Here is a 109,758-nt window from a genome sequence, read left to right on the forward strand (position 1 = left end):
AATTTCATTACATTTTTAATTTAATTTAATTTCATAACAAATATGCCAAAACAAATAACGAGTGTTTTAGTTAAAAAATATATTACTGAATTCGGGTCAGATGTTTTTTCAGCAGACCAAAATGTACTGTTTTGTAATTTTTGTGAAACGAAAGTCAGCGTGGATAAAAGGTTTATTGTCACCCAACATCTGAAGACGGAAAAACATAAGCGGGCAGCTAAGCGTGTTGAAAATCATCCAAGTACAAGTAAAATACTTGCACAATAATTTATAACGAACGCTACAAAAAAGTCTGTATTTAGTCACGATCTATGTAAGGCTTTGTTGTCAGCAAACATACATTTGAATAAATTATCAAATCCGTATTTTAAAGAATTCTTATCAAAGTACACTGGTAAAGATATTCCTTCTGAATCAACGTTACGAAAAGGTTATGTTAATGAAATTTATGAAAATACAATTCAAAAAATAAGGAATTACGTTCAAAATAAATGCATTTGGGTGTCAATAGATGAAACTACCGATTGTATAGGTAGATATGTAGCAAATGTTGTTATTGGAATTTTAAATGACTCTAAGAGTAGTAATATTTTTATTATTAATAAAAATAAAAATATTAATAATAATAATACAAATAATAAAACCATTATACTGGATGCTCGCCTAAATTTATCGACAAATAATCCCAACGTGAGCTATTCACCCACACAAAATAATTTAAATAGTCCAAACAATGATGGCTGGACACATCAAGCCGAGAAAAGAAACCGCTCAAGTTCCTCAGAACCAAGCTCTCCAACTCAAAATACCAACAGACACAAAAAGCTATTTATTTCTAGAAATCGTTTTGATGTTCTATCGCAAACTGAAACAATCGAAGTTGACACAATAACACCAAACCCAGGTCCTGATGTGAGCAACCCTGAAGCGCACACCTCACAGGAAAAAAGTACAAATCTACCCCCTCCCATAATAGTAAAAGGAATTAAAGACTTTGTAAGTCTACGCTCGGAACTCATAGACCTTGTGGGTCCTGAAAACTTCACATTTAAGTCAAGCATTAACAACCTCAAAATCCTAACAAAAAACCCAGAAACCTACCGAGCAATCATCCGTTTCTTACAAGGTGCAGAAGCCGAATTCCACACCTATCAAATGCAAGAAGACAAAGCCTACCGCATAGTCATAAGAAATCTTCATCCAACAACGAACACAGCAGAAATTAGAACAGCTCTAGAATAAATCGGTTTTCAAGTACGCCAAATCACAAATGTCCTACATAAAACAACAAAATTAAATCTTCCAATATTCTTTGTTGATCTCGAACCTTCAGAGTTAAATAAAGACATCTTCCACATAAACCACATTCTTTATACTAAGGTAAAAATAGAAGAACCATATGAAAAACGTGACCTAGTACAATGTCAGAATTGCCAGGAATACGGTCATACAAAAACGTACTGTGCACATACACCAAGATGCGTTTGGTGTGCTGAACATCACATCACCTCAGAATGTTTAAAGCCTCGAAATCTATCTGCCAAATGCGCGCTATGTCAGGGCGAACACCCTGCAAACTATATAGGATGCCAAATTCACAAGGAGCTTCAAAGACGTCGCAACCCAAACTCAAGAACCATCCAATCAACTTCAATCAACAACCAGTCCAATCCAAAAACCACAGTGAAGACTTCTTCGACTGAATAGATTCAAAATAGAACTTATGCAAATGTAACCTCGAATCAGGAACCTCCAAAATCTAACAACAGTAATCAACTAGACACAGGTACCTTATTATATAAATTTATCAGTGACTTCCAAGCTATCATAAATCCATTGCTCTCCCTTCTTACAACAGTCCTTGCCAAACTTGCAGCCCAAAATGACAAATAATACCCAAACCTCCAAATCATTGCTCATACTCCTTTGGAATGCCAATGGTATTCATAATCATATAGCCGAACTCTCACTTGTACTTCATGAAAAACGTATAGATATAGCTCTAATATCTGAAACACACCTCACTAACAGAACAAAAATACACATACCCGACTACACAATACTGAGATCAAACCACCCAGACGGTACCGCACACGGGGGAGCGGCGATAATCATTAGATCTACAATTCTCTTTCATAATGTCTCTCAAATTAGCAAACCTCACATACAATCTTTCACCATACAAATTACTCTAGACCATTCTCCTATCTCCATCTCGGCAGCATACTGTCCCCCTAACCAAAAAATTTCCACAATACTATTTGAGCAATTTTTCAACTCTCTTGGAAATTACTTTATTGTTAGTGGCGACCTCAATGCTAAACACACCCAATGGGAATATCACTCAAACTCACCAAGAGGTAACTCTCTTAGACAAGTTATTACTACCAAAAATTACTTAATCATTTCACCCCAAGACCCCACATATTGGCCAACATCACCCCGAAAGCGACCAGATATCCTTGACATATTCGTCTCTAAAATACCGAACAGATTTAACACCATCATAGATAATCTAACGAATCCTCACTCAGACCACTCGCCAGTAATTCTCACCCTCGACACCTCTCCTCAAAAAAGATTAATGAATCCATCATTAATCAATGGAATAATTAACTGGGAAAAATTCCAATCGATACTCACAAATGACATTAACCTGAACGTTAGTTTAAAATCTCCAAATCAACTTGAGGAATCAGTACAATATCTAACATCAACAATACAAAATTCAGCATGGTCCTCTTGTAAACCAAAAATAATTGATAATTACAATCAAAGTAATCTCTCTTTGCCTACCTATTTAAGATCTCTTATTGTCCAAAAACGTCGTGCCAGAGCAACCTGGCAGAGAACAAAATATCCCACCGATAAAACTAATTATAATCACCTATGCACATTACTCAAACGACAAATGGCGAAACAACGTTCAGAAGACTTCGCCAAACAAACTAGCCTATTAACTGAAAAAGATGGCTCTCTGTGGAAAACCACTAGAAAAATCTTAAAAATCAAAACAATGTCATTTCCAATCAAAAAAATAGACGGCAGTCTCGCTATAAACGATAAAGAGAAAGCAGAAGTACACAGACATCACCTCTCCCAAGTTTTTAACCCAAACGGTTCCACCATTCCTTCCATGGAAAAAAAAGTACGCAATTTTCTAGATAGCCCACTCCCAATGACACTTCCACCCAAACCATTCACTCCAAATGGGATAAAATCATTCATACAAAAATTTCCACTAGGTAAATCACCTGGTCATGATTTGATAACAGCCGAAATAGCCCGCAGACTTCCAAACAAAGCTATAGTACACATCACTCATATTTTTAACGCAATACTCCGACTTTCATATTTCCCGATTCAATGGAAACTTGCCACAATTATTCTCTTCCCTAAACCAAATAAACCAATTGATAACCCCTCCTCATATAGGCCAATTAGTTTGTTACCTTTCTTTGCAAAACTTTTAGAAAAACTCATACTAAACAGAATCTACCCAATCATCAAAGAAAAGAAACTAATTCCTGACACGCAATTTGGTTTTAGAGAACACCATTCAACCATCCATCAAATGCATCGACTAGCCGATACTATTGCCTATTCTCTGGAAAAGAAACTGTACACTTCTGCAGTATTTCTTGATGTTGCACAGGCCTTCGACAAGGTCTGGCATCAAGGTCTTCTTTATAAACTAAAATCGTTCCTACCCCCATCATACTACCTTTTTTTTAAATCATACCTCAACGAACGTTACTTCTTTGTCAAGTCAGAAACCGAATACTCCAGTATATCCCCAATAAAAGCTGGTGTCCCTCAAGGCGCTGTTGTATCTCCAACTCTTTTTAATTTATACTCTGCTGACCAACCCACCAACCCGAACACTCAAATAGCTGAATATGCCGACGACAAAGCAATATATGCTACCCACACCGATTCTGACATGGTTTCAACTACTCTCCAAAGACACCTAAATGATCTATCACACTGGTACTCCCTCTGGCGCGTCAAAATTAATGAAAACAAATCTGTACACACCACCTTTGCTCTTCGCCACAGACAACCTCCTCCGGTACATATAAACGGCAAACCAATACCAAACTCCGACACAGCCAAATATCTAGGTCTAACCTTCGACAAACGCCTAACATGGGCTGAACACATACACACAACAAAACTAAAATTAAATCAACGACTCTACTCCCTCAGACCTATTCTCGGTAAATTCTCAAAACTATCCCTCAAAACAAAAATTCATATATATAATCTTCTTCTTAAGCCTATCTGACTCTATGGCATACAGCTCTGGGGCACGGCAAAAAAATCAAATACAAATAAAATACAAGTGTTTCAATCAAAATTTCTCCGACTCATAACCAATGCTCCTCCTTATATTTCAAACCACACACTTCATACAGATCTTCACATTCTTAAAGTCACTGATACAGCCAAGCTATACTACTCAAAATTTAGGAATCGCCTTCAAAATCACCCTAATCCCCATATAAAAAAGCTATTATCCATCTCCATCCCAGGAAATCCCACCAGGAGACTTAAACGACAATGGCCCCGTGACTTTATAAAGATAACCGTATAAACATAATATGAATACACCTAAATAATTGTAAATTCAAGTCGAAGTATCTTCACTGGACGGTTTCTTCTCTCAAGACATTCAAGCTTTTGCACTTAATTAAGCATACATTATGTTCATTGTACTTTTTTTTTGTAGTATAGATTGTATAAATTCTAAATTAAAAAAAAAAAAAAAAAAAAAAAAAAAATATCTACCTCAGGTGGATGAAATACTGAAGGCAGTTTTATTCCCTGCTCTTTATAAATTTTATTTTATTTGGGTAACCCAGAGTTACACCCTGGCACAAAACACTTTAGAGGCATAATTGATATATTAAAAAAAATTAAATTTCAAACCAGGTTTGTACAGAAATTAAAAGCAATATGTTTTTTAGGTACTAAAATGAATAATTTTAGAAAGAGTGCACTCAGATAATAAGATGTGAATACTATTATTATACACATCAATAGATATTTCTATTGTTTAATAATATTTTAAATTTATATAGTAATACTTAGTATTTAAATATATATATTTTAGTAATACCTAGTATTTTCAATATTATGCAACACATAGAATTATTCTATTTAATTTTAGTTATTATAAATACAATATATTTTTACAAAAATAAACATATCATGACAAAGAGACTAAGGATAGGTAGTAAGTCAAGGAAATAATAAATTATTCATTACTTTAATTTATATTTAATATGAAAATGGTTACAATAAATAGTAATTATAACACAAGTAGGCAGCATGTCTATGTCTGCTCCACAAAACACTATTTCCCTCAAAAAATGCTGGTAATTAACAATAATTGTATTATTGAAGATAGATTTATGTTAATTAAAATCCATCAAGTTACTCGTTATTTAAATTTAATTCATAAATTATATTTTTATGGCTTTGCAAGCATCGTGCATTGTATTTTCATATAGAAATATGAACATTTTGAGCCTTCATCGGGTAGGCAGCGCTCCCGGTGGAAATCATAAGTGGTGTACATTTTTCAATCAATTTATTATAAAAGTGTTTACACCTCTATATGTATATTCACCTTGTCTGTGACTATCTACCATTTTTTCTTATCGTTATACCTAAATATTATTTCTCTGAAATTTTTTCCACTTGTTCAAATAAATCAAGAAAATAAATTTCATGTGATATTGTAATATTATAATAAGTATTGTATATTTAATATTGTATTTAGTGACCAATGCCATTGAGCATCCACCCGGACTTTTGACGACTTAAATTAAAGAGGACGCATATACTGGGCTTGGGTCAGTTCTCCTCATTGATAATAGATAAAAATGAAGTTTCCAAATTCATTGGTGCCAACGTCGAAAAAAAAATTCTCTCCAATCCACCCTCTACAGTGTCATTAACATAATAACAAAAAAATCCCTGAATTTCAAATTTATTTATTTTCAAATTCAAATTTCAAAACCAATATTTTTGAAAAAATTAAAAACGGGTCTGTTCTATTATTCCATATATGAATGAATAGAAAATATTATAGCTTGAAACTTAATAGTTCGTAATAAATTACATACGAGGCAAAAATAAATGATTGCCGTCATCTAAATTTCAAAACCTATTTAAGGCAACAGCAACGGTGATTGAGCAGTCGCGGGGTGTCGCGGCTAACGAAAAGTTTTTATTTAAAAATAAATTGTGTCTTTTATTGTGAGACTTTGAAGTTAATATAATCTAATTTGATTTTAAACTATAAAATGTTTGTTTTTCATTTTTTTCCTAGTGTTGTGAGCCGCTCGGTTACGTCCGTAAGCTCGGGTTCTGCGATCGGTTCAGTTAATTCCGCCGATCACAAGTAACGTTTTGAGTTCGCTAATTTGGAGTCAACGTGGAAGTTATTAATTCACACCATTAAAATAAAAAACTGACACACTATTTTATTGAGTCGTTCATTAAAATATTTATACACTCACAAGAACTAATACACTACTGCTTAGCTGTTACACGACTGACTACTTGATGCCGGGTGGTCAGACGTGTACGTGTAAAATGGACAAATACATAGTCAGCATTTATCCCCACATATTAATACATATATATAAATGTTAATAATAATAATATAATATACTATGGTGTACATAACACTAGTAAATTGGGAGTATCAAATCCTAGTGTGTGTGTACTGAAGCGTTTGTGGTGATAAAACACTTTTTGTAAAGTAACAAGATGTTTTTGTACTTACTTTCTCATCCAGTACTCGTTATCGTGGTCAGTTGTTCGAGAGTAAAAATACCTTAGAGTTATAAAGTATAGGTAAATCCTGTGGTACTTGTTAATTTGTCCAGTACTCGTTATCGTGGTCACCAAAAGGAAAATTAAATAAGTTTTAACCGAATGTTATCGATATTTACTATTTGACGGTCTGAGCTCAATAATCGAAATATATCTGTTATATATGTCAAGCCTTTACGTGGCGTATACGACAGGTCATACTGTAAAATGCTATAAGTAGATCTATGTGAAAAATGTTCGTAAGGTCATCAGGTGCGACAAAACACGTATGAAAATGTAAAATTTCTAATTGTTTGACAAATATATTGCCACTATTGGAAAACTTATATATTACCATATCATCCATTATATTTACATACTTATGAATAGAAAAAAGATCAAGCCTATTAGGCATAACTCAGGTGTAGTATTCTGAAGATATTTTTTCAAACTCCTTAACTTCTGTCAGTAGTGGCAGTTAAAAATGGAAATATTGACTGTAATCAAAAGAATCGAAACAAATTTAAATACCATACAGTATACATCAATAGAAAATTATAGATAAACAGTATTTGAGATACAATATGTGATTGTTCAAGAGGTGGTGGTGTGCTAATTGCAATAAATAATAAATACTATTCTCGTATGTTACCCTTACCTCCCTGTTCCGTAGAACATTTATTTGTTATTGTCAAAATTAATTTCGTTTACTATATTTTAGTTAATGCTTATTTTCCTCCTCGCTCAACTATAACGTTAAACAATAAACACTTCGATATTATTAATGATCTATTAATTTCCTATCCCTACGTTAAAAATATAATTTTAGTAGGTGATTATAATACTCCAAACTTAAAATGGCAATTCACTTCTCCTTCCTGTTCACCTACCTATTTAAATTTAAATCAATTGTCAGTAGACTTTCTATCTAAAATTTCATTTTTGAATTTATCCCAATTCAATACTGCTTTAAATAAAAATAACACCATTCTTAATCTAGTTCTTTCTAATATTGATAATATCACAGTTTCTAAATTTACGACTCCTCTTGTTCCTTGTGATGTTCACCATCCATCTTTACTTATAATTATTCCTCTTAATACTTATAAGCCTATTGATTATAATTTATTTACTTATAATTTTTACTCGTGTAATTACTCTGATATCATTAAATGCTCATGCTCAATAAATTGGGTTGAAATATTTTCAAATCTTAATGTAAATGAAGTTACAAATTAATTTTATTCTATTATTTATGAAATTATTCATATATTTGTTCCCAAAAAAATAATCATTCGTCAAAAATATCTTAAATGGTTTGGTTTTGAACAAAAAAATTTAATATTTAAAAAAAAAATAGCTCATAAAATCTTTAAAAACTCTGGTGACATTAACGATTATAATAAATTCTCAAATGTACGTGTCCAGTGTAAAACTCTGTCTAAATTAAATTACCAAAATTATTTAATAAATAGCCATGGAAGATTTTAAACATCAACCATCCAAATTTTGGAAATTTATTAATGAAAAACGCAAAAAAACATTTCTTCCTGACTGTATGTATTTAAATAATTCTAAATTTAACTCTCCAAATTCTATTGTTGAAGCCTTTGCTCAACATTTTGCTATTGTTTTTGAACATTATGATAACTCAAAATATATTGATCTAAGTGCAGTTTCTCCGAATAACTCATTGCTAGCACCTTTATTTTCATGTAAAATCACCTTATTCGAAGTTTTTAATGTTTTAAATAACTTTAGTTCAAAGTGTGGTCCTGGACCTGATTTAATTACAAGACAGTCTTATCAATAATGTAAATTTGTCCTCTCTTCTCCTCTACTTTATATTTTTAATTTATCTTTATCTAGTGGTATTTTTCCTGATAGATGGAAAACAAGTATTATCCTTCTTATTCCTAAGACATCATATGACTTATCAAATATTTCTAAATACAGGTCTATCTCTTTACTTTCAACTACATCTAAAACATTCGAATCTATTGTGTCGGATATGATAACTCCTGAACTTGATAGAATTATTGTTGACGATCAACATGGTTTTAGACCGTCTAAAACAACTACTACTAATTTACTTAACCTTCAACATTTCATAATTAATGCTTTTTCAGCTGGTTTACATATTGACCAGATTTCACTAAAGCTTTCTATAAAGTTAATCACACTATTCTTTTACATAAATTAAAATATATTGGCATGTGGTCCTCTTCTCAAATGGATCGAGTCTTACATTTCACAGCGTACTCAAATTGTTGTTTATAAAGAATTTCAGTCAAAATCAATATTAACTACTTCAGGTGTTCCTCAAGGTTCTCATCTAGCCCCAATTCTATTTCTAATATATATTAATGACATTACGTTTAAAACTACAGTGTAATAAAAAATAATTATCACTAGAAAATTTTGTCTTTTATGCAATATTTAAATTATTTTCATACATATAAATAACTATTCCTAATAAGTACTACAAGAATTGAATGTAAATAGTTAATACAATTATTGTGGAATCAACGTTTGGTATATAGGTATTTTATACTATTTGAAATTAATTAGATTATTGAAGATTACATTTTACATAATATTTTATACGTAGCTGTAAATATATTATTGTTAAAAATAATAACTATAATTCATAAAATTAGAATATTTCAATAAAAACAATTTAACTTAGTTTGAGTATCTCTATTGAAATTATCATAAACATCCATATTCAAACTGTAGAATTGACTGCACGCAATGAATTAAAATTAACCAAATTCATTCAAATTTAATGACTTACTGAAAGACCAGAAAAACTAACCACACATAGTAAAGCAAGTTAGGTTTCATTTTACAATATATATATATGGTAATACTAGTAACGAGGAAAACATTTTTAGCTAAAGAACAACATTAAGATTTTAAAGACTAGTAAATATTATGAATTTTAATATAGGAATTGCAGCAGAAATTTAAATTAGGCCTACCTTGTAAAACTACTTATGAAATACTGAAAAAATATAACTTAAAAGTAAAAAAAAACATGTGTATAATAGTCAACTTGATTTAACAATAATTATTTGTACATATTACAAGGTAAAAAAAACAATAATAAAATTAGTTTACAATATATAAAAACAATAAGATTGTAATATTTTATTATATATTAGGATATGGCCGGATTTGTCGTTGAACATAACTATCATTACGGTTATCAGTTCTCCTCAAAAACATCAATAAGTCACCGTCTTGATTCAGCTGCTGTACGCATTCTCTTATCATTATAGATGTATTTTCCCTCTCTTTTTTGGACATTTAACTTCTAACCTAGTAAAGTACATACAATTTACAGAAATGAACCATAATTGAAACACAAAAAACTAATTATATGTATATATAAAAAAAAAAAAATCAAATTATTACTTTAAAGCCATCTCTACACTGTTGAAATTCTATAAAGAACTGATTCTCAACAACAATCAGCTTTTCTAATGAAAAAAATTAAAATATAGGAATATTTTAGGGTTAACAATTAAATAACATTTTATTATCATGTATGACTAACATACAATTAATTAAGCATACATATTAGACATATAATTAAGATTTATAACAATATATTCATAAACAATGAGTAATAGTATTTGAAGTAATAATTATTAAAACTTCTCAACACCAGATTAAGCATGTCAAGGTAATAGCGCAGTTAAAGCAAATACAGAAAATATTGGATAATAAAAATAAATTATACATAATATTATATCCAAAATAAAATATCTAAAATACAAATTAATTTATCTGGCAGGTATTATCATAATAAAATGTTATTTACCTTTGTATAATGGAACCAACAACATATTAATTGACTATTTGGAAATACTTCCCTGATAGCATTCATAAGAGCACATTCATAATCAGTGACAAAAGGGATTCCATTATAACAAAGAGGTAAAATATTGCGTATTACTGTTAATAATGCAGAGTAAGTTTCTTGTGTTTCACTCCCCAAAAGGGCATAGACCATTGGAAATGCCTCAATGAAAAATAAAACGTATTAAATCATATCATAACTGTATATTAACAGTATTATAACCAGAAGGTATTGCTAAGCAACATACATCTTTATAGAATACTTGAAATGTTAGGAAATATCGTAAGCCCCCTGGCACTTGAGGAACAGTTTTATATGTGCCTTCTACTCCAACCAGCTCTACTGAAGCTAATATCTTCACGATATCTATGAATCGCATCAATGTTGGCAAAAACAACTGCTACACTAATTCCATTCACAACCAGTTCTTGTTGAAAAAATGTTGAGGGTATAATTTGAAGTGTGGATGCATAGTTTGCGTTTTGGGGATCATTCAACATTGCAGCAAGTTCATAGATGGTTTGTGTTGTTTTTGGTCTCCTCAACCTTTTCATCTTTTTCAACCTTTCTGAGGACTGGATGCACGTATACTTTGTGGCTGCTTCTTAGTGTCTACCAAAATTACAGTTCAATTACAAATTAAAATTTAAAGAACACTACTGTTAGTCAATTGTTAGCAAATACATATATTAATAATAAAATAATGATTTTAATAGTATTATAAAACATAACAAAAATCAAATTAGTCTAATCACAGAAAATTGTCCTAAATTTTGATTTCGTATATAAACATACTACAAGAAAAGATCATTAACACGTTGACTGCCATAAGCCCGCCGGCGACCCAAGTGATGTCTTTTATTGTGAAGCCATTTATTTGGGTCGCCGGCGACCTAAATCTTAAAGTTGAAGGATTTTATTGTTTTTTTTTTTTTTAAAAATGATCAATCGCGACATCGCAGCCGTTCAGTGCACACGCATTTTACGCTAACTCCTGTGTCGCATAGATTAAGTTACCAAATCCTAACGGATTTTCACCGTGTTTCTTTCTATCTATTCACATAAAATTCGCAGTTCCAAAAATGACGACTAACTCGTAGCTGCTGCCACTGCCAAACTCTCCAGAGGATAGTAATTATTATTTTATATTATTTTACGCACACACTTTACGAGAACCACTCTTCTTTTCTATCAAAATAAAAATCCAGTCCAATTAACTCTTATCACCTACTTCCAAGGCACCGTCGCTACGGTGACCTTTGGACTCTAATTAGATAGCTCGGTTCGCACCATGCCGGCGGACTCACGCACAAAGCCAGATAAAACTGTTACACCAATTAAAATTAAAAATAATCAAATTATATCTAGAAACAGTGGAAATTCGACAAAAACCGAACCCAACAAAAGATCATTACCCTCCTCGCCCACAACACCTACATTGCATAATGTTTCTAAAAAAAAACCAAAATTATTTAATAATCGCTATAACGTACTCTCCGACCTTGATGATAATGGCGAGAACATTGACGTACACGGGTCACCCGGTCAGGAACCCACGGATACTACCGCACATACATTTGTGAAAGAAGTATTGCCGCCACCCATCTTTATTAAAGGAGTAAAAAATTTCACAGATTTGCTTTCCGAAATTACAAACCTAATTGAACGTAACAGTTTTATATGCAAATCGTCATCCACCTATCTAAAGATCCAAACGGAAAAACCTGAAGACTACAGAACTCTAATCCGTTTCCTAAAGGAAAACGATGCAGAGTTCCACACTTATCAGCTACAATCTGAAAAACCGTATAGAGTTGTTATAAGGAACCTCCACCCCACTACCTCAGTATCTGAAATCTCTTCAGCAATTGAGGAGATCGGTTTCGCGACTAGACAAGTCACAAACATTAGACACAATCTAACTAAAAACCCTCTCCCTTTGTTTTTTTGTTGATCTTGAGCCGGACTCAAGCAACCAAGAATTCTTTAAAGTCACGTCACTATTGCACACAAAAATAAAGGTCGAAGAACCGCATAAACGCCGGGAAATCCCCCAGTGTTTAAACTGTCAATCGTACGGCCACACCAAGGCATACTGTGCTTATGCCCCACGCTGTGTAAAATGCGCCGAATATCATCACACCTCAACATGCAACAAGTCACCAGACACTCCTGCTACCTGTGCCCTATGTAGCGGGAATCATCCAGCCAACTACAAAGGCTGCACCGTGCATAAAGAACTTCAAAGCCGTCGCCGTCAACCATCCACCACTACAAAAATCAATCAACATTATCAAAAACACCAGCACACTCCACATCCAGCCCAGCCAAGCAGTTCAACAGACAACCATCCGTCACTGAATCCACAGGGTAGATCTTATGCAAATGTCTCAGGTAACAACACCACACATAGCTCGCCATCAAATCCACCTCCTTCCATTGAGAATAATGCTCTTTCAAATTTTATAAACGAATTCAAGTCCATCATAAATCCCCTGATCACTCTCCTTACATCCTTAATAACTAAACTTCTCGCCACCCAACAAAATCCCTAATTCATATACTTCCAACTCTCTCCTCATACTTACGTGGAACGCAAACGGGCTCAATAGACATAAAAATGAATTACTAGCCACACTACAAGACAAAAGAATTGACGTTGCACTTATTTCTGAAACCCACTTCACCAACACTTCCATTCTTAAATTACCTGGCTATAAATGCTTTCACACCTGCCACCCTGACAACACAGCCCACGCTGGAGCAGCAATAATTGTCAGATCCACACACCAATTCTACCCTTTACATAATTACCAAACACCACATATACAAGCTTGTACCATATCTTTAACACTGAATCATCAACCTATTACAATGTCAGCAACTTATTGTCCACCACGTCACAATATAACATCAGATCAATTTAACGACTATTTTAATTATCTCGGATCAAAATTTATAATAGGAGGAGACATAAATGCTAAGCATATTCAATGGGGATGCCATACAAACAACCCCCGTGGCAACCTCCTACACCGCATCATAACACTCCAGCAATATAAAATACTCTCACCATCCTCTCCTACGTACTGGCCCAATTCACCCAGAAAAAGACCTGACATACTCGATATTTACATAACGAAAATCTCAAATAGTCTTAACTGTCATATAACAAACTTAAATGAACCCTGCTCAGACCACTCCCCCTTTCTGCTGTCAATTGACACATTACCACCTATTAAACCTCTCCCTCCGTCCCTCACGAATGGCCATATGAATTGGGAACACTTTCAACTTACTATAGATAAACAAATAAATCTAAAAACTCGTCTTAAATCTTCCTCTGATATTGATGATGCAATTAACTCGTTTACCACTTCCATCCAAACAGCTGCCTGGTCTTCGTCTACTCCAATACCACCAAAATCCACAAATCAAAACCTCCCTACCAACGTTAGACATCTAATTGCTATCAAGCGTCGCACCAGAGCTATCTGGCAAAGAACCCAGTATCCCTCTGACAAACGCCACTATAATAATCTTACACAAAAACTAAAACGCACCCTCTCCGAAATTCGAACAGAGAGTTTTAATAGACATCTCTCCTCAATCACCACAAAAGACAACTCGATATGGAAAGCTACAAAAAATATATTAAGAACTCCACAACAAATCTATGTTCTTAAAAATCCAGACGGTACCTGGACAACAAGCGATGAAGAGAAGGCAGACATTTTACGCGAACACCTCTCATCTACTTTTAAACCACACTACTCACTACTTAGTCCCATCAAAGTTGATGAAATAAACACATCCCTTGACTCTCCTTTGCCTATGACAATGCCACCCAAACATATATCTCCTCACGAAGTTGCATACCAAATTAAAAAATCACAGAAACACAAATCGCCCGGATACGATTTAATCACATCTGAAGTTGCAGTTCATCTCCCAAAAAAGGCGTTACTGTTCCTCACTTTTATTTACAATTCTATGATAAGGCTCACCTACTTTCCTTTACTCTGGAAATTTTCTATAATAATAATGATCCATAAACCAGGCAAACCAGCAGAAATGCCTCAATCGTATAGACCAATCAGCCTCTTACCCTACTTTTCAAAAATTTTCGAAAAACTGATTCTTAAACGTCTCCTACCAATCATAGAAAAAAACCTCCCCAATACTCAATTTGAGTTCAGGCATAATCACTCCACAATACATCAGATCCACCGACTTGTAGATAAGATATCCTTTTCTCTTGAAAAAAAGCTCATATGCACAGGAGTGTTCCTGGACGTCGAACAGGCATTTGATCGCGTCTGGCACCAAGGGCTCCTCCACAAAATTAAAGCATTTTTCCCTCCTTACTTGTATCTACTTATTAAATCATATCTCAGCGATCGCCACTTCTCTGTGCGTTCAGGAACAATTCTTTCAAATATTTCTAAAATAGAAGCTGGTGTCCCGCAAGGTGCAGTTATTGCTCCACTCCTTTTTAACATCTACACAGCGGATCAACCCACTACTCAAAACACAATAGTAGCCGACTTTGCAGACGACAAAGCGCTACTTGCATGCCACTCTGACCCAGACATAGCTGCCTCCTATATGCAAACCCATCTTGACCTACTAGCCTCATGGTACACAGTATGGGGCCTAAAACTAAACCAAACAAAATCGCTCCACTCTACCTTTACACTACGCCCCAGAGACTGTCCACAACTTTTCCTCAATAATCAACCTCTACCCTACTCTCAAAACGTTAAATATCTTGGACTAACCCTAGACCGCCGGCTCACATGGGCTCCTCATATACGCTCCAAACGTTTAACGCTAAATAATCGTAGTCGTCAACTAAGACACCTACTGACCTCCAAACATATTAATCTGAATAACAAACTTCTCTTATACAAAATGCTACTTAAACCAATTTGGGTCTATGGTATACAGCTCTGGGGATCAGCAAAACCTACTAACATCAATAGAATACAAACCTATCAATCCAAAACTCTAAGACAAATCACTAAAGCACCATTCTACGTTTCCAATCACACACTTCATCACGACCTCTCCATACCCCTTGTTGCAGACGTGGCAAAAATACACTACAAAAGATTCCATAACCGTCTTTTAAATCATAGAAACCCACTCATGCACGATATCTCTTCCTTGACTATCCCTGGAAATCCTCCCAAACGGCTAAAGCGCAAGTGGTGTAGAAACCTACTGAATAACTAAATTTTAAAACTCATGTTTTTTTTTTTTTTTTCTTCTTACTTCCTCAATTGTTCTTATTGTTCTTTTTTGTAACAGATTGAATAAAACATTTAATAAACAAAAAAAAAAAAAATGATCAAAATCGTCTTGTCCACACCATGATCCAATCTAAATATATATATCCAATATATCCAATATATATCCAATTCTATCATATCTAGTAAAATAGAAGCGTATTAAAATAATTAGTTTCATTTGAATTATAATTTTATAACTCTGATAATTGCATACACATAACAATGATTATACAATAAAAGTAAACTTACCTATTTATTTCACTGTTATAAATGCTTCGAACTGACGATGTTGTAATTTTATGATCAAGACCTCTTTCACTGATTGCATCCCTCAAGAATGGTACATCTAAGTCAAATCTAAGTAACAAGAAATTGTATAGAGGTTTAGATTATTATTAAATATAATCGCTGAAAGTTTTCTCATGAAATAATCGCAGGTGATTCTTAATGTTAGGTCCTAAACAATAACCAAAGTGATAATGATTTATAATTTTAAAATGTAATCAGTAAAACCGTTAAATACATAAAATACATAAACACAGTATTGCCTAATTCTTTGGCGTTAAATTCCTGGCAGTAAAAATTTGGATTCCGAACAGTTGGTGTATCATTATAAAATGCTTTCTTATCATTTTTATCTCTTATCAATGAGGAGAACTGACCCAAGCCCGCATATACTTACCCATATAACTGTCCCGTCCCCCTTCACTTTAACCACTACTCACCTCGATTTTGCGACTTGATGCCGTGTGATTTTTATAGGGATACACTAAGTCACGAGTTTACCAGAACAAAGTTCGAAATATCTTGGAACTTAAGTAAGAAATTCGTCGTGTCCTCAAGAAATTTGATGGCGCAATATGTTATCCAGTGATGATACATTTTATGGAAAAAATAATCGCCTGTAGGGCTAGTAGTGAGGGTCATTTTCCCAATATTGCTTTTCACTGTTAAGCCTTAACTTCTGAATATAATGATATATTTATAATGTTTTTATAAAAGATATAAATTTAATTTATAGCAAATTAAAATCCTGCGTTCTTTTTTGAGACACCTTATGTATATCTGTGTTAATTCCGTCAATGAAAAAGATGATAAGTGATAACACCAATGTCAATACATGCTCAAGGTGATTGTGTATGTGTAGTATACTTATCTATGAGTGCGGTGTATATAATTAACCTCGTGTGTTCTGTAGTTAAATTTCAGCAAGAATATTAACATGCCAAGTGGTTGAAATTTGTTTGAAAATAGACAAAATTAATGTGAAGTTTTTTCACCTATAACTTGCTCTTTTTACTGTAGTAATTCTCTCTAAGAATTTACTATGGCAACAATTTTACCTTTACCTAGTAAAACTGTCATTATTGGAAGTAATGATTTCCAGTCACTTATAAATGGGGTACGGCTAATACATTTAGGATCGACAAAGAAAGAAGATACTGTACTCGAGATTAAAAGTAATACTCAAATTGTTTTGTACATACAGTGTTACAGATATAAATTTTTTTATAATTATAAATTTCAGATTTGGGAGATGCTAAACATTGTTCATTGGGCTTGTACTGTACAACTTGTCAAATAGCTTTTGAGCTATCCGAAGAACATAGAGCTCATTATAAATCTGATTGGCATCGATATAATTTAATGCAAAAAATACATAATAAGCAAACAATAGATGAACCAAAGTTCCTTGCCTTAGAAAGTATTTTATAAATTTTATTTAATCTACAATAAAATCCATAGTTTTTTTGTGCCTTGAAATTTAGGTAAACAAATTTAAGAAATCTAAAAAAAATCTTTGACAATTTAGAATTTTCATTTCAACCCACTTCTACCTAATTATATTGTGAATATTATACTTAAAGTACTTGAAACTTATTTAAAGCAGAAGTTTTCTTTTAATATTATTTTTTTTCTTTGGCTTATTTCCTTTTCTATTTAATTGTTATATCTACTAGCTACACATTTTGTATTGTACTTTATTATTATAAATGTATATTCTCTACTTTGGGCAGCGGCCCGTATTAAAATAAAATAAAATAATAATATTAGTTGGTACTGATTAAAGTTATAAAATTGTTATGAAAAATAAATATTTAAAACAATTTCTTTTTTTGACATATATTTAGGTAAAGCTAATGACAGCTTGTCTAGCTGTGAAAGTGATGATGAAATCAATGCATACAATTCTCATTTTTCAATGGATTCGAGAATATTTTTCGAAAATAATAATGGAAATGCTTTTTCAGTATATAGATGTTTGTTGACTAATAAAAAAGTAAAAAAAAAAATTATTGTCAAACATAGTAACTTAAAGTTTACATATTTCTAATTCTTATTAAATAGGACATTCCGAATGAAGAAATCATTGTCAATTCATTGACGTCTATTAATTCTAAACAAATGTGGTTTATAGTTATGTTAGGAGGAGGACGTTTTTCCGCAGCTATATTTAAAGGTTTTTATCTATTATTATTGTCTCTACACATGATAATAATTAAAAATATCTTTTGGTGTAGGTAAAGAAGCAATTGTTCATAAAACATTTCATTCCTATACTGTTCGGGCCAAACAAGGTGGATCTCAAAGTACACAAGATCGATCAAAAGGTGGATGTAAAAGTGCTGGAGCAAGTTTACGTAGATATAATGAAGCATCTCAATTAAAAGTATAATATTCAAAACTTAGTTGTTATTATTTATAAGTATATAATGAGAAATTATTTTGATTAAGCATATTCAAGAAATATTGACCTCATGGCTGCATCATATAAAAATATGTGACCATATATTCTATCGAGCGATTGGTCCACATAATCGAAATATTCTGTTTGGTGGTTCAAATCCACTTATAAATAAGAATGACTGTAGGCTATGTCAAATACCTTTTGGAACTAAAAAAGCAACTTTTGGCGAAATTCAAAAAGTTTGTAACCAATTATCAACAGTTTTAGTATATGGTAATCATTAGAAAATCATTTTCAATTTAATATTTATTCTATACAATTTTTTATTTTTCACAGACTCAAAAGAAATTATCAACAATTCTATTCAAAGTTATGTATTAAAATTATTTAAAAAGAGAAAAATTAAAAAATCAAATTTAATTCAAACCAAAAAAACTATAGACAAGCATATAGAACAAAATCAAAATTTAAACAAAAAAAACTCTATTGATGTTCAGTTATCTTTATCATCTGGTAAAATATACTTTGTTTAAAAATGTATACTATCTTTAATTTTAATAAGGCATGAATTATCGTAGTGTAAAGGTCTATTTGTACTGTCTTGGGTCGTATTAAGGTCGGATCCGTGCCAGAATCTTTCTGGCTGAAAGAAAACAATTATCTATTGTGTTTTAAGCATGATTTTTCTTACTTATCTGGGTTGTGTTTATGACCGGTGTCTATACTCAATTTGGGTCTAAATAATATTATAGTCAAAATAGTATAATTTTAATAATTGAATTGTCATTACTTTCAATAATAATATTTTTTTGTTCAATATGAATGGATTTTAAAAAATGTATTGAATTATATGAGTAAGTATCATTGAGTACATCAAGGCTTGTCTGAATTTAGCCATCCCAAGTACAATAATGCAACTTAGACCTAAAATGGAAAGAGATTGGCCAAGAACTTAAATGTTGAAACTTGGGTTTTTACTTGCTTTTTAATAAAAAAATCTAAGGTTAAATTTACTAGACTATATGTAGTGCCAATTAACACGTGGTTACTAATTTCAATGTCTGGCTTTAACTTATAACAAAATATCTTATTTACATGAACAGGGCACTAGATAGTATGTATACCTTACCAGACTATGCAAAAACTGATGCAGTCCCAAGGCAGTAAGACTAAACCTTAATTGTCTAATATGGATATTTTGTAAGATTCTCAATTAATTTAATCATCATTACTTTTTTTTTTTTTTTGTTAAATTATGAATTACAACAATTTTATCTCAAAAATATTGAAATTATAAAAATTATACTATATTAAAAGTTTGATTTGACTGTGTGAATTAACATGTATGTTTTGTATTTTAGATTTTAGTGAAAGTGACATTGAATATGAAAGTTTAGAACCTCCTCAAAGTAATATATTATGTGAAAATAATAGCAATGTTCAACCAAATATCATGAAGATTAAAAAACAAAAGAAAAGAAATAAAAAATCTAAAGACCTAATTCCTAAATGTGCTGAAGTAGAAGAAGTAAAAAAACTTTTGTTAGAAAAAATTGAAGAAAAAGATATTGAAGCTTTAAATAAATTTATTTTGTTGGAAGAAACAAATAGTTTTGTTACAAAAGAATATCTTGAAAAAAGTTTAAATGAAGCCATTGATGATAAAAATAATACTGTTCTTCATTTAACATCAATTAACTGTCTTCATGGTCATATTTAGTAAGAAAACAGCATTTATTAGTTATTTTAATTTTATTAAATTGTTATAATTATTTTAATATTTTAATTTCTTCAGTTTACTTTTAGAACATGGGTCAAATCCAATTCATAAAAATAAAGATGGAAAAACTCCTTACGAATTAGCACCTGACAAAGCAACCAGAAAGGTGTTTAGGAAGTTTATGGCTGTATTTCCTGATAAATATGATTACAATAAAGTAAATTTATATTTACTGTATAATTATTCTTATTTTACTTATTTTTTCTTTTTAAGGCTCGTTTACCAGGACCTTTAACTAAAGAATTGCAAGAGGAGTTAAGAGAAAGAAAAAAAGCTAAACAAAAACGAGCGAAAGAAAGGAAAATTGTTGAAGAATTGAGAAAAGAAGAAGAAATTGAGAAGCAAAAGTATCTTCAACTTTCTGATCGAGAAAAAGTAATTATTTATTATAGTTCGTTCAAATTCAATATGGTATAACATTTATTTCAATTTCAGTGTGCAATAGCAGCAGAAAAACGATTTACAATGAATCAATCAATAGGAAAAGCTGTGCGATGTTTTTATTGTGGTAAAAATATAGAAAATAAATTTCCATTTGAGTATATGGATTATAAATTTTGCACTGTGCAGTGTGTTAAAAATCATCGACAAAAAAATATTGTATTTTAAAAACTTGGTCTTTTATAAATATTATACAATTTTATATATTGTCAAAATTATTCAATAAAGTATATATTTTTTATGTGTTTTTATTTTTATATATATAATATTTAAATATATTATAATTCTTAATTTAATTCATAAAATTTATGTGTAAGAAGTAATCATTTAAAATCTTTGTGATAGCATGCAATAGTTTACAGATTTCATTTCAAACTGAGTAAATATTAACAGTTGGATATCCTGAATTAAATTATAGGGCTCATGGTGATATAATGATGCTGTATTAGAAGCATAATTAATGGGAGTAAGAGACATGGATCCTTCCCAGAGCCTAACTTTAATAGTATTTTGTATTATTCTATTTTTGTAATATGTACATGACTGTTTTTATATTTGAAAATAATCTAGGAAATTAGATTAAGTCTTTCAACAAACTATAATATAAATTATAACATTATTTAGTTGACAGAGTTTCTTAAAAATAATAATTCTCTCCAAAAAAAAAAAAATTTATAATAACGTCACTGCGCTGTATTATATAGACAATTCTAATTAACAGAAATTAATTATACAGTATTCAGATAAATTGGATGAGATTGTTGTTGTAAATTATAATAACAAGTCTACATACCTAAATCGATATAATGTTTTACCGCAACTCTGATAATTAAACCCAAAAATTATATCAACATAGATTTTATACAATTCATTCGGAATTTGATTACAGTAATATAATAATAATATAGTTGATAGTTTTCTGATGATTTAAATTTTAAAATCTACACTTTTGGCGGGAAATTATAAATATTATCTCATGTTGCAACAGAGACGTACGTGATTTGTCAAGATAAAAATCTGTTTCTTATCAATTTGATGATTTATTTACAGAAATACAATAAATTATTCTATTGTTATCTTGTCTCGAATAATTCAAAGTATGGGAAGCGAAGGATTATAATTTTATGTTGATTGATTCCCGATAATCTGGACGGAATATAAGTGATTATTAGATATTTAACAGGTGCATTTTGAATATCCTGAAAATGGCAGGTGAAGTAATCGTCGACGCTCTTCCATACATCGATCAAGGATATGATGAGCCGGGCATTCGCGAAGCTGTAATTATCTTAAAAAAATATTTTTTTTTAGTAGTTAGAAAGTTAAAATAATATTTCTGTCTGTTATGCAGGCAATTAGTATGGTAGAAGATGAAAAACGTCGATACAGGCCTTCAAAAAATTACCTTGAACATTTGCCACCGCTCAACATTTCAGCATTTGAGGCAAGTTTTTTGTTTTTCTATTAGTCAATTAAATTCATAATAATCATTGTCATATGTACACATTATTGCTTTAAAATTAAATTTTTTTAACTGTATAAGCGCATTAAAAATCTACATCCAACATTAAACATTTATAAAATTACAATTTAGACTGAGATGATGCGCACTGAATTTGATAGACTACAACAACGTTTACCTATGGAAACCATGAGTATGAAACGTTATGAGTTACCTCCACCACCAGCTGGTAAACTTACAGATATGTCTGCTTGGAATGAGTGTTTGGAAAACTCAATGGCTCAACTTGAACACCAAGCTACTAGGTTAGGTTATAAATAAATATATAATTTAATAATTATAGATATCGTTTGTGTCTATATCAATTATTTTATTTGCAGAATAACTAATTTAGAATTAATGACTGATTATGGTACAGAAGCGTGGAAATCTTATTTAGAAATTCTTGTGAAATGTGTTGCTGCTGCTCAGACACAATTGGCTAAATTAAAGTATGCCTACATTTTTAAAACTGTTTTGTGTGCTTACTATCAAAAATGTATATTTCAGAAAACAGATTCAAGAAGTAAATTTCCAACGCAAAAACGTACAAATGCAGGTTGGAGAGAAACTGCGGGATTTGGAAGCCAATTGGGTAGGATTAGTGAGCAAGAATTATGAGATAGAATTAGCATGTGCACATTTGGAAAAACAATTAAGAGCGTATGAACAAGCTAATCCAGAATGTATGGACACTAAATAAATATATTTTTGTAATTTCTATGTAGAGCTATGAAGTCATAACTATTTTATAAGTATTAAAAACTACTATGGTATAGAATTAGTAATAAATTAAATCATATCATCTTTCACAATTTTTTATTTCCATGTAAAAAAAAAAAGTATAAAATATATATTAAAAAATAAAGCATTTTGCCTACATTAAACTTATATACTATATTTATATTACACATAAAAACACTTGAGTATCAAATATGTTTATGAAAAATTGCACTTAGTATGTAAATTATTATATAATTTGATTTGTTGGATTTTAGTATTTTGCAAGTATAAATTAAATATTAAATTAAGTTATTTTACTAAATCTAGGATTATTTGAGTATTTTAATATTATTTTCTAGTGTAACAATATTAATAAAATTGTACTTTGTAAAAATTTAAAGGAACAAAAATAAAGCCAAGCAATACTCATTCATTTCAAGCAAAAGTTTTGCGTAAAATATCGCACAAATAATATGAGCCATTTGCTTAGTCAATCAGAGTAATTTATAAAGTAGTTTCATTTCTCTCAACATTTTTCTTACAGCTTTCGTTATTCATAATAGTTGATTCTAGTATGGCTATTCTTTCTTTTAACATTTTTACCTAAATAAAAAATCAATTAAAAATAGTTCCAGACATAAAATTAATATTTTCAATAATTTATATATACATATATTATTAGGTACCTGCAGAGTATGTGTGCTAACCATAATTTCAATTTCAGATTCTAATTTTTTTAAACGCGATTGGGATTTGCGTTTAGCCCTTTCCAAATTACGTTCAAGTGTGCTATAATTTAAAAATATTTTTAATTTGTATAAACTTAAAAAATTACATTACAGTAAATGTTTCAATCTTACGTATTTTCTGTACGAAGTTTTTCAATCAAAGCTATATTTTGTTTATGCCTGGTTTCAGAATTTCTTGTTGCTAACTGATAAGCAGTAGTAACATCTTTTAGTTGTTTTTGTAGCTTTACGTTTACACCAGCAGTACTATCATAGTCTTCAGCTGACAATTGTCTTTCCAATGCTTTAATTGTTTCCATATCAATTCTAGAGCGTTCTTCGCACTCCACTAAATGTTTTTCCACCTCTGAATTGTGTTTTTGCAACATACAATATTTATCTTGTAGTTCACATTTTTCTTCTCGTATTCCCATTAACTCTTGCACAAGTACTGCCATTTCTAAATCAATACGAGTTACTTGATTATGACTCCTAGGTTTGAGTATCTCTTCTTCACAATGATAAGATTCTAAAACAACCACTGTGGATCCAACTTTTTTCTTTTCTTCATGCAATTTATGTAATAATTCTATAATTTCATCTTTCATCCTATTCCATTAAAATTAATTTATGATAATTAATTTTAATATATTAGTTCATAAATGAGAAGCAAATAAAGATTAATAATTACAATTTTTCTTCTTCACTAGCTGAACCATCATAAATGGATAATAAAGATGAATAACAGTTCATTATTTCTTCACCTGTTTCTACCTCTAATTTTAATGCTATCATGTTTGATTCATACTTTCCCAGTAATAAGTATAACCTATAATGAATATATGATTATATTAAAATTGTTTTTCATTAACACAAAATTATTTACAATAGAGGTGTAGAGTCAATTTTCCAACTTAAATATTTACTCCATAAAAAATAATTTTTTTTTGCTCATAATATTTAAATGTTTCTTTTTAATAGAGTAACTAAAGCCATATTTAGAGTTTCTGTCTTGTTAATTTTAACAAAATGTTAAAATTAAAAAATTAAAAACCTTTTAAAATTGTACATTGATTGTTAATATACACTTTATTAATATATATAAGCCAAATGTATATAATATATTGTTATTCATTATTAATTGATAATCTACATCTCTTTTTTCCTCAATTGGTGTGAATATTGAACATATAAAAACTACTATTTCATATGTTTTACTTATTTTATTATATACAAAAACACCATTCCATTGTTGAAATTTGTAGCTCCTACGCGGAAACAACCACTAGATATTGCTGTTATACTTTGCATAATCAATTTGATAAAAACACATTTACAACAATAGAAATAACAACTATAATAATAAGTTTTATTTTTACTGTTGAATACCTCTTGAATAAGATGAATGCAAACAATTATAGTGAAATCTAGTTGTTGTCTCCACATAAGAACTATATAATTTTACAATAAGATGGTGTATTTGAATATTGTAAAATCAATAATAGTAAATTTTTTAAATTGAATTTATCAAACTTTTAATTATTATTTAAACAACTTTACTTATCAGTTTGGGCAGCTGATTGTTCAAACATAAGTTCAAGAACTGCCATTTGTGAACGTACATGATCCAATCGTGTTTGCAGTTGTTCTACTTGGTGTATTAAAGTCTCTTTATTTTCAGGCTCTAATAAATCACAATCAGAAATAACAGCTGATGCTAGTTGTTCGGCGATAGCCTTTTGAAAAATCTACAATACCGAAATTCATATTTAAATATAAAAAATTTAAATTTATTAATATTCAATACTCATACACTTGTGCCTTCAAGATTAGCTTCTGCACTGTCTTCAATAAGCTTTTGCAATTTAACTTTTTCAGCTAATTTTGATGTCTCCAATAATAATCGAGATGGAGACATTGGACCTGATGAAAAACTGCTTTCTGTATCCTGCAACTACAATCATCAAAAATTATATTTTATATTTAACTGTGTATAGATATGTTATGTTATGTGTAGGGTAAATATAAATATTGAGAGTTATAGAACAATAGTACTATACATTTAAAAATATATATATATAATATATACAATAGTAAAAATATTATGATGTGAAAAATTATATATAAAGGACATATTTACCTTCATAAATAAATCATTTTTTTCATCGGTAACTTCTTTTAAAATTTGTTTTGTTTTCTTTAGTTCTTCTTCTTTTAAAGCTAATTCAGTATGCACATCATTAAAAATATGTTTCTTGGTTTCATGATCATCATAAACAGCATTATCACCCTTAAATCAAGGTGTTTTTTTTTGTAATCAAACAATATTTTTTTTCATTTTATCAATATAAATATAAACATTTTGGAAATAGATTATTTTTACATACTTCTTTTGACAAAGAAATGGATTCTTGAATAAATGATGATGTTTCAATGCTTTGTCCATCTATTTCTAAAGTACAAAAAACTAAAGTAATTCTAATAAATAATATTTTATATTTAATATACCAGATTGGCTTTCTTCTATTTCTTCAGTGATAACTTGAGATCTTTGAACTTGTAATTTACGAGCAAGTTCTGCAATAACTGAATGCAATTCAGTTATTCTTTCTTCATATTTCTGTTTAATATCATTTTCAGTAGTAATCTGTACAGTGATTATTTATTTTAATACTATTAAAAATATCTTTTATTAGAATAGTTACTTTGATTTGATTTATGGATGTTTCAAGAACTTCATTATTTTCATTAGCTAATTGCAATTGTTTTGTCAAATCAGATATCTCTGATTTTAATGACTTTAATGCAGCCAGATGTAACTAAAATATAAGATTTAAATAATTTATTGACTTGGGTTATATTAGATAAAATAATCATAATATAATTCCCATTAATGGAAAATTAATGAAGAATCTCAACTTAATCTATTTCTACATCATATATTATAAGCTGATGTACAAGTAATGCTAACACTTTATTATTACATTGTAATGTAATATGAATCTGAATATAAAATTTAATATGTATTAAAAAAATTAATTAATAAAATAAACTATGTTTTAATAAATGACATAAAATAAATGGTATTTACTTAAATCTTACTTTGTTAGCAAGGTGTAGTAAATTGCCGGAGTTTGCTGATCCTCCTGTTTGCAACAAATGTTGCATACGAATAGAATTTGGTTCAGGGCTTAAATCTCTAGCCCCACTATCAAATTCCCAGCTCTCATGTTTACCACCAGATAATGCTCCTAAAATGTATTTATTTAAAACAGCATACAAGTTAATAGTTATTAATAGTTAATACATATTAATAATGTCTAATTAATATACCTAGGCTATTATCACTACTAGTGGGTAAATATTCTGGCAATGGATCATAGCTATGGATTTGTAATGCATTGATTTCGGTTCGTAATTCCAAACGTCGCCTAACAAACTCATCAAATGATATACGACCGGTTTTATCAGCCCCCAGTTCTTTCATCAAATCATCGACACTATCTTCTAGATTTAACTGCCGACATATGGTTAACAAATCTCCACTGAAAATAAAAAACAATTTTAAGACCTAAACAACAAATAAAGTAAATACCAATTTGATTCTATGTAAATTAAAAAATTAATTATCCAGACTTCCATAATAAAATAGAAAAATATTAAATTAGTGATGAACAAATTATAATATACAAAATAAAATTTGACATTAATTATACTACTCATTTATTAAGTTAATAAAATTATAATGAATATATCTAAACAAAATAAAATTACATTCTATCAATCACGTACTGTTTTAATGAATTTTAAATTTAGGGCTAGAATAAAATTACAGAAGAAAAACAAATATACTACAATCCTAAAGGAAGCGTGTCTGATTTATACCTATCAATGTAACCGTCGCCATCACCGTCACAGGCTTGGAAAAGTTTCCTCGCCCGTTCTTCTTCACATAATGAACTAGTCTCCACACTTTCAGACACCGATTGTTCCTCATCCATAATAATTTACTCAATAATAACACGCTTAAATAGCCAAATCCATCAGGACATTGTTTTTACGTCAATTTTTTCGTTCAAACGAAAGAGAATTTTTGTAATGTTTATTACAATTAATCAGTCGACTTATTTTATTAAAACTTAACAACAATTTCGCTGATAACAAGTATAAGTGTGATAGGTTAGAACCATGGTTATGGATTCTCTTTAATCATGGTTAGGTAAGAACATGATCTTTAAAGAACAGACCACGGTCTTAGAAAATAAAAAATAACTTACCTATACCACAGATTATATTAAACTTATAAAACTTTAACTTATTAAGATTATATTATTATTATATTATTACTAGCTGACCCGACAAACGTTGTTTTGTTGTATAAATTATTTCTAGAGAATATTTTGCTAGAAAAAAATAATTAATTTAATATAAGTGTGTAAGGACGTGATACCTATATACAAAATATACAATTAAAAAAACATTAAACATTAATTTTTTTAATAATTTATTAAAATTGATCCTTTATAATTATACCTATATATCGCCAATTATGACAATTTTAGTAAAAAACAATGTCAATCCCTTAATACAACAGAGTGTACAATATTTTTTGTTATCCTATTTTTCGTCAACACAAACTGGATGGTTCGAGAGCACGCCACGTATAACATCGTTTGGCCTTGAGACTTATTGATAGTCATTGCAAATGCCAATCTAATTGAAAATTGAAGGCGTTTAAATTGTATTGGGATATCTGGATTAGGTATAATAGGGATTTATTTTCCCCTCGGAATTTACCATTTAAAATGATAGCTTCGATAACATTTTTCATTAATTTTTTAATGACTAATCGCGTGCCGTAGTGGGTTCAAATTACGAAGAAAAATAACCGAAGATCCAACCTTCAGTTGTATATTATGCAATGGCATGCCTGGTAAATCCAATATGTTTAAAAAATCTGTGAGATAATTTACAGCTTCAGTAGCATTGCAAACTATATCAATAGATTTGTATGACACCAAGTCTCCTGGTAACACATTTTGTATCTTGAGATTTAATTCGTTGACATCCACATTTTTTGCTGCTAAAATTGCTCTTTCTGCCAGCCACTCACGATTTATATATTGTCTGTGTACATTGGGAAATATCTGGTCAATAAGAGCATCTTGCGAATCAATGATTGTGCAGAAATCGGTCGGTAATTGTATGCATCCCGTTTCCTTTGTAGTAACTTTCCCATCGCCGATATCTAACAATTGTTTTGAGAATCTTCCACGCGTAGCTTTTTTTGATTGAATCGCAAGTATCGTAATCGTTCGCTCTCTATCTTTACAAACATGTTGACCTTGAATTGTTGATATTGAGTAAAATCGGTTTATAAGTAGATACAGACACGTTAAGGTTAAATTAATAAACAATTTAATATCATGAATAATAAAATGATACGCAACGCACATCGTACAACGGCAACCGGTCGCATATCTCGACAGGCTGCCTCCGTATAGCTGTGTTATAATATTTGTATATATGCCACACTCGACAAAGAGAATGTGCCATCTCAACATTAATTGCTGACTATACTAATGTATATATATACTTAAAACTACAGTATGAATATAAACTAATACATACTAAATAGACTGGGTGTATTGTTTAATTTCAACAGTTGATAAAGCTCACGACATCGTAGAATAACGTTGTCCTGATCGCATCTAATCATCAACCGATAGGCATAATAATCCTTCGAACTAACATTTTTGTTTGTTTTGTCACCTTTTGCGGGATCATGTTTAATATTTATGCAATACCCGTAATTTAATACCAAAAATAAAATTAATAGTTTTTAAAAAGTTTTTTCAGAGTATCATTAAATAATTTATTTTCATTTGCGCAATAATCGAGCTAATCAAAAATTAGTAAATTAAACTACGATTCATTAAATAATAGCACTTAGGAGTATAAAAAATAGATAAAAACCTATTCGCAGACCTACCAAATGTATATACAAAATTTCATTAAAATCGGTTAAGGGGATTCCACACTATCGCTTATTAGAGTAAAATAGACCTATACGCGTTCCAACGTACCAACTTGAGTTTTACTCCTATAATAATTTTAAAAACATATATTAATTTATTATGAAATCTATTTTGAATCCTTCGAATCAGAATCATAAAAAAAGAATTTAAAAAATATTTATATCCATTTAAATTTTCAAGAATATAAGATTTTTTTTCTAAATTTCAAGTGAAGTTTTTTCTTTTTAAGAATAATAAATTAAAAATGTGGCTCGAAGGATCCAAAGTTGATTGAACAACAAAACAAAATTTGTTTTCAAAATTATTATAGGAGTAAAACTCAAGTCTGTATGTTGGAATTCGTTTAGGTCTATGATTTACAATATTTCGTCATGAAAAAGATTCGTTGTTGGACATTATGTGTCATGTGCATGCGAGTGCGCAACGCTTATCTAGCTCGCCGCCGCCGTCGCGTACGTCGCTAATGAATTATCGGAAATCTAAATATAATAATATGTTCATATAAAAATAAAAATATACTACAATCCGATTATTACCGATAGGCGATAATGATCGAAGATAAAATTATTGCCGCCGTCGCGGACTATATTATTATATTATATTGTGTACATGGCGCTCGCGCATTCACGCTCAAATATAATTATTTACATTTACTTTATGTTATTATAATATTAGATGATATTGTCAGCCATCAAGTCGATTATCAGATCTTTATTTTTTAGTGCACCTATAATAGTAGCATATAGTTGTGTAGTTATATAGTTATAGTTGCACTTAGTTTTTGTAAATCCAAAAATTTTCCAATTTTTTAAAATGGGAAAATTTAAAAAAAAGTGTTTGTCGAAACGAAAAAAAATGAAAGGCAATATATTAAATTTCCAAAAGAAAACAATGGAGATATCAAACGACGGCTTAGTTGATTTGTAAGTTAATTTATATTGAATTATTTATTTTAAGTTTTGAGTGAAGCAAGTTTGTGTTATGCTATACAGTATGTCTCAAAATTCCAGTACGACCCCGAGGATCTCGACACTAACTCAATATTTTTGAATGAGGTTTTTTCGAAAATAAACCATGGTAAAAATTCCAATTTCAAATTTTTTGTTAATTTGAATGTTTTTTTTCAATATAAAATTATTGTTGGAATATATGATTTTAAATTAATATCGTAAAATATTTTTTGTAACAATAGTTGGTTTATTGATATATTTTCAGTAATTATATTGAAATACGGAGGACCACTGGTTTTCCGTTATCGCGCCGCCGCCGTCGTCTCAATTTATCTGGCAACGACTGTACTTTATTACCTATTTATTTTATTATCTACTAGCTGACCCGACAAACGTTGTTTTGTCATATAAATTATTTCTAGAGAATATTTTGCTAGAGAAAAATAACTAATTAAATATAGGCATGTAAGAATGTGGGTAAGGATAAGGATGTAAGAGAGATATATGGCGTGCTATGAATGGTAACGAAATATAAAAATGAAAAAACATCAAACATTTATTTTTTTAATAATTTATTAAAATTGATCCATTAAAATAATATATATCGCTAATTATAACAATATTAGTAAAAAACAATATCTATCCCTTAATTCAACAGAGTGTACAATATTTTTTGTAATCCCATCTTTCGCAAACACAAACTGGATGGCTCGAGAGCACACCACGTATAATTATCCGTGTGAAAAATATGATGTGCTCAAATCTAAGTAAGCTACAGACATTGTTTGGCTTTGAAACTTATTGATAGTCATTGCAAATGCCAATCTAATTGGAAATTTAAAGCGTTTAAATTGTATTGGCACATCGTGGGTATAATAGAGATTCACGGTAATAATATATTTTCACCTCGGAATTTGCCATTTAAAATTATGGCTTCGATAACATTTTTCATTAATTTTTTAACAACTTATCGCGTGTCGTTGTACAACCGTGGTAGGTCAAATTATGAAGCAAAATAACCGAAGAACAAACCTTCAATTGTAAATTATGCGGTAGCATGCCTGGTAAGTCCAATGAGTTTAAAAACTCTGTTAGATAATTTACAGCTTCAGTAGCATAGCAAACTATATTTATAGATTTGTATGACACCATGTCTCCTGGTAATAAATGTTTATCTTGAGATTCAATTCATTGACGTCCACATTTTTTACTACTAAAATTGCCCTTTCTGCCAGCCACTCATGATTTATGTATTGTCTGTGTACATTGGAAAATATCTAGTCAATGAGAGCATCTTGCGAATAAATGATTGTGCAGAAATCGGTCGGTAATTTTATACATTCCGTTTTATCTGTAGTAACTTTCCCATCTCCAATATTTAACAATTGTTTTGAGAATCTTCTGCACGCAGCTTTTTTTGATTAAATCGCAAGTATCAAAATCGTTCGCTCTCTGTCTTTACATACATTTCGACCATGAATTGTTGACGAAGCTCATGATATCGTAGAATAATTTTGTCTTGATCTCGTTTAATCATCAACCGATATGCACAATAATTTTTCGAACTAACATTCTTATTTGTTTTGACACCTGTTGCGGGATCTTTTTTTGTTTAATATTTATGCAATAACCGTCATTTACTACCAAAAATAAAATTAATAGTTTTTAAATAGTTTTTTTTATAGTTTTTTAATAGTTTTTTAATAGTTTTTTAATAGTTTTATTTAATAATTCATTTTCAATTGTGCAGTTATCGACCGGGTCAAAAAGGGCTATTTTTAGGGTTTTTCCAGCAATAATTCTAATTTTTCTCGCCGTAAAAACCATCCTTGAACTTCAACGAACATTTGAAAAAAAGATTTGGCCAAATTGGTCCAGGCGTTGTTGAGTTATGCGCTTACCAACACATTTTGCGATTCATTTTTATATTATAGATAAAAAGTAAAATCAAAAATATAATACTGTGCTTTAAAAGACAATAACTATGTTTGGTTCGAGGTTTATAGATTAACTTTTAACCTTAAGAATTAAATTGTTTCCTAAAATTTCTTAGACTTCGAATATACCCATAATGTTTGGATAATGTTATGTAATATGAAGTAAAATATATTACAACCATAGACCTTATACTATTACCTTATACCTAGTATAAGGTCTATGATTACAATTTAAAATTAGAAAAGTTCTGCCTACTTATAATATCTTTGGAAGTAAAAACAAAATGGACGCAACGATGACTCATCACTTGTATGGGTGTTTACTTATCAGTTTTGAAGAAATAATGTAAACATTTTATTATTCTTTATGTACTTTGTTATTTTGTATATGTTAATTGATGACTGTTGTATAAAGAATGTTCTTTGATGATATCATCGTTGCTGATTAGTTCATTTCCTATAAATCGACATCTATATCTTAGTATTTGTCATAGTATTTGTTATAGTGACATTACATTAGATATTACAATTTAAAATTTCAAATAAAATTTAATTTATACTTATATAAATAGCAGTTAAGAAAATAATTTACAAAATGACTGATCAGTTTGGTCCTATTACTCTTAAATGGGACCCGAAAAATCTAGAAATACGTACCATGTCTGTAGAGAAAACTTTAGAACCTTTAGTATTACAAGTAAGTTTTATAAAAATATTATTTAATTGTATTAAATATATTTACCTATTTAACATAAATGAATTATTACTCTTGTAGGTCACTACTTTGGTAAATACAAAAGGTACTTCACGTAAAAAAAAAGGACGTTCAAAAAGAGCTCATGTTCTAGTTGCTGCTGTAGAAAAAGCTACTGAGAATTTTATTGAAGTTGGTGAACAAATTGCTTATGAAAATCCTGATATAAAACAAGAAATGTTAGCTGCAGTTGAAGAAGTTCGAAAAACAGGTAAATTAATCAATATATGATATTTGATATTATATTAAAAGTTTGGAATACCTAATCAAATCGATAGTAAAACCATTTAAAAACCTAATTTGAAAATTTGAGTAAATTTGATAATAATTATAGTATCACTATCATTTCTGTATATCTCCGATGTCGTTTTGTTAGAAAAGCTATAAAATAACAATAATAATTTAAATTAAGATTCTTTGTCTGTTCCACCCTTTTAATCCAAGAGCTATCTTCAAACTTTCTTCTAGGTAATCCTAAAGGCGGTCCCACACGACTGCTGTACTTGGCCAATATTTGTCATTGGTGATAATACGCCAGTCGTATAGGAGAGTTCACAAATACAAATGTTGGTTACTGAATCGTACCGGTGGATTGTCGGTAAACCTGACACAAGTCAAAAGACCACCAATGTTTGGTTAGTTAATGTTAGGTCAATTCAACTTGGCGTTTGCTCCTTCACGGCATGGTGACTGGCGTTGACTGGCCGTGCGAGTTTTTTTTAAATAATTTATTATTAAAAAAAATAATATACATAATAATTTATATACACAGATATATATGATTGTGGTATAGGACATATTATTTTGACAATGCTAGCTGTATACGAGTTAAAAAAGTAACTGACTTATTTAATTTAATTCATTGAGAGGACTTTATAAACTTATTAACTGGTCAACTATACAACCTGTGTGGGAGAATATATAATTCCCATAACAATTTTATCAGTGCTGGGCATTGATAATACTTGTAAATGTACACCAGTCGTGTAGGACCGCCTTAAAAGGAAACTTAAAAGAATGTGCCCAGAAACTTTTTAGTTGGTAAATAAAGCTTGTTAGTATATTAAATAGATATAATATTATTTAATATTAAAATATAAATTATTCTCATTCTTTAAAATAAAATAAAAAAATCAATAAATACTCTACTAGTACTGTTATTGGAGGTCTTCAAATACTCATGCAAAATTATATTATTATATTTATAAGTAGAAACTTTTTATAAATTCTTATTTTTATCTTACGCATACAAATTGTATGTATTTTTTTTTAAATAATAAAATGTATATATTTATAAAAGATGCTAAGTGTATTACTGTTTATCTAGAATTTATTCTAATTATTGTTTTATTTTTTTCATAGGTGATGCTATGAGTATTGCTGCTAGAGAATTCGCTGAAGACCCTTGTGCTTCAGCCAAACGTAGTAATATGGTACGAGCTGCAAGAAATCTATTATCAGCTGTAACACGTCTACTTATACTTGCCGATATGGTTGATGTACATTTATTATTAAAGTCCTTAAGAGTTGTAAGTATACAATTTTTATTTTTTAGTTTGCAATGTTTAATTACGGTTTTAAAGTTTATATGTTTAGGTGCTTTGTAATTATATTGAATTTTTCATATTTTTCAGTATTACTGGTTATTTACAATTGTTTTCTTTATATTATATTTTAGTCTTAAGCTCATATATTATTAATTATTATACATTGATTGTATATTTTTCATTAATATAATATTAAAATGTAAATTTAGGTTGAAGATGATTTAGAGAAAGTTAAAAATGCTTCGAGTCAGGCAGAACTCCTTGACAATATTAAAGTCTTTGGTCGTAGTGCAAGTGAACTTATGAGTCAAGCTGCAAAACGTCAACAAGAATTAAAAGATCCACAACTACGAGATGATCTAGCAGCTGCCCGTGCAATTTTAAAAAAACATTCCACAATGCTGTTAACTGCTTCTAAAGTAAAACTATAATAATATTTGACCATTGTTATGTTAAAAATTACATAAAAGAATATTTTAGGTTTATGTAAGACATCCAGAGCTTGCAGCAGCTAAAGCTAATCGTGATTTTGTGTTGAAACAAGTTTGTGAAGCTGTAAATACTATAAGTGATGTTGCTCAAGGTCGATCTGCAGCAATGAATGATAATGGCAATCAAATTTATGATGGCCCTGGAGAACTGGCTGCTGCACTTGATGATTTTGATGTAATTTAAAGGAGACTTAAGATGAAATATATAACTAGAATTTTATAACATTTTAAGTTCCTTTTGAAATTAAAATTTCTATTTAAAGCTTTCAAATTTAAGTTGGTCATGTTTCTTATTATATGTGGAAAAGGAATACACTTTTAGAATAAAATTTTTAAAACTTTATATTTACACATTAGTTACATAAAACAAATTTGGATTACAAAATGTTTAATGCTTCAGGAAAGAATGGTAATGGATCCTCTTGTTTATAATGAAGTACGGACACGTCCATCATTAGAAGAACGACTTGAAAGTATTATCAGTGGAGCTGCATTGATGGCTGATTCTTCATGCACGCGTGATGAACGTAGAGAAAGAATTGTTGCAGAATGCAATGCTGTACGTCAAGCTTTGCAAGATTTGCTCTCTGAATATATGTCCAATGTAAGTTATTTTTTAATCAGTAAATAATTCTAAGCTTAAATGTATTTAATTCAATTGATTTATTTATATATATATATAAATTATTCGTTTTACTAAGGAATATTATATTTGTGTTGGTGTTTGCAGCAACTGCAACTCCAAAGGGTCGGAAAAAGGGTATGGTTCTCACCAAAAGAAATTGATCACCCTTGCATTTTTAAAGAATTTTTTAGAATAAATAGTCACTTAAAAAAAACACATTTTTGTACTTATGAATCACTGTTACATAATTTAATTTTTAAACCCTCACCATCTTATTTTTATTCACTTTCTGTATTTTCCTTTAGAAGTTGAATTTTACTATTCATTTTTATAACAATTTAAATACACACTGGTATTAAAATGAAAGTTGCATGAATATTTTTATTTTTTTTTTAATGACAAGTAGATTGTTAAGTTCTCAATTTATATGAATACATTTTGTATGAAAATAATAATTAAAGTAGATAGTAATTTATTATACTGATTTTAGTAATCATTTTATCAATAAATAATAATTTTATTATTAATTGATTTATGTATTTATATTTATTAATTATACATTTTTTTTATAAATGTATTTCTGTTTTGCACGACTAACTATTTATATATATATATATATATTATCGGCAATATGGATAATCCGGTATTTTGTAAAATGCCTAGGCATTATATAAAATGCCTAAATTAATCTAATCGCGAATAAAATCATTCGGCAATATACATAATACGAGCTGTATTATGTATAAAGCTAAACGTGGAGTAGGGATTATGATGAAAATAAACAAAATTGAGCAACAACCAACAACTTTACTTATAGTTTATCATAAATGTGCGAGTACAATTTAACGCAATAAAGATTAATATTCTTTTACTAATATAATAATAATTCTGTGATATAATATTTAACGTACTACTAATAATTTTATTACCATTTCGTCATTTTCGTGTCTCGTTTTGATGTGCAACTATGGATACAATTTATATGAAGTCTAATTTTTATAACAAACTACAAAATTTTTTTAAAAATTTGGCCGCTAATCCTAGTTTTTATCTGATGAATAGTATAATGAATGGATAAAAATTAAATTCACAAGAATTGGCCAAGGATTTTTAAAATTTGTATTTGCCTTAAAAATAGTATTTTGTGCACTTCAAAATGTCACTTTTCTACAACATTTTATAATAAGTAAATAGTTTATTTGTATAATAGTAATAATATAATAATAGATTAAAAATAAGTTTTTTCTGTAATATGACTAATCATGTATAATAATTATAAGAATCTTAATGTAATATAACTTATAATAAAATGTTTTGTACCTTGCCTAATAAAAATTGGCATTATGTATGCCTAAGTATTTTATAAAATACCTAGGTTATATGTAAAATAATATTGAAAATTATATGTTTTATTTACATTACCTAAAATGGATTGGCAATTTGCATTATGCCTAGGCATTTTGTAAAATACCTGAATTATCCATATTGCTGGTAATATATATAAATAAAATGTAAATTGCAGACTTACATAGAAATAAATGGCTTTATTGCTATATTTAAAGTGAATACTAACTTAATGTTAGCATTATGGATATTTTAATACAATTTTAATAAATTAATAAAAAATATAAATATTAAGTAAAACCAATTGCTTCAAAATAAAACCATTGAAATACCAAAATAATTTAATAATATAAACATTGAATATTTTTTATTTACATTTTTTTTTAAAAAATTTAGACTAATTTTTTTATTTTCTTAGCAGTTTAAGTTTATAGATGAAAATGTAGTAAATAATTATGCAATCCTTATACTTGTTATTAATTATATTATTATAGCTTAAATAATTTAAGCAATAAATCTGTAGTTATAATACTGTTTGATGAATGATCTATTTAACTTCTATAAATATAATTCATAAGTGTTATTGTTTTGTTAATATTTTACGAGCAATTTTAACAGTTTTTTTTTTCATTTTGCACGAAAAAAAAAAAATTGTTAAGCATGTCATATTTATAATTAATGTAAGCATTAAGATTTTCAATATACTACTATGAATATTTTCTTCAATAGATGAGTGTTAAAGAAACTAGTGAAGGATTGGAACGAGCAATTGATCATATGTGTCGTAAAACTAGAGATTTAAGACGTCAATTACGTAAAGCTGTTGTTGATCATGTATCTGATAGGTAAAGTGAAACAAATTACCTTTAAAATCAAATTAAGTAAATTAATATTTATCAAAATGTATAGCTTCCTAGAGACTAGTGTTCCATTACTTGTACTAATTGAAGCAGCTCATTCAGGTGATGAGAAAGAAGTTGAAGAATGTGCTCTTGTTTTTACTGAACATGCTAACAAACTCGTTGAAGTAAATAAAATATTCTTTATTTTTATAGTGATATTTTTATTAATATTTTTAAATGATTTAGGTTGCTAATCTTGCATGTAGCATGTCTAATAATGAAGATGGTGTAAAAATGGTACGAACTGCTGCTGCTCAGATTGAAAACTTATGTCCCCAAGTAATAAATGCTGCTAGAGTTTTAGCTGTTCGACCACGCTCGAAATTAGCACTTGATAATATGGATGTCTTCAGGGATGCATGGCAAGCTCAAGTTCGTTTACTAACTGAAGCTGTTGATGATATAACAACAATTGATGACTTTTTAGCTGTTTCAGGTATTACTAATTTAACTTATTTAATATTCATGTATTTATATAATATGATATTAAATTTTAGAAAGTCATATATTGGAGGATGTCAATAAATGTGTTCTTGCACTTCAAGAAGGATCTGCTGACCCATTAGATAGAACTGCTGGAGCAATTAGAGGTCGTTCAGCTAGAGTTTGTAATGTAGTGGCTGCTGAAATGGATAATTATGAACCTGGTATTTACACAGAACGTGTTTTAGAAGCAATTAAGGTATTACGTGATCAAGGTAAGTTTTAACTAACAATCAATTTTTTAAAATTATGAAATAAAATATTTTAAAAAAAAATTCTTTAAAAGTTATGCCCAACTTTGCTCAACGTGTTGAGTTGGCTGTAGATGCATTATCAACAAATCCTCCAAAAGAAGTGGACGAAAATGATTTTATTGATGCTTCAAGACTTGTTTATGATGGTGTAAGAGAAATACGTCGTGCTGTTCTCATGAATAGGGTATAATAATTATAAATAATGATCTATATATTAGTAACAAATTAATGTATATAAATTAAATTTATTAGACGGATGAAGAGTTAGATCCCGAAGACATAGAATTTGATGAACATTATACAGTTGAGACACGTAGTAGATGTAAGTTTTTCGATAATAGTATTTAATTTTTTAATAATTTTTAATTAAAAATAATATTTCAATGAAATTGAAATGTATAAATTCAGAGTGGCGGAGCAAAAACGACCACATTTGAAATTAACGCCACACAGTTACTGAAGTGAAAAAAAACCCAGGTTTAGCAAATGTTGGGAAATTATATTAAATATGTCAAAAAACTTATGTGTGAAATAGAATGTCCATTAAATGGTGTCTGTGTATGATGATGCATTCTTGGAGGCACTCCCCAAAGTTTGTCATCACTTTCTCCAACATTTCCATTGTAATTGATACAATATCACTTCTAATTGAATTTCGTAAATCGGCTAATGTTTGTGGCTTATTTACATAAACTTTTGACTTTAAATACCCCCACGGTAAGAAGTCGCAGGGAGCGAGGTGGCCATGGAATGTCACCGTTGGGTTAGGAGACCAGATATCTGGGAAAATTAGTATGTGTGACATTTGTAGATCTATATGAGACACACGTCTAGAAATCTTAATGGTCACATGACCATGTTCCTGAAAATCTTTAACCCATTTTCAAATCAATCGGCAGTTAGGAACAACTGCACATGGAGGAAGTCTGAATTGCATGTGGATTGCGCATTGTATAGCCACAAACAACTCATTGTTTCGGAAAAATGTCTCTACAGCAAATGAGTAATGTTGAATACTCCACTGCACTATTTCAACTAAACTTCCGGTCACGTACTACACAATGAGGTGTTCGGCAATATTGTGCAATGTCCTCTCCCAAAGTCATGCTTATCTCAAAATGTGTTGTTTTTGTTTTGCCAACCTGTATTTATATTTTAATATTTTATGAAAGTGAAATTTGTTTTTCTGAAGATATTTTTACAGAATTACTTTTTACACCTGCAATCTATGAATATTTGAACTGTTATTTTCTAGTTTCTTGTTTCTCTAATTTTTAATGTACGAGTAATTGGCTATTTCAAAATATATCTACTCATAAATTGAAATTCAATTACTGTGATGGATTTGAAAAGTTATGAAACTTAATTCTCTACCGTTCTGCACAAGTTAATGTTTCCTTTGCATTTAATGCATAAATTTGTTTTTTTTATTTTTGTGAAATTACGACGAAAATAGTAATGTCTGTAATAAGTAATGTTGAATAGTTGTAAGATTCAAGGAATTTAAATTTAAACTCTTAAAAATCCTCAATTTAATGTAACTAATTAAACTAATGTTTGATTATTTTTTTCAGCCAGCGCTCATACCGGGGAACCTTTAGATGAATACCCAGATATTAGTGGAATTACAACAGCACGTGTATGTATTCATTATTAATGTTTCTCAATAGATTTTTAAGTAAATCTATATATATTGATTGATTGATTGATTGATTGAATTCTATGAATAATTTATTATAGGAGGCAATGAGAAAGATGACAGAGGAGGATAAACAAAAAATTGCTCAACAAGTTGAATTCTTTAGAAGTGAAAAATTGAAATTTGACCGTGAAGTAGCAAAATGGGATGATACAGGAAATGACATTATTGTACTTGCTAAACATATGTGTATGATTATGATGGAAATGACAGACTTTACACGGTAAACATTATGAGATATTTTTAAAAAAAATGAATTAATTTAATTGTTTTTTTTTTTAGGGGGCGTGGTCCTTTGAAAACTACTATGGATGTTATAAATGCTGCTAAAAAAATTTCAGAAGCTGGAACAAAATTAGATAAACTTACTAGACAAATTGCTGATCAGTGTCCAGAATCATCAACAAAAAAAGATTTATTAGCTTATTTACAAAGAATTGCTTTGTATTGTCATCAGTTAAATATCACTTCTAAAGTTAAAGCTGATGTGCAAAATATTAGTGGTGAACTTATTGTATCTGGAGTATGTTTTATTTTTTTTAATATATAAATTTATATTTAGCTTTACATTTTACATTGAGTCAATTTTAGTTGGATAGTGCAACATCCTTAATTCAAGCTGCTAAAAATTTGATGAATGCAGTAGTTTTGACTGTTAAATCCTCATATGTAGCCAGTACCAAATATCCTAGACAAGGAGCAGATCTACAAAAAGTAATTTTGAATAATTTTTCCATAATTAATTTTTTTTAATTTAAAATTTACATTTTTATATAGCTTGTTGTTTGGAAAATGAAAGCTCCCGAAAAGAAACCGCTTGTAAGGCCAGAAAAACCAGAAGAAGTTAGAGCCAAGGTAAGGAAAGGCTCTCAGAAGAAAGTACAAAATCCAATTAAAGCTTTGAGTGAATTTCAAAGTGCTACTGAATCAGTTTAAGTGTGTTATATTTATTTATATAATGTGTTTTTCTAAATATAAGTATATTCACTTGTAATTTAATCAACTAAAGGCCAAATTACAATTGAGTTATGACAAACATTTAATATTTGAATTATAATAAACAAAAATTCAAGTTTTTTTTTTTTTTTTTTTTGCCAATTTATTAAGTTAATGATAAAAATTATTGTTTTGTATATTTACCTAAAGTTATTTAAAATAACTGAATTCTTATTTACTATACATTTTAAAATTAGTAACATTTTATATTTTCATTATTTTGTATCATTATGTTGATAATGTATGGTTAGTTATTATAATTATATTCTCAAAAAGCTCTAAGTTTCTAGCATAACTAATGTAGGTTTGATATTTTTACCATATTAATAATTATATTTTATACCGTCCTAGAAAACTATTATTTTAGCATTTAATATTGTAGTTTTAATAAATATTTAATTATAACATAGAAAATGTTTAATGACTAATTATTATTATTTTAATTATATTTATATATTGAAAACAAATACAACTTCTTGTATTAATGGATATTTTACAATAACAACACCATAATGAATATGATTTTTTAGAATTGTAGATATTTGTTGTAATTCAGTTTTTATCATGTATTTTCTTCTTAACATAATCCATACTTCTAATTGAAATTTCAATGGTGATTCTTTTATTTAAGATGATTTATTTGTTCTCTAAAATCTTACTTAATACAATCCAAGTATAATAGAATATTTGCTTATAATAGAGCTTACATAGTTATTATAAATTATTTGTGATAGCTAAAATTTTTTAATAAATATTATTATTTAATTATATATACATAATGCTATAGACTTAAATACAATATTTAATTAAAAAATTTCTGATTTTTTATTTACAATATTTGTATTACTACAGTTAAAATTTATCTTTTTTCCTGAACTTAAAAATAATTAATTGCACACTTATTTAAATTTATTATAATTTTTTTAATATTCAACGAGTCATATGATGTAATCAGAGATAACTTTTTAACTATGCAGGTGACCGACATGACAGCCTCTGCGCTCGAAAATAAAAAATTCTGGACTGGACTTTTTCTTGACGTCATACAGGCGTTTGATAAAATATGGTGTAATGGACTGCTTTTCAAACTTAAACAGTTTATGCCAGCACTATAATATCCAATTCTCAAATCATATTTAGAATACATAAATTCTAGTGTAGTACCTATAATTATTCGGGACCCAATTCAGGTGCAGCCATATTTTTCATTAAATATTACTGAATAAAAGAGTATGGACATACTAGTAAACAAATTGTTGAAACAATATCACTAACCTGTAATGATGGGCACTTGTACCATTTTAATTTATTAAAATTAAAATTAATTAAATAAAATTATTAATATCATTTTAATTTATCAAACCGCTCTAAGACATGCCGAATTGCGGTATGGACAAGTATTTACACAATAACAAACTATAAAAAATCAACCTTTCTTTTAACAACACTTTCATAAACCGTTAGATATTCTCATAATGTAATAACACCTCACTGACCAATAATTTGTACGCTCAATATCTGTAAAAGTATTGCCATGTGTTACTTATATTATATTCATAATTTTCATTTATATAAATTATCAAAAGACTAAGACATGCCGACTTGCGGTATGGACACGTAGTCACGTTCAACACCCTTATAAATAGGCTTACGAACTTATAGCTCTAAAAAATACACAAATATGCTACTAAAATCATTAAAATATGCATTAAAAAAAAAAAAAAAAAAATGACCACGTAGTACACAAAATAAAACGTGTCCATCAGATGTAAATGTATCTTTAAGCTCTGAAACAAAACTTTTTAATCGGCTACTCGTAGACTGTTGTACTTTCGGCATTACACAATGTTACAACATATATGCATACATTTTAAATATGATTCGACGTTATGTGTTTACCAGACCCAAAAACAACAACGAATAATAATCGACTGAACTATACTCTTAACAATCTATTATTCTATATCGACTATTATCTTTATCGATATCCGGTTGATATCCACCGGGTTATACGGTCGATACGGGTTTATAGTATTATTTATACTTACATAAAAATTATAACGAGATATGAGAGGTAGATAGCATATTACTGGAAGTCCCTCTTAGTACATTTTTTTTGATCGATCAGTTGAAATATGTATATATGTTATTTGTATCTATAGTTTTTAATTTTAAATAATAAAATTTGAAAAATTTGTCAAAATATGCAAAATAAGCATAACAATTTTAAAACATGCACTCTCCTGCAAAATCTATCAAATATGCATAAATATGCATATTTAAATTTTAGATCTAATATCATGACACTAAGAAACGAATTTATTTCGCACTCTGCTATACTTAACAATAATTAAAAAAAGTATGCAAATGTAGAAGTCCCTAAGCCTATTTATAACAATATGTTCAAATCATATCTATATTAATGATAATACTCACTCATGTAATTCTTCGCTAAGACATGCCGACTTGTGGCATGGATTTGTAAGCATGTAATAAGCAACCAATAAATAATAAAATATACATTTAACAGTTGGGAAAATCACACAAATCAAATAATAATAAACAAAAATAAACGATAACGAACGTAACGGTACAAGTCATGTACGACCCTTCGACACTTAGAGATCTAAGACAGCGGTTCCCAAACTTTTACGATCACGGAACCCTTGGGAAATAGTTTGTGTTTTGCGGAATCCTAATGTCTTTACTTCCAACTCAACTCCATTTTTTCTAAAAAAAAACAGTACTACAAAAAATATTTTAATGATATTGTTAATGATTATTGTTTATTACAATTAGTTAAAAAACAATTTTCAATAAAAATTTAATTTATTTAAATAACAAACAATTATTATTTAACTATCACAAATATTTATTTTTAAAAAATTATAATTAATTAGATTTTAAAATATATATACTATTAATATTTTTAGTGAGAAGAATGGAATTGTTTCATTGTTTGATTTACAGTATTTTTAAAATTAGGTTTTATATCTGAAACTTGAATTCGTAAGTCTGGAGCGGCATTCAATCTATTTCTGTATTTATTTTTTGTATACGCATAAGAGGAAAAACCAGCCTCACAACGGTAGGTTGTTACAAAAGGTAATAGAGTAAAAATAGCTTTTTCAACTAGGGATGGGTACTCGTCCTTAAGTTCAATCCAAAATTCGTTTAAAGATCCAGATTCAAATTTCTGTTTTAAATATGACATGCTTTTAATTTCAATTAACTGCTCATATTCGAACATGGATAACATTGCAGGTTTTTTTTGGTTCACAAAAGGATTTTGTATCCAATCAACGTCATTATTAGTAGCAGGAAAATACTGAGAAAATACACGAGCAATGCTGTAACTCAAAATAAATTATGCTTCTGTTGCATTTTCACTGTCGTTTTTCGCGTATTTATGTAAGGCAGACAAGTTGCTATTATGTTCTTCTTTACGTTTTTTAAATAGCATTTCCTTGTTCATCAAATTTGAAAGGTTGGTTTCGAGGTGTCGTTTAAGTTTTGCAGGTGCCAAAGAACTGTTCTGAAGAATTACATTACAAATAACACATTGTCCATCAGGCCTTTCTACGGTACCAACAGGAATAAATCCAAATTGAAGGTAGGATTCATCGTATTTTCTCTTTTTCGAAGATTTTAACTCAATAATTTCAGGTACAACTATACTTTTTTCCGAAATATTACTATGATAATTCTTTTCAATGACATTAGTAATCTAAAATAAATTAAATAATAATATTATAATATATAATTATAATAATTATAATAACAAGACTGGAAACGACTAAAAATTAACTAATTTTATTCAAATTTCTTACCGAACAACTAGGAATAGCATCTTTCAATATAACTTGTTGAGATTCTATTGTTGATGAAGACGCCACAGTCTCATCAATATTATTACATGTTGTTTTGGCCAACAACCGTCCTGTTTTAAGCCAATTATGCATGGCAAACTTTTTATTTGTAGTTATGTTGTATTTATAATAAATAATAATTAATAACGCAGTAACAACGTACACGAAGTATGTCGTATGAAAACTATATGCCAACTGAATCATAATCTCTTAATTTTAACTCATTACGATTACGGATATAATGTTGCAATTGTATCGAAAGCGAACTCGTGCACATAAGTTATTTTTATAAGTTATCGCACAATTTACTGGCAATCGCTTTGACACGCTTATCTAAATTCTACAAATCTACATCGTTACGTAATGACAACGTCTATAGGTACATGAGTGTTATAATTTTATTCTGTTCAATTTCAAGTACATGCAACAAATATTTAATAACGATATTATACTATAACTATTAACTAATAATATTTTTTATATAAATAATCCAAATATAATTTAAATAATTTTCTCGACATCACATACATCTGACGGAACCCTAGGGTTCCGCGGAACACACTTTGGGAAACGCTGATCTAAGAGACCAAAGAAATTATATGCCAACATCGCCTACGTGACCAACAATGACAGTCGGTACATTGGACTCATATGAATTAAATAAAATAATTGAAGGTGCCAGCACCGTCCCGAATTAGGTCAATCTCTTGGATCTCTCACCGACAAAGGACGTGCATACGTGATGTTTAGGTTATATAAGGAAGCTCGACGGTCAGTCCCAGCGCAATGCGATATCATAAAACCATGTAGCCACATACAATGCGATATCGGATCAACCACGCAGTCACAAGCAGTGCAAGATGTCGTACCAGCCAGTAGTCTTAGCTCATCGTTGCTGAGACTACAGTTTTAACAGTTGTAATTAATCTCACTTAACTTCTTAAATATTCGTGTGATTTTCATAACTGTTGAATAATTACAACATAAAAGAAAATCAATTCTTTTTATTTCTCTTCCAATCAATCTCTTGAGTAAAAGCCATTTTCCGAGCCACTGGTATATTGGTATCCCATCCTGTGGACTTTCAGCGTGAAGACTCCAACATATCAGACTCAAGTTTACACCCGAGGAGAAAGGTAAGTGGAATAACACATATTATATCTCCTCCATTAAAACTGCCCTATTAACGCTATAACCTCTCGTTGATTTCTGTAACCCAGAGTTGACCTCACGACCCCGAATATAATTCGTAATAATACACTGTCCTCCGCGTACGTCGAGTGGCTGTTGCTATAGGCCAAATGGCAGCTGATACTACGTGTCTCGATAGGTCAAGCCAATTCATCTAGACTTTGTGTATTATTACAAGGTAATTTATCAATATATAGGAAAACTGCGAAGCAGGTGGGTCCCCATCGCCAAAATCTACATCCCACATTTCCCCCCTTCATTTTTTCCTATATATTTTTGGTTTATTACAAACCTACTATTGAAATGTATAATGAGTCTAACTCTGAATCAAAAGTTATAGTATTAATTAAATTCATTTACCTTAAGAAAGATTAAATAGCTTTTTAATTTAAAATTGTAAACTTATATGATATTTTGTCATTGTAATTTATTTGTTGATATTAGTTTTCTAACTTATATGGTAATTTAAATTTGTATAATAGTGTTTACATTTTAATTTTAAAAGAGTATAGAATGTTTACTTTTTCTTTTATTTATTATCCAAAATTTTTACTTGCTCACATACCTACATACTTTTAAACGCCGTTATAGTTTTTTTATGTAATTGGAGTTACATGAGAAAAATTTTCCATAAATAATGTTATAGTAGTATCCCATTTATAAATTTATATTATATATAACTATAATTAATAAGTTGATAGAACTAGGTTATGGATTATATGTGAGGAAGTACTGTGGAACGGGTGTTAACCTCATTGGAGGCGACTTCAATAATCGGTCGACCATTTTACAAATCGTCAGGGTTCAATCTTTCAATGTACACGGAGTCCCTGGACATGGTAGTAATGAAGAAGATCAACATAATCACGGCTGCGACATATTGCTGCATAGCATTTTATCAAAATAGGGAACGCCTCGCCCTGGTTATTGGGCCATTCAACCCAGGTGAATTTGTTTCCTTAATGCTGGAGAACCTATCTAACTGCTATTATCCGCTTCGTAACAAACATGATGACCGCCAAAGAGTATGTGGAACGCAAGAGATAAGCTCAGCAGGTTATAGCTCTCTCATGACGGTGAAAAGAAAATAACAGTGCAGAGGCTAGCCAACACACATACTAAAAATTATTTCAGGCGCTGTGGATTGCTAACCTTTGTTCCAATAAAAAACTCTGATATATTTTTTTATCTAAAATAAAAATGTGATTTTTTGACATTCTATCATTTAATTGAAATTTTGATTTCCATATTCTTATATTTTAAATATACTATAAATAGTTTTTATTTTGATAATCTATACAAATTATGTTAGTTTATATTATAATTGTTTATACATTGTACTTTTATCTTATACTTGTTATTAACTTTAGTTTATTAACTCAATGTTTAAGAGTGTTAGCAGCAGTGCTGTAGTCCTAAAAAAGGCAGAGGGTATACTATGAGTTATAATATTAAACATTTATACTATCATTAGGTATCATATCAAGTAGCTAAAACGCATAATCGTCTTTCCTTTTTCTTTCTAATAAATTTCCCGTTTTTAACCAACTATCCATATTATAACTGCTTATTAAAATAGATTTGCAAATAAAATAAACTCGTACCTTTTTATTGTTCGACTGGACATAACTAATACACAGATATGATATACGAATCACTGTCAATGGCAAAATGAAAAATGAACGAATGCATACACTACACAGTATTATGCAACGGCTGAACATTTGATTTTTATCTTTAATACAGATATTATACAGTTATTTGATTGTTATATTATCTAATCTACAGTACATGCCCGTCAATCGCCCAATATATATAATTTCACTACAACAGAGAATATACGACCTTAATCTGAAGATATACGGAGTTTATTAGAAATAACCAGAAAGTATACGGCGTATACCGCCGTATACCCTCCACTACAGCACTGGTTAGCAGTGAAGAAGCCTAAATCACAATTTTCAATTATTGTTGTTAAGGAGAGGCTCTTCCTTAAATACTGTATTGGTGATAAGATGATACAGATTCTACCTGATTAAATCAAAATGAAATCATAAAAATTACAAAATCTATAAGTTTGGTGCCATGAATGTTAAGATGAATAAACTGTCCGTCGGTCATATTTTTTAAAAACTTTAGGCTAAATCATGTATCTATAAGAGTTCACCTTGATTGTTGCCTTTTAATTTTATCAGTTTACTTAAGTAAAATAGTAAAATATAGTTGTATACAGTGGCGTATATATAGGGAAGGACCCCGGTGCCAAATGGCTCTCAAAATGATATTATCCTTACATGAAAATTCAAGGTATACACATTATATTGTTTTTTTTTTTTTTTTTTTGTTTTTTTAATGTGAAATTATTTATTACGAAATGATAAATAAAATAAATTGCCAGATAATTAACAGATGTGCAGAGTAAAAAAAAAATGCTGTTTATAAGGAGATACCTATTATAAAAAAACAAACAAATATTGTGTGTATTATTATTTTTCTGCTTCAATACTGTGTGTTATTGGAACCACTGCATACAATTAGGAAAGTTAAATACCATCAATATTGTTAATTATTTTAGGGAAGTATAGTTTCAAAAATGTTCAAGGTGACCCTGTGCTACGGTGCCCCGGGGCATTGCGCCGCTTCGCCCTATGATAGCTACGCCACTGGTTGTATAACAAAGATGGAACTATTTTTTTTTTTTTTTGTGGTGATAAAAAAATTAATGAAGATACATTTCGAAGACTAATACAAATCATTCATCATACCACTTATCTCTTAAAAAGTGTACCATCACTAAAGTGTTTACTAGTGTGACTGGCTCCTTATATTTCATAATTCAGTTTTATATATGAATTTTATTTATATTTTCTTCTGATAATAAGTTTTAATTATTTTTAGAAAGTCATACTATATACACAAAAATATTGTATTAAATTTAATAAGAAAATTATTAATGATCAAGATTCGCTATCTATTTCATCAAAATATCCAGCTGTTTGAAGTAATTTATTTTGTACTTTTACTTTTAATTCTCTTTTGATTGTATCAGGTAACTTTCCTGTAAAAAAAAGGCAATATTAGGTATTTTATTTGTATAAAATCCAGAGTGTAGTTTTAATATAACATACTTCTAGCATCAGGAGCAATGTCATTGAATAAATCATCTTCTGTGATAGATTTTACTGATTGCCCTTTAGATAAACGGTTCTTTAACTTTTCTTTACACAACATAGTAACCTCATCCATCCAACCACTTTCGACTAATCTTCGACATACTAATGATTTAAAACTGCAATTATTTAATTAATAATTATAAACAATTAAATAAGCTCAAAATAAAAAATTTTAATTATTTTCGTTATTAATGAAATTTAGTTTCCAAGCTATTTTTATTTCTAATTGTGGGTTTTTGTAAATATAATCAGATGGTAACTTCAAAGAAAGTCGATAGAATTTTCTTTAGATGTTATATTCAAAAGAATTAAAAAAGCTCGATTCACAATACAATCAAAAACAATCCAAAATCGTATTTTTAAGTTTACAATAGGTACCAAAAATTAAAATTATTGTTTTTTTTTTTAAATATGAGTTTTTTTGTATTCAAAATTTTGGGATTTATCATAGATGATAAAAAATATATTTGGTTTGGAAGCAATAGGTTTTATCAATGAAGTAAATTAAATGTAAGTTATTTTATTTATTAAATTACTTAAATATCTTCATCATCTAACGATGATGAATCTGAAGCATCAATCTAAGAATAATTATAATTTATTTCTTGCAAACTACAAAATACAAAAGAAATAACAAATTAATACATGCTGCAAACTCCCGTATAAACGTAATACAACATTAGAGACCAATTTTTTTTTTTAAATGTTGCACAGGTATATTAACATTATCGTTATAATGCATATTATATGAGTGATCCACCCAAGTAATGTTTTGTTTAAATCTAAATAAACTAATTACAGTGTTACTTATGTATAGATTATGTATTGACACTACATTAACTAAATGTTGCACAGGTATATTAACATTATCGTTATAATGCATATTATATGAGTGATCCACCCAAGTAATGTTTTGTTTAAATCTAAATAAACTAATTACAGTGTTACTTATGTATAGATTATGTATTGACACTACATTAAGTTCTAAATACATATGTATAGGTAATTGTTGCTATAAAACATAGGCTTAAGGAATACAAATTTACTTAGAATATAAATTGTAATTTTTAGACGATTCATATAAGAATCATATGCTTGAACCCAAGGGCGTACCCATGGGAGGTGTCGAGTCCGGACCCTCCATTAAAATTTCTACATACTCAATGGTTTAATAGTAAATAGTAAAATAATAGTATATAGTGCATTTTAATTTCCCATAATCTTCAAAATACAAAGTTTATAGATTATATAATATATAATTATAAATTATATTAATTATATATTATATAATTTTATAATAATATACTAATATACCTATAATGTATAAACCATACTATAGTAAATTAACAGTAATTTTTTGGTATTGAGTTAAACTATAATTATAATTAGAGAACAGATAAAATAAAAATTTTGGACCAACACCATAAAAAATTCCTGGGTACGCTACTGCTTGACTCCAAATGATAATTCCATATAAGATGAATGATTGAACGAGAAACAAATATAGCCTACGTTTATTATATGTGTTAACAATAAATCAGATATAAAATACATAAAACAATTGTAAACAGCCTTAGTTAAATTAATAATATGGTCATTTCATTTTAACTTATAATCAATTGTAATACCTAAAAATTTAACAGTCCGTACTTGTACTAAAATTATGCAATTCTTACAAATACCATTACAATATCAGTATTTAATGAAGAAACAGTGATCAAAGTTAGAAAGTTTCGATTCATTGTTAAAATAGATATATTTTAATTCATTAATATTTAACTCTAGTAAATTGTTGTCAAACCACTACTGTTTTATGACAATATTAGCGGTTTCATACAAAGAATCTATATTTATATTGGATATTAATATCACGGTATCATCAGCATAAATAATAACTAGCATTAACCTGCAGATTAAGTAAACCATTGAAGTATTTATCAGTAGTGTATATAGGTTTTCATTTCGGAGGGGGCTGATCAGTGGCGTAGCCAAGGGGCGGATAAGGGGGCTATAGCCCCCCCCCCTCATTGGGCTGTGTTTATATGTATAGTGTATCTTGACTATTTAATAGAATCAATGGATGCTCGTTTTAATCAAAGGCTTATTGATGTTATGTCACTTAAAGGACTTATTCCGGCCAATTTAAATATGTATGACGATGAAAATATTATAAAAGCTAAAATATGTGCCCAAAATCTCCATGATGATACCTCGTCTAGAAAGAACGTTTTCTGCACTTAATCGCTTAAAAATTTTTTTAAGAAGCACCATGTCGGAAAATAGACTGAATGGGTTAGCTATGACTAATATAAATAAAAATGAGCAATTCAATGAAAGTGAAGTAATAACTGAATATGCCAGAAATTCGCCTAAGAGGATGCAGCTGTCAGAGTGGAGCAAGTGACTGAGCACTGAAACCAAAATTATTATCATATTATTATTAAAAATTATATATTAATAAATATTTTTAAAACTATACTAAAATGCTTGAATTACATTTAAAAACTTGGCGGTAGATGGTGGGGGGGGGGTTAAGGGTGAATTCTCATATCCTCTCTTACCTTACTTATCCAAAAAAGTGATTAACCCCTCCCATTTAAAAATCCTGGCTACGCCACTGGGGCCGATTATGTATTTGATTTTTGGGTGGAAGGAAAGGAGGAAGCACACTATTACGAAAAAGATGACTTTAACACTATAAGTCTTCTCGACTGTCTTTATACCATCAAAGAAATAAGAAACTCAATTTTTTTAATGATTTATAATTTTTAAAAGTATAAAAACTACATTGTAATAAACGAATTTTTTATAAGAGTCACTCAAAATTCACCACATATTTTCAGAATAAACATATTTAATAAATATAAAATTTTAAATGATCGCATAAGCAACATTCTCAGTGTCGCGACAAGTCTTCGGAAACCCCCAGCATTAAAACATATCCATGTTATAAATAACAATCTTTAACAATGATGTTTTTTATTTTAGAAGGGGCCCGGGCCCCTTGCCCCCCCCCCCCCATAAATACGCGCCTGGTATACATATATAATTAATATAATCTGTATATATAAAACAGTAAGCTGATTGACTGCTATCAACGCACAGCTCAAACCATTGAACGGATCTGGCTGAAATTTGGCATACAGATAGCTATTATGATGTAGACGTGCGCTAAGAAAGGATTTTTCAAAATTTTGAATTTAAAGGGTTGAAATGATCCGAATGATCTAAATGATCAGAAGATAGATAGCGTACGATTTCGATACTTCGATTTCGATTCAATCAAAAAAAGCTGCGTGCAAAAGATTCTCAAAACAATTGTTAGATATTGGAGATGGGAAAGTTACTACAGATGAAACGGGATGTATAAAATTACCGAACGATTTCTGCACAATCATTTATTCGCAAAATGCTATCATTGACCAGATATGTCCCAGTGTACACAGACAATACACAAATCATGAGTGGCTGGCAGAAAGAGCAATTTTAGTAGCAAAAAATGTGGAGGTCAACGAATTGAATCTCAAGATACAAAATTTATTACCAGAAAACTTGGTGTCATACAAATCTAGATACAGTTTGCGATGCTACTGAAGTTGTAAATTATCCAACAGAGTTTTTAAACTCATTGGATTTACTAGGCATGCCACCGCATAATTTACAATTGATCATTACAATTTACCATCGATAAAATACCTCATTCAGATTCATTTAAAGTTGTAATACATGCAGATAAAAAACCACCAGAAGAACATAGAGGCAGGTATAATGCACCAACGGCAAATGAAGTTGCTTTAGTGTTAGTAGATCAGCAGTTTGATCGAAGAGACATCATCCTCGGAAACCGAAGTAACTCACTTCACCGTATCAGTGAGATACATCGAGCATACGACGCACTGCAGTATCCTTTAATGTTTTGTTGGGGGGGATGATGGGTATGCAATCAATATACCACAACGCGATCCAAAAACCAAGTTATCGCTTAAAAAAACTGTCCCTGCATCAAGTTTTTACTCATATAGAATAATGGTCAGAGAAGGGGAAGACAACTATTTAGTTAATTATCGTTCTCTTTTCAGTCAATATTTGGTAGAGCTGTGCGTTGATAGCAGTCAATCAGCTTACTGTTTTATATATACAGATAATTCATTTTCAATAGCGCAGTTATCGACCTGGTCAAAAAATATTAAACCGATTTCAACCCTTTAAATTCAAAATGTCGAAAAATCCTTTCTTAGCGCACGTCTACATCATAATAGCTATCTGTATGCCAAATTTCAGCCAGATCCGTCCAATGGTTTGAGCTGTGCGTTGATAGCAGTCAATCAGCTTACTATTTTATATATACAGATACGTAGGTACCTACTAGAAATCAGCCCGGTCTCGGGTCAACCCGGACCGAACCGGAAAAAGCCCGGACCGTGATCGGGTTAGGTCCAGTCCGGTCACATGCTGAGATATTCTTGGTTTAGGTGTGTTCGAGCCTGGGAAGTCATATATGGGTTAGGTTTGGTTTAATCATAATATATTTTTAATATCACTGATGTGGTCCGGTTCGGTCTTTTGTTCTTTTGGTCTGGGTTAAAAATGGTTTTTTTTTTCAATTTATTTCTAATTATTTATAAATAACATATTATGTTCGTATTTCTTGAAATTACTTTTCATTACGGTCATTTTAATCTTTGTGTATTATTAGTTATTAATATTATTTTCCCTCCAGTTAAGATTTTATAAAAATAAACGTTGTTTACTGTTGAATATACAATATAATACGATATACAAATAATACTGTGACATGTGAATGTCTAAAATTGTTTCATTTTATTTTGTTCATTCATCGGAGAAGCATCGCCGCATCGGTATTAGATTCATCCATTCATCGAACATAAAAGTAAGCATAAGAATTTAATAATTATTTATATAGTATATTTATATACCTAGTAGTTATTTTAAGTAATAGTTATTTGTCCAATTATTTAGGAAATGACTGAAAAAATATGGAAAATTATTATCTATTCAATTTATTAAAAAAATAAAAGTTTCAGTGAAATTGTCACTTATGAAAATTGTACAATTACTAAAAATCCTTAATTGCCGATGAATTTAATTAACATTTTGCCAAAGTAGGTCAAGTCTATAGCTAATAAAATCAAAAGTAGTCATTTTGTTGATTTATTTGGAGTATCTATATCTAATTATTGTCTGTTACAATATTCATTTTAATTTTTGGAAACCAATTGCTGCCAATTCACTTCTTTTTCATGCAAATAAAAGAATATTTATCTTACATTATCATTTTCATCTCATAAAAAATTCTTAAAAATGTATCCAATAAAATTGATCTACCTATATCAATTACCTTTAAAAAATGCTTATCATTAAAGTATTTCCAGAAGTCTTTAATGAAGCACTTACAACTTGTTGTAACTATAAATCTATTGCATTGAGTATTGATATTAACAATAAGTAAACTGAATAGTGTATATAAGTAGATAAATGGAATTCTTAAATAAGAGTCACTTTTTTTCAATCATAACCAATTTGAATTTAGAAAAGGACTTTCAACTAATCATGCTATTTTTAATGTAACTAAATATATATATATATATATTACATATATGAAAATATTAATATTGAAAATAAGGTACCTATTAGAAATTACTTTTATTGATATTAAAATAACATTAACCAAAATATAATGATTAAATAAAGATTATAAACTTGATTATTGTGGTATTTGAGAAGTACCACTGGATTTGTTTAAATCATATTTTTTCAATAGAACACAAATGGTTAGAATAGATAGGTAATAGTTGTATTGAAGAAGAAAACACTACTTTTAGTGTTCCATAAGGTACAGTTTTTGGGCCAGTTCTATTTGTAATTTATATAAATGAGTTGTAAAATTTAAACTTTGACGGTAAGGTAATTAGTTTTGCAGAGGATACTATTTTACTTTTTAATTGAAAATCTATTGATGAAATCTATGATAAAGCTAACATAGGTTTAGTTAATCAGTGGTTAGATAATAACACTGCAACTAATTTTTGATAAATTTTGTTATTTGCATTTTTGTATTAACAAATTATATACTTATATGTTCAAGTATAAATTAGTTCTGTGTAATAATTCAATTTCTAATCAAAATAATATAGGAGGATATGTTTTTAAAAACTTAGTTGTTTAAAATATAGATATTTTTATATTTGAAATAGTTATATCTAACATTATAAAATCAATGGTTAAAGGTTTAAAATGTAAATTATTCGATATAAGAAAAACATGTGCCTACCTATATTTAGATAATCATTTACAAGAAAACTACTTAGAATCATATATTAAATTTAGATATAAATTTAAATATTAAATTATTTGTTTTAATTAGGTATATTAATTTAACTATAAATACTATATATAATATTATTTGAATAATGCCACTCAATAAAAAAACACTAATTAAATGGTCATAATTACTTTTCTTCATCTTCAAATTTCATTTCATTATAAGACATTTTACTTATAAAACTATTATTAAAATTCTGTAGAAACTAAAGCTATTTCAGTATTTTATTTGCATTACACATTCAACAAACACAAAATTAAAAAGCTACATAAACAATAAACAATATCATCGAAAATCTTGCTACTATTTAACAGTATTAAAACAGAATAGATTATGAGACAGCAAGTAATAGGTGATAACAATCTACATGGATACCATTGATTATAGAATAGACAGATAGCCCATGGTAAGAGGCAAGGCGGATATATATCCACCTTGGTAAGGGGTTTTCGGCAACTAATATTATGTTTATATGGACTGCTAATAGGTAGCGTTGTATCATTATATCAATCAATAATAGAAATAAAACCCGTCGCACGACGGTCGGTGTATCATGATTATGAATTGTATTAATAGTTAATAATAATAATAATAATAGATATCGACCATCACGATCATTATCTGTGTTTATACTGGAATAGATTTCTGAATAAAACAAGTTCGTTTCATTAAAATTATTTATTATTATTATTAATTATTAAGAGAATGTGAGGATGTCGGTCCATCGTTTGTTTTCTATCTCAGGTCCATGCACAACAAAGACAAAACGTATTTACGGAAAATCATGTTTTTAATGTTTTTGAGTAATCTTAAGAGTAAAGTCACCCATTACAAAAACAATAGAGAATAATATTTTTGAAAGTATGACATCAATTTGTTTATGTATGTCTCAAAATACTTCAAACACTATTTAAAATTACAAATTTTTTTTTTCATTTTGAAAGTCAAAACAAAATCAAATAATAATAAAATATAAAATCGATGTCAATGTCATTTCCTAAAAAATATCCTCTACAAACCAGGTTAAGAGAAATAATTTATATTCCTTACAAAACAATATTCATTCCATTTCAGTGTTTCCATTGATTCAATTCCACAGCAAAGATCTAATAATATTTAAATAGTAGGTAAGTAAAATACAAAATTAAAAAACAGACTTAAATTACTAATGAAGGAACAAGAATAAAAACCCAGAAATTATAATAACAAAATTTATTCAAATAAATAAATATAATCATAAAACAGAAATTAAATAAGAATAATAATTATTCAAACAAATAAATATAAAATATATAATAATAAATAATTATAAAAAGAGACTTAATAATAATAATAATATTAATTCAAATAAATAATTAATAAATGTAATCATGACATCATAACAATTTACAAATTATATAATAACAAAGATATACAAAAGCAAACGAATTATGAAATTAAATATGATTTAAAATTTTTAATTTTGATAATTTTGCTAGTTGTGATGTAGTAGAAATTGTTTGAGTTTTTTTAAATATTTTACATATTAATAAGTGATCAATGATGAATATTTTATGTTCTTTACAATTAAAATCGTTACCATCATTTAACCACTGGTTTATTAAAACATTCATTTTAATTTTTTGCATTAATTTAAAACGAAGTTTTTTTTTATAAAAGTAATTTTCAAAATATTTTTCAAAAATATCCAAACTATGGTTAATTATTTTATTAAAATAAATAGAGGGTGCCTTAAGTCCGGTATTATCATTTTCAAAAGAACTATAATTGATTTTTTTCATTTAAATCTTTACTAGTTAAAAAATTATTTTGGCAAAAGTGACAGTTGAATTTTTTTATACATTTATAGTATCCGGCAAAATACGTTACTGAACAGTCCTCTAAGGTGACTTGTAATTTGGTTTTGATAAAAAGGCAATGTTGATGAATTATATGAAATAATTTATTCAGTATCACTACAACTAGAATCCGTTTCATTTATTTCATTATCTAAAGATGATATAGGTACATTAATTACTGGATTGATTATTATATTATAGTCATCTGTTTCTTGCGTTTCTTCACAATTAGTTCCTTTTGGTGTGCACATAAGGAAAATATACAGCTACTTCTAAAAGAAGTTCTTGTAGTACGAGATGTTGAATTTTTATTATACCCTTCTTTTTGTCTAAAAATATTAAATGCATTTTCTAGAGCATCTTGATTTAACCGATTTGTTAAAATTAATGATACGTCATTTGATTTTTCTCCTTCAAAAAACTGTAGAATACCTTTAATATTTTGCGAAAATCCTTTAAAACACGGTGGTTACGAAATTTTTCCGTTTTTAATTTTTTTTTAAATTTGAAAAATAGTTTAACATTTCCTGTGTGGGTTAATGCACAATTATAAGAATTACTACTATAAAGCGACCTACTATTCAAACAATCAAATAAATTATTCATAAACTGAACGAAATCTGCAGTATCTATTACAGTTTTGCTACGGAGTTGACCAGTTGCTACACAAGTGCGGATGGTTGCTGCCATAGAATTATTCAGTAATTGAGATGCCACTTTTACTCGCATTTTTTTAAAAGAAGAAGGGTGAATATGGGCATCTGTGATTTTAAAAAGAGCTTTAATTTTTTTTATTTAATTTGTCCAACTGATATGTATTTTTTATGTCTTTAAATGAAAATATTTTATCATTTTTTTGAAAACAAGCCTCAATAAAATCGTTACGTACGCTTTTAAGTAAGTGAGGAACGTCAAATATAGAAAAAATTTTATGATCACTAACAAAAAAAAAAACGGATTATCTTCAGAAATATCTAATAATTTCAAAGGGCTTTGGTTGGTTGTGCCTTGGTCGCATACTATAAGTTTCGGGCACAAACCAACATCAATTAAGTTGTTTAAAACATCGATTACATTTTTTAGAATTGTTTTATTAATGGTCGACTGTGTAAGAAAATAAGCAATAGGAAACTTCCACTTGGAGTAAATACCGCGAGCCATAAACAATAAAACAATTAGTAAGTACTTTTATTCGACCTACCATAAGAACCTAAGTCTTGAAATCCCTTAATAAAATCATAGTCCTTGGAATATTCTAGAAACTCTTTAATATACATTTCGTCGAAATTAACAGTACACGCTTTTTCCTTATAACACTTTCGCTCAAATTTTTTGTTAATATGACTTAAAAATAAATCATAAAAATCCGGTAAATATTTAGACTTCCCAATCCATCGTCAAATTGTCGAAGGCGCTGGTAAATTAATTTTTTGTAATCTTAAAAATTTATAAGCAGTCGGCGATTTATAAAAAAGATTTAAAGATAGATTTTTTTCTTCTTTCGACCATGGTTGAAGTTTATTTTTATACTGCTTAGTGCCAAAGCCCTAGAATTGCAAAATGGGAATCTGTGCGTATGTATTACATTGTTTATATTATTATGGGTCTTAATTTTAGAAACTGACCTTTTTAATTTCGAAATATGACTGTTTTTATTACAAATAATTTTTGACTTTTGTTTTATTGATTGTTTTAGTTTAATTTTTCTGGGTGAATCATTATCAATTTCATAATTTATTTTTCTTTTTAAATTCGGACTTGACATATCAATTAATCTGGATATTTTATTTTTTTGTGACGTGGATGTTATTGATGAAAGACTAGGCAATATTAATTCTACTGCATCACTTCTAAATTTTACATACGTTTTAGTTGGAGTCAATAATGTTAATTTATCTGATTCTGCAATTTCAACTGAAGATAAGTTACCTTTTTTAAAAACATAAAAATAAATTATTTAAATATAAAATTAATTTTAGTTATCTTAGCATTTTCAGCATTTTTCCGTGAAATGTGGATAAAATAATTATTACTGCTTTAAAATATTTAAAATACATAGGCACAAATTTTTTTTATAAGCATTTTAACATCAAATAGAAAAATCATGAATATATGAAAATTATTTTGTAATTAAAAATTCATAAAATAATTAAATTAAATAGTTTATGTATTAAAATATAATACAAGGCCCTACATCGTTTTTAACTTAATAATTCTAATATATATATATTTGAATAATTATCTACATTAGAATTTGCTTTAATATAATACTAAATATTCTAAGTACACGTGCCGCAACTACACTAATTTGGGCCGGTGTGTAAATAAAATTATTGATTCATGAAAAATTAACTAATTGTAAAATTAATTTTTCCAAATTTTTAAACATAATTTGGAATTTGAGTTTTTACTTATACAAAATAAGGTTAACATAATTAAAACACATATAGGTATTTAAAAATAAATAAATGTAATATGTAGTCTTTTTTATTCATTTTATATTTAAATAAAAAATAAATAATAAAAATTTAAAATTCCTACAATTTTTTTCTTATAATGATGCTTCGAGTTATTTATTTAAAGTAAAAATTATGGAAAACTTAGTGTTGAATTTTTTAACGTTAGATAGGTATGAATACAAACAATTTTATGAATTTTTTATTACAAAATTACTTGCAAATTTTTGCAATTTTGACATATTTCGTAAAAATTTAAACTTTAAAGGTTTATAAAAAAAAATAATTGTATCTAACGATTTTTAATTTTTTTTTACTTACAATAAGAATGACTTATAAAAAAATCTTGTATTAAATTTACAAATTTTTTTGGTCATCTAAAATTATCTTATAAACGTTTCAAAAAAAAAAAAAATACCTTAAAAAATCGAAAATATCAGTTGTCTATTAATAACTAAAAAAAATCCAGAATATTTTGAAAACTTAACTGTATATAGATAACGCTAAAATAAACATTTAGTGAACATTTCAAGTATTTACAATGATTCGTTTTTGAGTTACAACAATATTAAAAAATTGATTTTTGTCATTGAGCCTCCCCCCCCATTATAGGTTGGGGTCCTGGGCCCATGTGTTAAAAACAAACAACACACCCGGTTATTGTGGCACTGATAATTAAATAAAGTACTCATCATTATTTCTTACCTGCTGATGTAGACGATTGTTTTTCCGAATGATATTCGTAAGGAACAGCTGTTGGCTTTAATTTTTTCTTATTTTGATTCATAAAATCATCTGGACTAAAATGTTCCTGACAAAGATATTTACTATACAATTTTTCTTTCGAAAGCGACAGTAGATTAATATTTCCTATAGTAAGAACATAATTTTTAATATAATTTAAAAAAATTGAATGAAAAATAATTTTAATTAATTAAATAATACATACCATAGTTCAGTACCCTACTTCACTTCTGACTTCATCTTTGGGAAATCGAAACATACTTAGGTTGGGAAACTGTATTGTTGTTTTGAGGCAATTAAAATATTGGCACTTATTTCCAGGAATGATCAATATTGTTATTTGTAACACGAAAACGTTTAAAATAAGAAATTAAATATAAAAACATTGAGAACATAAGCTTTACCGTTTCGAATGACAATCTATAAGTGTAGTCAGTTATCGAAGTTAAAATTAATAATAAAAAAAAAGGACGAATGTAATTTTGAAATTAAAATGACTGTTATTGAAAAAATATCTATTTTTGTTCATTTGTGTATTGTACTTTTCTACAATATAGTAAATATACCAGTTGCGGTTTGGAACTCCCAAAATCCCCTCTATTTAAGTACCACTTACCTTACACAATAATATTATTTATATTATACTGGTACTAAAAATACATAAAATAAATACAAGTATAAGTTCAAAATATTTTAAATTGTGTTGAAGTCACTATAATGAATATATTAAATTTGAATCCAATGATAGGTATCGTTGTATACGAAAAATGATTTGGACGGATATGATTTGTCAGTCTAGGATATATTTTCCAGTAGATGGTAAAGAAAGGTTAACATTTTGTATTCAATTTTCAACTCTTAGCTACTTAGGTATACAAAATGTTTTGTACATTTTAACTACAAAACAATTTGCAATTATTTATGATTTTGACAAATTGTTGTCAATATTTGAATTTCAAACGCTAATAAAAAATAATTGTGCCAATGTATTCTTATAATTTTTTAATCACTATAAGACTAACTCATGATGAACTTTATATTAAATTTTCAAATATTTTGACTCGACCAAAAAAATGTTATCAATATTTATAAAAAAAAAAAATAAGCAAAAACGAGTTCTTACAATGCCTATATAAGCATATAGCATTAAAATAAGTGAAATATTTTGAAAATTAAATCATATAAAGAAAATGCCAATCTAAATAACTGGTGAAATTTTCAAGTATCTACGACTTATAATTTTTGAATAATAACAAATATTGAAATATATTTAAAATCGTTTGAGGATAAATCGTTGTCGTTATGTAATTTTCCAAAAAAATTAAAATTCAAATGCTCATTACATTTTTCCTATAATGAAGCTTCAAGTTTTCTCTATAGCTATTTGAAGAAAAACTTACGGAAAACTTAATGTTGAATTTTTTAATCTTAGATTAAAAAAAATATAGGGACAAAAAATACTAGGATTCACCATATATACATATACAACATTTATACATACGCTGATAAGTTATTTATAGTCCAGAGATTAGTGTGGTACATGGAAATATAACACCCTGCCATAGTAAGGAGTGGTGTACACCGCACTGTTCGACAGTCTGGAATTAGCGACCGGTTTTTTCGACAGCGTGGCTCATCTGTCTATTCTATAATCTATGATGGATATCACCATTATAGGTATGTACTTAATTGTACCTACACAGAATAGGTTAAATAACTTGCTCTAACTTGGTCAATTTTTATTCAATTTTAATTTTTTTTTTTTTTTACAGTTTTAACAAATATGCTCAAGAAAATAACTATCTTAAAAATTAAAAATGCCATTAAATCAGAATTTCCATACTAAATATTGTAAAAAAAAACCACGTTTAAATATATTAATTTCCCGTGTAAATATTAAGGGTGATACGGAACTTATGGGATGTACTGTATATCCGTAAACTATTTGGTTAGCTGTAAAAACCAAATGAGTTGTTACAATCAAACGAATCGCGGACGTTTCGCCCACATTTATTATTAAGACATTTGGCCTCCAAGAGTTATATAGATTTATTTTAAATATAATATTTGTACAAATGTGACAGGAATAATTAATCATATATTATTTATAATTTATGATTACTTAATATAATTGTAACTTAATTATTATTATAATCATTATAATTGTTTTTTTTTATTGGTGCGTGCCTGTAACCGCTCGCCGATTGTGGCGTATATGGCTTATGCAATATACGGTTATTTTGGATTTAAATTTGTTGTGCAATTGTGCGTTTAAAATAATTTAAATTTTAAGTTAAAAAAAAAAAAGAGATTTAAATTTAGTGATTTAAAATTCCAGGGTCCAAACGTGTCTATTGGTAGGTATAAATAAATCTATATAACTCCCGGGGACCAAATGTCCTATCTTAATAATAGACGGGGACGAAACGTCCGAGGACTCGTTTTTTTGACGTGGACAAAACGGCGGAGGCGAAACGTCCTTTTACCCAATCAAATGAGGGGGCAAGGTTTACCTTCTCGACTAAACTGTTACACTTTTGGCTACATTTTTTACAAAATCAGTTAACAAACATTTACGAGCATCTTTTTGGCAAAAGCTATTTTTGGATTTTAGGGGTAATATTTCGTACTTTTAAAACTTCCATCTAAATCTTCTTAAAACCATCCATACATTGATAGATAAAAATAATTTAGTATCAAATACGTTAAAATAATTTCATGTTTTCTTACTTTTCATAAGACACTTATTTTACTATTTAAAAAGTATCAAGTAATACAACAGTTAAAAATAATAATGTATATTATAACTTTTAGATAAATGTTAAAAATATGAAAAAAACAAAATCAACATAAATCGATCAACTTATAAAAACAATAAAATAAAGAATGTAACATCAGTATTCAGAAATAACGAAATATTGAACACATAAACAACTATATTATTTTTGTATAAGTATTATATTTAATTAATTAAATGATTAAAAAAAAAATACAAAATATTTTAAAAACTAATATATACATATATATATACACATATATATATATTAACATTGCATATATATTTGCATTTATTTTTAATTATGTATAATACATTTTTAAATTTTTAAAATAATTCAGGATTATTTTAATTTTTATATTAACTTTTGGCTTGTATTTTAATTAAAATAACATCATTTTCTTTAAAATAAATAATATCTCTGGTGAGAATACTAAAATGTATGTTTTACCTATTTGATAATTTTACATACCTACCTATAAGATTATAAATTATCCTTTCAAGAAATTTGTTATTTTATACTACTATTAAGTTTTTCAACTTATATTATGTTTTTATTTATATACTATTACAATGTCAATCTATAATAAGTATATTGATATTTTTTGTTTTATATTTAAAAAAAATAATAATAAAATTGAGCAATATACGATATGTCTTAATAATGGTTGTTGATTAATTTTGGAAACCTTGTTTTAAAAATGTAAAAAATTACTACCAAAAATGCACTAACATTTTTTATTATTTATTTAATGAATGATTTCTGCATACGTAGTTCGTATTAAACAATTAAAATTGTTATCGTCATCAACTATTATACCATAGACCTATAATAGAAATTCTATTATACGTCTATGTATTATACCATTATTTAATGACAACGATAACATAAGACGATAAAATGTTGTCAATAATTTGATCGAAAAAAAATATTAAATACAAGAAAATTTTTTTAATTTTTCCAATTAAAAATTCTGGTATGTCGAAATTCCAAAGAATAATAGTTTAGGTTAGAACTGAAACCGATAATTATTATTCATAAGCACCGATAGGTATTGAAATTTGTTTTTTTTTTCCGGCAGGAACCGAAATCAATAAAATCGTAGTTTCCCCTGATAAAAAATGAAAAAATCATTAGTTTTATGAATTAGGTCTATGAAAATCTGTAAAATTCATTTTTTTGTTTTCGTGGATTAATCAATTCTCTTATCAACTTTTTTTCGATAACTAGAAACGGAAGAGGGCATGTACTATCAATTATCATGGTACACTATAGAGTCATACCATATTATTCTGTGATAGAGATACACGCAACACTATTTAATTACTAAGTATCTGTAAATTATTAAATTATTGTTAAGGTGTATTGTACTAATTATTTTGTTTGTAATATTATATTTTATTAGGTTATAGTGTACGATTATTAATTTTTCACATTTTTTTTTTTTTTTATTGATTATATTTTTAATATTTGTTGAAAATGTATGCTAAGATTTTTAGTTAGTGAAAACAATATATTATTCTGAACTTGTATTTTAACTATTGTAAAAATAATAATATCTTAGAAGACATGGAGTTAGAATCAAAAAACAATATCATTCCACCAATTGAAACTTCAAAAATGTCTGCATTTATAAATGCTGAACAAGGGGATTCTTCAGAACTGCCAATTAATCATACTATAGAGAATGAATGTAATACTAAAGATGAAATTTTTGAACCAGTAAATGAAAACGAAATAAAAGAAGAAACTTATCAAGATATTTTGGGTTCTGGTGATTTGTTAAAAAAAATCATTAAACATGGAATTTCAGATGACCGTCCAATGAAAGGTGAACAAATTTTGATTAATTTAGTTGGTCGCTTAGAAGAAAAAGATGATATAATAGAAGAAGAAAAAAATTTAGAAATTACTCTTGGTGATTGTGAGGTAAAGTATTCATTTTTTATTAATATTTAATATTTTCTAATCTATTTGCATTTATTTCAGGTAATACAAGGTGTTGACTTAGCTTTAAGCTTAATGAATGTAGGAGAAATAGCTGAATTAAAAATAGCATCACGATTTGGTTATGGTGATAAAGGTTTAGAACCTATGGTTCCTAGTGGTGCTAAACTACTTTATACTGTTGAATTGATATCTATAAAACCTGAAATAATTCCTGACGATCTTACTCCCGATGAAAGGCTTAGAATTGGGTTTGTATATATTTATCTTATCATTTAAATAAATTATTGTATAATTATTATTTCTCTGAACGTGAATATAATATATATTATTTTCATAATAATTTTCATTTGAGCTCCATATGAATTTTATTATAAATAAAATAAAATTTTCACATTTTAATTTTTTTAAGTTTATATTTATATAAATAATAAATAAACATATATATGAAAATATTATTAAACTTAAAAAGATATTCATATATTAAATTTATTTAAGTAGAATTTGATTAGTTAAAATTATTTTCAAACTTCATTTCCTAGGACAAACATTATACCTATTATTTGTAATATTTTTTATAAATCTTAAATTACAGGTTTATAATTGTATTGACTGAATTTACGGTGATACAATATTTTATTAAATTAACTGCATTTTTCCAATACTAGATTAATTTGATTAAATTTTTAATAATTGTATTGTATTTGTAATGATCAGATTATTATATGTTATAGGCGAAAAAAAAAAGATAAAGGTAACTGGTGGTATGCACGCAATGAAAATACAATGGCTTTACATGTATATCGTAAAGCTCTTCAATATTTTGGTGGACCAGGAGAAACAGTATGATTATGATTTTATTAATTATAAAATATATTATTTAAAATTTTATTTTGCGTAAGAGTTGATTGCCTAAATTATAAATTAATTTAACGTAAATAAAATGTAAAGAAATAATAAATAGTAAATTAACTAAGAAATTTGAGAAACAGTTTTTTTGAGCCAAACCTAAAAAATATAGTATTTTTTTATAATTACTAGTTCTTATTAGTGTTTCGATTGAAAATGTGAATTAATACATACGTAAAAATGAAGTGCACAATTGTTTGAATGAAAAAATATGCGAATACTTGAATATAATATATAAGTGAAAAATTATACAAGTACATGGAGTTTTCAAGTTTACGTTTTTATATTTTTGAATATTAATTTCATGAAAAAAACAATCAAAGGATGTACATGTGAAATAGAAAATTCTAGTTCTTATTGTTATGAATTATTGAATTTGTTTGGTACAGCTCTCCATATCTCTTGTTATTTACCTAGGTGTATTTGTAATATCATTAATTATTTCCTATCTTTATAGATTTTATTCATGACATGTCATATTAAATATGGTTAAATTTTAACCTCATTGGTTATTAAATTTTGATATCCTTTTTAACTTCCTCTTCAGTTTTTGTTATAAGCTTAACTGCCTTAATACATATATATCTTATCTATTGAAATATTTCAAATATTTTGACCATAATTTCTGCATTTTATTCTGTCTAGCTTTTTTTCATTTGACTCTTAGCTTATAAAATATTGTGTACTTACAAAAGCGCCACATCTCATAGACCTTAGCTAATTTTTTTCTACTACAGTTATTTGGAATTTGCAGTCTATTAGCACCACTATTCATATGCAATTTTCATTCATAGACTTAAAAAAGTTTTTATTATTATTTTATTTATCTCTTATATTATTCTCTGTATATGAAGTTATTTATTTACTACTCAATCTATATGGTCATTATCTATAGTTATACTGAGATAAACCTGGCCTAATTTACTATTCACTATGAATTTTTTTTTTTTTATTGCATTTCATAACTTTTGCTAAACATGTGCATTCTTTGTAAAATAATTTTAAAAATTTTTTGTGCATTATTCTTTTTTCTATTCAAATGTCATTTTATAATTTTATTCTCTGTACTTTGATATATTTTTAATTATTATTTTATATTTACTTTAATTTATTAATACCTTTATTTTAAGTGAACGTTTTATAATATGTTTTATATTTTTAATTTAATTTAGAACTTATAAGTTTTAAAACAGTATAATGTATTAATTATTTTTATTTTTAGGTTGTTTTTGATTTTAAACATGATGATATTCAAAATGAACGTAACAAAATATTAAATAATATGGCAGCTGTACATATGTCAATGAATAGTTTAGATTTAGCACTGCAAGCTCTGGACACTGTTCTTTCTATTGAGCCTATGAATGAAAAAGCAATTATGCGCAAGGGTAAAGTACTAGCATTAAAAGGACAAAATATGGCAGCTGCTCAAGAACTTAAGAAAGCATTAAAAATAAACTCTAACAATAAAACAGTTCAAAATATTTTAAGTAATGTTGAAGCAGCATTAGTAAAAGAAAGAGTCCAAGAAAGAGAATTGTACAAAAAAATGTTGGGACAAAAAGTTGACACTGAAAAATCAATACCAGACAATAACAAATCGGTATAATGCTATATTATTTGTTTAATTCTTAGGTTAATCATTTTTGGTCTAATTCGATCGATTATAATTTGAAATTGAGTAGGTTTATTTAATTGAATCTTTAAATCATAATGTTATTAATAAATTAAGAATGTCATATTTCTTCAATGTATGACAATTTAATCTTAAAATAATAAAATTTCCATGACTTACATGATGTGTGTAATATACATTTTTCAATTTACAATCCTTGTAAATTAAGCCAATTATTTCATAAAAATATAAATTATAATTTTTTTTATAATAACAATAATTATAAGATATTTATTATATAAGAGTTATTATTCACTATATATTTACTACTTATCTATTTTGTTTTAGAACACTACATTTATAATCAGTGGGCTTGTTGCTGGCTTAGCAGTAATTTGTGGATACTGTTACCTAAACAACAACTTTCCATTTACCAAATTTAACACATTATAATTTATGTAATGTTAAATTCTTACATTCAGCAAACAAATACAAACATTTTATACTTTTTACTGTAAATCTGTCAATTTTAATTTTTAATTATATTTTTTTTAAAAAAAACAAATGGTCAACTATGTTATTTAATATTAGCATTTTTTTTTTTTTTATTATGGATTTTTGTTATTCTTATCTCTGTTTAATTTATTTTGATTAGTATGATTTTATAAATATTTAGTAAAGAATTAATGAATATCTGATTTTGTTAAATTTATTTATTCATATTTATAAACAAATTCATTTTATATATTTGATTAATTTATTAATAACACATTTATCCCAAAATTTTGTAGCTACCACATTTAATGTTTTGTGAGTAAAACATTCAATATCAACAATTTTGAAAGCATAGAAGTTTTACACTGCTTGACACTTAAATTGAACATATTTAAGTTTAATTGGGTTTTCCACACTCCCAATATTTGGGCTCTAGTTATAGAGCCTATGCAGGATTGAAATTATATGTGTTTGGTAAAGTTCCGGTAAATTTTAAACTCATTATATTCTGCATTATTTTTAGTTGGCATTCTTGTGAATAATCTTTTCTCCAATTGCCTTTTGGATGGTTTTCTACGTATAAAAAATATGAAAAATTATCCATTAATACAAGGGCATGTTATAAAAAAAAAAAATCAACTATTCTGGGATTCGTTTGATTATGTTAGTCGGTGGAATAGTCTGTATCATTGCAGAATACTAGTTTTAACCCTTGAATAAAATCATTTAGAGCACACAGCATGGAATACAATAAACCGTTCTCTTTTTCAAGTTTACACTTTCATCCCTTTGTTATTACATGTATTTGTTTATAGTAAATATTAATAGATTATAACAATTTATATTAAGTTTATCATTACTATTATAAAGCTTTGTTTAGGCTTGTGTAACATTTATAGCTACATTTTTAAAAAAAATTATATTAACTAGTCAATATATGTTGTACAACAATAATTACAGAACAATACTGAATCTAACATTACGTTTGTATAGACTATCGACTACTGTCTATCCCATCAATTTATAGATCTAAACAAATTTTATGACTAAGAATTAAGATATTCTAAATATAATCATTGATTATAATACTTATATTCAATGGTTTAATTCAATTTTCTTATTTTCCTTCTCCTTTATCTTTCCCCAAATTATTTGGGGACGACCATTTAGGTTGGTTTAATTCAATGTAAATCTAAAAAAACCATGTACAAATATAATTAAAGATAACACACAAAAGCACAGATATTGATATCAATCATAGAGTAATATTACTCTATGATATCAATGTATATTATTGTACGTAACCTATTTTAGTACTACTGATGATTTCTACAGCAGTAGCAAACATAAATTACTTATAATAATTACTATTATTAATATTATATAATAATGAATTACTTGTCAATTTATTTACATTTGACATGTTATTTAGGTAAAAATGTATTACGATAGATAATGGGTCACGATGTAGAGAAGTTTTTTTTATATTGGTAATCTGTGCTAATAATATCAACCGTGGTTTCTTATCATTGCCAACCAGTGACGTGTTCTTGTTTTCGAAGTATTACTAAAAAATTAATTTATAGCAATATATAATAAAAGCAAATTGAGAAAAACGCCTCATCGACGTGTACTTAAGGTAATTTTCTTAATTACTTAATATATTTCATAATTACAGAAAAATCAAATAAAATCTACTGTACTTTTTTTGACTTAAACAATTTTAGAGTTATCCATAATTTTGTATTTATTAAATGATAATTTCTATATTTCACCCAATGTAATTAAAGTTTAAAATATTGTTTTGCTTTATTAATATATTTATCCTTTGCATTGTATTATCTTACATTGTTGTACATTTTTAATTTTTCATCTTAATAGATTATCATATTCTGATTAAAATTTGGTGGCCTTAAATAAAAATACAAATGTAAATTTACCAAACATTTATATAATATATTCATAATTTATCCATAATTATTAAACCTATTGAAAAGTAGTATATTTTAATAATAATTTGATTTAACAATATATTTTCTTCATTATTTGTGTTTTCTTGTTATCTTTTATAGATGTCAACCTACGAAGAATTTATTGAGCAAAATGAAGAACGGGACGGAGTCCGCTTGTCATGGAATGTATGGCCAGCAAGTAGATTAGAAGCTACTCGTTTAGTTGTACCTGTAGGTTGTTTGTATCAGCCATTGAAAGAAAGACCTGGTTCGTAAAACAGTAAACCATGTAAACTTAGTATTAATCAATAATTACTAATATATTTTATTGAGGAATAGATTTACCTCCAATACAGTATGATCCTGTTGTGTGTACACGTAATACTTGTCGAGCAATATTAAATCCATTATGCCAAGTGGATTATAGAGGAAAAATGTGGATATGTAATTTTTGTTTTCAATGTAATTCAGTAAGTACTACTAATTTATTTTTACTTATTTAAGTTCTTTCAAAAATTTATATTTTTCTAGTTTCCTCCTCAATATGGTGCGATTTCAGAGCAACACCAACCAGCTGAACTTATCCCAGCTTTTTCTACCATTGAATACTCTATAACGGTAAAATATATAAAATTATTTTCATAAGTGATTTATAAATATATTTATATTATACTTAATTTAGAGAGCTAAAACGATGCCACCAATATTTTTGTTCGTTGTGGATACTTGTATGGATGATGAAGAACTAGGTGCACTCAAAGATTCATTACAAATGTCTCTTAGTTTATTACCACCTAATGCTCTTGTCGGTTTAATTACATTTGGAAATGTTGTTCAGGTAAAAATTATATTTCAAAATGTATTTACTTTAGCTTATATGTATCAATTTATATTTTAGGTTCATGAATTGGGATGTGAAGGTATTTCCAAGTCATATGTCTTTAGAGGTACTAAAGATTTACCACCAAAGCAAATTCAAGATATATTAGGAATTGGTAAATATGCTACACCAACTGCTCAATCTGGTGTACCACAACAGCAACAGCAAGTTAATGCACCTTCAAATAGGTATTTTCAAAAATTATCCATTTATTTTACTTTTTCAAACAATAAATATTCATAGAAATTGTTGATATACTTTTGTAGATTTATACAACCTGTCCAAAATTGTGATGTTAATATGTCAGACCTGTTGAATGAACTTTTAAAAGATCCATGGCCTGTTTCCCAAGGCATGAGACCACTTAGAAGCACGGGCATGGCATTATCAATTGCTGTTAGCTTACTAGAGGTAATTAATATTATTAAATATCAATATTTTTTAATGTATTTAATTAAATTTTTTTTTATATAGTCATCTTATCCACATGCTGGTGCCCGTATAATGTTATTTGTTGGCGGAGCTTGTTCTCAAGGTCCTGGTCATGTTGTTAATGAAAAATTGTCTGACACAATTCGTTCCCATGATCAAATAATGAAAGATAATGCTCCATACATGAAAAAAGCTACTAAACATTATGATACCTTAGCAGTTCGTGCTGCAACCAATGGACATACTATTGATATTTATGCTTGTGCGTTAGATCAAACTGGTTTGATGGAGATGAAACAATGTTGTAATTCAACAGGGTTTGTTAATTTAATACAAAAATGAATATAAATACGATTGCTTCATTTTTAAATTTTTAGGGGTCATATGGTTATGGGTGATTCATTCAATTCATCTTTATTTAAACAAACGTTTCAAAGAGTATTAGCGCGGGATCATGAAAATAACTTAAAGATGGCATTTAATGCTAATTTGGAAGTAAAAACTTCAAGAGAAATAAAAAGTGATGAGTTATAAATATTTGTATTATAATAATGATGGATTTATTTATGATTTAATTATTCTTTCATTTAGTCATGGGAGCTATTGGTCCTTGTGTTTCATTAAATATCAAGAATCCATGTGTATCTGATTGCGATTTAGGATTAGGTGGAACATGTCAATGGAAAATGTGCAGTTTAATGCCCAATACAACTTGTGCCTTTTTCTTTGAAATTGTTAATCAAGTATGTAGTTTTTAAATTAATGATAATATTTTAAGATCTTTATTAATTAAAATTAGTAACTTAAATGGTTGTGGGAAATCTTTTCCAATTTGTATCCAGCCTTATTATTGTGAAAATAATTACACTCTTATATTGATCTAATTTAATATTACTATTTATTTTTTAGCATGGCTCACCAATACCACAAGGAGGACGTGGTTGTATACAATTCATCACTCAATATCAACATTCCAGTGGATACAAACGAATAAGAGTCACAACATTAGCTAGAAAGTATGAAATTATATTATTCTTTATACATTTTTTCTACATATTTAACTTTTAGTTGGGCAGACCCTGTTCAGAATATGATACATGTAAGTGCTGGCTTTGATCAAGAAGCATCAGCAGTCTTAATGGCTCGTATGGTAGTGAACCGTGCAGAAACTGAAGATAGTCCAGATGTAATGCGATGGGCTGATCGTACTCTTATACGCTTGGTAATATATTACATGCTTTTTTTTCAAATAAATTTACAAAATAATTTTTTTTATCAGTGTCAGAAATTTGGAGATTATCAAAAAGATGATCCTAACAGTTTTCGATTACCAGAAAACTTCAGTTTATATCCACAGTTTATGTATCATTTAAGACGGTCTCAATTTTTACAAGTTTTTAATAATAGTCCGGATGAAACTTCTTACTACAGGTTAGGATGTATAGAATATATATTGTTAAGTATATTTATATAAAGTATTTAACAATATTATGTTGTTTAGTTGATAACATATTTTTATTTTTTAGACATATGTTAATGCGTGAAGATGTTACCCAAAGTTTAATCATGATACAACCAATTCTGTACAGTTATAGTTTTAATGGTAGGCCTGAACCTGTGCTCTTAGATACCAGTAGTATTCAAGCTGATAAAATATTATTAATGGACACATTTTTCCATATTTTGATATTCCATGGAGAGGTCAGTTTTTTACAATTACTAATGATTGATTATAACAATTATAATACAATTGTTATTATAATATAAAAAATGTATTAAAAAATAAAAAACATTTATACATTTAATTTCAGACTATTGCTCAATGGAGAGCTATGGATTATCAAAATAGGCCTGAGTATAGTAATTTCAAACAACTGCTTCAAGCACCTGTTGATGATGCTCAAGAAATTCTTAAAACTCGATTTCCAATGCCTCGGTATATTGATACCGAACAAGGTGGCAGCCAAGTTAGTTTTTATAACTATATAGTTATATACATTTATACGATGAATTTTATTTCAATTTTAGGCAAGATTTTTACTGTGCAAAGTTAATCCATCTCAAACTCATAATAATATGTATGCTTATGGTGGTGTAAGTATAAAAATAGTTTAATTAAATTATGTGAAAATGTAGTAACTTTAATTTACATTTTAGGATGGTGGAGCACCTGTTCTAACAGATGATGTAAGCTTGCAACTATTTATGGAACATTTAAAAAAGTTAGCAGTATCATCAAATGCTTAGAAAGTATTTTAAATTATAATATATTTTTGTTTAAATTTTTTACATGTAATTTTTCAAAATATTTGTCTTTATCAATGATCCCTTTTATGAAAAATTAGAACTAAATTTGTAAATTATAAATATATATCGTACTATATTCAATACATTTTACCTAAATCTATTCTTTTAGTATTAAAACATTAAATTTAATTAAGTTATTTATTATTATATCAACATATTCAATTTCTAGTTATATAAAAAAATATATGAGGGAATGCTTTGTTTATAATAAATATCAGTTAAAAATATTAATTCAAAAACCGAATTGACATTTTATGTTCAATATCAGACTTTTCAAAAGTTTTACTGAATTCTTCAAATGAAATTAAACCATCTCCATTTATGTCTGCTTCAGAAATGGTTTTATCTGCTATTATAGACAACTGTTCTTCACTAAAAACAAACACATCAGTCAGCAAAAAAGTAAAATATTGGGCATTCGTGTAGCAGGTGATTCACGAATTCAGGACGAGTGATCTACTTTTTAATAGTATAAAAACACATTATATTTTTTACTACGAGTATGTTATATCATACAAATATTCGTCAAATATAAAAATTAAAAATAATTAGCCAAATATAATTATAATTTTAATTACAATAAATATTTTATAAAATTCAGATGCACGCATTATAGATAAACTCCGATCAATGAACAATTTGAAACTAATCTATCCAGCAACATTGCTAATGACTAGACCGCGGATTATATGCATTTGCATATAATCGGCTTTTTTTTTACCAAAGATGCATATTTCATTGATTCGTAATGTAAATAGAACATAATTGTATTTTTATACAAGAAACACACTGATTAAATGTCTTAAAACAAATACTATATAGATATATAGCACATAATAACCGAACTAATTGACCTGATGAGTTTCTACTACCGTCGTTAAATATAAATATTATTTCGAGTTTTCGATAAAATATCGTTTAATTGTTTGCACAAGCCATGTTCGAACAAAATAAATTCATATTTCTTTTTGTGTACGCTTTTCAGTCTCATTTTCGTGATCCACCAAAACGTACACGTTAAAATATTAATTTATTTAATAAGATGCCTCCTATTAAAACACACGTATTCATGTTTGGATAAATGAATATCCAGGCACGTTTACTACTGACGGAATGGTTGTGTACTGCCAGATGTGTGGGAAAAAATCCCGTGTTCAAAGAAGTTTCAAATTATCCAGCATATACGTACAGCAACTCATATAGCAGCCTCCAAAAAGAAAAGTAAGATAACCTATACTTCTGGTAGCCAGGCGCTTATATCACAGTCTTGAACTAACAGTATGACACGTAAGGATGATTTCAGTAATGATTTCAGCGAGGCATTAATAGCAAGTAACATTCCTTTGAAAAAACTAAGTAATCTGAAATTCCGTAGTTTTCTGAAAAAATATTGCAGGAATCAAAACATACCAGACGAATCCACTTAAAGAAAAAATTACATTTATATAAACACTTACATTTTTTTTTTCTTTAGAAATGTCTTGGAAAAATTAGAAGTGTTATTGAAAAAAACCTAATTTGGATTTTGGCAGATGAGACGACAGATTCGTGTGGGCGTTAAATTGCGAATTTATTTATTGGAAAATTATCTCTAGAACTTTCTTCCGCATATCTCATTGTTTCTAAAGCACTTGAAAAAGTCAACCATTCAACTATAGCTCGATTCATAAACGATAGTATCACGGCATTTTTTGTCGATACTTCTATCGCTGAGAGAGTCTGTATTTTTATTTCTGATGCAGTTCCATACATGACGAAAGCTGGAGCAACCTTCAAAATTGTCTACCCAAACTTGATCCACGTAACTTGCTTTGCTCATACTATTCATCGCTTTGCTGAAGAAATTCGAAATGAGTTTTTGAATGTGAACTAACTTATTTCTGCCGTGAAAAAAGTATTCATGAAAGCACCATCGCGAATACAAACTTACAGAAAACAATTGCCAACTCTACCACGGCCACCAGAACCTGTTATTACGCGATGGGATACTTGGATCAAAAGCGCTTCCTTCTACAGTGAGCATGAAAATAAAAGGGGTAATTAACCAATTTAAACGTTTTGGCGCTTTATCAATTTGTGATGCTAAGAAAGCATTTGAAACTCCGTCGATACAACATGATTTAAATTTGATTTATACACATTTTTCTAAAATACCAGAACTAATTACAAGTTTAGAATTAAGAAATTTGCTACTAAAAAATTCATTAAAAGTTATGGAGGAATTATTGACAATAGAGCCTGCACTGCCTGACGTATTTTCAGAAAAAATCAGAATACAGATTACTCGGTTATTAAACAAAATTCCTGGAGCTATGATTCCCTAAGTATGATCGACACTTACATTAATGGCACATTTACTGTATTACTCAACACAATAACGAGTAACATGGCTTCTAAGTTTAAATACTGTCCTGTGACGTCCTGTAATGTTGAACGGTCATTTTTATTAATTTAAACTTATTTTGGATGACAAGTGCCATAGTTTTACAATGGACCATTTGAAGCAACATTTAGTAATATACTGTTACGAGAACTATAGTTCTAAATAAATATACTTAAATCTTATATAGTAATTATTATTTATAATAAATTTCATCATCATCATTTTTCCGTATTTTTTTTTTTTTTTTAATTTAATTTATAGTGCATATTTTAACATAGTCTAAGCATATTTCTGTATTTTATGATGCATATTTGCAGTGGTTAAAGTGGTGAGGGACGGAAGGGGATGGAGTCCTCCTTCTTATTTAAGATAAGATTATACGTCCTCTTTAAGTCGCCAAAAGTCTGGGTGGACGCTTAATGGCATTGGTCATTAAAATATAATATTGAATAAAAAATACTTATTATATATTACAATATTACTTGAAATTTATTTTCTTAATTAACTTGAAAAAGTGGAAAAAATTTCGAAGAAATAATATGTAGGTATAACGATAAGCAAAAATGGTAGATAATGTACACCATGGGTTAATTTAATTAACGCTGTGTCTAATTATAGATGATCTCCGATCGGTTATTACCCATAGCTCTAAAATTAAAGTGATTGTGATATCGACTATTATTTAGAATAAATATAAACAGAAAAGAATAACTATAAAAAGTATAAATATTAAATTGTAATATACACTATCTTATAGACAGTACTTATGTGCAATGTACGTATTTGTTACTGTCCACGTTGACCAACAACTAGCAAGATTAGTAATTGTTTCTTTTTAGTTTTGTTAAGTTTAAGTAAAGTTTTTTAAACATTATCTACTATATATTTCAATTTATTTTTACTGAACAGGCATAGGTATAGAATTATTTTTCTTAAGGAGAAATTCGTTTTTACACCCTATGAAAATAAAGTTTTTATGAACATATATGTATAAAAGAAGAGGTTTAGACCTCATGGGTTTCCTAAAAAAGGTTGGTAAGATTTAAAATTAAGTAGGGGTACGCTCCTCAAATTTGATGAATATAGTCCCCCCCACAACATTTTTCTCACTTTAATCACTGCATATTTGCATGCATATAATAGAGTATTTTCACTGCATATAATCCGCGGTCTACTAATGATTCATAGTTATATTGTAAATGTCATTAATCATTATCGCAATACTGTCCCACTGCGGTCTACGATAATGTGCGTATAATAATTTTAGATCACCAACTACGCCTTGTATAATACGGTAGATCATCTGCTACACGAACACCGAATATTGCTCTTATATTTGATAAATTATAAAGTTACCTGATATTGGCGCCTACCATCATATGTAAAATAACTAATAACTCATCTTTAGATATCAAACCGTCATTGTCAATATCATACATATCAAAAGCAACTGTAATCATAAGAATGTTACATATTATAATAAATTTAAAATTTACTTTATTTTAAATAAACTGTGATTACATTTTACTTTTTCCATTCTATTGTTTTCTTTGTTTGGTCGAATTGGTCTAAATTTTGATAGCACTCTCATGAATTGTAAAAAATTTATACGATCACAATTATTTCCAGAATCCATGTGAAATAAATCAACTATTCTTTCTCCCAATGGATTTATAGCTAATTCGGGTATGCGCAATAAATCTTCCCTGCTTAGTGTACCCAAATCACCTCTATCTAAACTGGTGAATCTACTGTAAAGCCGTTCTATCTGGTTTGCAGTAACTGTAAATTTGACAGGATCAAAGAATTAAATTAAAACATATATTAAACATGTAAGTATTTCGTAAGTATTGTATTTTATAATTCATAAAACATATAACCACATAGGTAAATAGATATATCTAAAACAAATCTAAATATTAATTATAATTTATATTAACATTTAAAATTCTAATTCTTCGCAAGAAATATCAATAATAATTCATTTCAGCATAACATATATTTTTAATTAAGTATATTTGAAGAATATAAAATAAGTATCCATTTAATAAAAACTAAAAATCATAGTTTATTAAGTTTAAGAACCATTATTATTTAGCAATGATATTTAAGTTTTCATAGGTTATCATTAACCTAACCCATTGAGTTTTTTTAATGATTTTACTAATTTATACATCATGAAGTCATTGATATACCAATGATGATTAAAATAATAATTGGTATGTACTTGAAACTTAAAATAAATTACTTACATCCAGTTTCATTCCTAATTTGAGCAATTTCTTCTTTACGCAAAAGTAATGATGATCGATTACCCATTTTCAAAAATTAATTGTCAAAAAAAAGTATGTACTGTTAAATAAATAAAAGTTTTATTTCATCTTCGTGTCCTTGACTCTAAAACAACTTATATCATAATATATAAATAATACAAAACCATTTAATTTCTATTGATTATCTATGCTACCACTAGTAACATATTCAACTTTGATCTTTTATCTATTATTAATGTGACGGGTACATATAATTAGTACCTTATGTTAACTACAACGAAAGTTTAATTCTTCAAAAAAATTTAATTCCTAAGTTATGAATTACAACTAATCCATAGATAAGAGATAATCCCACTGATAAGTGATAACATTCATTTTCAGTGTTTTTCATGGAAAAACTATTCGAATATATCGAATAAAAAATCAAAATGATAAGGCGTTAACGTTTTTTGTCAATTGTTATTCTTATCAGTAATCATTTAACACAATAGTGATTAGGTATCTCAAAATAAAATAAATTTAAGATAATTTCAAATTTTACTGAATAATTCAGAAGTCGTAAACTATCGAATAATTGAATAATTTTAAATTATCGAATAATTCAAATAGTTTCGAATATTTCAAAAAATTATCAAAGAATTCGAATATGCTGGACTATCGTATAGTTCGATAGTACTATTCGATAGTGCCCATCACTAGTTTTAAGTTCCCTAATATTTAATGGCATTAAATATTGCTCATAAGCAAATTATTTAAGTATTTTACAGCTTGCGATTGGGTTACCCATAACAGATATTACATTTAAAAATAATTAGGTATGCTTTTTCCAACATGATTTATGATACCTTTACTTAATCATATTTCACTAATAAGTAAATGTTAATTTATTCTGTGATATAAATTCTATTGTATAGATCATCACCGAGCTAGCTAGTAAAGTGAAGTACGATATTTTTATTTATAATTACATTAAGAGACATGTTTAGCCTAATTACAGTAATCTATCTAAAAATGTAGTTTTGAATAATTTGATACTACAAAACAAATTTTAGAAAAACAACTTTACCGACTTATAAAGTCATGGTTGTCGTACAATTCCAATTAGGTAGTTTATTCTCACATAAAAAATTCGTGGTCGTCGTTGCAATACAATAACCGCTTCATTAATCTTGTCATCCTCATAGTAATCAAATAATATTCTGTGATTCATGTTCAACAAAAAAGTTTATTTTTTTTTTTTGTAAACAATTTCAAATTTCAATAAAGCACAGAAAAAAAATTATAATAACATTGATAGCCTATAGTTGAGCTCTCTATTACCTAGAAATATCAAGAGTTAAAATCCGGGAGTCAAGAATTACATTACCAAGGAGCAGTGGCGTTCTCAGTAATTTTCAATGGGGGGGGGGCCCTGGAGGATCACTAGGAATAAATTATGGGGGGGGGGGGGGGTATGAAAAATTATATATTAAATGAAGGTTATAAATTAACTTATTTTTAATAACTATGAAAATTAGAATACATAAATTTAATTACAGGAAAAAGTCTAATTTTTGAGGTAGATTTGCAAAATTATTTATCACTTCTTCAGTGTTTATTGAAATACTTTGATGAATTGACATGAGATAATCCTGTTAGTCGATTTTCGCTTGTACTATTTCTCAAGCACGACTTCAATCTTTTCAATATCGAAAACGATTTTTCTGATGACGCTGTTGAGACTGGTAAAGTTACTAATATTGACATTAAGCACCATATATTTGGAAAAAAATCAACGAATAGTTTATTCAAAGTATCAATAGCAGATTTGGATTTCTGACAAACCACGGAACATTTACAATTATTTTGAGGACTTTGTTTTGGACAATTTGCATTTTTTTGATGTGCGAGAATGCATAATTACCCCATACCGTGCAAGCGTAGGTAAGAATTGGGCGTATAATTTGCTTAAAAATTAGGAGAGCATTTTTTTCCCATACTAGACAGTTTGGTTTTAATTAATACATAGATTAAAGAAATGCACACGTGGGTCGTACTAACCATAAATTTCGGGGGGGGTTTGAACCCCCCCCCCCCCCCTATATACGACACTGGGGAGGGCTCTGCCTCCCACACCACCATAGTCATAATAATTACAAATTTTGTACTGTTTTAAAAAACCATATTATCACAAATCGTCACCAAATTGTTAAATTGATAGCACGGTCGTGTCATAGAACATGTTCTATGGTCGTGCTCCAATCCAACTTGATAACCGTGATACTGGTAACTAATTTAAAACTACTTATAAACCACTAAATTATAATCAATAAAATCAATAATCAATTATTATTAGATTATTGGAATAATTTTTAAAAAATACGGTCAAAGGGGGGGGGAGGTTAAATACCCCATGACCCCCCCCTGTGAGTAAGCCATTGCCAAGGAGGTATCACTTAACTCTGGTTCGTTAAATTACTTTTTTGCGCTAACTTAAAATTATCGGTAACTCACAGTTTAACTCTACACAGTGCTATAGTTCTAAAAAAAGCAGAGGGTATTCTATGATTTATAATATTAAACATTTATACTATCATTAGGTATTATATCTTAACGTAGCTAAAACGCATAATCGCCTAACCGAATACTTCAATAATACAACACACATACATTTGTACAAATTAATTTTTTTATTAAAGTATTTTACTAAAATATTTTATTGAAAAGTATTCCATAAATGTTGTCTGGGTCCCAATTTTATTATTTTATATTATATTATTATATTATATTATTTATTTCTTCTCAATCTGGATTGGTTGTCATCAGCTGAACGATGGTCTTCTAGCTACGACCTCACGTACATTTCTGGGTTGAACACTTCAAATGTTGGTCCATTACTTTTAATAAACATTAATCTTGATACGTTTGAAATTAAAAGTGGTGCCCTCAGATTTATAATAGTATTATCATAAGGCTAAAACATTTTTTGCACTCAGATGTCGAACATTGGAATGATGCGATTGTATTTAAAATGGGTTCAAAGTTATCTAGTATAAGTTCATTATTTTCTTTAAAGGCTCTTAATCCTTGAACATCTTGTATTTCATTAACATCAAAACATCTACAAATCCTTCGTAATTTTAATTCTCCATACCTAGTACTTCCACTTCTTCCAGTTTTTATATTATTTAGATCTAGTGCTGAATATAACTTAACAATTGACAGTTCTCATCCTCTGACCTCGAACATAATCGAGTCGTCATTCTATCAACTATACTTTGAATACATTTCTTGTGATGTATAGCAACAATTTTTTTTATTCGGAACAAGTTCAATGTTATTAAATAGTAGTTTTGATTTAGCATTTAATGCTATTTGTGTATATTCTCCAGGTTCTTGCTTAAAACTTTCAAATATTCTAATTGTTATTTTTATTGACTGTTCAGCTTTTGGCAGCGTAATTGTTCGAGACTATAATTCATTCGATAACATTGAAAGTTCTTGAAGTACATCATACATAAGACCTAGATATAAAATTAATTCTGGACTTTTAAGTCTTTTTTTTTTCAAACCAATGAATGCTGCAATTGTATTTTTACATCAACTATTTTTCACCATCATTTTTAAAATGTCAAAGTAGATAAGTTTTAAAAAAAAAAAATGAAAAAAAAAAGCGTGTCCAGTAAAGTAACAAAGTTTCTAAATATATATTGTATTTTTTTAGAAACTAAATTTAAATAAAGTACTGTTTCATAAGATGCACGTTTTCCGTGTTATTAACGTTGTGTTTTGTAAAATTATTTAAAATGAATTGGTTAAGAATGAAAATAATTAATTTTTTTAGAAAACATTAAATATGCATATAAATATGCCAAAATCAATGAAAATCGATGAAATATGCTCTTTTTCTCTAAAATTAACGAAATATGCAAAATATACATTTTTAATTTTCAATTTTTAAACTCAATATTGTATAGCTCTAATTTCTAACTTGGTCTGCTATAAATCGAATGCATATAGATCAATATGAAACTCCTATAACTTCCGAGCCCTAGTTATAATATGTATGTGTAATACCACAAGATCAGCGCTAACAATAAATAATTTTCATAGTTCATTATTTTGGTACCTTATATAATAATCATGGACTGTTTCTTTTTTTTCTGTACGTTGACGATTTTTCTTTTTTATAAAAAAGTTGTTTTTAATAAAATTTAATTTTTTTGTCTCTTAAAACCATAATAGTACATTATTTTATTAATAATTGTCAAATACAATAATTTGTTCTTAATCTAAATGATTTTTTTTTTGTTCCGTTTTGACTCGAAAAATATATGGTCACCTTATGTTACACGAACATGTTACGACAGGTATGGACACGTCTTCGAACATTTTCACAAACACACAAAATTATACTATTATTATTTATAATAAGTTTTTAAGTTTAGTTATACGCCAACCTACGCCAACATGGACACGAGAACATACACAGATATTTCTTAGTTATTCGGCGAACAGTTTGTCAAACAGTTTGACGAACAGTTCGTCGATTTGTTACGCGGATGTAAATATCTAGTGTGGACGCGGCTTTAGATATTTTTAAATAATATATAATTAAATATTCTTTCTGGATAACCTGTGGTTTAGCGATTTATGTTTGTTGTTACCACGATTTATATCTTAAACCGTGGTTGTTACTAATATATTTTCGGTGATAACAATTTTCCTAATCATACTTTTAACCACCTATTATAAACTAATCAACCATCGTGGTATTGTGTGAATGTGTAACGAATTTATAAACATTCTAAACTCTCGTGTTTGAACAATACTGTAACACTATAGTGAAGTTTGTATTACTAATTGACGTTGCATCTGCGTGTTGTGTATGAACTTTTTGTATTTTCAATCTGTACTCAAGTTTTATAATTTTTTAGTTTAATTATACTAAGAAACTTACTGAAATCTAAAGTTCATATATATTATAATTCGTGTAATAATTTTTATTTCGTTTTGATTTTCATTATTGATTTCTTTATAAATGTTAATTATTTATTTGAATTGCTTGATTCCATTAAAAATTATATCAATTAATATTTGTTTCTTTTATTGTAATAAAAATTTCATAATTATAATTGAAAATGCGTATTAAATTGAATATCATGCAACTTACATTGAACAAGAATCCGTCTACTTATTGGCTTCACGTAAACTTAGATAACATTTTTCAAATAAAGCAACTTAAAAAAAAAATACAAAAAGTGTTAAAGGAATCTCGTGACATAGATCTATGTCTTGAAAATGTACCATTTCTCGATGAAGATGACATTAATGCAATTAATGAAAATGAAGAAATAACGTTTGTATAATTTTAAAAACTATAGTTTATTATTGATGTTTATAGAATTTACTATAGGTGTTAGTTGAATTTTTGTTTAGAGCATACAGAATAATTTGCTGGCTACATTTAATACCTAGCTACAGTGGCGTAACTGGAAAAAAACCTAGGGGGACAATATAATATATTTATTATTACCAAAACCCTGACATCCCTCCCCCTCACCAGTTGAAACATTTTTATTGTATGTATTTTATACACTATATCTAATTGTTTGATTTTACATAAGTCTTTTAACTCATTTTATGGTTTAGATAAATATAAATTGTAGGTAGCATGTACTAGGTACCAATATTGTTAAATAATATTCATAAGAGTTCATTAATAAAAGGTGCTATTTGTACTGTTGGATTATCTGGGGGGGGAGGGGGCAAAATTATACCTTTATGTCTCAAAAGATTGTCAGAGGGGTACTTGCCCTCCCTTGCCCCCCACAATTACGCCACTGCCTGGCTAGGTAATTTACTCATTTTTAATAAAGTAGTAAATTATTGTTAACAAAACTAATTTTCAATTTATTTTTATTGTAATTAGATGGATCATTAATATCAATATAATTTTTTCAATTAAACAACATTTAAAATTGTGTTTATTAAATTGTCATATTTTTTTGGTTTTTATAGAATATGTTAAATGAACCTAAGTATATGTATGGTATTTTAATTATATAGTATTATAATTAATAATTATTTTAATAAGTTATTTATAAAATTATAATAATTTTATTATTTTTAAATTTTATTAGTGTGGTAGTGAAAAAAAAAAATAACTGTACAAAATCAGAGTACTTCGAAACATATACTCAAAAGTTTGATACTAGCATTGATTATAAAATAAATTCTATAAACAATGACACAAGTAATATTTCTTCCGACAATATTTTATCTACTGGAAATATAAAATCAAATCTTGAAAATGATCATGAAAGTTCAGTTTCATCAGTTGTACAAACAGTTTCTAAGAAAAGAATTCGCAAAAGAACACATAAAAAAAAAAAGCAAGTTGAACAAGTTGAACCAATTGAAAATGTAATTTTTTGAATTTAACATTTTTTAAATTTTACAACCATTTGCTTTAATTTTTTTTTTTTTTTTAGAATTATTTAAATACACAATCTGAAACTTCTGTTACATCTTTTAAAAAATCTAGTAAAATGCATAAACGTTTTAAATTAGAAAATGAACAAGGGAATGAAGATAATAGCTCATCAGGATCAGATGAATCTCTTCATGTACAAAGAGAAGTTTTTCGTTGTAATTCTTCTTCACAAAATGTTGTTAAAAAAGATGATGCTATCCAACCTAGTATGAATAATTCAATTTAAATCTTAGAGCTTTAAATGTGTTATATATCTGTATTTAATTTCAGTTTGGAAAAAAAAAAGTCCATTAAGAACTAAAGTCACTAAGGTACCAGTATTTGTACGTGGTCAAACATGTATACCTACGAACTCTACAGAAAATATTTCATATGCTGATAATGGAAATATCCAGAATAATGATAGCAATACCAGTGAAGATTATGATATGTTAGTTGTTGATTGGAAGAATATGAATCCTGTAAAAATATCACATATTTCAGAGTTACAAATTCATGATTTGATACAATTCAAAGTAAGTATTTATATGGTTTTATTTCTTTAGAAAAATAAAATAAAAATAAAAAATATTTGTATTTTATGTTTAAACCCAGACATTATTCATGAATGAATGTGGTGAACCAGGAATGTCATCTGTAATAACTGCACGTTTGGAACACATTTATAAAAACACATTACACATCCAAGTTCTTTGTAAGTTAAAATTTATAATAATTTTACCTAAACAAAAATGTTTTAATTTATAATTATATAAACTAATTTTTTAGCTGGTATTAAAGAATTTATGATGCTTAATTCAAAATTCAACATTGATGATGAAAATAATGGAACTCAACGCGAAGTCGAATTCAATGATCTTTTTGAAGTTTTTAAACTCGTTTAGACTTGTGATATTTAATAATTATTTTTAATACACATTTAATGCCCATTTGTGTTTTTTGTACAATTATTTAAAAAAAAATGTATTATTTATAAATTTAGTTTTCATATAATTTTAAGTACCTAAAATTAAAAAATGGTTTTTTACTTGTGTTCTGCGACCTATACTCTTATATACTATATAATATGTGCTATATAAATAGTAAATATAATAATAGTATGCTCTTCTTGTTTGTATTGATAATTGCAAGCTCATACGATGATACAAAATCCAAAAAATTTTCTCTAACCACATTCCTCTCGCTAAAACTCTTCCTTTTCCTTTCTTCACCACCTACTTGTGATGCATATGCACTTATTACATTTTATACTTATTTCTCAAATACCAATTTTACCGTAGTAATTACATCACTTTTTCTTTCTACGGTCAACTACCTTACTTTTCTCATCCAATATTACTCCAACCCCATTCCTTCTACTAGTCCTACCTGCATATATTATTTTATAGTCCTCTCCTATTAATTTTGATTTTTGTCCTTTCCACTTAGTTTCCTAAACACAATAACTATTAACTTTCTTCTATTTAAGATTGTGATTGATGTGTACATAAAATATGTAGAAAATCAAAACTAGTGGAGGATTAGGATAAGCGTGGTCAACCCCAAATAGTTGAGAGAATGTCAAAGCAGTAGAAAAAGAAATAAATAAATAGTTTTTAAATTTTTTTATTTATTATTTTAAATATTTATTTATATATAAATGAATGTATAGCTTGAAGTATATGCATGCGCAGAAATTCTGGCAGGGTAGTCATACATAACACATTAATATTTAATATTAACAACAAATTTGGATGGGGTAACTTTATTGAACTTAATAATTATAATTTTCCAATATTTTTATACATGTACTTACTGTTTAGGGACGTTTCAGTGGTTAAACATAATATGGTTATATATGGTATTTATTATTGTGTTAATATTGAATATTTTGTTGAGAAAGGGAAGGTTAACAGAGTAGTCAAATGCCTACCCTGACAAACCCATGCGCACGCTTATGACTTGGAGTATTATTATAATGTGCAATGTAAGACTGATTTCGAATTAAAAATTCATCTAAGCTATATATTCATTTATTTATACAAACTATTTATTTTTATATTATTTTATAATTTTTGTTTTATTTCATTATTTAATTGAAATCTAGTAGTTGATTTGTATTCTACATTTTCATTTAATATGAATTTTAATGATAAATTCCTAATAAAATTATATTATTGAACTATTATACTTATTAAAACGTTATTATAGTTTAAAGATTTTTATTATTATATTTATTTGATTTGTAATGTAGATACCTTTGTGCTAGATCCTTGCTTTATCAAACATAAATGTTTAATGTAATCTGTGATATTAGAATGTATACATATTATATGAAAACAGTATCAATATTTTGTGACAACTATTTCAACTTTTCGAGTTCATCGAAAAAGTTAGGAAGTCTGGACATTATTATAATAACCATGATTAGGTGCTTAGAACCGTTCGTCTATAATTAGTTGTAAATTTGAAAATGATTAATTATGTGTTAAACTACGGCTTAAATTAATGCAACACAATCATTCATAACAGCTGTTACCGTCATTCATGCTTCCATCGGATTCGGTTCGATGATAGTAGCCCGTGGTCTCGGCCCAAGGTTACTGGCTACAGCCAATCGTATAACCATAGAATCATTAGAATTCCGATAGTACGCGCCTCAAAAGGGAACGGACCGCGCAGGTGCCCGTTGTATCATACCGTCTATTGGCGGTTGCTCATGTTTGCACTCTTCATTGGCATTTAATTCAATACTAATAACATAATGAATTATTATTGTTGGACGTGGTTCGGAGGAGTGTGCAAAAAAACCTTACGGCGCCCGAAGGTCAACCGTACGAGTATTTTGTGGTGGTCGAGTATTTCATTAGTTATCGTATCATATTAGTAAAAAAAAATATTACATAAATTATTATTGATGTTTATGTAACGCTTTCATCAACTCGGAGATTACGACTTCTAGCGTATTAGATTTTATATAATTTGTTCATTCCATTGGAAGTACATTTTTGATGAATTCATTTTTAGAAAATTTTCTGTTAAATAAACATTAATTCATTTCTTTCAGGCTAATTTTAATTTCATTATATTATTGAATTGTTCATAATTATAAAAATTTAAATCAAAGTAAAAATGAGTCTCGCAGATATTGTTGGCAAATGTGCTGCCATTGCAACTATTGGAACATTTTTTGCTCCTGTGTAAGTAGCTTCCTTCATATAATGTTACCCATCTATTAAATAATTAGATTTCCTAGTTGGTTGGTTTTAATCACTGTATATTGAAAAGTAGAATTAAAATAAAGTACCTACCTTATAGGTAGCAACAGTTTAGTGTTAATATAATGATGATACATTTATATTAAATAATCAATGTGTCATTTTCCATGTATTTTACAAGTAGTATATAATTTACATGTGATTAAAAAAAAAATTTATTTCCTAGCTTGTCGTGGGATTTTTATAATTAACAAGGTAAATTCAATTAACTCAAAATTGAATCACAGAATACCTATTTGTTTAAATATGCTATAATAAATTAAAATAGAAAAAGTTTTTCCTAAGTATATAGTTTATATTACATTAAAGTGTATTGATTAGTACAATATTTTCATAAAACCAATCGTCTTTTATGATGTATAAAAAAATATATATCCAATTTTAATTATGATAATACTTTTACATAATTTATATTTAAGTACTGAAATTTAAATTATAAAAAAATGAATTAATAACATAATAATGTAGGTAGGTACCTATATATAATTAATACATTGGTTCCTAACATTTTTTAAGTATGGAATCATTTTATTTGTGTGGACCTTATGTCAAACAAAAAACAGATATTCATTTATGTATTAAATATCTTAAACTGAAATACCAGAAATCTTATATATATAAATAAATCGTACCTATATGTATTTTTTTTTATTGATATTTATATAAAACTATTATATATTTAAGAAGAAGAAATTAGGCTATTTGTCCTTAAGTACCATTTTTCAAGTTTTTTCTACCAGTTTTTATAACAAAATTCAAAAAAAAAAAATAAATATTATTTATAATGTATATATTTCCTAAGCAATACAATTAGTTAAAATAATATAATCTGGGTACCTATAGATACATAATTATCTATTATTGTTATGTTAAGTACTAATTACTTATATACATATCACTATGGTAAAACAAATATTTATAAGAGGTAATTGTATTTCAGATATTCTTCACACATACATTTGTTGGTAGTCCATCAGTTGTTTTCGCAAAATACAAATTGAACAAGAAATATTTTTATTAAATAATTAATCAGTAGAATTGTAACACAAAAAAATGAAAAAATAGAAAAAATAGAAGTATCAAGTGAAACATAAAAAATATTTAAAATAAAATAAGTGATTATTTTATTTTAAATATTTTTTATGTTTCACTTGATACTTCAATTTTTCTTGCTTAGCATATAAGGAATCTATATATTATAATTTCTTTGAAAATGCCATAAAATTAAAAACAAATAAATTTTCTTAGTAATATTAATTTTATCTGAGCATTAATATAAATTATGTTGATCTAATCATAGATTTAATTTAACTTTATTATAATCCAAAAAACAATAACAATATCTAAAAGAATTTTACTGTAAAGATAATTGAAAAAAAATTGTTTATATGTAATACTTCTTGTTTCAGTCTTATTTGTAGAGACATTATAAAAAATAAAAGCACAAAGAATATTGATCCTACACCATTTGTTGGAGGTATGGCTATGTAAGTCAATTTTAATATTTCAATTTATTTCTATTTATTCTATTAATTATTATAATTTTTAGGTCCATACTTATGATCAAAAATGGACTGCTTATGAATGACCCTAACATTATACCAGTTAATATTTTTGGATTTGTTTTAAACTTGATTTATTTTTTGGTATTTTTTTATTATACACCTAATTCGGTAAATGAAATATATAATTAATTCATCTAAAACTTATTTTTATCTTGTAATATAATAAATATTATATATTTCTGTAGAGTCCATTGATTTCAATGGTTACAAAAGCTACACTGTTCACTGGTGTGTTGTGGGGATATTCAGCAATTGAAGATGAAAAATTAATTGAACACCGTTTTGGTATTATTCTTACTGCACTTATGTTTGCACTTATTGGATCCCCTTTATTTTCTTTGGTAAATTTACCCTAGCTCTTTATATTGTTTAAAAATATTTTTATTTTTTTATTTTAATATGTGAATAATATATATTAGAATTATATTGTACTTTTTATATAAAATAACATTCATAATGGTTATTCACAAATTAATTTTTAGTTTATTTTATAATAAAACACTCATTTTTTTAAACATCTAATAAGGGCATATTAATTTTATATGGATAAATTAAATTCATAAAATGTATTTTTTTATTTTTGAAGACCTAAAAATACAATGCAAAGTAATCATATTATTAAATGGGTTTGTAATAAAACTGAAAGAAGTTTAATGTGTGTGTGTGTGTGTATGTATATAGGTGTGCACACGGAGCAAGCCGCGACTTGACCAGAATATTTTTGGAGGCATAGCAAAATTTAAACTAACCATTGTAAAATGTTTATATATATTTTAATATGTTCGTGGAAATCAATTAATTGTATTTATATCATTTGATTTTAAAGAATTTAGTTTTTCTTTTAACTTCAAAAATGTCTAATAATTAGCAATATAATACTTGATTCTATGTATAGATATAAATACTACATTGTTTTTAATTTACAATAGAATCTACTATGTTAAAGTGTTAGAAAAAAATTAGGGGTACTGTATTACTGGGTAATAGGGGTATTGGAGCACTAATTGTATTCAGGCTCGACCGGAAGTTGAAGTCTGCTCACACCTATGGTCTTAAAGCTTTAATCAAATGTGACTAAGGAAACTATAAATATGCCATTGCAATTTATTTATAAAATTTATATATTCAAATTTTTATTATAACTTTAATAAAGTGATAATTATATTTAATTGGTTTTAAAGTTCAACTATGTGTCTTTTTGGAATTATTACATATATACTTAATAATATGTGATTATTTATTTTATAGAAAAATATCATTAAAAATAAAGATGCTTCAATGTTACCTTTTCCAATGATTTCTTCTGGTGCTTTTGTTGCATTCCTATGGTTAATATATGGACTATTGATAGACAATGTTTTTATGAAGGTAAATTACAATTCTAAATTTAAAACATTAATGTACTAATAATCATTTTATTTTTAGATTCAGAACATTGTAGTCGTTATATTGTGTTTGATACAATTAGGATTAATATTCAAATATCCTAAACCTGATAGCAAGAAGAGTAATTAATTGATATAGCTGTTATACATACCTTTTTTGTAGCTGCACTAGCATTTATTTATGTATACTGTGATTTTCTTGTAAGTCCTTTCATATATTATTAAGTTTAATCATATATACTTACATTGCCATTGTATTGTTATTGATATTAAATATTGTAATTTTTTATATACCATGAAATGGTATCAAAACTACATAACCAAAAATCAAAATCATTCCAATAGATTATTAAAATTATTCGATAGTTACCTTATTTGTTGTAATTTAATTACATACATTTTTGTTATTATGAAATAAAACTATTGATATAAAGAGATTCGTGTAGTTAATTTCTTTTAAAAAAAATATTTTACTTGGTTATATTTTTAAAAATAATTGAATTATTGGAAATAAATAGACCTCATCAAATATTATTTTATGTTTTCATCTAAAATTTGATGTATTAATGTATTAAGTTAGTCATTGTTGTTATTTCCTTTTTGTATAATTGTATTAGATTATTAAACATTTTAATAATCCAGGGTAATATCCAGTTTTATATAGAATAGTTTAATTTTAAATACACTTTTACAAATATATTTAATTAATTTAACATTTTTGTTAACAGTTTATAATTCAACTTATACAATTTGTAAAATAACATTTCATTTTTTTCTGATAAATTTATAATTTTTTCAAGTTAAATGCATATTTTTTATTTTTCGTGTTATTTATAGCGCATATTATAGAGTTTTTAATTGCATATTTGAGAGCTATAAAGTAAAATTTTTTAGTGCTACAACTTCCGAGCCCTGATTATGTTCAAAATTGGTCTTGGCAAGACCAAGACTAAGACGGTACTGGTCTAGCAAGACCAAGACCAAGATTAGGCTTGCAAGACCAAACCAAAGCTGCAAGACCAAGACCATCACTGGAAGACACTCGCAGTCTTAAATTGCAAATTTTTTTTTCCCCAAAAACACATTAGTTATCTAGATTTCATTAACTAATAATTTATAACGGAAATAATAAGAAATTATTTGTATTGTTATTAATTTGATCATTATTCGAGGAAATGACGAATTATAAAAAAAAATTATTACAAATAATTGGAATTAATCGATGAAAACGTCGAAAGTTGTCTTGCTCATACAATAATTTATGACTTATGTCCATAATACACGTCTATTTTGAACAGAATATAGGTATTAGTAATTGTTGGAAGTCATTACGGACTACGGTAGATATCATTTTGATTGAAAGTACGTTTTTAGCTTGTGTATTTTTCCTATACTAGACATTGTTTACTAGTGTCTTATACATGGACGGACATCTGGGGGGGGAGGCTTATCTAAGTTGTGACTAGCGTTTCCCCGCAATAAGGCATTTGGCTAGCTTATCATAAAATAACGTTATCATAGTTTTATAAATTCTTTACATTTGGTGAATATAAATTATATTATGTCCTAATGTATAAGTTAGGTAGGTAGTAGAGCAAATGAATAGTTGTAATGGAGACTAGAGTTATTAAATATAATTACTTTATTAAATATTAATTAATAGAAAAAATGTAGTTATTTTTTTACAAGAATGGAATTAAAGGTATTCACTCTTAATATATTATATAACCTATTAATACCATATTTTATCATTTGCTCTTCTCTTTGTAATTTTAGTTTTCTTTTGGCATATCCACTGAGAAGTGCCATTTTAAAATTAATTTAAATATTAAATATATAAGATAAAATGTATAAATACTATAAATTTTATAAATATTAACGGAGGTGACCTAGGTGCCCAATCAGAGACCATAATATAATTTTATATTTCTATAAGAATCAATATAATGACAATACCTTCGCTCAAAGTATTTTTAAAATAGACATACAAGTATACAGTAGTCACTGTCTAGATATGATAAGATCAACTTGACATTGTAGTATAGTACCGGTATTTAGCTATAAATAGCAATTATTTCCTAATCGATCATTTAAATTTAGTTACAAGTTACATTACTTAGATAATAATTAAAACCCGATGTATTTGGTTTTATTTGCGTCATATTTAGGTAATATTAAAAATTTGGTAAAAATTAAAAGCAATCATATAATAATGAGCCCCTCTCAATACTTTAGATGGGCCGGCCTAAGGCCGGATACATATTAGGGTGGGCTAGACACACCCTGGCCCTCCTTTAGCTACGTGCCTGCCTACCTACCATATACATTATTACATAATTTAATTTATATTCATTAAATGTAAAGAATTTATAAAACTACATTATAATATACCTAATAGTATATTAATATATACCTTTTAGTCAAAAGAGATCTTCTAGCTCCTACATTTTACATTTTACAATTTGAAGTTATGATAACGTTCTTTTATGATAAGCCAGCCAAATGCTTTACTGCGGGGCAGTGTTGCCAAACATGGTCATCTAAAAAATGGACAAAAATCCTTAAAAGATGGTATTTTTAAAAAAAAAATCATACTTAAAAATTTTTTTTCGTAAATTTATACTAATCAATCATTGTCAATAATTTGTAAGTATAAACTAATCATAAATAATACAATTTTATTATTTATGACTTTATTTTTAAATTTAATTAATATACTTATCGGTTGTCGCAGCTATCTGATTATGTGGTACATTACGCGTGTAGTCGCAATTTAACACTATAGCGACTTTTAATGATTGGCACTGTCACTGTATAATATTAATATGAAAATAATATATATTGATATATTTTACTTATAATTAAGTGTATTATAATCAATTTTAACAACAAAAAAATGTACGAATATAATAATTAGGATTTTCATAATTTATTTGAAGTAGAAAATGCTAGATTTGAAAACAAATTTATTTAATTTATAAACTCAACGAAAAAACTTAACAAAAAAAGTTAAGACTTGCTGCATTTGCTCAGGGTCGTCGTAACGCTCCTCTAGTCGAAAAATATCACTTAATATACAATGAAAAACTACCTCATTTAGTAAATTATAACTAATAAATAGTATAATATATTTATAATTTTCTTACCTGGAGTATATTTTTAATAACCAGCATAACTTACTGCATAATTAGGTAGTCATTATAACTAATATAATATAACCAAAATAAAATTCATTGGTAGTAAAGAACTTTACACAATATTCACAATTTAAAATATATATTCACAGTAGGTAAAAACATTATACTTAACAAAGAAAAATATAACTTAGTTTTCAACAAAATTAACATGTAAGTAAAAATATAAATAAAAAAAAAATATATTAGGTTTATCAAAAAAGAATCTTCAGTTTTCGACAAATTCAATACTATTATCAGTTTCTTTGTTTATGTGGTTGTATATATTCGAATTTACCATGCCTATCATTGTTTTCGTTATGTTTATTTGATGGCATTCAGTTTTCTTAGTAAATTCTTTGGCACACAAAATTCCATTTAAAGTTGCAGTGTTTAAACAATTTCTTTGTTTAGTTTTTATTAGATTAATTTATGAAAATATGCATTTAAAAGACACATTCGATTGGGGCAAAGTAAAAATTAGAAATATCTTTAAATGGTTATTGATCATCTTTTTCGAATGAATTGAGTTTTATCCAGAAATCTTCTACATTTAAATTTATTTATTACATTAAACATCCTCCAGCTAGTATCGATATTTTGATTATTTTGTTTAATCCTTGGAAATAAATTATTAAATGTAATTAAAGAAGCAGATCGGTTTTCATTTAAGACTTTTTTAGGAGTAATATTTTCCAATTGTATTAAGGGGATTCCACACTATCGCTTATTAGAGTAAAATAGACCTATACGCGTTCCAACGTACCAACTTGAGTTTTACTCCTATAATAATTTTAAAAACATATATTAATTTATTATGAAATCTATTTTGAATCCTTCGAATCAGAATCATAAAAAAAGAATTTAAAAAATATTTATATCCATTTAAATTTTCAAGAATATAAGATTTTTTTTCTAAATTTCAAGTGAAGTTTTTTCTTTTTAAGAATAATAAATTAAAAATGTGGCTCGAAGGATCCAAAGTTGATTGAACAACAAAACAAAATTTGTTTTCAAAATTATTATAGGAGTAAAACTCAAGTCTGTATGTTGGAATTCGTTTAGGTCTATGATTTACAATATTTCGTCATGAAAAAGATTCGTTGTTGGACATTATGTGTCATGTGCATGCGAGTGCGCAACGCTTATCTAGCTCGCCGCCGCCGTCGCGTACGTCGCTAATGAATTATCGGAAATCTAAATATAATAATATGTTCATATAAAAATAAAAATATACTACAATCCGATTATTACCGATAGGCGATAATGATCGAAGATAAAATTATTGCCGCCGTCGCGGACTATATTATTATATTATATTGTGTACATGGCGCTCGCGCATTCACGCTCAAATATAATTATTTACATTTACTTTATGTTATTATAATATTAGATGATATTGTCAGCCATCAAGTCGATTATCAGATCTTTATTTTTTAGTGCACCTATAATAGTAGCATATAGTTGTGTAGTTATATAGTTATAGTTGCACTTAGTTTTTGTAAATCCAAAAATTTTCCAATTTTTTAAAATGGGAAAATTTAAAAAAAAGTGTTTGTCGAAACGAAAAAAAATGAAAGGCAATATATTAAATTTCCAAAAGAAAACAATGGAGATATCAAACGACGGCTTAGTTGATTTGTAAGTTAATTTATATTGAATTATTTATTTTAAGTTTTGAGTGAAGCAAGTTTGTGTTATGCTATACAGTATGTCTCAAAATTCCAGTACGACCCCGAGGATCTCGACACTAACTCAATATTTTTGAATGAGGTTTTTTCGAAAATAAACCATGGTAAAAATTCCAATTTCAAATTTTTTGTTCAAAAATTTAAAATTGTTATTGTTAAATTTTCATAATAGCAATTTTTTTTTACTTTTTTCCAAAAGTAAATTAAAAAAGCGTGGTCAAGTGAGTAACGCTTTGCTGTATAGTATGGTCACTACTAATGTATTAAATTTGAAACCAATGATAGGTATCACGATTCTGAACGGAGATGATGATTTATTGTCATCCTAAAATATATTTCCCAGTGGGTAGTGAAAAAGATGGTTTATGTTTTAATGATCTGAATAACCCTAAATTTAAATTCTTTTATAATTATTGTAAACCAAACTTATGGAAAATCTTATATTAAACTTTCAACTCTTAGCTACTTATCGGTATACAAATTTTTTATAAATTTTAATTATAAAATAATTTGCAAATATTCATGATTTTGACGAATTTTTGTCAATATTTGAACTTCAAATGCTATTAAAAAAAATTGTGCCTAGTATTCTTAATTTTTTTTAATCACTATAAGAATAACTAATGAGGAACTTTGTAGTATTAATTTTTCAAGTATTTTGACTTTCAAAATTTTTTTATCGATATTTATAAAAAAAAAAAACTAAACAAAAACGAATATTACAAATGCCTATAAATAGCATTAAAATGAATGAAATATTTTGAAAATTAAATTATGTAAAGAAAATGCCAATCTAAATAATTGGTGAAATTTTCAAGTATCTACGAAGTATATACTTATTGAATAATAACAAATATTTAAAATCGTTTGAGGATAAATCGTTATTGTTACGAGATTTCGTAAAAATTTTAAATTCAAACGCTCATAACATTTTTCTTATAATGACGCTTCGAGTTTTCTCTATAACGTTTTGAAAGAAAACTTATGGAAAACTTAGAGTTAAATTTTTTTAACCTTAGACACAAATAAAACATTTTTTATGAATTTTCAACTACAAAATTACTTGTAAATTGAAGCATTATTTTGACAAGTTTTGCTGTACACAGACACAAAAACAAAAAAACACATATCAATGTAAAATCAATACATCCATCACTCGTTCAGAATCTAAAAAACAAATATTGAAATTGATTTAAAATTAACCTTAGTTACAGATCGTTTAGTTTTTTAGAAAAATACAAAAAAAAAATAGTATTTATCTAGATCAAATGCTAATTTATTCATAAAATTTCAAGAATGTATTTATTAGATTAAATTCATTAGTTTTTATCTTTATAACTATATAGAATCTCTAACTCGGCTTCGAATAATTCCATCCCAACTGCTGTAAAAGAAAACATCCATGGAAAATTTTCAAATACATTTACTCCAGACGATATGACGTTGGCTGTACCGTTGAACAATGTACATGATGTTTCAAAATATAAATATATATATATTAAAATTTCTTGATAGAAAAAGTACTGTTGAGTAACAATAATTTTATTTTATTATAATTAATTTTGTGAGTTTTTTAGTATTATAATAAATAATGCATAAATATTAATTATTGATAGTTATTAGTATGACCATTGACTGTAGATAATCTATGATATACTATCTATAATCAATGGTATGACCAATACTTAAAAGCGGAATAAATCATAACGATAATATACTGGCACAGTTTTAAATGGTCATTAGAGCGCTCGTATTAGTCGTATTGATAAAGATAATAAAAATAATAATAGACGCGACACACTGCACGTCGGTAATCGGCGACGCAGTGGAACGATAGATGGGTTGCAGTGCAGGAAAGTCACTCACACTAATGATCATTTACTACACACAAACATACACGCCACGCACGCACGTATTTACAAAATGTCTAAAAATTGCCTATAGTCAACTCCTTAAAAATGGTCGGTATGGAATCCCCTTAACGTTTAAACTCAATAAAGCGATGATTAAATAATTGATTTTAGCTATGAAACTTACATTAATACTTTTTAATACTTTTTTACTTAATTTTGAGAATAAGAACCAAAGATTTTATAATGGACACAGTGGTGGATCCAGGATTTTCTTTTTTTTGTGGGGGTGGGGTTAAAAAAATGTTTTCCTTGGAATTTTTTTATAACATTATAGTCAGTGATTGATAATGAATTAAGATAGTATGTTAGATAATACATTCATTTAAATCTAAGACTACTGATTTCTATTGAATAAAAATACGAATTTATTACTTTCTCTCAGAATTTAAAAAAAAAAATCTTTTTCTTAATTCGTAAAATAATTGATTTTTAATATATAATTTTCCTGACTTTTGGAGGGGTTAACCCCCCATCACCGTGGATCCGCCACTGAATGGGCAAAACATACAGGCTGGATGATACGATTAAATCATGCCATATGTAATATCACCACTAGTAAAATTTTAAATCATTAATGTAAAAGCATATTGGTATAATGTGTGTGTATTTAATAGAGCCTCAATACAGAATTCGTTAAATGGGGTCACAGTTGATTTCTGGAACTACTATAACATTTTATCAAATGTTTGGTGTCTGATTGTTTAATTATCTTAATTTTTTACTCAAGATTTCATAATGAATTATACAATTGTATGAAATCATAAATTATTATGTATAAAATAATGGAAATAAAGAACAGAGTATTTGGATCGAAATTGTATATTCCCAAATAATTTTCTAATAAGAGTAATTGATGGCCTTTTAATATTTTAATAGCAATTAAACAAAAAAATATACATCCACTTTTCTGAATTATAATAACTACTCATACTAATAAAATAATAAAATTTAGTTGATGCTTTTCTGATGAGTAACATCATCAAACCATAAATTAATGTCAACAATTTGAAAATAAAATATATTTAATAATTGGTCAGCCATGTAGATAGATACCACATAAAATATAAATTACTTATTAATATGTTAGATAATGCATTAAACTTTAATATTAAATGAAATTATATATGTAATTATAAGAATAGTTATAATGGGAAAAGGTAAAATAAATACTAGATTTATAATTTATTTTAATTTTAATTAATATAAAGGTAGTTTAAGTACTTATAATAATAATAATAAAAAAAAAAAAAAATTATTAATATAAATTAATAAAAACATTTAAGTATAAAGTAAGTAGTAATAATTTGTAATAAGCCATGATAGCTAATAGTTAAAAGCTAATAAGTATTATGTATTAGCATAAATACTTAATAAAAATCTATTTGCAAGTTAAAATTAATATGAAAAATTTCTATAAATAAATTAAATTAAAAACCTTAAAATAATTAAGTACATCAATATAAATATATTTATTCGAATAAGGCTTTGACAATCGTTAAATGTATATACTTAAAATTAAAAAGTAAGTTAATCAATGATTGCTGAAGAAACCATTTGATTAACACCGCAAGATCCATCACCTCGGTAAAGCAGGTAGTATCCCTAAAACAAATATTAAACCATTAAAACTCATACTTAATAAATAATATATTTAAATAATTCAATAACACAAAGAAAAACAAAAATATTTTGGACTATTTTTTTTTATAGTTTTTAAAAATAATGCATCTCAGAAATATTACTAAAGAATATTATAAAAAACTGCACAATATATCTAAATCTTTGGAGTGGTAGTTCTATGTTATGGTTAATATAACAAATAGTTTATTAAATTTGGTTCTAAATTTCCAATACATAATTTATTTTATTAAAACAATTATAAATAATGGCTGAATAATATTTTAAATTATTTCCAAACTTTTTTCTTCGCATTAAAACTATGATCAAATTTCGATCTTTAAATACATTATAAAAAAAAAAAGACTTGAAATAGATTTATAACCCAACAAAAATAATAGTTATACAAAATGAATGAAAATAAAAATATTCTTTACTTTTCTAGAAAATTAAAAAAGTAGTTTACTATTAATTAAATAATGCTATGGTCATTAATTTTAACAAACTTTTTACCTGAATTCCCCATTTGTCACCCCAACTGTTTTTAATAGTCCAAAATGGTAAAGATACATTTAAATAAGAATATTCTGAAAAAATATAAAACATATTACAATACATTTATATTTAACTTACATTTTCTCCCCATCCAGATCCCCAACTATTTTTTATCAACCAATATGGTAGATTTTTGTGAGTATATTTTGTTTCTAAAATAAAAGTATTACATTTTTACATTAAATATTTTGTAACTTTAACACTTAATTTGTAATAAATTTAATTTAAGTTATTAATTATTATATTATGAGATAGAATATATTTATCTTACTATGAACTCCATATCCAACAACTGTAACACCATGATCAAGTGATTTAGGACTGCATAATGCATGAATTGGGTGGGATACTCCTCCCATATAAAACTACAGTAAAAAATAAATTAGTAATTAAATTAATAACTGAATTACATTAAGAGTGTGTTCAATCATTTATATCTATAGATTAATAAAATAAAAAATAATCATTATAAAATGTATTGATTATTTGCTTTGCTTAGAAAAAAAAAGGTGAGATTATAATAATATTTTTATTATACCTGCATAGCATTTGCATTAACTCCAACTGAAAGAGGTCCGTGTTTAAATAAAAATTGGGCTATATCTTCTTCATTTGTAGATACATTCACAGCTTTGGATATTGATACTTTCAATTCTTTTTTTTTTAACTGACAACCTTTACGGTCTGCATGTGCTTCATATGGATAATCAGATTCTGTTTCTAGACCCCCTAAATTTTCAACAGCTTCAAATGCTTGAGTCATTAAACCACCACCACATCCATTATCCAAATCATCACAATCAATCAGTTCTATAAAAACAGAGTTATTATAATTAAGATAAACATATTGAAATGCAAAATTAGTTAAATAACCTTGTTCTGATAGAGATAAAAGCTCTCCAGATTTCAAAGCATATTGTCCTTCAATATTAGCAATGGCTGAAAATGCCCAACAAGATCCACATGATCCCTAAAATTACAATATTTTATACTATTACATCAAATATTGGTCATAAGTAAAATATAAAATAGACAAATTTTTAAGTTATTTGCAAAGTTAATGGATTATACATTTTTATCAAATATATTTTATATACACATTAATATTTTTGAAATAATTATTCCTGTTATTTTTATCTAATTATATGTTTTTTATAATTAGTCTATTGATACGTTAATATTTTTATTTTTTTAAATTTTTCATATTGAGTCATGATTTTATTGATTTTGTAAATACCAGACAATGAATTTTTAATCTAAAATCAGTCATACTTCACAAATATAATAATACTCTAGACCAGTGCTTCCCAAACGTTTTCGACTCACGGCGCCCTTTTTGATTTAAGGTTTTTTCAGGGTGCCCTTCTCTAAGTCATAGCATGAATAATCATAAGGAAAATGTTAGTCCCAATAGTATTTCATGACGACGCGGCGCCCTTATACAAACATCGCGGCGCACACTTTGGGAACCTATGCTCTAGACTATTATTTATTTATATATTGATTATTATTTATTCAAGATAATTTTATTAGTCATTAAATACCTGATTTTTAACTGGTGTAACTGCATTGTGATCTCTCCAATCAAATTCATCAGGAATAGAAACATCATATGAAATTTCTGCCATAGGTAACGATTTTTTACTTTTCATCGATGGATTCAATCCCAAGTACTTTTTCTTAAATTCATTTTCTAACAGTAAATAACCATTCATTGTTAATAACAATAATAATTTTTAATATAATTATTGCTATAACTTATAAGCTGTTTATAACAATTTTCAAATATTAAATAAAACATTTACTTCAACAAAAAAACTTTTATTTTGTAAACTAAAATTATTCTTACTAAGAATATATTAAGATAAATTTTAGATACATGAATGATAAACTAATAGCTTTAACATAATTGTGAACAATTATTTGGACAATCGTTCATGAACTGATTATATAGGTACCATTTGCTTTTATATAAATAATTGTACAAGTACTAATGTAATATAACACATTCCATTAAATAAGCAGGTAAAATATATTAAGATTTGATCCAATAACAGAGTATAATAACAGAAAACATTAAAACAAATTATTATGGTAAATTATAATTATAATAGTTAAAGTTTGATGGTACTATTTACAATTCATAACTGATGACATAAATTATAATTGTTAGTTAAACATTATATAAGTATATAATAAATTACTTGTTAGATCTGAAAATTGTGTAGCTCCATAAATAGCAGTTCCTTGTTCATTATCTTGTAATAATTTTACTCTTTTCATATTGGCAGCAAATATACGAAATCTCTTATTTTTTTCTTCAAGACTAGGGTACAACTTATTATGTACATTCATAAAATCCTCAAATTTAGTCTTTAATTGGAATCTATCATCAAAGTTAAGTTTTTTTGTTGTTTCTTTTGCCTATATAATTAATAATCATATTAGCTATTAATCTATATATTATATTAAATGGAAATTCAAATTAATTTTGTTTTTAATAAATAAAAAGTCAATAGTCAATAACCTATCTGGTTTTCAATTCAATACAGCAAAATACAGGTAACTTACAGCCTAGAGGTCTCATACTCTTTTTTTCCAGTCATGTTATATTTTCAAATGTTCGTATTTAAAAATAAAAATATTGCAACAAAATTGTAATAATATAAATTAAGTTAGGTTAGTTTAATACTGAATTAAATGAGGTATATAATATAAAAAAATAGATTATATGTATATATTTAAAAATTATCTATACATATAAAATCCAAATATCACTCACTCACTGATCGCTGTATCTCAAAAACTACGCAACGTATGGACTTGAAATTTGGAATAGAGGTTCTTCTCATATTTTCACCGGGCAATATGAAAGGATTTTCAAAAATGTTGTGTTTTAGTGGATTAATTAACAATTATAATTATTCACCGCCAATACGTATTATGCGGCACGGCGGCCCACAGGTTTCCAGCTACCTGCAACCTATCCTTTTTGTCCATCGTCGTCGTCGTGTAAATAAGAATAATTGTTCAAGAAGTTTATCGATAAAAATAATCTCAGCGTATACCAATACTCATATTATATATATAGTAGAAATATAAAATCCAAATACCACTGACTCACTGATCACTGAATTTCAAAAAATATTCAAGGAACGCGCCTGAAATTTGGAACAGCCTTTCACTGTGTAATAAGAAAGGATTTTTCAAAAATCGCATATTTAAGGATTGAAACAGTTTTGGACTGGATGCATACATTTTTAAATTTTTGGTTACCTAGGAAATATTTGATTTTTTTAATATGTTGATTTTAATAATCACCGATTAAGAATTATCTAAATTATTAATCTGTATAATAACATAATGGAATCCATAATTTTAAACGGAAAATTTAAAAGTGAACATGTACTATTACCACGCATACCAATAACTCCTACAGATAAGCCATTTGAATTCAAACTTTTGCAGTTTCTAGTGCGCCTCGCTTTTGTAATGATCTTTAACAAATTACAAGGACAATTAAAACAAGTGTGTGGACTGAATTTTGAAAATTCATGCTTCTCACATGGATAACTCTGTGACCTGCTTACGCGTTAGAAAACCTGATTTATTTGTGTACACGACACAAAAGGAAAAACAATAAATATTGTGTAAACCAAATACACTTTAATAAATAGCATTTATTTGAAACCTCGAATTTTCATATTTTTCTAAATAAAATGAATAAATAAAAAAATAATAATCCAAAATAAATTGAACATTGTTTTAAGGATATTAGTATATGCTTAATTATAGTAAACGGTACAGCAAGGCGTGATAATGTCTATATTTAATATTTAATTATTATAATACATAACAAATTAATATTTTAACCGTTATTTCGGGTGATTTACACACTTAAAAAGTCGTAGGTTCAACGGTAACACCCAAAAAGAGTTGAACACTCACAATTTTCTCAACGGACGTCTGGTATTACTAACTTAGTGATCATTGCTACATCTCAAAATTATATGAACTCGAAATTTGACATGGTTGGTCTCTTCAATATTCAATACATGCAATAAGAAGGAATTTTAAAAAATATTGGAACCAGAAAATACGGTAATTCAGTGTATCACCAAAATTACTAGACTGATTCATTTTAACTTTCTTTTTATTTGTTTTATAACCACCAACAGTTACACCAAACTTGGCTTTAAATAGTGTAAAGTAATAATCCATTAAAATGTATGTTACGGCCAAAAATATTCCGGGCGAAGCCGGGTAATTTAGCTAGTAAAACTATAGTATGAAGGTAATGCGAGTTCAGTCATATTACAAAATGAAAGGGAGGAAATAAATATTTTAGATTGTGTTAACCATTAAATTATAATGGTACACATTTAAAATAATACCTTAAACTTTATTTAAATAACTAAAGATAAAGTAAATAAGTAAATAATAATATTTAAGACAAATTATAACTCACAGAATTTGTTACTTCTACCATAGATTTTAAATGTTCATCACAGTTCATTTTTGTTATAGTATGGTTTTTCAACCATGATTGTTCCCATACATTAATATTACATATTTTACATTTCTATAATAAAAAAATAATATAAATATTAATTGTTAAAAAATGTATAATAATTGATAAAAATGTAATGAAACAACTATTATATTGAAAAAAAAATATATTATTTTTCAACTGTTGAAAAAATGAAAAAGTAAAAATGAGTTTTTTAATTTCACCTTCTCATCATTTTTACTAGCAGAATTCTCACATATTTCCAACTCAATATAATATATAATTCCAGAAACAATCTGCAATATTAAATTATGCATACTAATTATTTAATTTCAATTTAATATAATTATTTATAAATATAAAAAAATAATGATAATACTTGTTCATCACCTGTTTAGAAACATTTATAATTTTTGATAATATATGTGATTTTCCTGATCCTTCTTGTTGATTTACGGATAATAAAGCATAAGCGACTATATCCTGAACGTTTTTATCATCAGAATTCAAATTTATTTTAGTGCCAAGTTTTTTATTTTCATGGATGTCCTATTAAAGATTAAATATATTTATTTTAATTTAAAAATAATATTCTATAATTTAAATTAATATAACCCTTTTAGATACAGCAACTTTTGATAGTGAAGTCATTTCAGAAGGTTTGGAACAAGCAACTTTTGTGACATTTGTATTATTTGACCATGCTTGTTCCCAGATAATTACATCACATGTACGACAACTCTATAAAATAAAATATGCAAATTAACTACCAACGATTTAATGATAAAAATTAATTTTTTAACAAAATATAACCATACTTCGTAATCCATAACAATGTTTTCTCTTTTGGTTGAATCTGTTTCACATACCATTAAATTTATCTTATAATTTATTCCTGCAACTACCTGAAAACAAAGTTAACAAGTATATATTAAAATTTTACTTTTAATGTCTTTTAAAATATGATAATAATATACTTGAGTTTTAGCAGAAATAACTCTGATTAATCCTAATGATCTTTTTGACATTGTTTGTTGGGTGATAGAATCTAATGAAAAAAGAGCCAAATTTTTTATTTTTTCACTATCAGCATCAATTGAAGAATAACCTCCAGGTGGTGATGGCTGTATAAAAACAATAAATAATCAACATTAAATTATATACAATTTGTTGAATTAATATGATACAAAGGCATTCATAAAATTATAAAATTTTAAAGCTGACTAAATAATAAGTAATGGAAAATTTTGAACATGACCTTCTGTTATTCAATTATATGTTATTTAATCATTTAAAATGTCACTAAGCCTTCTCCCCTAGGTAAAATCAAACAAAGATTAAAAATTTAAGGTAATTAATATTAATAAAAGGTGAAAATGTACAAAATAAAATTTATTGAAAACTTGATATGTAATTTAAATAAATTTAATATGTTACATTCCACATAAATTCATATTGAAAATAGCCTTTAATGATAAATGTATACTAATTATTTTATTCATATTCGAATAAGTACAAAATATGTGTTTTTAAGATTACATTTTTTAAAATATATATTTTTTTTTTAAAAAATAGCTTAAAAAATACAAAAATATAATATTACTTGACTTAAATTTGACGATAAAAATCTATTGGAGAACATTTTAAAAAATATATCAGAATTTGGATGATTATCATATTTATTTTAAATACTTATATCAAAAATCTGATTTTATATTATATTGCAATGATGGAAGTATTAATGATATATATATATTACATTTTTTTGAGATTATCCTAGTTGGTATATTTATCTGTATACTAATCAAAAGTACAATATGTATTTGAAAATGTATATATTAATTTTATAATTAATTGTTAACAAAAATTTAAAAAAAAAAATTGAAATTAAATTTTAACAATAATTAAAAATAATGAACGATGCCTCAATATTAAAATTAGACTTTTGAATACATTGAATAAGACATTTTTTGATAATTTAAAACATGATATAATATTGAATTCTATAAACAAATAAAACTAATTGCTCTTTTAAATAGGATATAGATTTAATGACAATTTTACAAACCTTATGTATTTGAGCAGAAACATTTTCTAGGAGGAAAACAATACAGAGACAAAATCCAAGAAATAATAATTTCATTTTGGATCCTAAAATTGTATTTTCTTATTTATATAACATAAATGAAAATCTTTATGGAAAGAAAATATTTAATAAAACAATGAAGACAACTTAGACAACTATAGTATTAACATTTACGTTTTAACGTTTATATATGAACAATTTTTATTCATTTCTTAAACAGCTTCCTTCACTTAATTAATTAGTTCGCAAATACGCAATACCCCCATATATGAACTCTGACCACTGAGCAGTCTTTCCATAACAAACTACTGATAACACAAGTAAGACAATAACATTTTATTTTTATTGATCTTTTGTTTCATATAGAGGAACACGGCCTGCCGATAGTTATAGGCACTATGATATAGGAGCGTCTAAACACAGGAATGCACCTTATACATTCTGCGCTTGCGCGTAATTTATTCGCCGCTATCATGTTGGCTGTTATCGATATATTATATCAAATCATGGTAATACGATAATAATATTATTATAATATTATGAGATTTGAATCAAAGTATTCAAAATTTGCACATACTACATACGTATTTTATACTACTTTGACCATTTCAGTAAATAAATCATTATATATACCAGATACATTTGAAAAAAAAATCAAAACAGCAATAACTATCTAATATGTTGAAATGGCTTTTATTAATGTTTATTTATATCTACATTTACCCAATTACCTATTTGAACATTTCATAAACCAAACTTTATCAAAATGTATTACACAAAGGCTATTTATTAAATATTTTATTAAGTATAAACAATACAATTGACAAAAATCTTAAACATAAAAATTCAATATTACCTACTATCTATATAAATGACATTATCTTAATAGTACAGTGGCGTATTTGAGGGAGGCGATGGGGGCAATCGCTTCTCACCCCCGAGAATTTTTAGACCAAGACAATTTTTATATAAGTAATGGGTATTGTATTTTAATTACTATAGTAAATGATTATATTAAACAAATAACATTTTTTAATTTTAAAACAAAGTAAACCAACAATTCCTATGTATTTAGAAAAATAATTCATAAATATGCAGATATAAATGTATATGACATAGTATATACTTGGATTCGGGGTATAGAGCTAAGACTAAAGTAGTTAATAATCTATTCACACATTTTTTTTTTTTTTTTTAATTATACATTTTTACAATGTCCCTCTCATTTAAAGTTTTTTTTTCATTAAAAATAAATAATTACAAATCAATCTATATATACTAAAAAAAAAAAAATAATAATAGAATAGGTAAGTTATTTTAATTGCACAAATTAAGTAACATGACATCAGTCTATGTTCTCACGTCGTTGCGAACAGTCGTGTATCGTTTTTAGTGCCTTTGCCGAGTCTCTATATATATATATATATACATACACATATTTGTTAATTTCTAATTGGTTCGCTTTATCCATGTCGTCGTCTTCGGGCGGCGGCTCTTGCGCCGGCCAAAGTTCGTCAACGAACAAAATAAAACCGACAACTCACAATAAAAGCTCGGGATCCAGTTCTGATTTTTCACTCGTCTCTTACTCACGAAAGTCTAAAGCTAAAACAAATCCAACCAGTCCCGTATCTACAGTTTTACAACAAATAATGGATAATCCACCGGTTCTAAATACATCAAACACTGCTTTCAATTATAACATACCTGATAACGCGCACGAGCCTATTATTGTTGATGATGCTATTAACGGCAACGACCGATCTAATGTGCCCGCCTCACCTATCACGTTATCTACAGATATAACTATGCCATTAAAAACCCAAAACCCGGCTATCGATAATAATAATATTAATGCTTGACTCTGATATTTTTCACCGACCAAAACAAAAATTCAGGGAATTTGCACTCGGTCAAAATAGCAAAATTCTTTTCTACCAACTTCACTGGTATCACCAATATTAAAACAGTTGGCTCAAAAAAAGTTAAAACTACTTTCAATTCAATCACCAACGACAATCTATGCCCAAGTTCTAAAATCCCGAGTGATAATGGTTTCCAGGTAAATATACCTG

At 27.5% G+C, this 109,758-nt stretch overlaps 14 protein-coding genes, 1 long non-coding RNA gene and 1 pseudogene across 18 annotated transcripts; 8 read left to right on the plus strand and 8 right to left on the minus strand.

The window, feature by feature from the left end:
* Positions 1 to 9,919: 9,919 nt before the first annotated feature.
* On the minus strand, positions 9,920 to 16,611 carry LOC112687462 (annotated as a pseudogene).
* A 416-nt stretch (positions 16,612 to 17,027) lies between these two features.
* LOC112687443 (ankyrin repeat and zinc finger domain-containing protein 1-like) lies at positions 17,028 to 21,092 on the plus strand. 2 transcript variants are annotated; one of them, XM_025560167.1, is made up of 12 exons: positions 17,028 to 17,119; positions 17,189 to 17,450; positions 17,519 to 17,695; positions 18,123 to 18,271; positions 18,340 to 18,451; positions 18,513 to 18,661; positions 18,727 to 18,952; positions 19,016 to 19,192; positions 20,041 to 20,398; positions 20,475 to 20,616; positions 20,673 to 20,834; positions 20,895 to 21,092. In XM_025560167.1, exons 2-12 carry the CDS (start codon positions 17,318 to 17,320, stop codon positions 21,066 to 21,068), a joined length of 1,959 nt encoding a protein of 652 aa, XP_025415952.1. In that variant the 5' UTR covers positions 17,028 to 17,119; positions 17,189 to 17,317; the 3' UTR covers positions 21,069 to 21,092. The 2 variants fall into 2 exon arrangements, with proteins under 2 accessions (XP_025415952.1, XP_025415957.1); XM_025560172.1 differs by having other exon boundaries at positions 17,030 to 17,127.
* Positions 21,093 to 21,945: 853 nt separating this feature from the next.
* LOC112687416 (pre-mRNA-splicing factor SPF27) lies at positions 21,946 to 23,169 on the plus strand. The gene is made up of 5 exons (XM_025560115.1): positions 21,946 to 22,180; positions 22,252 to 22,344; positions 22,495 to 22,667; positions 22,743 to 22,853; positions 22,912 to 23,169. The coding sequence occupies exons 1-5, from the start codon at positions 22,106 to 22,108 to the stop codon at positions 23,102 to 23,104; spliced, it is 645 nt and encodes a 214-aa protein (XP_025415900.1). The 5' UTR covers positions 21,946 to 22,105; the 3' UTR covers positions 23,105 to 23,169.
* Positions 23,170 to 23,449: 280 nt separating this feature from the next.
* Positions 23,450 to 28,000, minus strand: LOC112687739 (colorectal mutant cancer protein). The gene is made up of 13 exons (XM_025560632.1): positions 27,738 to 28,000; positions 27,186 to 27,397; positions 26,955 to 27,103; positions 26,558 to 26,671; positions 26,361 to 26,499; positions 26,240 to 26,304; positions 25,993 to 26,142; positions 25,666 to 25,806; positions 25,413 to 25,600; positions 24,544 to 24,681; positions 23,985 to 24,461; positions 23,811 to 23,913; positions 23,450 to 23,727 (listed from the first exon to the last, which is right to left on the minus strand). The coding sequence occupies exons 1-13, from the start codon at positions 27,851 to 27,853 to the stop codon at positions 23,629 to 23,631; spliced, it is 2,091 nt and encodes a 696-aa protein (XP_025416417.1). The 5' UTR covers positions 27,854 to 28,000; the 3' UTR covers positions 23,450 to 23,628.
* A 5,166-nt stretch (positions 28,001 to 33,166) lies between these two features.
* Positions 33,167 to 41,953, plus strand: LOC112687471 (catenin alpha). Of its 2 annotated transcripts, XM_025560194.1 has the most exons (18): positions 33,167 to 33,474; positions 33,553 to 33,742; positions 34,894 to 35,060; positions 35,288 to 35,497; positions 35,559 to 35,744; positions 35,970 to 36,173; positions 36,300 to 36,329; positions 38,268 to 38,383; positions 38,448 to 38,565; positions 38,627 to 38,876; positions 38,938 to 39,138; positions 39,210 to 39,361; positions 39,430 to 39,499; positions 40,752 to 40,816; positions 40,918 to 41,099; positions 41,159 to 41,399; positions 41,468 to 41,590; positions 41,654 to 41,953. In XM_025560194.1, exons 1-18 carry the CDS (start codon positions 33,373 to 33,375, stop codon positions 41,810 to 41,812), a joined length of 2,766 nt encoding a protein of 921 aa, XP_025415979.1. In that variant the 5' UTR covers positions 33,167 to 33,372; the 3' UTR covers positions 41,813 to 41,953. The 2 variants fall into 2 exon arrangements, with proteins under 2 accessions (XP_025415979.1, XP_025415985.1); XM_025560200.1 differs by lacking the exon at positions 36,300 to 36,329 and having other exon boundaries at positions 33,168 to 33,474.
* Positions 41,954 to 44,799: 2,846 nt separating this feature from the next.
* LOC112687604 (zinc finger BED domain-containing protein 5-like) lies at positions 44,800 to 45,230 on the minus strand. The gene has a single exon (XM_025560403.1). The coding sequence runs from the start codon at positions 45,129 to 45,131 to the stop codon at positions 44,802 to 44,804; it is 330 nt and encodes a 109-aa protein (XP_025416188.1). The 5' UTR covers positions 45,132 to 45,230; the 3' UTR covers positions 44,800 to 44,801.
* Positions 45,140 to 46,113, minus strand: LOC112687597 (zinc finger BED domain-containing protein 5-like). Its single transcript, XM_025560393.1, has 2 exons — positions 45,703 to 46,113; positions 45,140 to 45,599 (listed from the first exon to the last, which is right to left on the minus strand). Exons 1-2 carry the CDS (start codon positions 45,943 to 45,945, stop codon positions 45,240 to 45,242), a joined length of 603 nt encoding a protein of 200 aa, XP_025416178.1. The 5' UTR covers positions 45,946 to 46,113; the 3' UTR covers positions 45,140 to 45,239.
* Positions 46,114 to 46,343: 230 nt separating this feature from the next.
* LOC112687611 lies at positions 46,344 to 48,156 on the plus strand. Its single transcript, XR_003148996.1, has 2 exons — positions 46,344 to 46,877; positions 47,634 to 48,156. It is a non-coding gene; the product is annotated as an uncharacterized LOC112687611 (long non-coding RNA).
* Positions 48,157 to 49,887: 1,731 nt separating this feature from the next.
* LOC112687617 (enhancer of yellow 2 transcription factor) lies at positions 49,888 to 56,617 on the minus strand. The gene is made up of 3 exons (XM_025560421.1): positions 56,580 to 56,617; positions 50,061 to 50,221; positions 49,888 to 49,990 (listed from the first exon to the last, which is right to left on the minus strand). The coding sequence occupies exons 1-3, from the start codon at positions 56,615 to 56,617 to the stop codon at positions 49,890 to 49,892; spliced, it is 300 nt and encodes a 99-aa protein (XP_025416206.1). The 3' UTR covers positions 49,888 to 49,889.
* A 1,773-nt stretch (positions 56,618 to 58,390) lies between these two features.
* LOC112687018 lies at positions 58,391 to 61,949 on the minus strand. The gene is made up of 4 exons (XM_025559530.1): positions 61,692 to 61,949; positions 61,448 to 61,612; positions 60,045 to 60,215; positions 58,391 to 58,521 (listed from the first exon to the last, which is right to left on the minus strand). The coding sequence occupies exons 2-4, from the start codon at positions 61,527 to 61,529 to the stop codon at positions 58,391 to 58,393; spliced, it is 384 nt and encodes a 127-aa protein (XP_025415315.1). The 5' UTR covers positions 61,530 to 61,612; positions 61,692 to 61,949.
* Positions 61,950 to 65,683: 3,734 nt separating this feature from the next.
* On the plus strand, positions 65,684 to 69,253 carry LOC112687362 (peptidyl-prolyl cis-trans isomerase FKBP8-like). The gene is made up of 5 exons (XM_025560013.1): positions 65,684 to 66,192; positions 66,253 to 66,461; positions 66,945 to 67,053; positions 68,342 to 68,722; positions 69,083 to 69,253. The coding sequence occupies exons 1-5, from the start codon at positions 65,833 to 65,835 to the stop codon at positions 69,185 to 69,187; spliced, it is 1,164 nt and encodes a 387-aa protein (XP_025415798.1). The 5' UTR covers positions 65,684 to 65,832; the 3' UTR covers positions 69,188 to 69,253.
* Positions 69,254 to 70,760: 1,507 nt separating this feature from the next.
* LOC112687704 (protein transport protein Sec23A) lies at positions 70,761 to 74,782 on the plus strand. The gene is made up of 17 exons (XM_025560579.1): positions 70,761 to 70,868; positions 71,302 to 71,449; positions 71,521 to 71,651; positions 71,713 to 71,799; positions 71,864 to 72,019; positions 72,080 to 72,249; positions 72,328 to 72,472; positions 72,536 to 72,810; positions 72,871 to 73,013; positions 73,085 to 73,236; positions 73,403 to 73,509; positions 73,562 to 73,715; positions 73,773 to 73,924; positions 74,020 to 74,194; positions 74,305 to 74,460; positions 74,522 to 74,587; positions 74,651 to 74,782. The coding sequence occupies exons 2-17, from the start codon at positions 71,302 to 71,304 to the stop codon at positions 74,738 to 74,740; spliced, it is 2,307 nt and encodes a 768-aa protein (XP_025416364.1). The 5' UTR covers positions 70,761 to 70,868; the 3' UTR covers positions 74,741 to 74,782.
* A 180-nt stretch (positions 74,783 to 74,962) lies between these two features.
* Positions 74,963 to 79,780, minus strand: LOC112687810 (calcineurin B homologous protein 1). Its single transcript, XM_025560766.1, has 5 exons — positions 79,621 to 79,780; positions 79,436 to 79,535; positions 78,705 to 78,965; positions 78,540 to 78,633; positions 74,963 to 75,172 (listed from the first exon to the last, which is right to left on the minus strand). Exons 2-5 carry the CDS (start codon positions 79,500 to 79,502, stop codon positions 75,028 to 75,030), a joined length of 567 nt encoding a protein of 188 aa, XP_025416551.1. The 5' UTR covers positions 79,503 to 79,535; positions 79,621 to 79,780; the 3' UTR covers positions 74,963 to 75,027.
* A 4,740-nt stretch (positions 79,781 to 84,520) lies between these two features.
* Positions 84,521 to 86,866, plus strand: LOC112687321. Its single transcript, XM_025559960.1, has 6 exons — positions 84,521 to 84,794; positions 85,579 to 85,861; positions 85,930 to 86,137; positions 86,202 to 86,446; positions 86,526 to 86,625; positions 86,700 to 86,866. The coding sequence occupies exons 1-6, from the start codon at positions 84,577 to 84,579 to the stop codon at positions 86,813 to 86,815; spliced, it is 1,170 nt and encodes a 389-aa protein (XP_025415745.1). The 5' UTR covers positions 84,521 to 84,576; the 3' UTR covers positions 86,816 to 86,866.
* A 1,658-nt stretch (positions 86,867 to 88,524) lies between these two features.
* LOC112687353 (sugar transporter SWEET1-like) lies at positions 88,525 to 92,499 on the plus strand. The gene is made up of 7 exons (XM_025560002.1): positions 88,525 to 88,910; positions 88,978 to 89,110; positions 90,598 to 90,675; positions 90,738 to 90,861; positions 90,939 to 91,094; positions 92,002 to 92,121; positions 92,179 to 92,499. Exons 2-7 carry the CDS (start codon positions 89,043 to 89,045, stop codon positions 92,266 to 92,268), a joined length of 636 nt encoding a protein of 211 aa, XP_025415787.1. The 5' UTR covers positions 88,525 to 88,910; positions 88,978 to 89,042; the 3' UTR covers positions 92,269 to 92,499.
* A 7,868-nt stretch (positions 92,500 to 100,367) lies between these two features.
* Positions 100,368 to 108,011, minus strand: LOC112687500 (cathepsin L-like). Of its 2 annotated transcripts, none has more exons than XM_025560242.1 (14): positions 107,666 to 108,011; positions 106,575 to 106,721; positions 106,416 to 106,502; positions 106,213 to 106,338; positions 105,988 to 106,146; positions 105,822 to 105,893; positions 105,556 to 105,669; positions 103,292 to 103,511; positions 102,632 to 102,780; positions 101,961 to 102,057; positions 101,626 to 101,897; positions 101,359 to 101,452; positions 101,046 to 101,119; positions 100,368 to 100,517 (listed from the first exon to the last, which is right to left on the minus strand). In XM_025560242.1, exons 1-14 carry the CDS (start codon positions 107,738 to 107,740, stop codon positions 100,443 to 100,445), a joined length of 1,761 nt encoding a protein of 586 aa, XP_025416027.1. In that variant the 5' UTR covers positions 107,741 to 108,011; the 3' UTR covers positions 100,368 to 100,442. The 2 variants fall into 2 exon arrangements, with proteins under 2 accessions (XP_025416027.1, XP_025416019.1); XM_025560234.1 differs by lacking the exon at positions 101,046 to 101,119 and adding an exon at positions 101,166 to 101,239 and having other exon boundaries at positions 107,666 to 108,010.
* Between the last annotated feature and the right edge of the window lie 1,747 nt (positions 108,012 to 109,758).

The sequence above is a fragment of the Sipha flava genome, unplaced genomic scaffold (assembly GCF_003268045.1).
Source record: "Sipha flava isolate LNK unplaced genomic scaffold, YSA_version1 109_pilon_pilon, whole genome shotgun sequence".
NCBI classification, from domain to species: domain Eukaryota; kingdom Metazoa; phylum Arthropoda; class Insecta; order Hemiptera; family Aphididae; genus Sipha; species Sipha flava.

Coding starts and splice junctions, on each gene's coding strand:
- LOC112687704 (XM_025560579.1), top strand. CDS start 71,302: ATGTCAACCTACGAAGAATTTATTGAGCAAAATGAAGAACGGGACGGA. Junction 72,020..72,079: donor CATTTGGAAATGTTGTTCAG/GTAAAAATTATA, acceptor TTTATATTTTAG/GTTCATGAATTGGGATGTGA. Junction 72,473..72,535: donor TTGCTGTTAGCTTACTAGAG/GTAATTAATATT, acceptor TTTTTTATATAG/TCATCTTATCCACATGCTGG.
- LOC112687362 (XM_025560013.1), top strand. CDS start 65,833: ATGGAGTTAGAATCAAAAAACAATATCATTCCACCAATTGAAACTTCA. Junction 66,193..66,252: donor TTACTCTTGGTGATTGTGAG/GTAAAGTATTCA, acceptor CATTTATTTCAG/GTAATACAAGGTGTTGACTT. Junction 68,723..69,082: donor TACCAGACAATAACAAATCG/GTATAATGCTAT, acceptor ATTTTGTTTTAG/AACACTACATTTATAATCAG.
- LOC112687739 (XM_025560632.1), bottom strand. CDS start 27,853: ATGGATGAGGAACAATCGGTGTCTGAAAGTGTGGAGACTAGTTCATTA. Junction 27,398..27,737: donor GGCGACGGTTACATTGATAG/GTATAAATCAGA, acceptor TTTTATTTTCAG/TGGAGATTTGTTAACCATAT. Junction 25,807..25,992: donor AAAATGATTTATTTATGAAG/GTAAATATGTCC, acceptor TGATGATTGTAG/TTGCAGGATACAGAAAGCAG.
- LOC112687416 (XM_025560115.1), top strand. CDS start 22,106: ATGGCAGGTGAAGTAATCGTCGACGCTCTTCCATACATCGATCAAGGA. Junction 22,345..22,494: donor TCAACATTTCAGCATTTGAG/GCAAGTTTTTTG, acceptor ATTACAATTTAG/ACTGAGATGATGCGCACTGA. Junction 22,854..22,911: donor ACACAATTGGCTAAATTAAA/GTATGCCTACAT, acceptor TGTATATTTCAG/AAAACAGATTCAAGAAGTAA.
- LOC112687810 (XM_025560766.1), bottom strand. CDS start 79,502: ATGGGTAATCGATCATCATTACTTTTGCGTAAAGAAGAAATTGCTCAA. Junction 78,634..78,704: donor TAGAATGGAAAAAGTAAAAT/GTAATCACAGTT, acceptor TTATGATTACAG/TTGCTTTTGATATGTATGAT. Junction 75,173..78,539: donor ATGGTAGGCGCCAATATCAG/GTAACTTTATAA, acceptor GTTTGTTTTTAG/TGAAGAACAGTTGTCTATAA.
- LOC112687604 (XM_025560403.1), bottom strand. CDS start 45,131: ATGTTATCCATGTTCGAATATGAGCAGTTAATTGAAATTAAAAGCATG.
- LOC112687597 (XM_025560393.1), bottom strand. CDS start 45,945: ATGATTCAGTTGGCATATAGTTTTCATACGACATACTTCGTGTACGTT. Junction 45,600..45,702: donor ATGCTATTCCTAGTTGTTCG/GTAAGAAATTTG, acceptor AATTTATTTTAG/ATTACTAATGTCATTGAAAA.
- LOC112687443 (XM_025560167.1), top strand. CDS start 17,318: ATGGCAACAATTTTACCTTTACCTAGTAAAACTGTCATTATTGGAAGT. Junction 17,451..17,518: donor TACTGTACTCGAGATTAAAA/GTAATACTCAAA, acceptor TATAAATTTCAG/ATTTGGGAGATGCTAAACAT. Junction 19,193..20,040: donor TCAGTTATCTTTATCATCTG/GTAAAATATACT, acceptor TTTGTATTTTAG/ATTTTAGTGAAAGTGACATT.
- LOC112687321 (XM_025559960.1), top strand. CDS start 84,577: ATGCGTATTAAATTGAATATCATGCAACTTACATTGAACAAGAATCCG. Junction 86,447..86,525: donor ATGATTTGATACAATTCAAA/GTAAGTATTTAT, acceptor GTTTAAACCCAG/ACATTATTCATGAATGAATG. Junction 86,626..86,699: donor ATTACACATCCAAGTTCTTT/GTAAGTTAAAAT, acceptor CTAATTTTTTAG/CTGGTATTAAAGAATTTATG.
- LOC112687617 (XM_025560421.1), bottom strand. CDS start 56,617: ATGTCTTATAATGAAATGAAATTTGAAGATGAAGAAAA. Junction 50,222..56,579: donor AAATTTGAAGATGAAGAAAA/GTAATTATGACC, acceptor AAATAATTGCAG/TTTTAAATCATTAGTATGTC. Junction 49,991..50,060: donor CATTGCTCCTGATGCTAGAA/GTATGTTATATT, acceptor TTTTTTTTACAG/GAAAGTTACCTGATACAATC.
- LOC112687353 (XM_025560002.1), top strand. CDS start 89,043: ATGAGTCTCGCAGATATTGTTGGCAAATGTGCTGCCATTGCAACTATT. Junction 89,111..90,597: donor GGAACATTTTTTGCTCCTGT/GTAAGTAGCTTC, acceptor TTCTTGTTTCAG/TCTTATTTGTAGAGACATTA. Junction 90,862..90,938: donor TTTATTATACACCTAATTCG/GTAAATGAAATA, acceptor ATATTTCTGTAG/AGTCCATTGATTTCAATGGT.
- LOC112687500 (XM_025560242.1), bottom strand. CDS start 107,740: ATGAAATTATTATTTCTTGGATTTTGTCTCTGTATTGTTTTCCTCCTA. Junction 106,147..106,212: donor AAGTTGCTGTATCTAAAAGG/GTTATATTAATT, acceptor AATCTTTAATAG/GACATCCATGAAAATAAAAA. Junction 100,518..101,045: donor GTGACAAATGGGGAATTCAG/GTAAAAAGTTTG, acceptor TATTTGTTTTAG/GGATACTACCTGCTTTACCG.
- LOC112687018 (XM_025559530.1), bottom strand. CDS start 61,529: ATGAATCAAAATAAGAAAAAATTAAAGCCAACAGCTGTTCCTTACGAA. Junction 60,216..61,447: donor ACAATCGTCTACATCAGCAG/GTAAGAAATAAT, acceptor TTTTTAAAAAAG/GTAACTTATCTTCAGTTGAA. Junction 58,522..60,044: donor CAGATTAATTGATATGTCAA/GTCCGAATTTAA, acceptor GCACACCAAAAG/GAACTAATTGTGAAGAAACG.
- LOC112687471 (XM_025560194.1), top strand. CDS start 33,373: ATGACTGATCAGTTTGGTCCTATTACTCTTAAATGGGACCCGAAAAAT. Junction 39,139..39,209: donor TAAGGTATTACGTGATCAAG/GTAAGTTTTAAC, acceptor ATTCTTTAAAAG/TTATGCCCAACTTTGCTCAA. Junction 39,500..40,751: donor AGTTGAGACACGTAGTAGAT/GTAAGTTTTTCG, acceptor TATTTTTTTCAG/CCAGCGCTCATACCGGGGAA.